Raw genomic sequence first — 138,671 nt, forward strand, 5'->3', positions numbered from 1 at the left:
AGAGGGGTCGGTGCGCACCGACCCCTCCCGCTCTCCAGGCTTCAGGAAGCTCTGCGCAACCCTCGGGAGCCGGGCTCCTGAGGGTTGTGCAGAGCTGCTTGCACTCCCGGACTCCGTGCAGCCCTCCAGAGCCCGGCACGAAACCGCGCCGGGCTCCCGAAGGTTGCGCAGACCTGCCTGCGCTCCCGGGCTCCGCGCAGCTCCGCACAACCCTCTGGAGCTGGGCGCAAAGCCGCGCCGGGCTCCTGAAGCTTGCACAGAGCTGCCTGAGCTCCCAGGCTCCGTGCAGCCCCACGCCTGGGGGGGGATAATCCCCCCCCCAAAAAAAATCTAGGTGCGTCCTATAGGGCGAAAAATACGGTATCTATTAACATTAATGGGGAAACTTACCAGACTCCTGAAAGCTCAGAGGAGTGAACAAGACGCAGACGGCTATATAGAAACATGGTACCCTTTACTTTCTCAACTGATAATCTTACAGTGTGGCATCCTCTGAACACCCTTGTTCAACTTTGGAACATTTTTAATTAAAAATTCTGCCCTATTCCATTATTGCAGGGGGGACAGGGGGATGTTATTGCAATTACACAAACACAGACACACACATACCAACAGGTGATAATCAGGACTTGAAGCACTAGGTAAGGCTTGCAAAAGACCTGAGCAGGAGTTAAAGCAGCACTGATCAGCTGAGGATTGAAGTCACTGCCTATCAGTTGACAGGCAGCATTTTAAAGCTTGCTTTCTGCAGGGATTGGCTGGGCAACAGAGTTCCCTGTGCAGAACCGTCACATAGCCTATCCAGCCCCGTGCCTGATGACGTATGTCTGGTGCAAGGCAGGCAAGTGTGGTTTAGGGGGAAACAGCCTCATGGGCCAAACGGAGACCCTTCCTGGGCCAGATCTGGCCCCTTAGGTCAGAGGTTCCCTACAGACAATACTAGGACTGACCCCCTAGCTAGCAAGGCCAGAGCTCAGGGATGATGGGAGTTGTAGTCCAACAACATCTGGGGACCCACAGGTTGAGAACCGCTGGACCACATAGAAGGAATCTTCCTCCTTTCTTTCAGGTGGACTGGGCCTGTCACTTATTCAGTCCCACTACGCACAGAAGAGCACCTCCTTCCTAATGAGTGAATACACTGACCAATCATAGCAGTTTCCCTATCTTGGGCCTCCAGCTGTTTTTGGACTACAATTCCCATCATCCCTGACCACTGGTCTTGCTAGCTAGGCATGATGGGAGTTGTAGTCCAAAAACAGCTGGAGACCCAAGGTTGGAAAACCCTGATTTATAGTGTGGACCAGCCTTTCTAAAGCCCAGCACCTTTCACATGTTTTAAGTCCCAGCAGCCCCAGATGATATGGCCAATGGGATTTGTGGTCCAGCAATATCTGGAGAGCTCCAGGTTGGGAAAGGCTGACATGGATGTTACTTGTATATACATACATACCATCAATCTGGTATATGATGCAGGTGTAGAGGAAGAAATACTATACCATATCCCCAGCTTATTTCAGGGCCTCATTCACACCATACATTTAAGGCACGGCAGAACCACCTTGAGAAGTCATGGCTTCCCCCAAAGAATTCTGGGAGATGTAGTTAGTTAAGGCTACAGAGACTTGCTTGCAGGCCCCTATTGCCCTCAGAGCTGCAATTCTGTGAGTGGTTTAGCAAACCCTTTCTCTTCGCAGGTAACTGAGAATTATAGCTCTTCCAAAGGTAACAATCTTTTTTTTCTGCACAGCTCGTTTTATTTTTGGCTGGAAGCATCTCATGGCTGGCTGATCCCTGCTTTTGTCTACACGGGACAACCATTTTAAATTATTTTTTATTGCACATAGTGTCGCTCCAATGTTATTTCTGGTTACTATTATTATTGCATCTTTTTGGTTTTGAATTATGTTTTACATGCTGCTGGAAACAGCCTTGAGGCTTACCTGAAAAGGCAGCTTATTAATATTTTCAATACGGCAATCACCCTATTCTGAAGCTGAGTTGAGTAAGCATCCCATTTTTTGCTGCGTTTGCAAGCTGCGCGCCCCTAAACTTCAAATCGGTCCTAGGGATGGTGTATAATAAGCAATAAAAATGCAGGCGACAAAAACAGAATCAACGGCCCTGCAGAAGATGCACACTCAAGAGTTATCAAAACTCAATTTATTTCAAATGTTAGAATTTTTACAGATTCACATCTCTCCTGCAAAAAAATAAAAGCCACTTTTTGCTTCCCTTGTTTCCTAAAAACAAAATAAAAACAAAATAAAAATACTCAGGGCGCCCAAATATTGCCGACAACTCGGCATTTTCCCAAACACAGCCCATCGTAGGGCTAGGCAGGATCTTCAAAACATGGTTGAAGGAGACAACAGCAAGAAAGTGGGCAGAAGAGATTGACACACAAAGTTTCTATCCCAGTCGGATTACCGCACACGATCCGTGCGTCGGTCCAATCTGGCTATTTTTCCTCCACTGGCTTTACCAAAGCCTACATCTGCCCCGCAGAGCCAACACTCAGCACAGGGTGTGGCCCACCAATGTTGTTGGACTCCAACTCCCATCATCCCTGGCTGTTGGCCATACAGGCTGGGGCTGATGGGAGTTGGAGTCTAGCACCTGGAGCGATACAGGCTTCCTGCGGCTGATGCAGGTAGAAACTAAATATGGGTACAAAGATGGAGAGTCAGGGCAACAGCTCCCTTGCAACCTCCCAGGATTACAGACACAGCTTTAAAAAGGCAGCCGTCTACAGGATATATCCAAAATAATAGAACCGATGCCTTTACCTCAAGTATTCTGAATCAGGAAAACATTTGAGCACAGGCAACTTCCCTGAACCGTCACACAGCCACCCAGATGGGAGAAGCTGCACTCAAAGACTCTGGAGCTCTTGAAAGGACAGGCAATGGTCCTTTGGGGCTGTGGCAGGCGTGGCTAACCTCTGACCCTGCAGATGTTGGACTACAACTCCCATCATCCCTGACTGTTGGCCATGTCAGCCGGGGCTGATAGGAGTTGGGAATCCAACCACATTGGGAGGGTTGCACATTCCCCGTCCCTGTGCTCCCGAGTCACTCCGCAGAGGAGTTCGCAGCTGCCAGAGAACTCTTTAAGACGTCCACGTGTATAAATAATGAACGAGGGTCACCCTCAAGAACCATCTCTGCTTCTAACTGCCCACCTTGCCTCGGCCAGGAAGGTGGCGGCAGAAGCTTGAAACTACACCTAGATTAAAGAAAAGGCAATCCCCCCCCTTAAAAACAGCCTTCACCAACCTGGTACCTGCCAGGTGTCCCTAGACTACAACTCCCATCATCCCTGACCACACCGGTTTGGGGCTGATGGGAGCTGGAGTCCATAGCTTGCAGAGGGCACCAGGTTCGGTAAGGCTGCCTTTGATGGGTGTACAAGTTAATCCATCTCCTAGGACCAACGAGGGAATGAATGCCAAAACTGAGAAAAGTGTAACTTTTGAGGTGAGCCATTAAAAACTGGGGGGCAGTGGCGAGCAAGGGAAGAGTCTAGGAGATGAAAGCCCCGGGTTTGATGGCGAAACCAGGACGTGTGCAGATTTCAGAAGCAGGTCAAATCAGATAGCGGAGAGGGAACAAAAGCACCATGTGTTTCCAAAGCCAAATGCTATCCCTTGTCTTGTTTATTTTTTTATTTTTTTTAAATAAGACCTTGTCCTGACTATCAATAGCTTTGAGAGCAGTGAGGGAAGCCATTTTTTAAACAAATACCAACATCTTAAGGGAATTATTTTATATTGGCTAATTTTTCTCCCTAGAGAAATATCAGAAAGTTTTCCGCAGGAGCCCCGTCCCAAAGACTCAGGAAAGTGCTGCCCCCTGGATGGTTCTCTCCGGGGCTGCAGGAACAGTTTGTCAACTCTGCCGTTCCTTCACGAGGAGGACGGTGTGCTGCCCTCCGCCGGTCACCGAGAGAACGCTGCGATTCTCCAGCTGCTGGCCAGACATCTGAACGGGGCTCCAGGCATCCTCTTCGTCCCCAGTGGCAAGCTGGAGGTTAGACCCCATGCCCCAGGCAAAAGCTCGGCCTACAGAAGACAGGGAAAGTAGGACAATGAAAAAGAGCCCTAAGCAGTTGTGCCCTAAGCTGGCTGGGCAATGCATGCCAGGGCTTCTCACATAACCATTGCATATTATTCACAGCATGCAATATTCAGTTTAAGTTTCTAGACCTCATGAGTTAAATTATCAGAAGACCAAAAATTCTTGCTTTTGGGGAAAAACCAAAGCTCAGAAACTGGAAACGTCAAGGCCAAAATTTAGAACAAGTCTCGAACTACAGTGGTACCTCGGGTTAAGTACTTAATTCATTCCGGAGGTCCGTACTTAACCTGAAACTGTTCTTAACCTGAAGCACCACTTTAGCTAATGGGGCCTCCTGTTGCTGCCGGAGCACAATTTCTGTTCTCATCCTGAAGCAAAGTTCTTAACCCGAGGTACTATTTCTGGGTTAGCGGAGTCTGTAACCTGAAGCGTATGTAACCCGAGGTACCACTGTATAAATATTTAGGAATGGCAGTCCAGGCATCAGGGTCCAACAAAATTCATATTAACTCAAATGGGTGTGCCGGAGAAAGATCTGCAAATGCTATCCTTAAATTTTTTAGAACTCAAGGGGTTTTTTATGTCCCTGTGGCACTAAAATTATATACAGTGGTACCTCGGGTTACATACGCTTCAGGTTACACACTCTGCTAACCCAGAAATAGTGCTTTAGGTTAAGAACTTTGCTTCAGGATAAGAACAGAAATCGGGCTCTGGTGGCGCGGAAGCAGCAGGAGGCCCCATTAGCTAAAGTGGTGCTTCAGGTTAAGAACAGTTTCAGGTTAAGAACGGACCTCCGGAACGAATCAAGTACTTAACCTGAGGTACCACTGTAAAGCCAAAACGGTGGCACAGCTCCTTTACGGATCCTTTCTGGACCCGCCTCCCTCTCGTTCATTCCCCTTCAAAGAGTGCAATCCAAACTCCTCAGAGCCCTTCTACAAGTTCCTAGATGCGTTCCAAATGCAAGGGTCAGACTAGAAACAGACCTCATGAGTGCAGACTGTTGTGACCTGAGCAACTTAGGGGCTCAAAGCCTCCATCACCAAGGATCCCAGTCAGGAAGGCCTGCAAGTCTTTAACTGAGATTCCTTTCGTTGGGTCTCAGCTTTAGCTGTGATTCCTGCATTGCAGGGGGTTGGACTAGATGACCCAGGGGGTCCCTTCAAACTCTGCAATTCTGTGATTCTTCAGCAGAGCACATGTGTTGCCTGCAGAATATCCAAGGGACAATCTGTGGCATCTCAGCATCTCTGACAAAAGCCTCGGATACAGAGCTAGACGGACTAATAAATAGCAACTTCCTACATTCCCATTTTCACGTGTATTCTGAATACATGAATCCATTGTGTGGGTTTACGGGGGGGGGGGAAGAGTTCCAAATCTTTCCACGCTGACTGCAGAAACCTTTTCAAATTCCTCTCAGAGAAGCGAGACCTACAACAAAATGTTGCAGCGTGGTATGCTCCCTGTTCAGGGTTCGCGACACTTCCATTCTCTCTTTTCCCTGTTTTCCTTCCCACACCCGACAGCTACACAACTTTTAGAAGACACCTGAAGGCACCCCTGTATCAGGAAGTTTTTAATGTTTGACGTTTTATTATATTTTTATATGTGTTGTGGAAGCCGTCCAGAGTGGCTGGGGCAAACCTATGAGCAAGAAGCTGGTGTAATTAACTTTAGGCCAGATCAAAACCCTGTTTAAACAGTGCGGCGGCAGCGGCTGTTCTGCCTCAGCCTGGCAGAGGGAACACAAGGCTTCCAAAGTGTTGTAGGCCAGGCTGCCAGGACCTGTGGGATCCAGCCTAAGCACCTCCCTCTCTGGTCCCACCTCTGCCAAACATCCAAAATGCCTTTTTGGGGACCCTGCACCAGCCTCAGCTCAGCCTGCTGAATCCCAGTTGAGCCAGAATGTGAAAGCGATGCCAGCGTTGGGGGCTTAAGATCAGCTGAACCACTGCTCACCTTGCCATTGGATCCCCTCCCCCACAAGACACAAAGTCATTTCAGTGGATTTACCCTAAGTAGAACACAGCTGAATGCCCTCCACCTGTATACTCAAGTTACTACCAACGAGTAGCCACTCACTCCAGAGCTTCAACAATTAATTAAATTAATTAATTAATTAATTCTTATTTATAACCCGCCCAGCCAAAGCCGGGCTCAGAGCAGCCAACAACAATAAAAGTAACACAGTTTACATAAAATCATAATCAATTAATTGTAATGCATTCTAAAATCAATTCATTCTAAAATCAATTCAAAATAAAATTAATGGCAACCATTGGGCTAGAGTTCTATGAGGATTACCGGAGGGGGTCAGACTGTGCCCTGGCCAAAGGCCTGATGGAACAGCTCTGTCTTGCAGGCCCTGTGGAAAGATGTCAAGTCCCGCAGGGCCCTAGTCTCTTGTGACAGAGAGTTCCACCAGATCGGGGCCACAGCTGAAAAAGCCCTGGCTCTGGTTGAGGCCAGCCTAACCTCCCTGTGGCCTGGGACCTTCAAGATGTTTTTATTTGAAGACTATTCCCCACAGCGCCACAGATTAAGCACCTGCCAACCCAGCGCAGGGCTCAAACTCACCGTCTTCCGTAACCGCAAAGCCAACCCGTTCCCCACAGGCGACCGATGACGCTTTCGGCAGCCCAGGGACAGCCGTGGGGGCGTTCTTGTCCGACGCTCCCTCTCCCAGGCCCAACATGCCGTAGTCTGCCCTGCCAAGGCTGCACACGGTTCCTGCGGAAGGTGGGAGAAGAGACGTCGCTCTGTTAGGAGAGATTCAGTGAAGAGCGCCGCAGGCAGGCTTAGGATCAACGAGGGACCGACCATCACCCAGACTGCGTGAGCATGAAGGCTGTTTGGGCCACTCTGAATGTCTGAAGAGCTGTTCAACGGTCTCCCTCGGGAGAAGGTGGTCTCTCCTTCCTTGGAGGTTTTTAAGCAGAAGCTGGATGACCATCTGTCACGGATACTCTTAGCTGAGATTCCTGCATTCAAGGGGTTGGCCTAGATGTCCCATGGGGTCCCTTCCAACTCTACAATTTTGTCACTGGAGAGAGGTTGCTTAACCTGACAGGAGTGATAAGGCCTGGTTCCCTTTCATACATTCCATGAATATAGTGGTACCTCGGGTTAAGAACTTAATTCGTTCTGGAGGTCCCTTCTTAACCTGAAACTGTTCTTAACCTGAGGTACCACTTTAGTTAATGGGGCCTCCCACTGCTGCCGTGCCACTGCCGCACGATTTCTATTCTATTCTATTCTATTCTCATCCTGAAGCAAAGTTCTTAACCCAAAGTGCCATTTCTGTGTTAGCAGAGTATGTAACCTGAAACGTCTGTAACCTGAAGCATCTGTAACCCAGGGTAACACTGTAGTTCCACACAGATCCTCAGCTATCTGCGCTGCACCATACAACAATGTGGAGGGGGCTGCCTGGATGTGAATTAACCTGTGGATTGTGTTGCTTAGCTATCACTGTATTGCAACAGGAAAATATCCTTCGCCTTTGCAAGCACACTACTTTCCACTCGACTGTGTTGAGTGTGGATGGTTTGAAAGCCTTAAATGAATATATTTCTGACTGGGGGGGGGGGGAATTATAGCATTAAGAGAGTCCTGTACAGTGGTACCCCGCAAGACGAACGCCTCGCAAGACGGAAAACCCGCTAGACGAAAAGGTTTTCCATTTTGGAGGTGCTTCGCAAAACGAATTTCCTATGGGAAATTTTCCCAAGCCGCTAAGCCGCTTAACAGCTGATCCGCTAAGCCACTAAGCCGCTTATCAGCTGATCCGCTAAGCCCGCTAAGCCACTAATGGGCTTGCTTCGCAAGACGAAAAAACCGCAAGACGAAGAGACTCGCGGAACGGATTCTTTTCGTCTTGCGAGGCACCACTGTATTGAGAAATCCAATCCCAATTTCACCAAATCATCTAAAGCAGCCCTGGGGCCATGGCTCAGTGGCAGAGCAACTGTTATACATGCAGAAGGTCCCCGGTTCATTCCCAGGAAGGGCTGGGAAAGACTTGTTTGCTTGTCTGAAACCTCCGGAGAGCCACTGCCAGTCAGTGTAAACACTGCTGAGCTAGACGGACCCACAGTCTCGCTTGGTATAAGGCATTTATGTTCCTTTGAAGTCATGGACGGGGAGCCTGCAGCCCTCCCAATGTTGTTGGACTACAACTCCCATCATCCCCTGCCAGTGTGGCGAGGGATGATGGGTGCTGTAGTCCAACAGCTTCTAGAGGGCCATAATTTCCCCATGCCCGTATTATGTTCCTCTCCGCCAGCCCATCAAAGAGCAGCCACTCACCTTCCGAGTCCAGACACACAGTGTGATGCTGCCCAGCTGAGAACCCAACCCAGGATCTGGTGGAGTTCTTGAACGCTGTCAGAACCTTTGGCGAATAGTAGGTGTCAATTCCTTGTGATCCTGGGAGATAAGCAAGAAAACCCAAGCCAGTTAATAAAGTGTAATGTAAACTTATGGGAAAGAGGACTTGAAAAATTCAACCTGGCATTTTGGAGGTTTAAATCTCAACGCATCTCGACATAGTCTTAGCCCCAAGCTTACAGAGGTTGCCACCAAGTTAGACTAGAATGATCTGAGACTGGTGTGGGCAACCTTTTGTCTCCAAGGGCTATAGCAGCAGCACACATGGACACTTTTGAAGTCTCTCTCTTAGCTGAGACTGAAGAAAGGAAGACCCTTCTTCCAGCGCAGCAGGAAGAGAAAAACCCTTTGAAAAGCAATATTGCGTCTTGGGCCCAAGTCCATCATTTTTAGACCTTTACACAGGATTAAAGGGGGGGGGGAGGATGGGTTTCCAAATATGGAAGAAGAATCTAATCAGGGTTCAAGATCTTGTAACTAAGGGATTGGTCACTTCATACACAGAAGTTAAAAGCAAGTTTCAAGGCAGAAACCCCAGAGCAAAAATCTATTCACTTTTGGTCAAATAGGAAACTGAACTGTAGCAAATCAACGATTATTTCGTGAAATGGGTCCAACAACCAGGGGAAAAGTCCCACTGGATATCTGGGAAAACCTACGGAAATCTGCACGAGAATTTTCTGTAAATGTAGAGAAGAGAAAACTGTTTTAAAACCATGAGAGCGGATTGTATATTGCTCATGTAAAGATAAATAAAATCAACAAAATCTATCCAGACACATTCTGTAAGGGCCAAAAAGGCGGGTGTTTGATCTTTTTTTAATTAAAAAGGGGGCAGGCATCCAGGGGAAATATGTTTGGCAATCCATATCCGCCATGGCACCCAATGTGTTTTGACTATACAAAATTTGGCTTTAAGCGCAATCCACGGGACGTAACCCCTGTGTAAGCTGGGAGCCGCCTGTACTCCCTTCTGTTTAGAAAAAAAAGGAGGGGACCACAAAAACCCTTTCCTTTTTTTCAAAGGCTAAGGTGTTTCATGGCGTTACTGTTTTCTCCAGGTTATGAAAGGGAGGGAGGGAGGGAGATATCCGTACTCACACAGCAAGGGGCATCTTCATTTTCAAAGTGTTTTTTCTGCTCAGGTGGAGGAAAAGGCAAACCCCAGCAAAGAGAGACGGCGTTTCCACCACCACCTGTTTGGCAGGCTGAAGGGCAGGGGGCGCAACTGCAATGGCCACGGGGGCAGTAGCAAATTTGGGTACAGCAAGATAAAAATTTGCTTCAGCAGGAATGGGCAAACTGTACAGGAAGAAGGGGAAAGCCCTACAGGGCCTGCAGGATACAGATCTACGCAGCGGAGGCTGATCCATTAAGGCACACAGAACAGGGCGCCATTGACCTCCACCAGCTGTGTGCTGGTCACCCAGTTTCCCACCCAAGGGGCACCAGCCATCACCGCATCTGCCATTGAGGACACTGATTGTGGGAAAGGTTGCTGCATGTTCTTCCTCTGTGGTGCAATCCAGGTGCTGGGAGCTGCTCCCTTTTCCCTTGACAAAAGAGGGGCAACCAAGCCGACCCCACCTTCCCTCCCGCGAATTTGGCACGTTTTGGAAGACCCTCAAAAAACAGCTCCCACCAAATCCACTTGGCTCCTTCTGAGCCTGGACGGCAGCACACAGGTGGCCAACTCACCCAGCTGGAAGTAATTGGAGAGGCCGAACCCAATGACATGGCCCTCCTGGGTGATGGCGATGGTGGAGTAAGAACCGCAGAAGACGTCCCGGATCTGCCCCTTGGTCTTGCAGCCTCTCTGCTTGATAGCGACAGCTTGTGGGAGCAGCAGCCGTTCTGGAAGAGAAGTGGCGGGAGGAGGAATGCTTAGGAGGATTGGGGGGGGGGGTTGGTAGAAGGAAGGAAGAAGCCACCCAGCACAAAGATGCCCTGGGTGGCCAAGCCCTCCTTCTGGAATATAATGTAGGCTCCCTTATGGGAAATCTCAAAGGTCTCCTGCCTGGGCCCCCTCCCTTTAAAGCCATCCCTGTATAGCAGGTGTGGGGAAACTGGGGCAGGGAAGTAGATTAAAGCTTGGCCCCAAAGACCCTTTCCAAGCCTGTGACAGGAGCATGCCAGCAGTAAAAGACACCAAGTAAGTTGGAGTTACCGTATTTTTTCGTTTATAAACCTATGCTTTTTGCTTTAAAAAAAAAGGTAAAAATTGGGTGTTGTCTGGACAGTGAATGAAGAGGGGGGATGTGCGGTTAATGGCAGCGGCAAGCAGGAGATTGGCAGCGGCGAATGGGTGGGTGACTGGCGGCTGCGGTAAGTGGCCGGGTGGGCTGTTGGTAGCAGCGAGCGGGCAGACAATTGGCGGCTGCAGCAAGGTGTGCGATCGGCAGTGGCTGTGGCAAGCGATTGGCAGTGTTGGGCAGGAAGGTGAGCGATTGGCGAGCTCCCCCACCCCCCAAAAAAGCTAAACAACTTAATTTCTTAATTTTGGTTAAAAAAATAGGGGTTGTCTTATACACGAGGGCGTCTCATACATGGAAAAATACGGAAACTCTTTATTGGCAAAAACAGGAGTGTCAGGCCAAATGAGCACAGCAACTCATCTCTGCCAGGTCTTGCCCACATGAAGAAGTTGTTGAGATTGAAGGTCCCCTGCCTTCCCACAGCTGCCTAAGTCCCCTCCTGAGACTGTGCCTGTGTGAAGCCAACTTCTCCACCCTCTTCAGGCCTCTTCTGATTCTAGGAGACTGGGGGAGGGGAGATTGTGAGAGAGGGGGAGATGACTCCTCACCAGTTGCACTCTGCTTTTGGCTGAGAGTTAATGACTGTTACTTCAACACTCTCTCTCACTGCCCCAATCCACTCTCAACATGCACCCCATCATCACCAGTGACGCGGAGCAAGAAATGTCCCAGCGCCTTGTTTTTCCACGTGTTCATTCACCACTATGAACAGATTCAAAATGCAACTGCAGTATTATTGGGCAAGCTTGCCACTGTCAAACTGTTTTGCTTGAGTTCCGAAATACAAGTGAAATGCATGTGGGAAACTAGATCACTCTCTAGAGCAGAGGCAGCCAGGCTAGTGCCCTACAGAGGCTATTGGACTCCAACTTCCATCAGTTTCAGCAAGTTTGTCCAATGGTCATGGATGACAGGAGTTGGAGTCCAGGAAAATCTGGAGGGCACCATGTTGATAACCCTACTCTAGGGCATCAGAAATTTTTCCAATGCAAATCCACAGAGGAAAATTGGGGGGGGGGGACAACGACAGGGCATTTTTCCAATTCTATTTTCACCCTAAATTGCATATTTTTTCCCCAATCGGGATGGAATCTATAAAGTTTTCCCAATTCAAGATTTTCCAGAAAACCCTTACCACTGGTCACCCCCACCCTCAGACCACTCCAAAGCAACAGAATGAATCTAATGTCAATAAACTCACCCAATCCTTTTCTTCCTCCTCTGGCAGTGAAGACTTGGGGGACTCGCCCCAGTTGGCCGTTGTCTCCACAACCGCAGGTGTAAAGTCCTCCCGCCATGGACACCAATGCCAAATGATGGCTCCCTGAGAAGCGAAAGCAGAGGCATAAAACTACCCCATCTGTGATGAGTTGGTTCTTTAATCCCACACTAAGCAATTAGGTTTCCAAAGCATGGTTTTGATGGTTGGGTGGGAGACTGAAAAACAGCCAGATTGGGACATTCTTCTGCGGTTGCATTAGCTACCTGACATCCCATCTATGGGTGACCGCACAGGAAATTACGTCAAGGAGGAACACAGGAGAACAAGGAAAATGTCCTCTTTACTACCACCCAAAGCTATCAACTTGAGATAACCGCTTCAGTCTCCTATTCAAATGGTTTGGGCTTTACAGGAAGTAAAAATTTGACACTGGAAAGTCAACACACCAGTTTGCATAGGGGGAAATGGTTGCTGTGCCTCACTCACTGGCCTGGTTCACACACAACACAAAACCAGGGCTTATATAACTAGGCCTTAGTGTTATGTGTGAGCCCTGCCCAGCAACTTAATGATGGTCTGTTTACTGCCAACCAACTTCAGTCTGAAGTCATGGTTTGCTGTTGGCTTACAAACCTTGACTTGTTTTACCTATGACTTTGTGTTATGTGCAAACCCAGCACTCATCCTTAAGCATGGTTTCTTTGACCACCTCACCCCATTCTACACACAATCAACACTACTTAGCTGGTTTGACAGTCAATGCAAAGCAGATAGGAAAATTCAGCCTAAGGCAATTTGGGATTTTTAAAAGGCAAAATAATATTAGAATTGGAGCTGTCAAGAGATGCAAAAGGGAAATTGTGTTTTATTGCTCAGGAACTTGGCAGTCATATATATACAGTATTCAACTAATTTTTATATTATAGATGTATGTTCTGTATTATTTTAATAAAACTATTGCCTCATACAAGTTTGTCATGGCCTTTGGCTCGAACAATAAACTTATGAACTTGAACCTCACCACACCGACCAAGGCACAGGGCAAGAACAGTTGGCAAACAAAAACTTTGGAGCAACAGGTCATGGTTTGTTTGACTGCCTGAAGAACAACTCCCTGTTAAAAAAACCATGGCTTAGTGTGATATGCAAACCAGGCCTCTGTGACTCACCTGAGGCAATTTTAACGACTGGCACATCCAACTGCAGCTCCACAGGAACAGCACTGCCACTGGTAGACTCCAACTGCTCTCCGCCCTTCAAAGGAGCCAGTAAACCGATGACTCCATTCTCATCCTGAATAGAGGCAGATGCACAAAGAGAAAGGTTTAGCTGGCAATCCAGAACAGAGGGGCTGAATAAGCCTTTATTCCTCCAAAGCAAGGCAGGCAACATACCCGGAAAGCTCCCCAGATGAAGACACGCCCGTCGTCTGTCAGTGCCGCCGTGTGGCTGTCCCCAGCAGAAACCTGCACCACCTTCTCCTTCAGATCAACAAGTCCCGGCAAAAAGTCGGACCCCTCCTCTGAAGTGTCCCTCCCCAAGGCACCCTCGTCGTTGCAACCAAAAGTGTAAATCTGCAAAACAGGAGGAAACGTAAGAAATCGTCTTGCTGGGCCAGACCAAAGGCAGATCAAGTCCAGGCACATCCTGATTTCCACAGTGGCAGATGTCTCTGGAAAACCCACATGGAGGAGATTAAAGGCCAGCAACTGGTAACTCAGAGCTACCATGACTAGCAGCCATTCTCCATGACTATAGGGAGGGCCATAGCTAAGTGGTAGAGCATCAGCCTTGCATGCAGAAGGTCCAAGGTTCAATCCCAGGCATCTCCAGGCAGTCCTGGAAAGCCATTGTCAGTCAGTGTCGACAATACTGAGCAAGAGGGACCAATGGCCTGGCTCAGAATAAGGCAGCTTCCCATGTCTATCCTCATTTTAAAGCCATCTGTGGTGCTTGCTGCCAACACAGCTGTGGTCAAAAAGGGCTACACTGTGGAAAAGGAAACCAAGAGGAAATCCAAGGGCCCGTTATTTCAGATGGAGGGCTGAGTGTGGCAATCGGAGAACAACTTTCAACCAGAAGCAGGGAACCCTGCTGCATCTGCAAAGCAGCTTGAGCCGCTGGTCTTCAGCTGGCGGGGCAGGACTCACAAGTAGGTCGCCACCATGTCTTCATCACCACCGCCTGTCTCGTTGGCACAGGGGTGGGGAACTTCCGGCCCAGGGACCACATGCATCGCTCCAGGCCTTGGGACTGTTCCCAGGCGGACACTTTCCCTAGGTCTTGCTTCACACCCTCCACGAGGCTGGTTTCTACACACACCTCCATCCTGGCATTTTTCTGAGTTCAAAATCAAGTTACAGCCAGGCAAAATGACTTGGGGTGCAAGGAAGGGACAAAAAAGGGGTGTGGGGAAGGGGCATGGCCTAAAGAGTTTCACAAGGGCCAGACAGAGGCATAGAGGGTCTTTTTTGGCCTCTGGGCCTGAGGTTTCCCCCACTACAATGCTTTGGGGGTTTGCAAGCACTACTAAAGGAATGCAAATTGTTAGGACGCAGGTGGCGAAGGCAGAACGAGACTCACCTGGCCTGTTTCACTGAGGCACACCGTGTGAACTCCTCCCGCTTCAGCCTGGATGATCTTCTCGGGGAGCTGCAGCAGGGCAGGCCTCTTCCGCGCCAAGACGTCCGGTCCGAGGCCCAATTGCCCAAGGTCGCCCTGCCCCAAGGTCAGAACCAGTCCGGGCTCCGTCTGGTGCGACTGATGGCTGACTGGAGAGGAACCGTGAGGAGGAGTCAGAAATGGAATACACGGGGCAGGGGCAAGAGAAGAAGTATCACATGACCACCCAAATCCATTCAGGAAGCTCTCGGCTCAGGACCCAACCGTTCTGAGACTAGCCAGCGTAGGGCCCTCCTGACGTTGGGCTCCAACTCCCATCCAACCCCAGCCAGTATGGTAAATAGCCAGAGCTGCTGGGAGCTGCAGCCAACATCTAGAGGACAACAGACAACTAAGAGCACCCTTAGCAAACCCCATTTCCCAGGATTCCTTCAGGGAAGGCATGAGTGCATCATACCACGTCATGGTGCTGATGGGGCCTTAAACAAACATGGCTATTCCACATACAGGCTTTTGTGAGCTTTGAAGGAACAAGAATTGCACATGACAGCAGTTGCAACCCACAGCAGCCTCCAAGGGTACAAAGTGGGTGGGTGGCAGAGAAGGCTCTCGGCAGATTGGCGTGGACAGGCCAAGACAGGGGACTCCCCCTTTACGCGGGGGTTACGTTCCAGGCACCCATGCACATAATTGCAGAAAAATGCCAAGCACCCTGGAGAGCCCCCCGGGTCGGGAACAGACCCATACTAGAGTCCGAAAAGACCCATACTAGAGACCCATACTAGAGTCAGACTCTGGTGAGGATCTCCTCCTGAACCAGAGGGGCAGAGGAGCTTTGTGGGACTCCTTAGCCTCCCAACTTAACAGCTGACATGCGAGGTAGCGCAGCAACATCAGCCACTTCCCTGTGCATCAGATGTGGAAGCCCTGCTGATCCCCCTGCTCACGCAAAGACCCTCCCCAGAGCCCAAAGAGGATGCCATCTTCAGGCTCCTGGGAGGGTCTCCTCGCAAACCGGATGCTTAGTGAGCTGGTCAACCAAGCCCCACCATCCCTCTGGCTCATGCTTGGTTGACCAGGTGCTCCCCCTTTCCAGGTACCATTTCTGGGTGCCCGGCACCACACACAAACAGAACATGAGTAAATGGGGAGTGGCCTGTAGTCATTTATTATTACTATTATTATTGGGACTTATTTCAAAAAGCTTAACGAACTATTGGGTGAGATCGCAATGAATTCAAGTTACAAGAAAGGAGATTCTGAATACACATCAGGAAGAACTTTCTGACGGTAAGAGCTGTTCGACAGTGGAACAGACACCCATGAGAGGTTGTGGACTCTCCTTCCTTTGAGATATTGAAGCAGGGGTTGTCACTGTTGAAATTCCTGCATTGCAGGGGGTTGGACTAATGAGCCTCGGGGTCTCTTCCAACTTTACATTTCTATGATTCGCTTTGCACCCAATTGTCATAGACTGTGTGATCCTCATATATTTTGTTGTTTCTATGGCTTGCAAACCACCTTGTGTAAAGAGATACAGAATTGCAGTATACAAATTAAATGACAAATGGAACGCAACCTCACCTTTAGTCCGCTTCACTTTGACAGCGTCATCTTTTTCCAGCACCCGTTTTCTTGGCATGTTTCTTTAGTGCTGTTAGGGAGGGAGAAGTGGAAGAAATCCCCAGTCAAAACATGAAAGGCTGGCATGGTCCAAAACACAGAGCAGGATTACTTCGCTGGAGCATTCTTGAGTTCTCTTTCACGGGTAATTATTTTAGTACAGTGCTTCTTATATTTTAACTGGGAAGCTGTGAGTTTAATGGAACACCTGAAGCCATTTTCTGAACTGAAAACAAATACTCCCTTTTTTTAGGTACAGTGGTTTTTGTGCTCAATTTGTATGATCCCTGCCCTTGTGTTTCATAATGCTCCTAGAGCTGTGAATCTCTGATGAAAACATCTGCCTTTCTGTTTCCATAGAAGACTGCTCTGTCCATCTACAAATATCCAGGAATTTGTTATGTGTCCCAAGAAAGTTTGTAGGAGGCATCTTGAAGTGTTTTGAATCCCCCCCCCCCAAATATATTTGGCTACCGGAGGGAAGGGCAGATCACAGAAAGGGAACCTGGGCCTTCCAAATGTTGTTGGACCCCCATTCAGTGTAGCCAATGATAAAGAAGGATGGGAGTTTGAGTCTGGCCACATCTGGGGCTCACAAGTTCTCCATCCCTGCCTTATGTTCTACAGCTGCAGCAAGAGGGTAAATAGGATCCTTAAGTAAGAAGAGAAGTGTTGGATGAGACCAGGAAGATGATGCCAATGCAGAAAGGGAGAACCTGTCCCTCAATAGCGATGAAAATGTTTTGGCCGCCAAACTTTCAGAGCCTAACCGAAGCAAATTCAAAAGTCAAAGCCCTCCATTGTTCCACATCTCCCCAAGGCCATTTGCCATGGTGCCTGGCCAAAGAAATTTGGAGGGGGGGTATCATTATCATTATACACACAGTGCCTCACTGGCCCCAGGGCCACCTGTTCCATCCTCTCATGGTTTGGCCTGGAAAAGCACAGCATCAGAAAAGATGTGAGGGGGAAATTGCCATTTTTTTAAAAAAAAAAAGGCACAAGAAGGATCAGAAAATGCTTCGAGGCATCATACATGGTTGACTTTGGGAGATGCTTAAATGAACACTTTTCCAGCTCCAATGAACAGGGGTAATGTGTGAATAACTGGATTAGGGGAACAAAGGCCAGCTCTGGCAAAGAAGAATTTTACTTGACGTACTTTGCACAATGCAGGAAATTAACTTCACTGGTATTAACGCCAAGCCCCCTGCCCCACCACCAACCCAGATTCTGCACTCAGCGTGTTATGCAACTCATGCCACTTTGCACAACTTTTGGAATACGCTTGTTTAATTTAACAGTAATGCAATGTTGAAGACTTGTTATTGGCTGCAATGGGAATGTGCCTCTTTGGCTTCAGCAGTCATGGCAAAACTTGTTTTTTCTAAAAAGTGTGTAATTCATTGCAATAAATCTAAGTGTCACAGGACATCAAGGACACAGATTCCCCAACGCAATTTCTGCAGGAAAGTAGATGTCACATAATCTGGTACGGTTATTTTAGCACCATGAAAACAAACTAGATTCATGTTTGGCTTTGGTCAAATCTATTTTAGGCAGTTTTATGCCACTTTAATTTCTCTGACTGCCTCCAAAGAACACAGAAAAATGCCGTATTGTGAACTGGTGAGAATCCACAACACAGGGCAGGAATTTCTCCAGTGCTTTATTTTTCTGTGGGAAATTTCCCATTTCATAAGCTCATTAGTACCAATGAATGGATGTCAAATGCAGGCACAGTGACTAGGCAAGCTTCCCCATTTCAATGTTTTTAGCTTTGCTTACTAAATACAAGTAAAATAAACATGCTATCACACTAGAGGCATCACAAATAAATACAATGCAAACTGAAAATGTTCCAATGCAAATTAGGTTAATTTGCACAGGAGACATTTCCAGAAAACTTTCCAATTCAAAATTTTCCAGGAAACTCATACCACTGCTGAGGATTCTTTATTTGGGGCTCCTAGTCTCACAAAACCACAATTCCCAAAAAACACCCTGGGAAATGGCCAACAACTAATAAATCAGTTTGCATCTGTACAGTATTGTGCATGTATTTCCCTGGTATGATGCGCCTTCTAAATCCCTTCCCAGTACAACATTGCATATAAAAAGAATAGCTGGAAGGTTCCATTGAGACAGGACTATACCCTGCTGCCTTTTTAGCCTTTTGGGGTGTAATTTTGTGTGTTTCTACACAAGTGAGGAAGTGTGTACAGTCTTCAAAGAATGGGGAAAAGATCTCAAAAAGCTGGCCCATTCTCCAGGGTGCCCTGATGCTGTTAATCAGCATGGAAAAAGTAATAAATAACAATAACAATAGGAATAGACACAGCTAGTGAGACTAGGTATAAAGACTTTGACTGGCAGCAGGGTCTCAAGTTGTATTTTCCATCATTTAGTACTACATGGTCCTTTTAACTACGGATACCAAAGACTGAATATGGGATCTTTAGCATACAAAGCATGTACATTACTACTGAACTATGATTCTTAACTGACCATAGTAAGACCCCCCTGAGATCAGATCAAAGGTCTATGTATTCCAACCTCCTGTTCACCTAAGGAAAACTGTGGGTCCCCAGATGTTGATGGACTACAACTCCCATCATCCCTGAGCTCTGGCCTTGCTAGCTAGGGGTGATGGGAGTTGTAGTTCAACAACATCTGGGGACCCACAAGTTGAGAAAGGCTGCCCTAAGGGGCCAACCAGATGCCAATGGAAAGCCTATAAGCAGAACATGAGAACAAAAGCTGGGCACTTACTCATCACAGAATTGTAGAGTTGGAAGGGACCCCGAGGGTCATCTAGTCCAACCCCCTGCAATGCAGAAACCTCAGCTAAAACGTCCATGACAATTGCTATGGACTGGAAGCTGTCCTGCACTAGATCTAATTGTCCATCTGCACTAAACATTTAAAGCAGTATCATACCACTTTAAACCGTCACGGTTCCCCCCCAAAGAATCCTGGGAACTACAGTCAGTTATGGGTGCTGAGTGTTGTTAGGACATACAAACACACATATAAAAAGGTAAAGGACCACTGACAGTTAAGTCCAGTCGCAAACAACTCTGGGGTTGTGGCGCTCATCTCGCTTTACTGGCCGAGGGAGCCGACGTTTGTCTGCAGACAGTTTTTCTGGGTCATGTGGCCAGCATGACTAAGCCACTTCTGGCAAAACCAGAGCAGTGCACGGAAACGCCATTTACCTTCCCGCCAGAACGGTACCTATTTATCTACTTGCACTTTGACGTGCTTTCAAACTGCTAGGTTGGCAGGAGCAGGGACCGAGCAACGGGAGCTCACCCCGTCACAGGGATTCGAACAGCCAACCTTCCGATCAGCAAGCTCAGTGGTTTACACCACCCACCACACACATACAGACCTACAATTCTTAGAGTGGTTTAACAATAAATGCCTCTTCCCGGTGAACTCTTGGGAACTGTAGTTCTGCAAAGGGAATATCAAGAGGCATGCAGAGGACAGCTGGGTGGCTTATCACTAACTATTTAAAAAAACACACACACAACAACAACAACCCTGCAGTAGATGCTCACACAGCAATTAGAATTACAGAAATGTAGAGTTTGAAGGGACCTTGCACAACTGCATTCCACTTCTCTGCCAATGAACACCACACCTGTTCAGTAGTTCCACCTGTTGCACAGCTGAGGGCATGAGAGGCTGTCTGGAAACAAAGATGAGCCCTGACTGCAAAATAAACCAGTTGTGCTGAAAGGCAAAAGGCAGCTAAGAAGCCAAGCTCCAGATCAGAAAAGCCACACACACACACACACACACACACACACACACAAAGAGAGAGAGTTCAATTTTTCTCTCTTTGCAGCAACCAAAGAGACCAAGATACCTCGCTAATCCCTCTCAGCCACAGATCCCTGGACTACAAAACAGGGAAATCAATACTGGCCTACCTAACAGGGTTGTTGAGAGGGTTACAGAGAAAGCAGAAGTGAAGTGCTTTGAACACCCAACACCCTTATACACTTTTTTAAAAAGAGAGACAGAAGAAAAAGTGGCTTATAAACTAGAAAATAAATGTAAAACATTATCATTATATTGCAACTACTAAAATGTATCAGTGAAGCGTCCTGTTGTTCAAACAATGTTAGGTTGTGTTTGTGAGAAGGCTCCCTGTACTTACTTGGTCAAAAAAGAAGGAACTGTAGGGTATATTTGAGAAGGAAAAGTAAAATGCACCTGGGAACTGGGTGAATGCAGTCTGAGTATTATCTCTTCTGACTGACACCTGACACGTGAAGAAAGAGCCTTCGGGCCAGATTCAACTACTCAGTTCCACCACCAGATGCCAGTGCAAGAAATCCAGCTGCCCCGAATCTCCCACCCACGCACCCACCTTCCTGTTTATGGAATGGCCTCTGGTTCCAGTACTACCAGGGAGAAAAACACCTCTGCCCGCTTTCTCCAACCGCGGGTCATTTTACGCTCCTCTATCATGTTCTACCGCCGTACCCCCACCCCTTCCCCACGCCAACTCCCCTTCTACAGCGGTACCTCGGTTTACATACGCTTCAGGTTACAGACCCCGCTAACCCAGAAATAGTGCTTCAGGTTAAGAACTTTGCTTCAGGATGAGTACAGAAATTGTGCTCCGGCGGCGCGGCAGCAGCAGGAGGCCCCATTAGCTAAAGTGGTGCTTCAGGTTAAGAACAGTTTCAGGTTAAGTACGGACTTCCGAAACGAATTAAGTACTTAACCTGAGGTACCACTCTATTTCCCTTTCCCGCAACTCTCAAGGAAGCTGCCTGGATTTGAATTTCCCGCGCTGACGCTCCCTTCCTTTCCCGCTGTTGCAAGCCGCCCGAGGAGAGAGGTAGGGAGAGAGAACCTCCGACTTTCTCCTTCTCCCAGGAAACGTTCTCCCAGGAGGGAGCGCGCGCGCGCTCGCCACCCGGCTTTGGAACGCGAGCCTGCAACTTCGCGTTCCATCCGTAGAACGTTCAGACACCAGCCACGCCGCTCTCAAGCCACGTGGGGACGAGGCCGGCCGGGCCCTTCCAGAACTTAAGACGAGATTCAAAGGGGGCGAAGCGCACCAAACCCGGGCTGGTTCTCTTTCTCACCCCACCGCAACCGACCGTCCTGGGCAACCCCCGTTCCGCCATGCTGCTGCTGCCGGCTGTGGCAGACTCACTCACCTCGTTACTTGCCTTATATTCGCTTCCCCACTCCCAAGTCCGACAAGTCTTCTGTTCCTCTTCCCCACAAGCACTCCCTCTGCCTTGCCCCCTCCCCTCCTCCCTCCCTCCCCTGGCGTCCTTATCCGTTCGAGCATGCGCACTGAGACGCCCCGGCGCAGATACCATTGGCTGGCAAGAAAGGAGGAACAGATAAAATTTACTCTGGAGCGCCAACTATCGGCCGCTGCAAAGAAGGGAAAGGAGATCCCATCCCCCAACCATTCGAACAAGACTGAGGTTAAATAGGAGAGGTAAAGCCCGGACGCTGCTTCAGAGGGTAGATCACTATCATTTGGCTGAAGCCTGAATACACGTACGCATGGAATGATCTTAATAAAGTGGGTTCTTTTTCAGGCCACGATCCTAGTTACACTTAGCTGGAGGAGTAAGTGAACACTACAGAGTACCTAGACAGGGGTCAGCAAACTTTTTTAGCAGGGGGCCAGTCCCCTGTCCCTCAGACCTTGTGGGGGACCGGACTATATTTTGAAAAAAAATATGAACGAATTCCTATGCCCCACAAATAATCCAGAGATGCATTTTAAATAAAAGGACACATTCTACTCATGTAAAAACACGCTGAGTCCCAAACCATCGGCAGGCCAGATTTAGAAGGCAATTGGGCCACATCTGGCCCCCAGGCCCTAGTTTGCCTACCCATGATCTAGAATTTGGCTGTATAGTTGCAGTCCTGCACACGTTTACTTGGGAATAAGCCCAAATAGACACGGGGGGACTTGCTTGAGCGTCAATGTGCCTCAGGTTAGGCTGCGTGTCTTTCAAGGTGGGCCGGAGCGCAACAAAACTCTGATAATTACTTTTATTGGTAGTATTTTTACCAAAAATAAAAATAGTATTGCTTTTACTACTATATCCTGCCTATCTTCAAAGAAGCTGAAGGCTCACCCAATTTCCATTTTATGCTTAAAACAACCCTGTGAGATAGGTTACCCCTCACAGAGCTACAATTCCCAAACAATCCTTAAACAGTGCCCAGAATTCTTAAGAGGGAAAGAAAGTGCTTCAAATGTGTTCTAAAGGTATATAGCATTGTACACAAGCCTGTAAGTCCAATTATCCCTGAAGAGAAATTTAGCTGGAGTGAACACAGGTGCCATGGAGGAAGGATTCCCCAACAGGGTAGGGAATCTGCCCCTTTTCTCTTGGCCATGCTACCTGGGGCTGATGGGAGAGTCCATCTGGACCCAACATAGTAATCACTGTCTTGTCAATCATCCACTCATTTTGCCAATGGCTTTCTTCCAGCAAGGGAGGGACGAGTCTCTTACAAAGGGGCTTAGAGAAGAAAGTTCCCACATAAACCTTAAAACCAGGAAATGAACACACCCCACCAAAAAACCCTCTGTATTGCGACTCTTCTTCAGTGGATGCCCTTGGGATTTGGGAAAGTGAACTGTAGGAGTGTACGTACTTGCTTTCCTGTCTCACATAAGATGCATTAGTGTCAAAACCAACAGTCAATCTACCTTGCATTCAGACTGGCAACAGCTCTCCAAGGTTACTTTCCCTGCCCTACCTGGAGATGTGGGTGATTGAAGCTCGGACCTTTTGCATGCAAAATAGATGCTGTTCCAGTTTCAGCTTATCCCATGCCTGCTGCAGTTGCTGTTCGAACAGGTAATTTGGGAGGGCAGCAGCATGAGTCACTTAATTACAGGAAGCAAAGTTTTGCAATGCACAGAATACATGTACTGGCCAGTAAAGATGGATTGTTTGATTAGTTAAAGGTCAGGCTGAGCAATCACATCGCACTAAAAATATACCTTCAATGGTCACATGGTGCTGTTTTTTAAGTTTTGCGCACCATTTTTAGTGCTACCTGGAACCTGTTGGAAAATTTTCAAGCTTTAGCTTCTTCACAACTGTAGAGTAAGCATCACCTGCAATTTACCAAAAACCAAATTCCAGAGTGCACTAGGACTGGCTGAAAATGGAAGTCTACTTGCAATTACTTAACATGTTGGACAAAGAGGCCTGGGTTTCTTTCAGAGGACAAACTCTGTGTGATCTTTGGCTAACCAAATGCCTAGTCACAGGACCGTTGTACAGATAACATGGGAGAGCTGTATCACCTTAAGCTCTTTAGAGGAAGAGATTAAAAAGTGGTTAAGCTGATCACTAGACTTCTAGAAATTTGCTGTCATTTGCCATGTTATTTGATAGGCACAGGTATTACATGGGAAGGATGCAAAGAGCAAGCTACAGTTGCAGTCTACTTTGAATAAGATCTGCGCAGGTGCAGAAAATTACAGTACAGTGGTGCCCCGCAAGACGAACGCCTCGCAAGACGAAAAACCCGCTAGACGAAAGGGTTTTCCGTTTCGGAGGCGCTTCGCAAAACGAATTTCCCTATGGGCTTCCTTCGCAAGACGAAAGCCCATAGGGAAATCTCCGGGACAGCGGGGAAGCGCAGCGCATCTTCCCCACTGTCCTCGGATCTCCTCCGAAGGCTGGCGGTGGGGCGGAGAGACCTTCTCCCCGCGCCAGCCTTCGGATGGCTGTCCTGAAGACTTGCGGTGGGAGGAGGGTTTTCCTTCCCACCGCCAACATCCAGAATGCTGTTCTGAATGTTGGCGGTGGGGAGGAAAAACCCTCCTCCCACCGCAAGGCCCGGGAACAGAGAAGCGCTGCGCCCCTTCCCCTCTGTTCCCCTACCTGTCCTGAAGGCTTGCGGTGGGGAGAAAAGCCCTTCTCCGCACCGCCAGCCTGGCAAGCGGTTTCCATAGGAACGCATTAATTGATTTTCAATGCATTCCTATGGGAAACCGTGCTTCGCAAGACGAAAAACTCGCAAGAAGAAAAAACTTGCGGAACGAATTGATTTCGTCTTGCGAGGCACCACTGTATAAAGCTGCATTGTAAGAACATACAAGAGCTTGTGATGGAGCTTGCTATCTCAACCCTTTTTCCTCAAAATGTCAAGCCTTTTTAACTTGTGAGCCTGAGGGTACTGAGTTTTGCTCTGAATTTTTGGCTAAAGGGTGGGATATAAATGCCATACGTGATCCAATACAGGATGTAAGGTATGTGATCACATAATCAGCAACTCACTGGTGTGTGCAAAGAACAAAATCTCAAGTTTACTTCCCACAATCGGTAAGCTAAAGAAACTGCACACTTCAATTAGGCAAACACAAAAAACTAGATAAACTGACGTTATCAACAATTCCAAGATATCAGATACTGTGCATATGCCAATCCCTTTTGGTTTTTTTCTGTTATAGCCAATGCTACTCCTACTCAGAGTAGACAACCAAAAATTATGGTCATAGCTAACCTAGGCCCATTAATTTCTATGTGTCTACTATGAGCAGAACCTAGTTGGATGAAACCCTGTTTCAAAGTCCATTTTAAATTGTCAGACATTGTTGGAGCATGGTAGAGCTGCATAATCTCATCTTCTGTCATCTGTATACCCATTTTCTCTAACAATGTCAATACCAACTGCAGATCATGTCCTAATGCATGAATAAAAAAACTTACAGAATAATATGCTTTATTGGTGTTCAACAAGCTATCTCTTACAGGTAAATAGCATAGGAGTTCTTGAAATCTGAAGCCGCTGTTACTTGCAAGGGGGAAAAGGCACGCATGCAATTGTCAAATTCTGCAAATGCAGAAAACCTCTTCATCCCAACTGGTTAATTTGGTTTTGGACCATTATCTTTGTCCCCATTTAAGTGTTTCCCTCGACCACCTTTGCTCAGAACACACAAGCAGTGTGTCACAGATCTTGCTGTTTTGTTACCACTACGGCAGCACTTGCTGATCAGGGAAAAATCAAGATGATAATTCTCCACATTAAAGCTTTGGAGGTCATTCCTGCTCATTAGTATCCACAGCAATGCAGCTTTTCTTCTATCATGTTGCTGACAGAGAAAGCCATTGTAGTGCCCTGTCAATGTTGGGGCCTTCCGAATCCCACCAGCATAGTTGGCAACCAGGGATGATGGGAATTGTAGACTTGAAGGCATACTGAAGGTGGAGACCAAAGGTAGCAGTTTCTCCAGGATTGCTCTGTTGCTCTTGTTCTCTTCTGACCTACGCTTAAATAGCTGATGTTTTCACAAGACCACATCCTCAGCATCTTCTCCAGCTCTTTTTCTCCTGGTTGTTATTCTTCCTTTTAAAATGGCCTGATAAATAAAAACAAAAACATCAACAGGCTGTTTCTGGTTCTCAGCTTCCTGAACATAAAATCAGCACATTTTAACTGATTTTAAAGCTTTTTTGTGTTGTACAGACTTAAAAGTCACTTTTGAGACTTTGTGGAGAAAGCAATGAAAAAATAATTGAGGGAGGGAGAGAAATCAATCAAGCATCCACTAATAAAAAGCAGGACCTCAATCACTCCAATTAAAAAAATAAATCAGACCCATATGTAAAGACTTCGAACTAGTCACTGCACAAGCACTGAAATTATGTGAATATGCAAGGACCAACTTGAACAAGCCCAAGTGTGCAGTTTATAAAACTTGCATAGGTAAGGATGAAAATGTAATATTAACAGTAAAACTCAATATATCTGTGGCCCCCATAGCTTCTTCCAACCATGAATCACAAGCTTAGGCTTATTAACACAATTATGACATAAAACTCTGGTGCATAGACCTCTTACAAGGCCATTAAGTACCTTAATTTTTCACATCCCTCATGCCATAGTACCAAAAACTCAAAAAAGAGCAAGGCAAAAATTGAACACAAGAGCCCTGCTGGATCAGGCCAAATGGCACCTAATCCATCATCCTGTGGCCAACCAGATCCCCCAATAGGATCCCTACAAGATTTAATAAGGGATTATGAACGAAGTAGCAAACAAGCACATGTCTCCTGCATGGTTTATCTCCTCAGTCACCGTCCGAAGACTCAGAGAAGCAGTAGGAATATGCAGGTTGCAGACCACGAGGGTCCAGCTTGCTCTCCAACGGTGTGGAAGGGGACTATACGTCACAGAGCCCAAAGGCCTACGCTCCCATACGCCACATGGACAGAGCTGAGAGAGAGCAACCTCTCCAGATATCCCCTTTGGTTGAAGGCAGGACAAACTGCAAAGTGCCTCTATAAGAAGTTACTAGCCTCTATACCAGCATGCCCCAAGGTGGTACTCGCCTTATATTTGTTGGGACTCCAACTCCCATTAGCCTCAGCCAATAAACCAGAGTTTATTGAGATAGTAGTCCAGCAACATCTGGCACATTGGAAAAACACTTGCTTAATGTCCCCTCCAATATAATGATCGCAAGCTACTACAAAAACTGTTGTATGCAGGCCAGCAGGACATTAGCAAACTCTCTTCTGGAAGGACAAAGCAACCCTTTTACCTGGTTGACTCTTGTGGAGCTCCAGTGTCCATGATGTGCAGAAGTCTGATCCTCACCACACCCAGAAGTCAGCCTCTCATCCTTGCTCTGGCCCCAGGTAATATATACAACTAGCAGCATGACATAGCAAATGCAGAATACCTGCTACCAAGAATAAAAAGCAGGGTTACCTTTCAGAATTGGGCCTCTGAAAGCCCAAGGCATTTGCCCAACAAGAAAAAACATCAGGCAACCCTTGAACAAATCTGCATTCCCACATACATGCCATACCCCCCACAATATCCTTTAAAAGTGATTGTATTTTTTATGATCAGGAGAAAACTGTTGTGGTCTCTTTGAAAAGTGTATTCAAAACAAAACCCCATTAGCAAAGCTCTTGCTTGAGGAGTGTCTCCTGCATGGTTTATCTCCTCAGTCACCGTCCGAAGACTCAGAGAAGCAGTAGGAATATGCAGGTTGCAGACCACGAGGGCCCAGCTTGCTCTCCAACGGTGTGGAAGGGGACTATACGTCACAGAGCCCAAAGGCCTACGCTCCCATACGCCACATGGACAGAGCTGAGAGAGAGCAACCTCTCCAGATATCCCCGTTGGGTTGACAGCAGGATGAACAGCAAGTGCATTTGTAGAAAGCTGTCCATTCTCTAGGCCAGCATAGCCAATGGCCTGGAATAATGGGCACTGTAGTCCAGCAAGAATTACTTATACCAAGACAGCATTTTATATTTCAATGCACTTTTAGTCTAAACCTAAAAGTACAGCATTATTTTCACAGTGGAGTTTATAAAGACAACACCCCACAGCGGTCTTAACAACACATACACCCCGACCCATAAAAGGCAAATAGGAAAAAATAATTAATTCTCATTAATACCTTGAGAGTGAGAACTGCTGTACACACCCATTTCAGGGTTATATGGCCATTCCAACAGCGTGCAATGAACTTTCAAGAGTACTGTAATGGGAAGAACAGAATTGTACAATAGTTAAGACAGCTGCTTCTCAAACTGGGAGTCCCAATGTATTCCTGGGCTGGTCACACAAATGAGTATGTGTCTGTGTCATTTCTCCCCCACCACCACCACCACCCCAATTTCTAGGGATTTTAACGGAAATTCATGATGGGCCCACAGCACTTCTGTCGTAACTTGGTTACTGACCCCTTGCATATTAAATTCTATTTATATAAGCAATATGTACTCTAACACCAGCATGCTAATTAAAACATGGAATATATAATATGCAATTGCCCAGTGTTAAATTTGAACTTGAAAGTCTTATTTTACTTTTCAGCAAGAGTAGGTAGGACTAGAAAGCTTAGCTGCTTGTGCCGCCATAGTTTTTTGCTGATGTTATTGGGGGAGGAAGATGTTTTGGTTGATTTCTATGAATTACACGTCATTTTATAATAACGCTTTTTTACTTAAGCTCTTTAAAATATTGCTAAGCGGCCTGGAAACCTTTGTGCAACAGGCTACTTGTAAGTTCAATAACTAATAATAGAAGGGGCACAGCTCAGTGGTTGATGATCTGTTTTGCATGCAGAAGGTTCCAGGTTCAATCCTTGGCATCTCCAGGTAGGGTTGGTAATGACCTCTGCCACAATCCATAGGGAGCCACTGCCAGTCATTGTAGACAGCATTGAGTTTGATGGACAAATGGTCTTAACTCAGTATAAGGCAGCTTTCTATGTTCCTAAGCAAATTATATTTATAAGTGGATCTCACTCCCAAAGGTTTAAGCAGCACTGGATTAAACACAACTTTTTAACAATACCACACTAGCACAAAGCAACAGCTACAGTAAGGATATACTATCAAAGTGAAGCAATGTCTCCTGCATGGTTTATCTCCTCAGTCACCGTCCGAAGACTCAGAGAAGCAGTAGGAATATGCAGGTTGCAGACCACGAGGGTCCAGCTTGATCTCCAACGGTGTGGAAGGGGACTATACGTCACAGAGCCCAAAGGCCTACGCTCCCATACGCCACATGGACAGAGCTGAGAGAGAGCAACCTCTCCAGATATCCCCGTTGGTTGAAGGCAGGACAAACTGCCAAGTGCCTCTATAAGAAGTTACTAGCCTCTATACCAGCATGCCCCAAGGTGGTACTCGCCTTATATTTGTTGGGACTCCAACTCCCATTAGCCTCAGCCAATAAACCAGAGTTTATTGAGATAGTAGTCCAGCAACATCTGGCACATTGGAAAAACACTTGCTTAATATCCGCTTCCAATATAATGATCCCAAGCTACTACAAAAACTGCTGTATGCAGGCCAGCAGGACATTAGCAAACTCTCTTCTGGAAGAACAAAGCAACCCTTTTACCTGGTTGACTCTTGTGGAGCTCCAGTGTCCATGACGTGCAGAAGTCTGATCCTCACCACACCCAGAAGTCAGCCTCTCATCCTTGCTCAGGCCCCAGGTATGATATACAACTAGCAGCATGACATAGCAAATGCAGAATACCTGCTACCAAGAATAAAAAGCAGGGTTACCTTTCAGAATTGGGCCTCTGAAAGCCCAAGGCATTTGCCCAACAAGAAAAAACATCAGGCAACCCTTGAACAAATCTGCATTCCCACATACATGCCACACCCCCCACAATATCCTTTAAAAGTGATTGTATTTTTTATGATCAGGAGAAAACTGTTGTGGTCTCTTTGAAAAGTGTATTGAAAACAAAACCCCATTAGCAAAGCTCTTGCTTGAGAGTGTCTCCTGCATGGTTTATCTCCTCAGTCACCGTCCGAAGACTCAGAGAAGCAGTAGGAATATGCAGGTTGCAGACCACAAGGGTCCAGCTTGCTCTCCAACGGTGTGGAAGGGGACTATACGTCACAGAGCACAAAGGCCTACGCTCCCATACGCCACATGGACAGAGCTGAGAGAGAGCAACCTCTCCAGATATCCCCGTTGGGTTGACAGCAGGATGAAGTGCCTCCATTTCTAGACGTTTTATAGTCTCTAGGTCAGCAAGGGCCAAGTAAGCTCAAAATACTGGTGCCCCCAACTCCCATGGGTAAAGTACAAGGAGCAGAACTTTATTTTTGCAGTGGAGACAAGTGATGTGTTCCATAAGGAGTTTGCACTTTCAATAGATCAAAGAAAAACCTTTTCCTTTAGATATCTCTGGGAAGGAGGCTGTGTACACACTTTACCTTCAAAATACATTCTAAACACATCCCCCCCCCCCCGAATTATGGGCACTGTAGTCTACCCCTCAGTTTCCAGTAACCGGTAAACTACAGTGCTACAGAAAAGCACATTCTTCAAAGTTATATACACAGCCAAAGTATAACATCTGCATATATTCCATTTGTATAAAATTATGCTGTTCCTATCTTTGGAAGTCTTCCCAACCAATTGCCTTTCAGGTATTGCTAGATTACAACCCCCAAGCATTCTTTGCTATTGGCCATGCTGACTGGGGCCCAGTAAGAGCTGTACATAGTTCAAAACATCTGGAATGCACCAAGTTGATGAAGGCTTGTTCAGGTAATTTGCTGATTAAGATCAAACAAAAAAAAAATTCTCCAATACCTTGCATTCCCAAACTGGACATGTTCACCTGTGGATCAAATGCCCTCTTCAGCAGCATCTAATGAGGTTCACAAGGCTTTCTGACCACAAAGAACAAAAGTGTGCATTAGTTTTTTGTAACTGCATGAAATACAGCTTCAGACAGTACCATTGGCACCAAGCAAGGTACAGCCTAGCATCCAATAATGCATTGCATAAACATTTATGCCCAAACTTGTATTTGTTTATAAATGCTTGGTTTCAGGCAAGCTTTAAAGCATCACAAAGATCAGAAAAACTGTTAGGCAAGTCTGTATTCTTGCAGATTAAATGCTTCAGTGTCTCAGTTTTTAAATACAATATTGCTTGAAATGATCAACGTTGAAATGTTTCTCCCACCCATCAGCACCTTGACATGCACATGTGTACACTGTTAAGAGGTCACTAGCAAGCAGAAAAAAAGGTTTTCGAATCAAGCGTAGGATCATGCTAGTGCAGGTTTTTAGTGGTTCAATAAATATAAACCTCCAACAAACATGAGGTTTCTTGTGAGGATGAGATGGGAAGAGGGGAGAACCTTGTAGCTCCTTTAAGGAAAGGTGAGAAACTAATTAAACAATAAACTTTTTAGAGAGGTAGGCAAGATCCAATTTGCCTTGCAAGTTTAACAGAACTTCACAGACACCCATGCAAACGGGTAGAAATGAGGCTGATCATAGCTTTCTTCCGAACCAAAAACGATTCCCAGATAGAAACCAGGAAAGTTCACTGCAAGCAGAGGAATGGTTGCTGTAGGGCACTATTCTTTCCAGACCTCAAAAACAAATTGCGAGCTATGGCGGCTGCTGTCCTCCAAAACACACCGACTTGCAGTGCCTGTTGGATTTTTGCCTGCCGCCACACACTTTCAAGGCCCAGGAACTCTCCACCTCCCAAGAATTTATTTTATACTCTTTTGGATAGTTTTCTGTGGCACTAACTGCAACAACGACGCTTCTTCAACGTTGAACTTCAAGAAACGAGCGGAATTTCAATAGGGAAAATATCATCACTGCATCTTCCGCTGTTTCTTTCTTTCATTTATTAAGATATAAAAACAGCGCAATTATAAAAGCAACTTAATTAATCCCTAATAGTTATTACATTCCCTAACTTATTGCTTCTTGTGAGATTAAAATGCCGCGCTTCCCGCTCTTTTAAGGCGAAGGCAGCAGCTCCACCACTTACCTCTTCTTCCCACGCGCCTAGAAAAGAATGTGGGACGCACGACGTGGGCATTTATAACGCGCAGGGGCTGACGGGAAAGATTAAGCCGCCCGACTGCACGGCGCATGCGGCAAAGGTTTCCCGTCGGAGGGGAAGGCGTAAAAAGCCCGCGAGTTTCATCTTTTTAGGCTGTCTTCACTTCCGGTTCTCAATCGGCTTTTTCAGCATGCCGAGCAATGTGGGGCGGAAAGGCGTATATGAATAGTATTTTATTGTTTTTTTAAAAAATCGAACAACAAAAATGGTCCTCGGCGCATCGTGATTATTTGAGAGCACTGCACTTACTCTAGATTTCTCTCTCCCTTCCCTCTCCCTCTTAAACCTTACTCCACTATAGCCAATTCTACCAGTTTTGCCCCGCACATGGTTGAGTCCATCGATGGCCAATGGGAACCGAACTTTTTTACAGATTCATGAAGACTGCACCTTTCAGGGTATTTTAATTTTTTCTATTTAAACAACGGCGACACAACGCATGCGTAACGGCGAAGTGGGGGGAGAGAGAGAGAGAGAGAGGGAGGGAGGGAGGGAGGGAGGGAGGGAGGGAGGGAGGAAGGAAGGGAGAGGATGGAGGGATGCAGAGGAGTTGTGATTGGTTGAACTCCAAGGTGGTGCCGAGTTGAAAGAGAAGGAGATTCTAAGAAAAGAGACTCCGACGCCGTTCTGACAACAAGGGCTCCCTCTACCGAGTGAAATGGCGAATAGCCACTCGTGGGGAACGGAGGCCGAAAAAGGAGCCACCGTTATTTATTTTAATAAATATAGTTTGTATGTGCCCAATGACGAATGAAAGTCTATCTTGTATTTTTGCTTCACCTTCATATTTTAAATGATCTTAGAGTGGCTGTCTTATTGCAAAAGAATTTTAGAAATACACTTGAAAGAGAAACAAAATAAAATAAATAAAATAAAATAATAAAAAAATTCCTTCCTGTAGCACCTTAGAGACCAACTAAGTTAGTTATTGGTATAAGCTTTCCTGTGCATGCACACTTCTTCAGATAAGCTCATACCAGTAACTAACTTAAGGTGCTACTGGAATTTTTAAATTTTATTTTATTTATTTTATTTTGTTTCGACTACGGCAGACCAACACCTATGTGTAACTAGAACTTGAAAGAGAAGTTGCTGAATTACAACTCATTACCAAACTAAAAACTATGGAGAGACCTGATCTGAATAGAGATATTGGATTCATGTCCCATTATACATACTAAAGCTAATTTTGGTCATCTATCCACTGACAAACGTTCCACTGACAAACTGGAACGTGTCCAGAGGAGGGCAACCAAAATGGTCAAAGGCCTGGAAACAATGCCTTATGAGGAATGGCTAAGGGAGCTGGGCATGTTTAGCCTGGAGAAGAGGAGGTTAAGGGGTGCTATGATAGCCATGTTCAAATATATAAAAGGATGTCACATAGAGGAGGGAGAAAGGTTGTTTTCTGCTGCTCCAGAGAAGCGGACACGGAGCAATGGATCCAAACTACAAGAAAGAAGATTCCACCTAAACATTAGGAAGAACTTCCTGACAGTAAGAGCTGTTCGACAGTGAAATTTGCTTCCAAGGAGTGTGGTGGAGTCTCCTTTTTTGGAGGTCTTTAAGCAGAGGCTTGACAACCATATGTCAGGAGTGCTCTGATGGTGTTTCCTGCTTGGCAGGGGGTTGGACTCAATGGCCCTTGTGGTCTCTTCCAACTCTATGATTCTATGATCCTTTAAATATCCCTTGCCCTTCCCTGTGGAACCAACCGCCATAACAGTCATCAACAGTTATAAGGTTGAAGCAATCTCTGCTTCAGAGTATCTGGTGAAGTGTGTATTACACACGAAAGCTCATACCTTGAAAGCTTATATTTAGTTGATCTTTAAGGTGCCACTGGAATTATTAAAAAAGATTTTTCATCTATCAGTTTGTTATTTATTATGACTATGACAGATCAACACGGCTATCCACCTGAATCTATATTTTAAATGAGTTCATCTATTCAATTATTTTTTTAAAAAAAACCTCACATCAGCATAAAAGGTATGAGCTTTCGTGTGCATGCACACTTCTTCAGATACACAGATGTGTATCTGAAGAAGTGTGCATGCACACGAAAGCTCATACCAAGAACTAACTTAGTTGATCTTTAAGGTGCTACTGGAAGGAATTTTTTTATTTTGACTATGGCAGACCAACACGGCTACCTATCTACTACTATCAGCATAAAAAAAATGCTTAAGATACAATAATAATAATAAGCATGACAGAAAACTGGAAAGTGTTTGGGACAGATGCTTGGAGCTGTGCATAGCTTTATAATCACTTGCAACATAAGAAAAGCTCTGCTTAGCTGCCCTGTAACCAGCCTAAAAAGTTCAGGGTGGGGACACCCAGCAAGCAGTTTGGGGCATCTTATCCCCCTGTACATATTAATGCTTTACTTTGTATTCATTAAGGCTGTGCTGGTGGTAATGATAATTAAAGGTTCATTTGTCATCTGCTCTTCAATTGTACTCTGATCAATTGCCTCACAAAGTGGTAATGGAACTTCCAGCTGGTATACATTACACAACTGATAGCTAAATTTGCACTGGCAGATCAGAAGATGTGTTCTAGACATACTGAAAATTATAATGTATTATAACATTTTTTTCATAATATTTTATTGAGTTTTCCAATTTAATAATCCAATAAAAAACACATTATATTCCAAATTACAATCCAATCCAGGAGAAGGGTCCAGTAGGTTCTGCTGCCTGTCAGGAGTACTCCCCTTTCAGTAACCCCCCTACACACTCTCTAGCAAGGGAAGGGGCCAGTGCAATGAGAGCAAGAGGGGAAGGTTGACCAGCCAAGGGAAGAGAAGTAGCTGGAGTCTCTGGTGCCACCCAAGCTTTCAGAGCCCCACCGCCATCACCAGTCTACCTTATCTAGGAGGAGTTACAGAAGGAAGGAGCACTTAGATCAGCTGGTGCATAGAAGTGAACATCTGGCCAAACATCATCTGCTGGACACCAGGACTTAAATACCTGTTTGTGGGTATTTGCGGTTGCTCCAACTTCCTGTGGCTACAGCAACTGTGCCTAAAGGAACTGATGCACCTGCTCCCTGTATCAATGAATGCTATAAACTAGAAACCTTTGGACTACTATCTCAGTGTTTCCCAACCTTTTTTGGGCAAAGGCACACTTGTTTGATGAAAAAAATCTCGAGGCACACCACCATTACAGCCCCGTGACGTCAGCGCGCAGCGTCACGTCGGGAGGGACGCACGAAAGTGTAAGTTTCAATTTTTTCCCTCCTCTCCTGTGTAAAGGGGAATGCACTCTGCTAAGTAAAGGCACTTGCCACAGCAGCGTCAACGTCACAGCACCCACCGGCACCCAAGAGAGAAGGGGTCTCAGCAGCCCTTTTGCCAGGAAGAGGAGCAAGAACGAGAGGAGGAGGAGGAAGAGGAAGAGAGTCCCCCCCCAAAAAAATTCTCCTTTTGATCTTCCTTATTTGCAATTCCTCATTGCAAAACAGCGGTTGATATACAGCTGATTTTTTTGTTATTACAGTCCCCACCCCCTCACCTAGAAAAACACCACCTGTCAATTTTATTATCATCATCATCATCATTATTATTATTATTATTATTATTATTATTATTATTATTATCATCATCATCATCATCATCATCATCATCATCATTATTATTATTCCCCGCCACTCTGGGAGGCTGAAGCCCTTTAAGGCTTCCTTCTGTCCACTCTCTGTGAATTACCTGCCCAGAGCGGGTTTCGGGGGGGGCGCTGCTGCCGGTGTCCTCCCCGTCGAGTCTCGCCTTGCCCGGCGCGTGGCGGCCGCCCTTTCCCACACTCTGCCGGCTGCGCTGCCAAGCCCCGCGGCTCGGCCTGTCAGCGTTACCGGGCTCGGCGGGCGGTAATTCCCGAATAAAGCCGGCGGCGCTTGAAGAGCTGGCAAGCCCCCATTTGCATGTCTGTTTTCCGCAGCCCTTGGAGAGGATTAAGTTCCCTCCTTCCTGCCGGGGAACCTCCAAGCTTTGGGGGTGGGGGGGGAGGAGGCAGCAAAGCGAGGCAGGAAGGAGAGCGCGGCTTGGCTGGGTGAGCTTTGGCAGGGGCAGGGAATGAGAGCCGCGAGGCGGGCGCTGCAGACGGAGGCGCTGCCCGCCGAGCTCGCAGGCAGCCAGGCAGGCAGACGGCGAGAGCCCCACGCTGGGCGGCCTCTCCTCGCCGCCGCCGCCCCGCCTCTCGCCGCCCGACTCGCCCGCCTCCCTCCAGGCAACATCTCGCGGCACACCAGGCAACATCTCGCGGCACACTAGTGTGCCGCGGAACAGTGGTTGGGAAACACTGTACTATCTGATTTTGTGGAGAGCCGGGACAGACGGCCAGGTAGCTGTGGAAGTCCCACACCACACCCACCCACACACCCCATCAGGAAGCTGTCTCCAGATCACTTCCTCCTTCAGGATCCCCAGTTGATTTTCTGCCTTGTGGAAGCAGACAGAGTTTTTTGGGGTTCCCGCATGGGTACAATAGCTAATAATAATAATAATAATAATAATAATAATTTATTGTTGACTGCCCTCGCTCCTCCACAAGGCAACAAGGTGAAATTGTTGCTCATTTTCCCACTTTGGTCAGGAATAGTATTTCCTCCAACAGCAAAGAGATAGTACTACAGGGTCCCTGATCCAGTTCACAGTGGGAGTCCTTCTGGAGTGCAGGGAAGATCAAGCCCAAGGAGAAGGCCAAGAGTATTCACCAGCCACATTCCTCTTTCTGTGACATGACAGCAAACAAAAACGTTCATTATGGAGCCTGACTGGTGAAAGGGTCAGGTTCTGAAGCACACCACCTTTCTGGCCCAAGCACCACTGCCCAGAAAAGAAAATGGCTCATTTAGTGCAATAATTGGCTATCCCTGAGCCAATGGATAGGACAGCTGCTCTTGTTTTTCAGTTCACAGTAACTGTGACAGGTCTTTGGATCAGCTGACTACCACAAACTGCTGCATTTTCTGCCCGAGCAAATGTATAACAGCCCCTTGGCAGAGTCTGCCGCAGCTGTTGTAAGGATGAATAACCTGCTTTTGCACTTCCTTCTCCCCATTGTGATATCTAACGGTTTCTGTATTCTGTAGTTCAGTGGGAGGAGAGAAAATAAAAACCCCAAATGATGCTGGCCGCATAATTCTCTCACACACAAACACATCATCTTGAAAAATGCTAGCTTTAATTTAGGATTCATTCTCCATTCTCCCTCTACCATTCCATTTTCTATTTTCAACTTGGAGCCAACAATTTTTGGTTGTTGGGCCAACTCTTCACTGGGCTGTCCCTTCTCATGGGAGAGTGAGTTTTAACTGTTACAGGCCGAAGAGAGGCTGGGACCAGGTACTCTGGGTCTACATGTTTCTCAGAAAAGCCCCTTAAGTAAACTTTTTGCATATTAAGAGGCTTAACAGGAGATATCTGACAGGCTGGCTGACAGGCTATCTGTCAGGCTATCTGTCCGGATATCTGACGGGCTATCTGTCCAGAGATGTTGCCTCCAATGCCGCTTGCATCCCCCATCACTCTGCATTGGCACCCCACGTTGGACGGCGCTGGGAGCATGTGCCGACAGCGGAAAAGCCAGCAAAGGAACCCACAGCTTGGTGCACACAACAGGATGCATCGCACAGTGCCCACAATGTTACACGGCGCTCCGGGTGCTGCGCGCGCAGCCGAAACAGTTAACCGCCATGCGGGGGGGGGAGGCAGCGGGCAGACAGCATGGCGACTGTGCGTGCTGCCCAACATTTTGTCCCCCCCACCACAGAACCTGCACCCCTCTTCGTACGCCCCTGTGCGTGGGATGCTGGCACCCCTTTTGATTGGTGCTGTGAGTCCCTGCGAGTCCCTAAAGATTCTAAAGGTACTGTATTTTTTGCTCTATAAGACTCACTTTTCCCCCTCCTTAAAAGTAAGGGGAAATGTGTGTGCGTCTTATGGAGCGAATGCAGGCTGCGCAGCTATCCCAGAAGCCAGAACAGCAAGAGGGATCGCTGCTTTCACTGCACAGCGATCCCTCTTGTTGTTCTGGCTTCTGAGATTCAGAATTTTTTTTCTCTTGTTTTCCTCCTCCTAAAACTAGGTGCGTCTTATGGTCTGGTGCATCCTATAGAGTGAAAAATACGGTAAACAACTATTTCCTTAAAAAAAGTCAACAACTTTGGGGATCCCCCCCTAAAAAAGGTCAACAACTCTGGGCAACCTAGGGGTGCTGGGTGGATCTTTGCACCCTGGTGCCGCATATGCTTAAGACAGTACTGTGAATGAGCTCAGTAGAAGGCAGTTCTCTCCTGTTCTGCTTAGAGTGTCTCCTTCTTTCCTTTTTACAGACTTTAGTTTCAAGGATGGGACTGGGGCAATGACAAGAAGATCATTGCCTCCACTTGGGTTGACGGTGTGCTATAAGACTGGTCTCCTGCAGGGTCTTCCATTTTACAGCGAGTACATTCTAGAAGGGGAGGGGAGGGAAAGTGCCCTGCTGCAGGAATTCCTTTCCTCTTCTTAGATGGCATTTTTGAGGGACAGGCAAGGACAGTGCCATCCTGTTTCGTCACCCGATATGAAATGGGAAGGTGCCGCCCCAACTCACCACCACCCAAGCCTCCCTTTTTACATATATAAGTACCGTATTTTTCGCCCTATAGGACGCACTTTCCCCCTCCAAAAATGAAGGGGAAATGTTTGTGCGTCCTATGGGGCGAATGCAGGCTTTCGCTGAAGCCTGGAGAGCACGAGGGGTCGGTGCGCACCGACCCCTCTCACTCTCCAGGCTTCAGGAGAGCCCCAGGGCCAGCCCCACAAGCGCGGGGGACAGCGGGGAGGCGGAACGCCACCACGCCGCTGTCTCCCGATGTGGTTTGGAGGCTGACGGCGGGGAGACGCGTTGTGCTGGTCCCGGGGGTAAGGTACCGTGAGTGTAGCAGAGTCCACACGAAGCGGGGCGAGGTCCGATGCAGAGAGACGGGCGGGAAACAGGAACGCTGGAACAGAAGGCTGAGCAGGTAACAGGAACACCGGATGGTCGGGAACAGGAGGCCGAGCAGGGAACAGGAGTACTGGATAGTCAGGAACAGGAAGCCGAGCAGGGAACAGGAGTACCGGTTAGTCAGGAACAGGAGGCCGAGCAAGGATCAGGATCACAGGAAGGTCCGAAGCCAACAACGACGTTGCTCCCGCAACCTGGGGCCGGGATGAGTGGGCTTTTATCCTCTTCTAAGGTCAGGGGCGGTCCCGACCCCCAGGAGCCCCGCCTACTCTGGCCTTAAGGCGAGCACTCCTCCTGGGGGCAACTAGTTCCCTTCGCCTCTCTGCCCTAAGCCTCTGCAGATCAGGAGAGGCCGAAGGGTTACTGGGCCCTGGAGGAGGCTCACCTGTGGCCACTGAGTCATCAGGCCCCTCTGGGGCCAGGAGGACTTCACCTGGGGCCAGCTCCTGCTGCACTGCCACAGGTGCAGGCTCTTCAGCCTCTAGGCCTTGCCCCAGTTCAGCTGGCCCTGGAGGCGGGGACTCCTGTGCAGGCTGGGATTCCTCTGTTTCATCCTCCGAATCGGAATCCCAGGCCATCACACGCGTGCTTCTCCCCGCTGCCGGCCCCACAAGCGCCTGGGGGGAAATATTTTTTTTTTCCTTTATTGCCCCCCCCCAAAAAAACCAGGTGCGTCCTATGGGCCGGTGCGTCCTATGGGGCGAAAAATACGGTAATAATTTTATTTGATTTTACAAATATAGGATTATAACAATCCAAATTACATATCCCTATTTAGAGATTTCTCCAAATCGCTGGACTTCCCATCTTCGCCTCCATGGATCCTATTGTCCACCTTCTTAACTGCATATTATTTCATAGTCCATATTTTATATCTTTCCATATTATCCATAATATTCGCTACATTACAAGTGTTATTAAAATCCTGCTAAGACCCACACTGGAAGAATGACAGATGAATGTGATGGACTACATGGAACTGGCAGAAATGACTGGCAGAAGGTTTTCATCTGCTTACAGTGGTCTCCTAGATGAATTATAATTGTTTCCCATTCTTTGTTGAAGTTTTGGTCTTCTTGGTTCCTGAGCCTTCCGGTCAGTTTTGTCATTTTGGCATAGTCCAACAACTTGGTTTGCCATTCCTCTCTGGTAGGGACTTGGTCTTCTTTCCATCTCTGGGCTAGTAGCATCTGCGTTGCTGTTGTCACATACATGAAAAGTATTTTCTGTTCCTTTGGAATGCTGGTACCTACAATTCCTAATAAAAGGCTTCTGCGTGCGTTTGTTTGTTTGTTTGTTTGTTTGTTTGTTTTTACAAAAGTTATTTTAAACATTTTTTTCCATTCATTATTTTAGTATTTCTTAGAACGGCCAGGTGGCAGGGAAACAGTTCAGGGCTAGGAGGCGCCTGGAGGAGCTGGTCCTGGAGCAGAGTGGATGGAATGAGCCCTGCTTCCTATCTCTCCCATTCAGGCAGCCTGATGGAATTACCAGGGAACAAGTTCCATTGCAAGAAAGCAAAGTGGCTGTCCAACAAGGCCTTACAAATAGCGGGGGAGAGAAGGCAAGCAAAATGCGAGGGAGATAGTGAAAGATACAGGAAATTGAATGCAGATTTCCAAAGAATAGCAAGGAGAGACAAGAAGGCCTTCTTAAACGAGCAATGCAAAGAAATAGAGGAAAACAACAGAATGGGAAGAACCAGAGAGCTGTTCAAGAAAATCGGAAATATGAAAGGAACATTTCGTACAAAGATTACCATAATAAAGGACAAAAGTGGTAAGGACCTAACAGAAGCAGAAGACATCAAGAAGAGGTGGCAAGAATACACAGAGGAATTATACCAGAAATATATGGATGTCTCGTACACCCCAGGTAGTGTGGTTGCTGACCTTGAGCCAGACATCCTGGAGAGTGAAGTCAAATGGGCCTTAGAAAGCACTGCAAATAACAAGGCCAGTGGAAGTGATGGTATTCCAGCTGAACTATTTAAACTTTTAAAAGATGATGCTGTTTAGGTGCTACACTCAATATGCCAGCAAGTTTGGAAAACTCAGCAGTGGCCAGAGGATTGGAGAAGATCAGTCTACATCCCAATCCCAAAGAAAGGCAGTGCCAAAGAATGCTCCAACTACCACACAATTGCACTCCTTTCACACGCTAGCAAGGTTATGCTTAAAATTCTACAAGGCAGGCTTAAGCAGTATGTGGACCGAGAACTCCCAGAAGTGCAAGCTGGATTTCGAAGAGGCAGAGGAACCAGAGACCAAATTGCAAACATGCGCTGGATTATGGAGAAAGCTAGAGAGTTCCAGAAAGACATCTACTTCTGCTTCATTGACTATGCAAAAGCCTTTGACTGTGTCGACCACAGCAAACTATGGCAAGTTCTTAAAGAAATGGGAGTGCCTGATCACCTCATCTGTCTCCTGAGAAATCTCTATGTGGGACAAGAAGCTACAGTTAGAACTGGATATGGAACAACTGATTGGTTCAAAATTGGGAAAGGAGTACTACAAGGCTGTATATTGTCTCCCTGCTTATTTAACTTATATGCAGAATTCATCATGCGAAAGGCTGGGCTAGATGAATCCGAAGCCGGAATTAAGATTGCTGGAAGAAATATCAACAACTTCAGATATGCAGATGACACAACCTTGATGGCAGAAAGTGAGGAGGAATTAAAGAAACTTTTATTGAGGGTGAAAGAAAAGAGCACAAAATATGGTCTGAAGCTCAACATCAAAAAAACGAAGATCATGGCCACTGGGCCCATCACCTCCTGGCAAATAGAAGGGGAAGAAATGGAGGCAGTAAGAGATTTTACTTTCTTGGGCTACATGATCACTGCAGATGGTGACAGCAGTCACGAAATTAAAAGACGCCTGCTTATTGGGAGAAAAGCAATGACAAACCTAGACAGCATCTTAAAAAGTAGAGACATCACCTTGCCAACAAACGTCTGTATAGTAAAAGCTATGGTTTTCCCAGTAGTGATGTATGGAAGTGAGAGCTGGACCATAAAGAAGGCTGATCGCTGAAGAATTGATGCCTTTGAATTATGGTGCTGGAGGAGACTCTTGAGAGTCCCATGGACTGCAAGAAGATCAAACGTATCCATTCTTAAGGAAATCAGCCCTGAGTGCTCATTGGAAGGACAGATCGTGAAGCTGAGGCTCCAATACTTTGGCCACCTCATGAGAAGAGAAGACTCCCTGGAAAAGACCTTGATGTTGGGAAAGATGGAGGGCAGAAGGAGAAGGGGACGACAGAGGATGAGATGGTTGGATGGTGTTCTTGAAGCTACCAGCATGAGTTTGATCAAACTGCGGGAGGCAGTGGAGGACAGAAGTGCCTGGCGTGCTCTGGTCCATGGGGTCACAAAGAGTCGGACACGACTAAACGACTAAACAACAACAACAAGTTCCATTGAACTCAGTGCAATAAGGGACCCCTGACCATTAGGTCCAGTCGTGTCCGACTCTGGGGTTGCGGCGCTCATCTCGCTTTATTGGCCGAGGGAGCCGGCATGGTCATGTGGCCAGCATGACTAAGCCGCTTCTGACGAACCAGAGCAGCGCACGGAAACGCCGTTTACCTTCCCACCGGAGCAGTACTGTTTATCTACTTGCACTTTGACGTGCTTTCGAACTGCTAAGTTGGCAGGAGCAGGGTCTGAGCAATCCCTGTCGCGGGGATTCAAACCACCGACCTTCTGATCAGCAAGTCCTAGGCTCTGTGGTTTAACCCACAGTGCCACCTGCATCCCCAACATGCAGAATACTGCGCAGTTAAGTAGCTATTGAGTGTTAAAAATGCAGCCTGTGGCCTTCCCTTTGCATACTACCCAGCTCCCCAAATTCTACACTTTGAAAATTTAGCACAATTCCACTTTGTTTGAAGCTCCAGGCACCCTCACGTGCCCCCTCTAGGTGATAGAGGATGCCCTACAAAGGTGACTAAACACTGTAACTTCTCATTACCCACAGAACAGTTCAAGGCTTCCCTCTAGTGGCTAGAAATTGTCAAAAGGCATGTTTTGATGTGATTCAATGCAGAGGTGAACAGCCTTCCAGCTGGCAAGATCAACTTTGTTTTCTACCACACACCCATAACTGGAGCCAGGTACAAAAGGCATGCACTTAAAGATTTTGGAGGCTGGGAATTTGTCTCGAGTAATGGAACTGAGGTGAGTTCACAGTCCTTCCATCCAAATATCTGTTCCTGATCAGCTCCTTCCTCCCAGCTTTACTCATTTTAGCAGTATAATTTCAGGGGGAAGTTGTTTTGTTGTTGCCGCAGCATATCACCCAGAGATCTACCAGTAGTTCCCGATCTATTTTGTTCCTGCCCCTGTGATGTAGCCCAAGTTCCTACATACTTTGGATATTTCTTGGCAGGGGGCCCTTGACAGTGTCTTCCTCAGGGGTCAGCAAACCTTTCCAGCAAGGGGCCAGTCCACTGTCCCTCAGACCTTGTGGGGGCCGGAGTATTTTTTTGGGGGGGGGTGAATGAATTCCTATGCCCCAAAAATAAGCCAGAGATGCATTTTAAATAAAAGCACACATTCTACTCATGTAAAAACATGCTGCTTCCCGGACTGCCCCTGGGCTGGATTGAGAAGGCAATTGGGCTGGATCCGGCCCCCGGGCCTTAGTTTGCCTACCCATGCTCTTGCTCCTAAGGAAAGCATTGGGCTGAAACAATGCAATGCTTTCTCATAGAGGAGGTGCGGATCTGTGACTTGGGTAGTCCAAACCATCGGGTAGTCTGACCATCAGTTCCTTATGTGAAATTGTCAGGCTTGAATGAGGCCAACAGAATAGGTTTCAATGCCAGCTTGGCTCTGGGGGTTTGTGTGTGGTGTTTTCAACAGTTACTCTGGTTTGCAAAGTGGTTCACAGGCCCCTGAAGTCTGGCAAACCCTGGTGTTAGTGGTTAGAGTGCTGGACTTGGAATCTCATATTCAAATCTTTGCTGAGCTACAAAGGTCACTGGGTCACCTTGGGCCACTCACATGTCCCCAATTCAACCTACTTTGCAGGGTAGGATAAAATAAGGTGACTATTGAGTCTGCCACTCTTGAGCTCCTCAGAGGAAATGTGAGAGGTGATTGTGTTGAGAGATAAAGGGTGTGGGGAATATTCTGGCCCCTCACTCTGAGAATTTACACCTTCCTCTGAGAGTTGGAGAAGAAGATTAAGATCTTGTAACCACAGGCTAGTTGCTGTGAGATCCAGCTGTCTTCTCTATGCCCAAATGGGGCTGAGGCAGGAACTCAGTTCCTCTCACATTTTAAAGTGAACCCTACCTAATTCACACATCCCAAAACAAGAATTGAATAAAAATGCATCTATCTTTAGAAATTCTCCAGTTCTCCAACTAAAACATGTATATTAGGGGAAAGAATATTGGCGAGAACTATGCACAAAAATGCATCTAGGGAAATCTGCTTGGGGGAAAAAGTGCATAGGGAAAATTTGCAATAAAATGCTAACAGATTTTCATGAGGACTTTAAAAAACACACCCACACATTGCAAAAATATGTATAGCAAAAATAGTGCTCCATCAGTGTTAGATTGATTTGATAAACATGAACTATCAGAGTGTCAAATTTAACATAATACAGTAGATAATAAACAATTGTCCAAGTTCTTATTTGTTCATCAACCATCAGGACAATATTCAACCACATAGTGTCTTTGCTTTATTGTAAATATGCAGACTGCATATAGATTACATATATGTTTGCGATAATCAACATTTGTAAATAAAATTTTGTTATAAATATGAAAAAAATCACAAACTGGTGTAGACATGCGGCAAACTGAGCTGAAGAATGGGAGCATAAGAAACTGAAGTTGAGAGATTGGATCATCTGTCGGTGTCCCTTGGCTTTTCGTTTTTCCAATTTGAATTTATGTTCCCCACATTTCCACATCAACTTGCAATTATTATTATTTTTAAAGGTCCTCATGAAAACCCAACAGCATTTTAGTGTGAATTTCTCCTGATATGCATATTTTTCTATGCAAATTTGCCAAATGTATGCACTTTTACAAAGCAATTTCCCCTAATAGAGCTTTATGTTATTTTCACTAATATACATCAATATGCACACTTTACCTTAGTATATGCATTTTTGTACGCATTACTCGGCTAGCGAATGGCAATGCAAAAAGCAGGTTTTGAAGATGGCTTCTGCTCATGTATTGTTTTGGAAAATGTGAATTAGGCCTGTTCACTTTTACATGTGGACTGAATCAAATTCCTTCCCCTCCTTATGAGTTCCAAGCCACTTTTTGCATGGACACCCGACCCACCAGCTGGGCTCCTTAGACATCTCCAAATGTCAGTCTTCAGAGGCTCGATCCTTGCAGTCCACTCCGGCCCAGGTAGCAGCTTTGGTTCCAGGCCCGGCTTTCCCGCAAGCTTTGTGGGTAGGTGTTTCCTCTCCTCTCTCTCTCTCTCTCTCTCTCTCTCTCTCTCTCTCTCTCTCTCTCTCTCTCTCCCCGCTTGACTCAGCTCTCCTGCTGGGGCTGTTTCTGAGCTGCATTGAGAAAGTACAAGGCAGGCAGAGGAGGAAGACGAAAGTGGGGATGACTCAAGAGAGCAAACTTCTGCTTTGCTTGAAAAAGAGCCGGGGAGGCTCCTCCAGGATCCTTCTGCTGCCACAGTGACACTCAGTCGCGCACACCCCACCTTCCTGTGGCCGGCTGGGTCTTGCAGGGTAGGGACCCCACCTGGGCAGGTAACTTCCTCCTTCTCCTTTCCTGTTGGCAAACGCTTCGGGCGTGAGGCTCAGGAGTCCCACCTTTGCAGGAGCATATGGGAGAGCTGAGACAGGATCCGGGAGGGAAGGAACTGTGTAATATGCTGCGGAGTTGGTTTGGCTCTCAAGTTTCTGCTTGTCTCTCCGTCTCCCAGATCCTGTTCAGCTGCGAATACCTGTTTGGGGAGTGCCTGGAGGGAAGTGTATGTATATTTGTGTGTGGTGGCCGCTTGCCCATGCTGGTTGCCCGAGAGCTACAGTATGCATATGCTATGCCCGCGGTGCAATTTCAGTCATTTTAGGCTTGGATTTAATGGGCTGTTTTGGGGGGGGGGGGTTGAAAGGTGGGCCCCCCTTGTTACTTGACTTTACTGGTTTCAAAATGTGGTGAGCCAGCGTTCTTGTGTTTCCGGGAGCCCCTCTGCTCACTCTGCATGCTGTAAGACCCCTTTGCCACAAAATCCTGCCTTGCCCTGTTCTCCTGTTTTGATGCCACTCAAAGCCGCCACACTTCCCCCTTCGCGTGGAGCACCCAAGAAGATTGGCAGGGCAGGGTGTGTTTGTGTGAAAGAACGGTTGGTTTGCAGACCCAGCTCCCTAGTGACGGAGTCCCACTGAGAGAGGGGTCTCCTAAGGGGGTCCCCAGGCACCTCAGAGCTAGTGGTGCTGCCAGGGTGGGACTGTGGGGCAAAAGTGCAGAGCCCCCACCTGAGGCAGGAGGGTCTCCAATCACAGCAGGGCCAATTTTACAATTGTAGTCTCTGAAGTCAAGGGGAAGGTATAGCTTGGTGGTGGAGCCTTGCATGCAGAAGGTCTTGGGACTCCCGGTCTGAAATCCTCAAGAGCAGCTGTCTGCCAGTCAGTGGTGTAGCGTGGGTTGTCAGCACCTGGGGCAAGGCAAGTAATTTGCGCCCCCTAACCCGTGGATTTGCGCCCCCTAACCCGTGGATATGCGCCCCCTAACCCTAACCCCCAGATGTTGCGCCCGGTGCGGCCGGCCCCCCCTGCACCCCCCACGTTACGCCACTGCTGCCAGTGCAGAGAGTACTGAGCTAAATGGACTGTTGGACTGGCTCAGTGTAAGGCAGCTTCCTGCGTTCCTATGTAACCATTTTGAAGTAAGTGAAGGAATGCACATTACTATTTAAAGCTCCCCGGCCCCAGCCAGGAGACCATTGGCTCTAGAGTCTAAAATTACCAAAGTGCACTGCTGTCCCAGAGGTGGCACATGCGCGACCCCAATAAAAACAGCAAAGGCAGTGAACTGGCAAGTCGGTAGGCCGTCCATCCCTTTGCATGCAAGATCCCTGTGCTTTTAGCAGCTGGCAAAAACTGGAGCATTTTGTTCAGCTTGCGTTTTCATGCTACCTGATTTGCAATTCCTGAGCGAAGGCATAGCTGTCCTTCAAAATGCATACTTCTCTGAATTTTTGTAGAGCAGTTTGCCAAACCAAAAAATGCAGAGATTGGTGAAAATGATGTACGAAACAGCTCTGCATTAGAGGGAAAGGTTAGCAAAAAGCTTATATTAGATAAAATTGGGCACCAAACTGCATATTTTAGGAGAAATTGTTGTGAAAATGCATATGGATTTTGTGCAGATTTTTGTGGGGGAAATGGCCAGTTGGTACAGAAACAGGGAGAACTGAACTTGAGGTTGGTAAAATGAGAGCATGAAAGAATCCAAATCTGACAGATTCACATATCCCTAGACGGGAATCAAACATGGAGTGGTGTTGCCTGTCATCACCCCCTTTGCTCTGAAACAAGTTGCTCCAGGACAGTAATGTTTTTTCCTCACAAAATGTGCAACTGCTTGACCAGGTTCCATGAGCTGTTAAAAACGGTGACTGTAGTGTCCCACCCCAGAGTTGGGTGCAGATAGATAAAGGAAAGTGCAATGGGGTCAAACAGCACTAGGCTCCTTCTCCTTAGGTTAGTCGGAATTTGGAGGGATGTGAGCTGTCTTAAAGCAACAACTAACTGCTCGTATTTGGGAAGAATGTTCTCCTTTTAATATTTTTTCTTGTCTCGTTTCCTGTTTGATAGCCTCAGAAACTAAACAAGGGCACCCTTATCTTGCAGTCCCTCCAATTAAGATTGGCCTTTATCTGTTAATCAACTAATTGTTTAATTCGTTAATCCAATTAAAGTTGGCAACATACCCTGAGCTCATTTGTATGGGGTGTGTGCTGTATATAAATGCATATATGGCTGAGGGTGTTCTCTGTTTGGCTAAGGTGTACCTGTGTGTCCAGCAGGTGGAGTTTTGTAAGTGCTTTTAGTGTGTCACGGGGCTATTTGCAAAAGTTTGATCAGCTTGTGCATCTGGTTGTTTTTGTTTCTGCTGTGCTCTTCTGTATTTTGTGCACTGTATACTGCTTATTTTCCTGTATCCCGCCCACAGTAGTGGCTGAGCACCTCTCTCTCGTTTCCATCGGAGACAGAAATAGAACCGCAACCTGAACTTATTTAGGAGTGTGGTAAGACCTCAGCCACATTGGCTCCTTGTGTGAGGAGGAGGCATGTTTGTTTGTGTCTGTAAAGGTCCTAGTTCTTCAGAAGAACTCTGGTCCTTGAGTTTGCTTCTGGCAATTTCCTCAAGACAGTAGTCATCTTTGCCTTCAAGGGATGCTCATGGGACCACGATCGTTTGAGACTGAGGGAGCCTGCCTAGCTCAGTTAGTTAGAGCGTGGTGCTGATAACGCCAAAGTTGCAGGTTCGATTCCCCGTATGAGACAACTGCATATTCCTGCATTGCAGAGGGTCAGACTAGGTGATCCGCAGGGCCCCTTCCAACTTTACGATTCTATAATCTCCCACACTTCCGCTTGTCGTGTGATGAGTAAGCATGGGTCTGAGAGCTTTCCTGTCAATATTTCTAGGCTTGGGTCCTAGCAGTTTTCCGTTTGCCCCGCCGCTTTCCTCAGAAAAACCTGATTGACATTTGCTCTGATTTCGCAGTAAGCAGTGGGATTCCCCGGAAGGGAAGTGACAGGGCAAACGGAAGTCTGGATGAGCCCTAATATTTGTTGATTGTCTGGGATTGCAGTGGTACCTCTGGTTATGAACTTAATTCATTCCGGAGGTCCGTTCTTAACCTGAAACCGTTCTAAACCTGAGGTACCACTTTGGCTAATGGGGCCTCCCACTGCCGCTGCGCTGCCAGCACACAATTTCTGTTATCATCCTGAGGTAAAGTTCTTAACCCGAGGTACTACTTCCAGGTTAGCGGAGTCTGTAACCTGAAGTGTTTGTAACCTGAGGTGCTTGTAACCCAAGGTACCACTGTACTGGTTACTGAATTGTAACACTTGGACTGCAGGTGTTTTATAAACCTAAAAGCATGTATGTACCCTGGAGTTGTTGGTTTCTTCCTGAACAGCAATGACTTCAGTCACTGTGAAATTTGGAGCACTGCTTTTAACTACCTCAGTGTTTCTCAAACTTGGGACCCTAGCTGTTGTTGGACTACAACTCCCACCATCCCTAGCTAGCAGAACTGGTTGTCAGGAGTGATGGGAGTTGTAGTCCAACAACAGCTGGGGGGCAGGACCCAAGTTTTTTTTTAAAATGAGGTAGTTAAAAGCAATGCTCCAAAACATGTTTGGCCAGGCCACATTCACACCATACATTTAAAGCACTAGGATACCACTTTAAACAGTCATGGCTTCCTGAAAAGAATCCTGGGAGTTGTAGTTTGTTAAGGGTGCTGAGAGTTGTTAGGAGGCCCATATTCCCTTCACAGAGCTACAATTCCCATAGTTCACTGTGAAGTTGATTGGGAATTGTAGCCATGACTGTTTAAAGTGGTATCACATTGATTTAAATGCCATATTATATAGAATGATGATGCCTTTCTAGCATAACAGCTTCTTGTTTCTAAATCACATGGCAAGATCCAGGCCTTGTCTAAGCTGGTTCTTTCTTGGTTGTCTGAACACAAAAATGCTGAGCTGCTGCCTTTCATCTCATACTTAAGTGACTATCAAGATATGAAATGTTACTTTAATGTGTTTGAATTCTTTAAAAAAATATTTGCAAAGGTAACAAAAACAAGAAAAGAAATGTGTTTGAGTTGCAGCAATCCCAGAATACATACAAACATATCCAGTTAAGGAGTTGGGACCGAGCAACCTCCCGTCGCAAGCTGTCTGCAGACAAACACCGGCCCCCTCGGCCAATAGAAAAAGATGAGCGTTGCCCAGAGTCGGCGGCGACTGGACCTAACGGTCAGGGGTACCTTTACCTTTTTATCCAGTTAAGATTTAAGGTAGCATCCACTTAACTGGCAATAGAAGAAGAAGAAGAAGAGTTTGGATTTGATATCCCGCCTTTCACTCCCCTTCAGGAGTCTCAAAGCGGCTAACATTCTCCTTTCCCTTCCTCCCCCACAACAAACACTCTGTGAGGTGAGTGGGGCGGAGAGACTTCACAGAAGTGTGACTGGCCCAAGGTCACCCAGCAGCTGCATGTGGAGGAGCGGAGACTCGAACCTGGTTCCCCAGATTACAAGACTACCGCTCTTAACCACTACACCACAATAGGCCCTATTTAGCTCGGGGCCCCGGGGGGGGGGGGATTTAGGCCTAATCTGCACTATGCTTTTAATATTATACCAATTTAAAACAGCCATAGCTTCTCCCCCAATAATCCTGTGATCTGTCATTTGTTAAGGGTGCTGCAAGTTGTTAGTAGACCTCTGTTCCCCTCACAAGGCTACAATCAGGGGTACCTAGTGGCAGTGTGCCCCCCCAATCACTTTACTACACACCTTTGTGCCACGGTGCAAGAAGGTTGGGAAACTTCTGCATTTGATCTCACTTCAACAGCAGCGGTTTGTCACCATGCAAATAAACTATATGTCATAAACCCCATCGTAGGATAGACTTCAGTGTATACAGCCTATTAATCACTCCTGAGTTTTTATGAAAGGAAACTTGATGAGCTATTGTGGCATAGTGGTTAGAGTGCAGGACTAGGACCAGGGAGACCAGGGTTCAAATCCCCCACTTGGCCATTGTTATAAGAAAAAACGGCTCCTTTTTCCTTATGGGGTACCCAAGAGCCCATATAGAGTCCTTTTGTAGGTTTAAGGCAGGATTTGTGAGTGAAGAGACAATGGGGAGGGTTTTCCCATTTCCTCCCTCCTTGCAGAGAAACATTTGAGGTCAATTTGGGAGAGAGAAAATGGTTTCAGGACTTTTTTCCTGTACTGTTTCAGACATGCGTTTTATATATTTATATATGTGTTTGCTTGGTACATTTTATATCTTAGACCTTATAATTCTCGTAACACCATGAAAACAACTTGCATACAAAAATGTCTTATGTTAGGGGCGGGGTGTGTGGACTGCTTGCAATGTGTGTATCAGTCACAATTGTATATACAAATGTGTATATCAGGCTAAAATGCTGACAAATTTTCATGGGGATTTAAAATAAATAAATGAATATATTGCTGAAAAAATGTGGTGAGTTGGATTTAGGATTGGAAAGAAAAGAAACTGCAAGAACTGTTCATGCTGCCATTTAAAAGATAACTTGAGTTTAATGAGCAAAACAGATGCCTGGTGTGATTTTATTTCTTTAAAACTAGAAAATAGCTTAAGGCTTAAGAGTGGTTCGGAGAGGCTTACAAATCATCAAGCAATCAATAAATGAGAGTCTCTACCCTCAGGTTTGCAATTTAAAAAAAGACGCAGCACTGAAGGAAAATGGTTTAGGAGAAAAGCAAAGCAGCAAAGCAAAGTTATCAGTTGCAAGTTGTTCTAATGAACAGTTAGAGTGAAGCAATTCAGGGAAGGAGGCACAAAAGGTGCTAGACTCTTAGCTGTGCCCATAAAGTGGCCCTGCTGCATCCCTTTTCCTCCTTCCTCTGCTGCAACCTGATGAAATGGCTGCTGCCAGCTTTTGGCTGAATATGATTCAGATGGATTGAAGAGGACAAGTTGAGACGGGCTGCAAGCTGCACACTCCTGAAGGGAGTGGGGAGAAGATCAAGGGAGAGAAGGGTTGGATCTCTTTTGCAGGTGGCTGGGGATGAAGCCTGCAAAACAGCCTGACAGCCGCCAATCTGCCTGTGGGGCACTTGTTAACACAGGGTGGCGGGGGAGGGAAATGGGGAATTCCTTCTTCCTGTCCCAGGGGAATGAGTCCCTCAGGGTGGAAAGCAGGCTGAGCTGGGCTGGTTCAGAGTTGAATGTTGATTTTCTGGGAAGAGCGCTAGGCAAATCCCGGGCTGGATCTCTGGGTTGGAGTCAAGACCCGTTTCCTTGTTCCTTGGCGGAGCAAGGCGCTCCTCCATCCTCAAAACAGTGGGCAGGCCTGCCTGCCCGCCTTGGGGACGAGGCACATCCCATTTCACAAGCCAAGCTGTTTACTCAAAATGCCATTATGCAAAGTAAGGCATTTATGACCACAAACTATTTGCAGAAACATTTGCATGCCTTTACAGTGGAACCTTGGGTTACATACGCTTCAGGTTACATATGCTTCAGGATACAGACTCTGCTAACCCAGAAGTAGTGCTTCAGGTTAAGAACTTTGCTTCAGGATGAAAACAGAAATCGTGCTCCAGCGGCGCGGTGGCAGCAGGAGGCCCCATTAGCTAAAGTGGTGCTTCAGGTTAAGAACAGTTTCAGGTTAAGAACAGACCTCCGGAACAAATTAAGTACTTAACCCGAGGTACCACTGTATTGTAGACGGAAGTGTTTGGAACGAGTTGGGGCATGTGTGGATATGGTGGCCTATGAGTTGCAGGGGCAGAGAGAAAAGCAGTTGAAGGAGCTGGGTGTGTTAAGCCCACAGTGTGTCTTTTAACAGAGGGGTTGGGAGCCTCTGGCCTGGGCTGAATTTGGCCCTCTAGGACTGTCTATCTGGCCCTCAGGACTCTCTCCAGGCCCTACTGGCCCCACTCTGTGCCTTCCTTGAGTTCTTTCGCCTGGCTGACCTGTGATAATGCCTGTGGCTTGGCTGAGTTGTGCTTGCAGAAACTCCCTGCTCTTGCCCAGCTTGGATGTCACCTACTGTGCATAGGGAAGAGTCCCACCCATTGCTCTGCCCACTTTTGTCTCTGCCCCTTCTGCTTTTCCTCTGGACCCACCAACCACTGGAATGTTGTCCCCAAAAAGTTACGTATTAGAGATGTAGCCCTCAGGCTGAAGAAAAGTTCAGATGGAACATACAGAAGCCAAAAAACAACAACAACAGAAGGTTTCTCCTGATCTGTCGTCATTTGATGCTCTCTCTGCCACTGGCACATGGTGATAACCTGAAGGAGCAGAAATAATTTTGAATGCTGCTTTATAAAAATGGAATAAACGTGTCTGCTCCACCCCTTACTCATCAAGCACTATACCTGAGCAGCCAGGTGCAACCAGGCTCTGTTTCCTGAACCACCAGGTATTGCCCTATGCCCTCTGGTATTAGGTGCCACAGCTCTCCAATCAACCCTCTCTCTGATTGAGAGAGCTTTGGCAGAAGTTTTGGGCAAGGGAAAAACAACCAAGACTGGCTTCTTTTTTTGTCAAGCAAGCTGGTTGCCTCATTCTGGAGATAATGATATTTCTGGCTCTTTCTTATGCAACCTTCCTCCATCCAGTTGCCCAAGGCTGCACCATATCTTTCCCAACACGAGTTTCAGGGGGAAGCTAGAAACTAGATTGCTGACAGTCCAGAGGAGGAGGATGGGGGCCGGGGGAGGTGACATAGTCTTAGATAAAATGTGGTTGATATAACCCAGGGCCAGGGGTGTGGAACCTCAGGGCTGCGTGGCCCTTGGAACACTTCCCCAATCACATTCTCTCCTCCACTGGCCACACCCCTCAGTGGCCCTGGGGTGGGAGTGTATGTAGACCATAGCCTACAGGGCAAAGGAAACATTCACATTTATTGCTCCACCCACTTTTGCATGTGGCCCTCAGAAGATTGTACAGAAGGGAATGTGGCCCTCATGCTGAAAAAGGTTTCCCATCTCTGTAAATAACCTATAGTAATGAAACAACGTTGCCTGTTTATACTCAGTTCTTGTGATTCAGTAAGCAATATTGCACACCCCTGAAATTTCTTGCCACCCATTGCAAACAATGAGTGCTGGCCTGACCCAAGGCATTTTTTCTGCACCCAATTCCCCGCTGCTGGCAAGGGGTGTGGGGCTGTCCATTACCCTGGTGCTTCATCAGATGATATCCTTGCTCTGAAAAAAAATCCTGGATCTGTACTTCCTTGCATCTCACCATAACCTACCCACTGCTACACTACAGATTATAGGACTGGGCCTATGCTACAAATGATCAGAATCTCTGTATCTTGGCATTCTTGACCAAAGTGATTTTGAAATGGGCAGGTTTAGTAATTAACAGAGGTCCCCTCCCATCCCCCCGCTACATGGCCCTTAATAGGAAACACCTGCCGCAATGTCTTTGTGATCACCTGCATAATTGCTAAGCAGTGAGGAAAAAGTTGGAACATGGACAAACCTTTTTGTTTAGTGCCTGAACGCTCTTTAAATAACAAGCAATGTTTAACCGTGTCTTGGGCTTGAACCTGAACCGGAGAGATGTTGTGGGAAGGGAGCAGCAGAGTGGAAGCTGTGAGCTGAGCCCGTGTGTGTGTGTGTGTGTCTGTGTCTGTGTGTGTGTGTGTGTGTGTGTGTGTGTGGAGGGAGAGGCTGTGTTTGTGCAGGGTGTGATTCCTTGCACAGAGTAAACTTCAGGTGGCTGTAAAAGAGGAAAAGGAAAAGCCTATTGAAATCTCTCCAGGGTGCAGGTGTGTGTGTTTGCAAGTAGGAATTCCCCAGATTTCCATCCTGGACTTGGGCAAGGGCTGGGCTGAAAATGAAGGGAGTGCATGTGTCTGCGAGGGACTGAAGTGGTAGCAGTCTGGCAAAGCTTGCCCAGCTTTCCTGGGGAACCACAGACCCAGGAGCTGAATGTGGCCCTCCAGACCTCTCCATCTGGCCCCTGGAACTTTCTCCAAGCCGCACCTCTCCCTGGCCCTCTTGCTTGTCTGGAAAGAGGAGGGGGGGCTAGCCCATTGTACAATGGTAAAAGTTGCATTAGTTGCTCCACCCACTTTTGCCTCTGGCCCCACCCACATGTGCCTCCCAAAAGGTTGCTCAGGAAAGAATGCAGATCTTGGGGTATAAAGTTGGGCCTCCACACCTACTCTAGGCTTAGGAGTCGCTTATAACACCCAAAATGTGAAAGGAAATTGAATGTGACCATAAAAGTAACCCTGCTTTCATAACACCTGAGCTGAGGGTCACCCAATAAAGCTGAATGGTGGGAGTTTCAGGACCGGCAGAGAGAAGCCTTTTTTCACACAGCCCTCGGGATGGTCTCAATTTTGTTTCTCCTCTTTCCAGACTTAAATTAAATTCTCCACATGCTGCATAAATTTGCATAATAATATACCTATATATTTAATCCCTCCTGAAAATTAACCAGCATTTTAGTGCGGATTTAGATGCGAGGGCTCTGGGATGCAGCCAGAGCCATCACAGCTTTTACACAGATGTTGTGGGAATAAATAAACCGAGAATGGGTTTCCTCTGCTCTCCATTTATTTATTTATTTCCCGCCCTGCCACCCAAAGTTGTGGCTGTGTAAGTAAGTACCTACAACACCCAGGATCAAAAGCGACATGGCTCTGAATGGCAGTTACTGGGGAGCCACTGCCTCGTATAATCTACTTGTGGGCTTCCCATGTCCATCTGAATGGCTAATGTAGGGATGTTGGACTAAATGGGTGTTTGGCCTGATCCAGCAGCGCTCTTCTTTTAGCGTTTTAAACTAATCTGGGTGTTCACATTATCTGCTTTAGATAAAGGCACAAACCACATCACATCCTGTGATCTATGAAACTGGGTTTCCTGCTTTGCTCCCTGTTTTGCGGGTTGGGGGTAGCAGAAGGTGTTTGTTGCACAAATGTTTGCATCCCACTGAAAAGGTACAACCTCCCTGTAATTGTTCTGGATGGCAGGATTATCGTCTCGTCTACATGTTTGGGTGCTGAATCGTCACCAGTGTATTTCTTCCTTTCTCTCTCTTTTTTGAATATTCGAATATTTTTGAAGTAATCTCTGAATGCTTGATATCTGTATTTAACATGGGATTTCAGTACTGGATAACACTCAGTTCAGAAGTGGTGGTCAGGGCAAGTGAAGAGGCTATGTTAATATGACTTGAGTAAAAATGCCTCTTCCAGATTATTGAGACATGAACTTTTGTCGCTTAGGGGCTGTTTCATCAGATACAGGAAGTGGACCAAGAAAGTGTCAGGTTGAGGCATCCTGCACAATAGCACGCTGAGAAAGCAAGAACCCAAGGCAACAGGAATGTGAAACCCACATCCGCATTATTGTAGCATTTTCTTTTGGTTTTTGCATTTTTCTTGATCTTTAGCTTCTCAGCCTCTAAAATGCACCTTTTACCTTTAGATTGGTATAGGCTAACAGGGGTACACTTCTGGAATACACATCTATAGATTCTGTCCAAGGTATTTTGGTGCCCAAGGCAGAATTATTTCCCCTAGTATAGTGCATTCTTATTGTTCGTTTTCACTAATAGGTATTTGTATGCGCAGTTTACTTTAGTACATGTATTTTGCACACATTACTGGAGTGCAAAATTTGGAGAAGTGTGAATTACAAAGTGTTTCCCTTGCAAATTGTACTGGAAAGTGCAAATTAGCTAGGTTTGCCTTTGATTGAGAACTGAATTGAATAGACTACTTAACATTTAGGGGAGGAATTCAAAATAGTGTTAAAATTCCTAAAACATCATAAAATTACAACAAAATGCAAATCCATAGAGCGACTGTTTAGAGTGGTATGTTACAGCTTTAAATGTAAAGCACAGGCAAGGCCTTAGTTCAGTCTGCTTGAATTGCACCCCTTAAGTTGCACAGAAGCTGTTGCAAAGTGTCCTGCTTTAGGGCACTCCCTCTGCATTTTTCTTCCACTGCGTTTCTCTTCCATCTTCAGGATGCAGCACAGATGTACTGCAGGTGTGCCTTGTTTCTACTGTAGCTGTGTCTCTCTCTCCATAAACACAGTTGGGGTTGGATGACTTGTCGTAGTACCCCTGCTGTCTCTAATTGTTCCATGTCCACAGTTTGGCTTTCCTTTGAAAAACCATAATCCAGAAGCATTGTTATTCATTACCCACCAGTGTACAGCTGAACTCCTGAAGCAGTTTCCTGAAGAGATGCTTTGGGCTGTAGTTGCTACCATCCTTGACCCATGACCATAATGATGGGAGGGCGTTGCCCAAGGGGGTGTTTAAAAATAAGGACAAGGAATCCGTGTCAACAGATTTCTTCTCAGAAATCACCTGGGGAGACGTTCTCCACAAAAGCAGTACTTGGTAATAGGAAACAAACCCTTTAGTTTAGGTACATCTGTACAGCACAGATGTAGAACGGTCTTGTTCGTCATTCCCTCTTCCCTCAGGGAACTCTGGGAACTGTAGTTTTGTGGGAGGAGGGCTAGGGATCTCAGATAGCTGTCTCAGAGGCCCAGCCGACTACAGTGCCCAAGGTTCTTTGGAACAATTCATGGCAGTTCAACTGATTTTTAAATTAACATCAATGTGTTCCGCTTGAGAATGAGCTTCTGGCATTAAAATTGTGTCTTTCCTGCCTTTCTCTTTCAGCTGGTTGTGGCCTTGTCTCTCAAAATGGTCGATCCGGACGGAGTGTAGTCTCCCATGGAGCATCACCTAGAGCCTATGGCAAAGAGTGGGATAATAATACTGGCCTGCTGGCTGGACCTCCCGTTTCCATGTCGCAGGATGATGTACTGACAAGCCAAACCAGAAGGGCCTTTCAGAAGAGCAGCGTTTAGACCCTGGTGAAGTTGGCTTGCGACTCTCACACGGAGTACTTCCCCTCCCCCCCCTGCCCCCCATGGATCAAGACATTAGCATGGACTCCTTGCTGGACCTCAGCTTTCTGACTGAGGAGGAGCAGAACGCCATTGCGGAAGTGCTGCGGAGAGACTCGCAGCTGCGGATGTCGGAGGAAGGACGCATCAGGTGAGAAGCAGCTTGGTGGTGGTAGCTCCAACATGTATGGACACAGAGGCTTCCTTATACCAGGACCAGCTGATGTAGTCTGGTCCATTAGGGCACTGCCCCACCTGTTGGGGTCCGCTAATCGGGCCCAAGCTGCCTTGGTCACTGAAAAGCCAATAAATGTCGTAGGCAGAGGAGATTCCCATAATCACTAATTTATTCAGCTGAGTAAAACAGAGCGGGCGAGCCACACTCACCAGTGTGATGGTGAAGCCGCCGCAAATAGCCTTTGTTCATACTTTTTATAGGCACCCCCCCTCCCTTTCCCCCTTTCGAGATTCCTTGCGCTAATCGAAACAGGACACCCTGCCTGGAGACCTTGAAGGGGAGAGTTGGCTGGCAGAGGGAGGTTTTCCTGAAAATCACCCAGCAACGTTATCTGGTCTTCACATATTTGTGGCTCACCCTCCTAAATTCTAAAGCAGGCAGTTTTTTGCAGAAGCAAAATGGCATCAGTTAGGCTAACCAAAAAACAGGACAAGGACAGGCCTCTGTGGCTCTTCCTGAGACCCCACACACCAACCCCAGTCTGCCCTCAGCAAGCCTCCACCTGCCTTGCTTGCCTTTCTTACAGTCGTTCCAGGTTTGTGGCACTGACAGTCTCAATGATACCCTTGAAGAACTCAGCAGGGAGGAGGCTGGGGACAAAACTAGACTTAGTAGGCTCTGCTAAAAAGTGAAAGATATACAACTGAGGAGAAAATAACAGGCTGAGAACCTCTCCCTCTCTTTCTCATTATGGCAACTGGCTGAAAAAGCAATACAAAACAAACTGGCTAGGCTGGTTTATTTTGTATTCTGCCGCTCCCCCCCCCCCCAGTCCTAACCTGAGTTCTGTTAACAAAGGAGCACACTTTCTTTAGCTGGAATGGAGCAAATCGTAGTTATAATTCACCCGAGTCAGTAAAAATTCTGGGAGGGGCCCTGGCTCAGTGGCAGAGCATTTGTTCTACATGTACAAGGTCCCAGGTTCAATCCCCAGCTTCTCCAAGTAGGGCTGGGAGGGAACCCTTGCCTGAAACCCCAGAGATCTGCTGCCAGCCAGTGTAAACAATACTGAGCTAGCGAGCCCAATGGTCTGGTTTGGTATAAGGCAGCCTCCTTTGATTCTGTCTATATAGGAAGGAATTGTTGGGGGCAGGGCGAGGATGAAATTTTTCAGTCTGTGGATTCTCTCTTTGTGGGCATTTGGCATGGAATTTATGAGGCACCTTTGGCAGGATTTCCTAGCTCAGCTGCCAGAGTGGAAATGGTTTTCAGAAATGGTTCTGAGCTGAAATGGTTCTGAAATGGTGGTGCCCAGTGATGGTGAGCTGCAGCTGTTGGCAATTGCTGAAGATGTGCCTTTTCACCTGGGCCTCAGACACCTGTGATGTATGTTTTCAGGCCTCACCCTGTTCCTGTGACTGCAATTGGCTTTAGTTGTTTTTAATGCTGAATTTAAAATTGTTGTAAACTGCCCTGGGAACTGCTGGTAAAGGGCATGTTGTAAATTTTATTTTTATTATTTCATGTGAGCCGAAGCCTGCAACAAAATGTTGCAGCATGAAGTGCTTCAGTTCAGAATTCTAGCCAGCCAGCCATGCCTTCTTCCAGGGTGCTACCATTCTGTCACCCCACTCCACAATTTTTCACTTCCTGCCCCCAAAAGTCAGTCAGCCAGCATTCCATGGCCCAGATGGCAGGGCAGGGGGAGATTTGACTCTCTATATATTTGAACTACAGCTCTCATCATTCCTGGCTATTAGCAGTGCTGGCTGAGGTTGATGGAGTCTATCAACATCTGGGGGTGGGACACAGGTTCTGCATCTCTGGGATATAGGATAGGGTTACTTATTCTGAGACGGTCGACACAATATTACATACGTCAATTCAGAAGTAACCCCCATTGAGTTCAGTGAGGGTTACTCCCTGGTAAATGTGCCTAGGAGGTTGCAGCCTGAGGTTCTGCTCTAGAGAAGCAATCCTCACCTGCCTGCTTGTCTTTCTTCCCTCAAGCAAACTGCGTGAGTCCGTCTCGGATCCCAGCTGGTTGAAGATCCTGTCAGGGGACTGGTTCTGCGATGTCCGTTCAAAGCGGCACCGGCACAATCATTTTGGCTCAGACATTGTCCGGGCTTCCATCCGTCGCAAGAAGAAGCCCAAAGGTAAGGGAGAGAGAAGACCCTCTTTCTGGCTGCCATCCCTGCAGTGCTAAAGCGCTGATCTCTCTCCTCACACTTCTATACCAGGGGCAAAAGGGATGTGGGTGTATTTAAGTCCACAAGTGGGATGGGAGAGTCTGTGGTCCTTCAGGTGTTGTAGAACAGGGGTGCAGACCTGTGGGCTGAATGTGGCCCTCTGGACCCCTCTATCTGGCTCTCAGAAGTTTCTCCAGTCACATACCATCTCCCCGAGTCACTCCTCTCACTAGCTCTGCATTGCATTCTCCTTGAGTGTTTTTGCCTGGCTAGAATGTGCCCTTGAACACTTAATAATAATCATAATAATATATGTATTACCCACCCTTAACCCTAAGGTTCATGGGCATGTTACAGCATTAAAACACAATATTAAAGACAGTTTAGAATACACACACAAAGATATGTACAAGGTGTGACTGGAAAGTTCAGTGAATGGTCGCAGAAATCGTACAGGGAGAAATATTTGAACATACAATCGGCATCGGAAACCCAGGAAATCCTCACAATTGTGTACTGAGATGAAGCTGTAACTAGAAAGACAGTGTATGAGTGGTTTAAGCATTTCCGTGAAGGGCAGCAAACCATCGAAGATGACCATCAGTCTGGCAGGCCCTCAACAAGCAGAACGGGGGCAAATGTCGACAGAGTTCGTGAGTTATTGATGCGGGATCGGCGTTTGTCCGTCCGAATGATGGTGGAAGAATTGCATATTCCATGTGAAATCGTTACTGAGGTTACTGAGTTGTCCCACCCCCATATTCTCCCGATCTGGCCCCACCGGATTTCTTTCTTTCCTCAAAACTGAAATCTGCACTGAAATGGCACAGATTTTCCAACATTTCACATGTCCAAGCTGCTATGACGAGGGAACTGAAAGCAATAACAAAAGAGAACTTCTCCAGAAGTTTCCAATAGTTCTATGAATGTTGTAAATGGTGCATTGCATCAGAGGGGGGCTACTTTGAAGGCCTGTAAGGTTTGTATGTTCAAATATTTCTCACTGTCCGATTTCTGTGACCATTCACCAAACTTTCCGGTCACACCTTGCATTTGTGTGTGTCTATATTTATATGGGTGGTGCTGTGGGTTAGACCACAGAGCCTAGGACTTGCTGATCAGAAGGTCGGCGGTGCGAATCCCCACGATGGAGTGAGCTCCCGTTGCTCGGTCCCTGCTGCTGCCAACCTAGCAGTTCAAAAGCACATCAAAGTGCAAGTAGATAAATAGGTACCATTCTGGCGGGAAGGTAAACGCCATTTCTGTGCGCTGCTCTGGTTTGCCAGAAGCGGCTTAGTCATGCTGGCCACATGACCCGGAAGCTGTACGCCGGCTCCCTCAGCCAATAAAGCGAGATGAGCGCCGCAACCCCAGAGTCGGCCACGACTGGACCTAATGGTCAGGGGTCCCTTTACCTTTACCTTTTTACACACACACAAGCATACACACACAAACATCTGTCTCCTCTTGCTTGCCTGGATGGAGGATAGAGATGGGTGTGTACTGAAACTAGCCTGCCATACAAGGGTAAAATTTACATTCATCAGTTGCATGTGCCCCCCCCCCCCGAAGGAAATGCGGCCCTCAGGCGAAAGACTCTTCCTCATCACAAATAACATGAGAAGAGTGTGCTGGATCAGGCCAATGGCCCATCTGGTCCAGAATCCTCTAACTCACAGTGGCCACCAGATGCCTGTGGAAAGCCTGCAAGCAGGACCTCAGCACAGGAGCACTCCCCCCCCCCCCGCATGGCTTCCAACAAGTGACATTTGGAGAGACACAGCTTTTACTTATCACAAAGCAGGTGAACAGGACCCAAAGCAACGAGCCAGCTTAGGAGACCTGGAGGTGATCAGTGAACCCCCAGCGGAGGAGGAGAACGCGGCGGATGCAGTGGACGGGTGAGAAGCATGGGCAGTTTGGGTGTGTGGACGGGGGGACCTTGCCTTTTCATTAGGGAATGTTGGCTCCTCCAGGAGAGAGGGTCAAATGTCTAAGAAGAGCGTCTCACCCCCATCGTTCTACCCGGACACTGAGGTCCAGTGCCAAGGGCCTTCTGGCGGTTCCCTCACTGTGAGAAGCCAAGTTACAGGGAACCAGGCAGACGGCCTTCTTGGTAGTGGCACCCACCCTGTGGAACGCCCTCCCACCAGATGTCAAAGAGAACAACAACTACCAGACTTTTAGACGATATCTGAAGGCAGCCCTGTGTAGGGAAGCTTTTAATGTTTGAGGCATTACTGTATTTTAATATTGTGTTGGAAGCCGCCCAGAATGGCTGGGGAAACCCTTTGGGGAGAAAAAAATTATTATTATTATTATTATTATTATTATTATTATTATTATTATTATTACTACTACTACTACTACTAAAAGCTGGTGACTGTTCTTAGGATGAATAGCATCAGCTGAGGGCCAAATGACATCTCATGTGAACTGCTGGGCTACCAGTCATGTCTGGGTCATAGAGGGGGGGAAAATCAAATCCTTGGTATTAAATAATGAGAGCAGCTTTGTTTAAGACAAATTGCAGCATAGCGGTGATTTTTAGTCAAGATCACAGCTGGGGAAGAAGGGTTATACTTTATGGAACTCACTGGAACTCAGTTCTGGCACCTCTCAGGTGGGCGACATGGCCATTCTAGGAGAACAAGGGAGGCGTTCATGGTAATTTTTGGCACCTCTTTTTCTAGAAAGAAATAGCACTGGTTATACCACCCCTCCCTACTGGTTGTGGTCCTGGTGAAAATTGGAGGGGCTTTTGCACCTAGGGTTACCTTTTTAAAATATCCTGATGTGTCTGATAGCCGAGCAGTTAGCATAGCATACCGTTTAACCCTAAATAACCAAGATGGATAAAGAAGATAAATATTTTTAAAGGAAGCAGTGTTTTAGCACAGGACTGGGGAACCTCTGGCCCTCCAGGTGTTGGTGGATTACAGTTCCCATCACTCCTGATTTTTGGCCCTGCTGGCTGGGGATGATGTCAGAGGCATTATCTGGACGGGCCAACATCTCCATGATTTAACACAGGCATTCCAAAACTGGTGTGTGGACCACCAGTGCTTCATTCAGGTGGTCCATGGCATGTCTGTGGATTTGAGATTGAAGACAGGAGTTAACACCTGCATCTCATCAAAGGTTCATATTGATTTTTAATTCTATTTGTGTTGTTTCTTTTATTTCTTACATCGTATTTTATGTTTTACAATATGCATTCTGTGGAATTTGAACTGTAATGCAATAACATGCAGTATATAAGGCATAAAGGAAGCAATAAAAATACAGGCGGAAATCATGCGGCATCTAGCACAGCACATCTACAACAGGCAGAAGAATCATTAAGTGGTCTGCTAAATAATTTTCAAGTTGTCCATGGGGTCAGATGGGGGAATTTGGGAACCACTGGCTTAATAGAATCTTGTAGCTACAAAGATGAGGCTGCAATCCTAAACCAATTTACCTGTGAATAAGCCTCAATAGCTTCTGAGTAGGCATGTTTAGAATTGCATTGTTTAGCCAAGTTGCTGGGCAAGAGGAGAGGGCAGCAGTGACTGCTGTTTGCCTGTATGTAAGCAGGGGGCAGATTCCTGCAAAGAAATATGGAGTTTAGAAAACCAAAGACTGAGTACATGTCTTTATCTCCTTTCTGCACTAGCGGAATGTGTTTGTGATAAGGCTGTGGTCTAAGTTCATCAGAAAGTCAGTGAGCATTAGCTGAGATTGGCATTGGGTCTTAGAGGCTCACCAAAGATCTGCATGACTTCCAAGTGAATTATCAGCATCCTTTTTTATGTGTAAATGTGTTTATATTTGAATGTATTTTTATTCGTGGTTAAGAATATTGGGAACTGTACTTTACCCCTCAAAGAGCTACAATTTCCAGCAATGTTAACAAACTACAGATCCTAGGATTTTTCGGGTGTGTGCTCAAATGTATGAGGTGGATGCAGATCTTGCTCCTTGGAGAAAGAAGAAAATAATTTTATGGACCAGAGAGCTTTCACCTAAAGAGGGAAAATTTCTCCTTTTCTTCATAGGCTCCCAAGTGAGACAGATCCTCAGCCATCCATGTCGAAAGAGACTCAGGTGAGTTCACTTGGCTGGTGGGGTGAGCTACACTGTGATAACAAAACCTATTCGAGGCAGGCGGGGAATAGGACTATAGAAGCTGCCTTACACCACTGGCCCATCTAGTTCAGTATTGCCTGCACTGATTGGCAGCAGCTGCCCAGGTTTTCAGACCAAAAGGTTAGTCCCGCTCGGAGTAGATCAATTGAAATTAATGGACAAGATTAATTTAGGTCCGCTAATCCCAATGGGTCTACTCTGATTTCAGTTTAGTTGGTTACGACCCCACGAGTCTTTTCTAGCCCTACCTGTGGATGCCGGAGATTGAACCTGGGACCTTCTGCCCACAAGGCAGATGCTGTCATGCTGCGCAGCAAGCCTTCTCCTCATCTCCCATTTATGGAAGGGCATCTAACATTCCAAGTGGGTTTTGATATTGGGGCTTGTGTTTCAAAACAAAAGTCCTGGAGCAGCACCTAGCACATTTTGAACCAAGGGAGAGTCATACTGCGTCGCACCAAAGGCCTGTCTACTTTTCCACAGTGGCCAATAGTCCTCTCCCACCTGTGTTCCCCAGCGACTGGCATGCTGTCTGGAGGCAGGAGATAACTAGCTTGTCTAGCAGCTCTTGATAGCCAGACCTTTAAAGCCTATTTGAAACACATTCTCTGCCCGCTGCCTCAGCAGGAATGCAGTAGTACCTCGGGTTACAAACACCTCGGGTTACAAACACTTCGGGTTACAGACTACGCGAACCCGGAAGTAGTACCTCGGGTTAAGAACTTTACCTCAGGATGAGAACAGAAATCATGCTCCGGTGGCAGCATGAGGCCCCATTAGCTAAAGTGGTACCTCAGGTTAAGAACAGTTTTAGGTTAAGAACAGACCACCGGAATGAATTAAGTATGTATCCAGAGGTACCACTTTACTGGAAATTGTAGTTTACTCTTCACAGTCCTGCAGTTCCCGGCACTCTTAACAGATTGTAGTTCTCAGGATTCTTTGCGAGGAAAAATAAAACAAGCTTTTGAACGTGTGCGCGCCACCTGAGTCAGACCGATGGTCTGTTTGGCACAGCATGGTCTACTCTGACTGGCAGCGGGTCTCCCAAGTTCTGTTGTGCTCCCTGGCCTTTTGTCTTAGCATTTTAGCAAGAGATGACGGGTGCTAAACCCGGGGCTTCCTGCATGCAAGTGTGTCGCCGCCACTGAACTGCGGTCTCTGCTGTTGGTTAGACACAAGCTCAGCGGTTTCTGCTTGAGATAAAGGCCAACTTGAGCTTTCCAAACAGTAAATCTATCTTATCGGTTGTGTGTGTGTATAAATAATTATCTGTGGTCAGAGCCAGAGCCAAAAAAGGGGTGGGCTCTGTTTTCCCTCCTTCTGCCACTACTTCACTCTCTCTTTCTGCCCCTCCTTGCCTTTCAGGCTGCAGGGAGCAGGATGGGAGGGAAATGCATGACCTGATAGCTTGCAGAAGGCTTTTGAAGATTGGGGGGGGGGGCATGCCCGCCTCCTGGCCTGGCCCTGCACATTTTTCAGGCTGAGGAATAGGTCACGGTGGTGCCCCCTGCCCAAATTTCCCCTTCTATGTTCAGAAGGCGGCTGAATCTTAGCCCATACCTTGGCCACATATTTAAAGCGCTCTTATTACCCATTAAAGGGACGCGGATGGCACTGTGGGTTAAACCACAAAGTCTAGGACTTGCTGATCAGAAGGTCGGCGGTTCAAATCCCCGCGACGGGGTAAGCTCCCGTTGCTCAGTCCCTGCTCCTGCCAACCTAGCAGTTCGAAAGCACGTCAAAGTGCAAGTAGATAAATAGGTACCGCTCTGGCGGGAAAGTAAACGGCGTTTCTGTGCGCTGCTCTGGTTCACCAGAAGCGGCTTAGTCATGCTGGCCACATGACCCAGAAGCTCCCTCGGCCAGTAAAGCGAGATGAGTGCCGCAACCCCAGAGTCGGTCACGGCTGGACCTAATGGTCAGGGGTCCCTTTACCCTTTACTTTTATTACCCATTAACAGTCATAGCTTCCCCCAAAGTATCCAGGGAGTTGCCGTTTGTTAAGGGTGCTGAGAGTTTTAGGAGACAACCCTATTCCCCTCGCTGGGCTACAATTCTCAGAGTCTCATGGGAAGAGGGATTGCCTCTAGGAATTGTAGCTCTTCGAGGGGGGTAGGGGTCTCCTAACAGCTTTCAGCCTCCTTAACAAAAAACCAAAGGTTTTTTAATAATAATAATAATAATAAACTTTTATTGTCACTACACCATCTGTGTGCAGTGAAATTAAACGAGCCCCCCAAGGAGCTGTGTGCTTTAATTATATGGTGTGGTTGTGACCAGGCTCTTAAATCTGATGTGCAATGAGGTCTCCAGGGTTTGTTCGGTTTGTAGGTGGGCAGCAGCATGGGGAGGGACGCTTGGGCAAAAATGCCTGTGCGCCTTCCCTAAGTCGGCTCGCCTCCTCTTGGCTGCCGCCATCGCTGCCTCTTTTCTTGCCCTCTCTTTGTGTGTCCCACCCACGCAGCCGCCCAAAGGAAGAGCACAAGCACAAGCGGGGTGGGTGGGGGGTGGCATTCTTCCATCTCCGTGCTCTGTTCATTCTATGAAAGGATTTCCAGGGATTGGCAAAGGGCTCCCCTGCAGGGGCTGGGCCTTGGTAGATGTCTGGTGATGCCAGCTCATCCTGACCCTGCCAATAGGTCAGTGGGGAGCAGGCAACAGAATGACACCAGCTGTCGGTGCTCCTGGAAATGTCAAGGCACAGATTTGGCTCCCTGAATGAAACTTCAAAATGAACATGCTTTAAAAACAACAACAACCCAGTTCCTCATTTTGAGAACCAGGCTTCCTAAAACCTACAGGGAGAAGGAGGCTGGTCTTTGTTTGCATTACTCTGAATGCAGAAGGCAGCAGTTGTTGGCCTACAGATTGGTTGCCTGGGAGGTCTGAGGTGCTTTCATTATCTGTGCTCCTTTGGCATGAGGGTCACAGATCTGCTTTCTGGAGGGATGGGTGACAGTAATTGATGCTGTTTGCATATGCAGATAAGAATCCAAATACATTTCCTATTATCAGACCATTTGTAGTCATTAAGCCCAGCTTGCGCTCTCTCTCTCTCTTTCTTTTTAGATGGCTGACTTGACTTTGCAAGATGTGATCCAGTCCCCAGAGCAGATGCCTGAAAACAAGCCAGGTAAAATAACAGCATCAACAACAGCACCACACACAGGGTGGTATTCGATTACATTTTACTCAAGAGTAGACCCATTGAAATTCATGGGCCTAACTTTGCCATGTTCATTCATTATGGTGGGTCTACCCTAAGTAACACATAGTTGAATGCCACCCACATATTAGTGTGTGTGCATGCATGAGAAAAAGCAGAGGTTAAGCAAACGGGACTACTATTGAGATGGTAATTTCCGAAGTCCCAGGGCAGGTTGCAGCACACTTTAATTCTGTTCTGCCTTCCTTGGTGGCGGCTGAAAGGTGTGTGTGACATGCAGCACAGTGAAGCTGAGGTTCCCAAGCAATTTACTGCCTTGTACAGCATCAGGAAGACCCTGGTTCGAATTTCACCACAGACCATTCATGGTGAAGTGGCTTGATAACGCCACAGCCTCTTAGCCTCAGCCCTTCATCAGTATTATGGGAGTTGCCTATTGGGTTGTTGCAAGGATAGCAAGAAGACAATGTTTCTGAAGCTCTTTGGAGGCTTGGAAGCACGATGCCCTGCTATGTATTTGCTCTATTTCAATCTTGCACAGAACTGAGTTTCCGTCCCTCCCCTAATGTCCCTATCCTTTAATGCAGAGAGAAGCGACTCGTTTAGTAGCCTCAGCTCAGAGACTGGAGAAGAGGAGCAGCAGAACAGCAGTGTGCCAGCCATCATGGTCACCATGCAGGTATGAGGTGTTGCTAGGCAAGTGAATAACATCTTCCCTCTGGACCAGGGGTGGGCAACCCACAGCCCTCCAGGTGCTGTTAGACCACAGCTCCCTTCAGCCTCATCCTGCAAAGCTGGTGTCCAGGAATGATGCAAGTTGTAGTCCAGCACTATCTAGAGAGCCACTGGCTACCCACCCTTGATGTGAGCACTGTGTACTCTAAATAGAGGCCTGAGTAAACACAAGCCAAGTAAAAACTATTGTGTGTCCTAGTGCATGGGACTTGAGACTGGGTTAAGATTTATGTTCTGTCATGGAGAAATTGAGTGGCTGTTTTGTTTATGTTTATGTCATCATATAATTATAGAGTTTTCTCTACCTTAATTCCCAATCTGGAAAATCGGGTACAACCTGTCCATCATTTACCCTCCATTGGAAGAGTTGAGGGTTGTTATTGTTTTAAAAAATCACTCCTGCAGCACGGAAAGCTCAGCTCTGCCTGCAGCATGGGTATTTGAGTAGCTCTCTTACTCAGTGGGGTCCTGCAACTCAAAAGTCCAGAAATTGCCCTGTTATTCATAGGTGCTACATTGTAGGAAGGCTGTGAGGATAAGCTCCCGTTTTCCTAGAATCATAGAGTTGGAATGGACTCCAAGGGTCATCTAGTCCAACCCCCTGCAATGCAGGAATCTTTTTCTCCAATGTGGGGCTCAAACGCATGTCCCTGAGGTGAAGAGTCTCATGCTCTCCCAACTGAGCTGTTACCTACCTTGTCTTTTACATCCTTAGAGCAACGAGAGTCTTGAAAATGGCCAGGAAAGCACTTTGGATACATCACCTCCAAAGAACAATGCAGTGGGTTCCCGGAATAAACTGATGAGCACCAGTTCCTCGTTTTCCAGTCTAAGCTCATCCACAGTATGTGACTGGGGAGGGGTGGGAGGAGCAGTGGCTCAGTGGCGGGGGCAGCTTTTTAGCATGGGGAATGGAAGAGAAAATATATCAACTTTCACTTTGCAATCTGTCAGGGGGCTATCAGGGGAGCAGGTTCATCAACAGGTCAGAAGGGAGACTCAAAGTAAAGTCAGCTGTTTTATTCAGGAAATTAGTATACCACAGATATCACTCAGGTGAAGCTGCCCTCAGTGAAGACATTGCCAAGACTGGCTCTTGACACCTCCTCCTCCTCCTAAACCAGAGGTCGGCAACCTAAGGCCCATGGGCTGGAAGCAGCCCATGAGGATCGCTTAACCAGTCCATGAGCTGCCCCCAAACCGAGCTGCCTGCTCGGCGAGTCCCTGTGCGCTGCGCTAAACCGGCGCAATGCAGTACGGGGACTTTCTTCCGCGGCTCTGGAAACAGCTTCTGCGCATGCCCAGACATCAGAAATTGCTTCTGCGCAGGCATGATTTTCAGCATCTGGGCATGCGCAGAAGTAGTTTCTGGCGCCGCAGACATGCGCAGACACGATTTCCGCTTTTTGGGCCCACAGAGGATCTCTGCGGAAGTGATCTGGCCCCATGCCCAGTAAGCCTTGCCGACCCGTTCTAAACCTTTTCCGGATGTCTTCCAAGCAGACACAAATTCTGGCGGGTAGGAGCTCCGCCCACCCCACCCCAGGCTTTTCTTGCTTTCTGTTCAGCTATGTGTAAAGTTCTGTGTGACCTTGGAGTCAAGGGACAAGAGGAACTCAATGCAGAGGGACTGGGCAACTGTGAAACTGTTGCCCCTCCTTGTCCTCTCCTTCAGATCCTGAACTCAAATTGTGTCCCTCTGCACCCAGTCCTGTCCTTGGAGGGCTACCGGCCTCTGGGTCTTCTTCTTCACTCAAGCCTCCTGTGTCTTCCACCTCCCAGCTTCCTCCCTCCTCTGATCTGTCTTCTGCATCCCACCACCAGTCCCCTGGGTCTGAGCCTTCTTCCTCCATGGCTTCCCTAGGGGGTTTCTCAGTTGGAGCCTCCCACCACTCATCATCTTTCCCAGCCAGTTCCAGACAAACGTCCCCCCATTCATTTTCCTCCCCACCAACCTCACAGTTCATACAATTGGGAAGCGTGTGCAAAAGTGCATAAATGAAAATGACACACACAAATACATTACATTAGGGGAAATTTCTTGGACGAATGTGTATGCTAGGCATTTTTCACATGGACTTTAAAAAAAATGCAGATTGATGTGGAAATGGGGCGCACTGAATTTAAGATTGGAAAAATACATAAATTGAGGAAAAACCAAGAGGTAATTCTGTCCATTGCTAGTCTCCAGGAGGACCCTCTCTTTTGGAAGTAAAAGCACAGATTTTTTTAAAAAAGGTGGGGCAGTGAGGGTAGAAGGAGACAAAACTGTACAAAGAAAACCATAGAATCATAGAACTGTAGAGTTGGAAGGGACCATAAGGGTCATCTAGTCGAACCCCCTGCGATGCAGGAATCTTTTGCCCAGCGTGGGGCTCAAACCCACGACCCAGAGATTAAGAGTCTCATGCTCTGCTGACTTAGCTATGCACCCTTTTAAAGGAAGGTTGTCGGTAGGCATCCGATTGGTGAATAGAAAAAGTTTTATTTCAGAAATCCCTGTGGAAACCCTTAAAATTGCCATTAAGGCTACAGAAAATGAATTGGCTCCCAAGGCCCATCAGGCTTAGATGAATTGATTTCTAGTTTCAGAAGTCAGATTTGCATTTCCCCTCTGCTCACACCAAGGATTTTCCCCCTTTTGTTTCTTAGCGAGTGGCAAAGTAATTTATTGCAACCAAGAGCAGGATTCCTTTGCACAGGGTACACTTGGGAATAATGAGCACTTTTACATGTTCTCTTTCATTTTTGCTTGTGAAGGCTCATTATGGAGAGCTCTGGGCTCATTCCGGATCTCCTGTCCCTCATCCATGCTCTCTGTTTGGATCCTGCCTCTTCTTGTTTTGACCCTGATCCCGCCTGCTTTGTTGCAGATGAGTGGCAGCATGATGAGCGTGTTCAGCGACAACGACATTGGAAACGTGGACGTCCGCGGCTGCATCCAGTTCTCCCTGCAGTATGACTCCAGGAAGAAGGCGCTGCATATCCAAGTCATCCAGTGCCGAGACTTGGCTGAAGCCAAGAAGCAGCGATCAGATCCGTAGGTTTGGGGTTGGGGGGCTTAGAATTGCAGAGTTGGAAGGGACCCCAAGGGTCATCTATTCCAGCCCCCTACAATGCAGGAATCTCAGCTAAAACACCATGACAGATCACCATCCAACCTCTGCTTGCTCTTAGCTGTCACTTGTTAGCTTCTGTGCAACTCCCTTGGTCTATCCAAGCAGCACAACTATTGCAGGTGGGTTTTTAGAGCAGGTGCAGGGAACACCAAACCCAGGGGACAAATGGGGCCCTCAAGTCCTTTCTGTTTGGCCCTCTCCCCAAACCACACCTCTCCCTGGCCCTGCTTTGCACCCCAAGAGTTTTTGCCTGGCTGGAATGTCTGATGACGCCTCTTGCTTGTCTGGATGAAGCATATGTGATTGCATGTACAAATTAGCCTAGCTGGCACACCAAAGTAGCATTTACATCACTGATCCACCCTCTTCCTCCCAGGTACGTCAAGTCCTACCTCCTTCCTGACAAATCCAATCACAGTAAGAGAAAAACTGCTGTCAAGAAGAGGAGCCTAGATCCCATCTTCAACGAGACCCTTAAGGTGAGGGTTGTAGCTCCTAGTGGTGTGAGAGCACTTTAAGGAGGATATGGATGAATTCAGGCCCATGCAGAGAGAGGGGAAGCCAGGTACACTTGCCCTTGGCCTTGGAGGGCTAAGCTGGCAGGGGGGCCTTGCCTGCTGGACTTACATTGTCATGCCAAGAATGCCCTGTTTTTCCCAGCCAACGGGGGACTCCTGCCCTGGCCCTCAGACAAGCTCTGCATGGGCCTGGGTGAACTGGAAAGGGTTCAGAGGACTTCAAGGAAGACAGTCAGTGGGGTATGAGGATGGGTTGAAGGAACTGGGCATGTGTAGCCTGGAGAAGGGAATGCTAGACAGGGAATAGGATACCACTCTTTAAGTATCCAGACTACCCCGGGGCATAAGAGGGCTTGATTGCCCCAGGTGACAGGATTACATCTTACGAACTTAACTTGCAGAAGGGTTGATTAGGCTCGTTCCCATTGTTTTGTTTTGTTCTCCCTTTTCTTGTTTCTCTCCTCTTCCTGCACTCCTGCAACATTCCTGGCTTTGCAGTACAAGATTGAGAAAGCTGACCTGCAGGGCCGGATCCTGAACCTCTCTGTCTGGCATCACGATGCCTTGAGCCGAAACCTCTTCATGGGAGAAGTGGAGATTGCATTGAATTCCTGGGACTGGAGCAACACGAGTCCTCAGTGGTACAACCTCCAGCCTAGGGTGAGTTTCCTCCATACAGAAATTGCAAAATGATATAAACGATTCTGTCGTAAGACAAACAAGCAAAACTACAGCAACCAATGGTCCTGGCAACACCCTATTTCCCTCACCATATTTCACTGATGGCTGCTCACACATTTTCCCTATTGCCCTGCTCCCTCATTTTTAGGCTACTAGGGTCCTGCTTTATACTGAGTCCAACCATGGCTCTCTCCAGCTCAGCAGTGACTGGCAACAGCTCTCCAGTGTTTCAAGCCAGGGTCCTCTTCCAGCCCTCTCTGGCAACCACAGGGGTTGGACCTGGAACCTTCTGTGTTTGGAGCAGTTGCTCTGCCACTGAGCCATGACTGCGCCCATTTGGACACCTCTTTTGCTAGCAGAGTGACTGGAAGAAAGCAGACAGAGTTCAGGGAGAAAAGAAACTGGTCACATTTTACTGCTAACAACCTGAACACAATACAGTGGTACCTCAGGTTAAGTACTTAATTCATTCCGAAGGTCCGTTCTTAACCTGAAACTGTTCTTAACCTGAGGTACCACTTTAGCTAATGGGGCCTCTCGCTGCCGCCGCACCGCCGTCGTGCGATTTCTGTTCTCATCCTGAAGCAAAGTTCTTAACCTGAGGTACTGTTTCTGGGTTAGCGGAATCTGTAACCTGAAGGGTATGAAACCTGAGGTACCACTGTATGGGGCTTGTCTTTCCTAGGTCAGGGGGGAAACAACCTTTTCTTTCCATCTCCTCCAACTTTCAGATCTCAATCAACTTCTGGCTTCAAAATCTTCTTCTTCTTCATTGACAGCTAACTCCCAGACTGGCTAGAACTATAAGCCAATCAGAGTCTGCGGTCATCCAGACCAGTTACAGAATTATCCCTGTGTCACACACGGAGTCATCTCTGCTTTGTGCTTCCAACACATTTAACCCAGGGCTGGGCAACACTGAGGGACACATGACCTCGGGGGGGGGGGGATTTGTGTGTCTGCGTTGTGGGGTGCAAGGTGGCAGTAGGCACAACAAAAGCCTAAAATGGGTGGGGCTGCCTTTTTTCTCCCAGCCACAGGCTTTATGCCATATTGAGAATGAACTGGGCCCTGGTTTCCTATTTGTTTTGCAAGCAGCGTTGGAAATGTCACCTCTCCCCAAAGCCAGTTCACCAGGCTCATGCAGTGCTGTAGGTAGACTGTGGAGGTGGACAGAGGGGGGTTTAGGGAAGCTTAACGGGTTCCGCTGCACTGAGTGCTGAGCCTAGGGGGTGCCACAGGGTGTCGCAACTGTGAAGTAGTGCATTGAGCAGAATGGAAGATGAGAGACCGAGCTGCTGGTGGGCAAATTTTGGCCTCACACAGGGTGCCACTGAAATTTGAAAGAGCAAGGTCTGCCCCTGAGGCAGAGCAGAGCCATGGCGGCTTGTAGCCACTGAAAGCCTTATCCTCCGTGAGTTTACCTCATTCCCTTTTAAAGCCGTCCAAGCTGGTGACGATCGCTGTGTTTAGCAACTCCCTGGCGGCGTTTCCTCAAAGGGTATGCCTGTGAAGGGCTCAGTTCAATGCAAGTCATCCCTGCAACCCAAGCAGCAACTGTGCTCATTCCACAATAGTCGAAAGGGCTTGCTGCATCAGTAAGCTGGTGCAATCAGTGTCTGAGAGCCGTTGCATAACCCCCCCCCCCCACAAACTGTTACATTGTTTTTCTCCCCACCCCAAATGCGCCTCTTCCTCTTGAGCATTTCAAAACCTGCTTCTGGAGAATCGCCCAAAACAATACTCAGACACCACTCAGGGCTGGGCCTGTCCCATCACTGCGTCTTAAACTAGAGGGTGATTAAAGCTTTGTTCTCCTTTCTTAAACATCCAGGGCTTTTTGCTGCTGTATGGGTCAGCAACTGAAGGCCCAGGCCCAATCTTGGCTCCTCAAGGGGCATCTCTTGGCTTCAGAGCTGCTGAACCTAGAGGAGGCAAAAGAATGCTCTTTGTGTTTATTGTTCTATCTATCTCCCATCTTTCCTCCAAGAAGCTTCAGTTCTCCCCCCTCCCCATTTTATCTTCACAACAGGCCTGTGAGATAGGTTAGGCTGAGAGCCGGTGAATAGCCCAGGGCTGCCCAGTGGGCCTCATGGCTGAGTGGCTGCTCTGAGCCCTGGTCTACCAGCACTCGAACCATCACACCAGATTCTCTGGACTGAATAGCAACAGGAGTTGCAGAAAGAATATTAGAAAGTGGGTGGCTTTGAAAGAACACGGGTCAAACTTACCGAGCATAAGTATGCTTCAGAGCAGGATGGGAGAGGCCTCCTGCACTCAGGTCCAACTTGCAGGCTTCCCATGGGCATCCTGGTTGACCACAGGATGCTGGACTAGATGAGTGACTGGTGGGTTCCCACAAGACTCTTCTTACATTCATCTTGAAGAGTAGGAAGGAGGAGCCTTAGTCCATCATTCCACATGCCTTTCTCAATATGGGCCTCCAGCAAGCACTGTACTCCAACAAGGTTATTGTGTGTTTATGCGATAAACCAGGTCAGATCATTGGTTCTCCTAGCCTGCTGGCAGGGTCTCGCACAAAGGTCTGTCCCATCCTACCTGCTGCCTGAGCATTCTAACTGGAGATGCAGGGGACTGAGCCAGGGCGGACGCACAGCAGGTGTTCTGCCAGTGAGCTCCTCCCCTTAAAGGGCGGCATTAGATGGGAGTCTGAGCCTTGACTTTGCACCCTTTGAGATGCCCCCTCTGAGAAGTCTAGTGGCTTACGCAGGGTGCCATTTGCTTTTCCTGAGTTTCTTCTTTCCCTTTTCATTTTAAGAATAAGCTAATAGCTTTCTGTGCATATAGGAAACTACTTTATACCGAGTCAGCCCAGTCTAGGTCAATACTTTCTACTCTGACTGGCAGCAGCTCTCCAGTATTCCAAGCCAGGGACATTGCTTGCCCTACCTGGAGGCACCAGAGATTGAAGCTGGGACCTTCTGCATACAGGGCGGATGCTGCTTCTGCTAACCTATAGACTGTCCTCTACTTTCTTGGTTGCAAAATGTTTAATGCAAGACGTTCTATTGACTGTGCAGGAACCTCCCATGTGGGTGTTGCTGTTCCGTCACAGAGGGAGGAAGTGACACAGAAGGTTTTCTCTCCCCACTCCCACCTTTTGTGACGGATTTCCTTTGCTTCTTTCCCAGACCCCGGTCACTCCTGACGCTCTCTGCAGCCGTGGCATCCTCAACCTGGCATTGAAGTTCATCCCAGCTGGATCAGGAGGTGAGATAAAAGGCCCTGTTTCTTCCAGACTTCCCAGCAGCAGCAGCACCTTCTGGGTTTTTCGATTGGGGTGGGAGGATTTCTGCAAGCCGGTAGACATTTATTAGCCCAATTTGACTTGGCGGGGGGGGGGGGGAGAGGAAAATCCTTAAAGAAATATGGGAATCAGCCAGCCACGAACCAAACTGATGTTCCAGAATCTAAGACTTAAGTGAGAGGTGCTGGGAGGTGAGAGGCGGGAGAAGCTGGAGGAATCCTAACTTCCTTCAACCCTATAGAGCAGGCATCCCCAAACCTGGCCCTCCAGATGTTTTGGGACTACAATTCTCATCACCCCTGACCACTGGTCCTGTTAGCTAGTGATGATGGGAGTTGTAGTCCCAAAACATCTGGAGGGCCGAGTTTGGGGGTGCCTGCTATAGAGGCTTGTAGATAGAAAAGTCTTGAGGACGGAAGATCTGCCATGTACATTGGGTGCACGGGTGAGTTGTTGTTGCTGTCCTGACAGCAAAGGAATTCGGTTGGTCTGATGTCTTTGCAAAGAAGACATGCCAAATGTTCACCTGCCATCTCTTTTCCTTCGCCTACATTAGCAGGACTATTGGAAGCCCAAAGCGATTTTGTTTATTACATTTACATATCACTCATCCATCCATTTTCCTTATTGGACAGTTCAGCAGAGTAACTTGTAAAAAGGCTAGAAAAGGGGAGAGAAGGAAATAATAGGCAGATGAATTATAGCCTGATAGAATCAGGGAATGGAATGTCCCAGAGAAGTCCTAATGTGGCTACAGCCCAATTGGCCTAAATTGTGTTTTGAGGAATTATCTGAACTGGGCAATTATTTATTTGTTTCAAATGTGTGTGTGGAACATAGGAATCTGCCTTATACTGAGTCAGGCCTTTGTCTGCCTAACTCAGTGTTGTTCACACAGAGTGGCAGCAGCTCTCTGGGGTTTCAGGCAGGGTTCTCTCCCAGCCCTACCTGGGACCTTCTGCATGCAGGGCGGATGCTCTCCGACCAAGATATGGCCCTTCCCTAGGGGTATTGCTGTTCTTCTGTACTTGGTATTCATGGCGCCTTGACAAAAAAACCCTCCAAAAAAAATGGTATAATAAAAACCAAATGCTAGAGTTAAAATCGAGAGAACAAGGTGTCATTCTACATAAATAGCAACCATAAATGCAGCAGTTTGGCTAGGAGCAGACAGATCAACCCAGCAGAAGACTAAGTAAATAGGACAGGCTTTGCCCGATACTCAAAGGTAATGATGAAGGCATCAAGCAGATCTCTCTAGGGAGGGATCTAGTCCATCTTCATGAAACTACAGGACTGGTCACCTACCTAACCTCTGCAGGTATGGTCTACCTCCTCTCAGTGATGTCAGCTTCTTGAAAAGGTTCATATGGGGTCAAGTGACTTTCCAAGTACCATGGTCCCAAGCCACTTAGGGTAGGGGTGGAGAACCAGATGTTTTTGGGACTCCCTTAACCCCGGACTAGCATGGCTAATGGTCAGGGTTGACAGATATTAAATTCCAGCAGCATTTGGAGACCACAAGTTCCCCACCCCTGATTTAGGGCTTTAATCAGCTTAAGAACCAGTAGCAGTTTAATCTGTCTTGGATCCAGCTGTCAGCAGGAGATTCCAGCTACCAGCAGGATTGGATCTAAAATTCGGTAGGTGTTGGGTCGGAAGAGATGGTGCTTGGCCTCTGAATCCACCTGCATTGTCACGGCTTTCTTTCAGGGGAAGGGCTTCCTCCCACTGGTGAGCTTCACATCTGGGTGAAGGATGCACAGAACATCATTCCCCACCGGGGCAGCACAGCAGACTCTTTCGTTCAGTGGTAAGTGCCTGTTGCTGTTGGGTCCCTTCCACATGACCTGTCTATTGAGCATGCATCATGATCTGTTTACAAAGGGGAGCTCAGTCTGTTATTTATTTAGCATTCATTCTGACTGGTGTGCGTTATGCAATGTTGCATCAAGCCGTTGCCTTCCCACATTTCCCAGTGAATTTCGCCATCACTTTCCTTGTTGCAAAAATCCCGATTTTGGGGTGGGGGTGGGGAAGCGGGTTCGTTACAGCCAACAGAACCAAACCAGCTTTTAATTAGGCAACCTGGATTTGCCAGGATGTGATTGGATCCCATCAATCTGGAATTGTCCTTAAGCCCTCTTGCAGTGGGGAAGGGGCTAGGGTTAATGAAGGGGAAGGGGTGGTTCAAATGCTATGCAGGGGATTGTATGCAGCCTGATGTATGTGTACAAGAGCATGTTTCCCACTTTGGACTCAGAGTGGGCAATCACAGTTTGGTTTTTAGAATGAGCTCTTTGCCTATAGAAAACCAGCACAGCAGGGAAACAGCTCTGGTGGGCCTGCTCTCCTTGCCTGGCTAGTTTTCTATCTGCAGGGAGTCGTTTTGTTTCCAAGGAGGAACCTTCTGGACTACAATCCATCACCTGCGCTAGGTTCTCTCCCAGTCCTACCTGACGATGCAGGGCTTGAACCTGTGACCACCTGTAGTCAAAGCAGATCCTCAAGCCACTAAGCTTCAGACCCTTCCTTGTCTCCCCTTGCAGCTACATCCTCCCTGACGACAGCAAGGTGAGCCGGCAGAGGACCCGCATCGTGAAGAAGAGCCTCAGCCCCACTTTCAACCACACCATGGTTTACGATGGGTTCCAGGCCAAGGACTTGGCTGAGGCATGTGCAGAGTTCACCATCTGGGACCAGGAGACATTCTCTAAGCAGCAGCTCGGAGGCATCCGGCTCAGCCTTGGCACTGGTGAGGCAGCAAAGTGTTGTGGGAATGTTGGGTTTTGAGTTTTAGGTTGTTGTGTGTGTGCTGAATCTGCACCTTATTGAGCCAGGCGCTGGATTCCAGATTAGAGGGGGCCCTTAGTACAATGTCCCCCAATCCCTTAGTTGGGTTATGTAGGTCTGGTGTCAAACAGTAACAGAGTTCCAGTTGGCAGTGGAGAGGGGGGCCAGGGACTCTTAACTTTCCACAATGGCTGAGAGAGTTGTGGGAACTGTGGGAAATTTAAAGGATGCTCACCCAGAGCTGATGAGAGTATTGGAGGGGAAACAGTTTAATGGAGAGGTGGGCAGGACAGAGGTTGCCCAGAAATACCACACTTGCAATGCACCTTTCTGTCTGATGGTCACTACAAGCAAATGGGCCCCGGGTGACTGATTCAGAGCCCTTCTGCTTCCACACAGGGAACAGCTACGGCCTGCCTGTCTCCTGGATGGATTCGACGGAAGAGGAGCGCCATGCCTGGGAGATGGTGTTCAAGCAGCCTGGGCAGTGGGTGGAAGCGAGTCTTCCCTTGAGGACCAACTTGAACCCTAGGACTTAATCCCAAACTACAGCAGGACACCCGTTCTTGGGACGATGGAGGAAAAGCTGATTGGTTTCCCTAGCAGCAGCCTCCTGGATGCAAATGAACAGGCCCAGAGTCTCTGCAGGACCACAGTGGTTTCTGAAGGGCAGCCCCTGGCAGGGGGACAGTAGATTTGGTGCCAGGAGCCCATGGGCAGGTTCAGCCTAGGCTGGCTGCTCTCTCAGACTTGAGGAGGGAGGTGAGCAGTCCGACTCTTAAAAGGGACTTCTTTGAAGGCCTTGCGATGGTTTTCACACTGTACTTTAGGGGAGACCAAAAGATGCCCCATGACAAGAACCATGCTGTGGCTACATCCATCTTCAATCTCTGTCCATCTCCTCCACATGCTATCGACATTGACAAAAGGCAGTGTCATGCTTTGTTTAAAAAAAAATTATTTACTTCCTCCACCCTGTGCATTGCATTTCCACCCTTGTTGGTATTACAGCAAAACCTGAACAATCCCACCGTTTCCTTTCTGCCGTCCAATGGGACACCCAGAGTATCATTTCCCAGCCTCAATGGCTGCTACACTAATGACTCCTGGAGCTGTGTTTTCTGCAGCAGGCCAGAGATGAATCGCCATCCAGCACTGCCGTGAATGATGCAATCGGGGCTTTTTCCACTGCTGACTCTGAAGCGACCTTCCACCCCCTCACAGGGTAGCTCAGAATCTCCCTGCCTCTCTTCCTCTGAAATCCAGGTCACAGGACAAAGCACCCTTTGTCTTCCTTTGTCTCAAGCCTAGAGAGAACTGCATATTTTTGCAGTGCCACAGAAATAGTCTCCTCCAGACATGATTTGCTTGAGGTGCCAGAATAGACTAATACCATCTTCCCCATCACCTCTGTGTGAGGGCAAGTCTGGAATCTGCTTACTGCTGGGGAAGAAGGTCTATGCCAACCAGATCCTGCTGTCCTCCAAACAGATTAAGGGCTTCCCTTGACCTGGCTCTTGCTCTGCTTCGGGCTGTAACTTCTGGCTGAGTGTTTGCCGATGCTCCGAGATGGCTTTCCAGAGGCGACACACCATACCCCCTCTGCCAAGACAAGACCATGGAAAGATTCAGATGGCGAACATGCTATATTGCACCTCTTGGGTCGTTGAGCCAACGTGACTTGCAGTGCTCCAAGTGACAGGGCACAGCAGATCACTGGAAGATGCCATCCAAACACCTGGACCACTCAGAACCCAACTAGACACAAGGGGTGATGCTTTGTACACAACTTGAACCAAGTGCCTTAACCTGTCAGCTGCTGCTTCCTAAGTAGCCTCCATGCTAATGGTGTTTCAGCTTTATAAGAGGTAGCAGCACTTGGGTTGCAGTGCCTCCGAGCAAGGATACTGAGGCTCCAGGCCTTCCTCCTGGGCTAACTGCAACTAAATTCTGTAACTATAATAAATAGCAAAAAATAAACAAATTCTGCTTAAAATAATCATAAGTGCCTTACTAGATCTGATGACGACTCTTCTGTGTTGTGTTGAAAATGGAGCCAAAACCACCCAGGGGAACAGCGGAATGTAATTATGCACTGTCCCCTCTCAGGGAGTTGTGCACAGGGAAAACACACGGCTGCCCCGTGGACTCCGCATTTGCAGCAGCCCCATTTGACTGCTCTATTAAAAAGCACGGAGGAATGCGTTGCGCAAAGGCAGCCATTGACCCACCGCAAAGACTTCAGTGAGGAAGGTACAGATCTGGGAAGTCCATTTTGCAATCCAGACCCAATGAATTTCTTAATTGCCCCTACCTGCCCACCTAAGCTGCCTCTCACCTACCTGATACGGGTATACCGGAGGTCATCAGGCGTAGCACAGTTGAGCAAGTCAGGCAGGGTGAAGCCATGGTGTGAGAGCTAGGAAAGAGAGACATACAATTGCTTTAGCTGTGGCTGGCCAGAGAACAGGGAAGTTGACAGACACCTACCCACTCCAGAGAAACCACCTCTCTGGCTGAGAAAGGTAATGGAAGTGGAGAAGAGTGTTGTGCAATTATTATTGTTATTTATTTATTCTTATTAACTGTCTATACTGCCCTTCATCCAAGGATCACAAGGCTGTTTACAATATAAAACCACAAAAATACACAATGCAGTCACAAACCAAAACCATACCTCTCCTCAGTTTAAAAGGCCAGAGGTAGTTTAATTAGCCACAGAGGAATATTTTCGTGTGGCACCTAAAGAGATGTAATAAAGGCACCAGGCGAACCTCCTCGAGGACAGCATTCCACAAATGGGGAGCCACTGCAGAAAAGGCCCCAACTCTCACAGTGGCCAACCAGCTGCTTGTAGAAAATGCCCACTTGTGATTCCCAGCAACTGCTTCTGACTATGGAGTCAGGGCATAGACACCATGGTGAGTAGCTGTTAATAGCCTAGCTTCCCTGAGTTTGTGTAATCCACTTTTCTGGCCATCCCCACTAGTGACCAACACCACATCTCGTGGGAACAAATTCTCCAGCTTGTGTGAAGAGTAACTTCTTTTTGTCTGCCCTGAGTTTCCCAATGTTCAACTTCATTGAACAGCCCCAGGTTCTAGTATTATGAAAGAGGAAGAAAAACCTTTAATCTATTTTTTTTTTCTACACCATGCATGGCTTTACACACACCTACTATGTCCCCTCTTACTCATCTTGCCCCTGCCTGCCCAAATTAAAAAGCCCCAGAACTTTTCTTCACGGGGGAGTTGCTCCAACCCCTTGATAATTTAGGCTGCTTTTTTTCTGAAACTCTCCCAGCAATAAAATGTCCCTTCTGAGTTAAGCCAACCCAATGACATACTCTTCCCCCACCCCCTACCAACTGCAGTTAAAAACAGGCACTTCTGCCTGGAGGCTGGGCCAAACCCCGGAGCCAGGAGCTGATGCTTAAAATGCCCCTTTCCAAAAAGGAATCTACCGTTGCAATTGTGGCTTTGTCAGCCCCGTGTTTTTCCAACCACTCGGCGAGGACGGGGTCTGCAGTCTCTTCTTCTTCTCTCTCCCAGGAATGCATTGGGGAAGTAGTGTCTCCTAGGAAAGCAGGAGAAAAAAGGAAGAGGTTTTTAAAAAGGTTTCTTCAGTGCCTTGTGTGATTACCTTCTGCTTCCTAAAACCATAAAGCGTGATCTTCCCACAGAACCTTGCTTTAGATGAGTTTTGGTTCTGAAAGGCACCCAAACTGGCACCTTGGGGGGAGCGGGGGGAGAGAATGAGATAATGGGACAGTGGGCTAAAGATGCCACACACAATGCCTTGCCTGGAGAAGAGGAAGAATGAAGTGTGTATCTGTGTGTGAGCGCAGACACGTGTGCACAGGAGTGTGGAATAGGACACAACTATCACTGCATATCTGTACATGATGTTGCACAAGCACAGAACAGGATACTGCTGGCAAGAGCTGCTGCCAGTCAGTGTAGACGGCACCAAGCTAGATGAACTAACAGTCTGACTTGGCATAAGGCAGTTTCCAATGTTCCTATGGTTTCAAAATTAGGCTTTTTTCAATTTTGGCTGGGTATATAATTTCAACTTGTTTAGCACAGAGGTTGCATAGCTCTGCTTACAGCTGAGCCTCCTGGTGCCAGTGACCTCACCTCTCAGCTTGGCTCCTCTCAGAGCCCAGGAATCGGCTTCCACACTCCACAGTGCCTCCTGCAGAAGCTTCTGGCATTCCCGCTCCTTCTTCATCAGCTCCCACTGCAGCCTGGCAGGGCCAGAAAGGGTTAGAGAGTGAACTTGCTTGCAAGTGCATGCATAAAAAGATTAGAGTGGGAGTCGGATTGCTCTGCTAGCATGTCCAACTGCGAAAAAGTAGGTTGCGTTTGAGATTTTGGTGTTCCTGGCTGCCAGGGCAGTCACATCCTCTGCCCTAGAAATTCTCGTCCTACTGAGGAGGAGTGGCTGGGATTAAGCCCAAGTGATGCATGGATTCCGCACATGCTCAGACACACTCTCCTTTAACGCTACGACACATATTTCAAAGGCCAAACATTGGCACTGAAAACAGGTTGCTGTGCTTTACAGCTTCTGTGGCTGAGCCCTGAATGTAGCTGCATAAGACTACCCTGTGCTAGCAAGTAGTCAACCTGGTGCCTGCTGGATGTTGCTGGACTACAATTCCCATCATCCCTAACCACTGAGGTCACTGGCAAGAGTGCTGCTGCGCTCAGGTTCCTCTGGTAGGCTTCCCATCAAGGCATGTGGGGACTCAATGGGCCTTTGACCTGAACCATCTGGGTTCTCCTTGTGCCATTAATGGACTTGCTGGCCGGGGCTGGTGGGAACTGGACTCCAGCGACTATCGGTGACCACCATTCTAACACACAGCAGGAAGAGCCATTGTGATGCTTCCTCGAGGTGCTGCTGGACTCCAGCTCCCATCAGCCCCAGCAAGCATGCCCAACGGCCAAGGATGATGGGAGTTGTAGTCCAACAGAATCTGGAGGGCCCCAGCTCTGCTCTAAAACCCTAAAAAAATGGGGCAGAGGCCTGTTGACCCTTTGCTGCTCACCCCACCCCAGCCTAAAGGAGGGAAGCCAGAAAGAGCTTACCTTCTCGTCTCCGCCTGCAGCTCATTCAGCTGAGCCATGAGAGGTAAACGGCCATTCAGGGAATGCTGGGAGTCTATCCAGCTGCTGCTGCTGGTGCCGATCCCAGAACTTGGTGTGTCCATGCTGTCCTTGAGGGCAAGGTCCTGGCTTTTCAAAGACTGCAGCTCCTGGGGCAACAGGCTCTCTTCCTCCTCATGGCTTGCGTGTTCGTGGCCTTCCTCCCGGGAGGACCACGGCTTCACCTTGAGTTCTGGAAAGGCAAAATGTGTGCGATAGAAGAGGGGCGAAGGGTGGGCAAGGTGGTTGCCCAACATAGTGGCAGGCAGCGGTGCTTCCTTAGCTCAGTGGTAAGAGCGCATGCGTTGGCACGCAGGAGGGCCCCAAAGCTGTTCCCTGGCACCTTCGCTCAAAAAAGCACATTCCCAACCGTTTGTGCCAGCAACACACACAACACACACACATCCTGTGTGGTGCAGTGAGAGTGTTGGCCTAGGACCTGGGAGACCGTGGTTCAAATCCCCACTCAGCCATGCAGCTCCTTGGGTGACCTTGGGCCACTTACTGCCTCCCAGGATAAAACGAGAAGGGTGAGAACCACAAACACCACCTGGAGTTCCTCGTATGAAATGACAGAATATGAATGCAATAAACCTTCTTCTTCAGCTCCTCAGACCCAGAGTATTCCAGACTGTGTTCAGAGTGAGCCAACCTTCTATTCCACCCATTTCTCCTACCTGTCAAGAGGATGGTGAAAGCTGCCTGGACCGCCTGCCCCATGAGGTTATCCAAGGCAAACACCCAGTGAGGCTTGATCTGGAGCTTCCGCAGCGCCTGCTTTACCTGTGGAGGTGGGAGAGAGAGGAGACAGGCTCAGGATGCACTGGGCCTCCTTCCTCTGCTTAGCTCTCTAGGCAACCCTTGCCATTCTGGCTTCACCAAAACACTAAATAGAGTTGCCCCAGAAATGGCATTTCATAGGGTTGAGGGGGAGGACTTGTGGACTATCTAGTCCAGGGGTTATTAATCTTTTTTAGACCAATCAGCACATTTTGAGAAAGTGCTGCAGCCTGCATTTTGAATTTTATTCCTGCCCTTTGAGATGGTAGCTATCCCTCCTTCCTTTGTCTTATCTGCAAATTTGGTAAGGATTCTGTCCATCTAAGACCATCCTGGTGGGATCCATTTTTCTTAACTAGATCCCTAAGACCAATCAACTGCAGCCAAGAGCTGGGTCAGTTGAGCAGACATACACTTCGGCATTATGGGGAGGATAAAAGGTACCCCTGAGCACGTGCTGAGGAATTTGAAGAGCGAGCTCTCAGCCTTTCTGCAGGCAAAAATGACTCCAGCCTCCCTTCCAAGTTTTCTTCATTTTAAGCACACACAGATGAAACAGCAGCAACAGCTATTAAAAAAATCTAACAGGCGGCAGTCAGATCCTGCGGCCCTTCAGATGTTGCTGGACTACAACTCCCATGACCACTGGGCCATGCTGGCTGGGGCTGATGGGAGATGGAGTCCAACAAAATCTGGAGGAGCACAGGTTCCCCATTCCTGGAGTGGTAAGGTGGAAAGAAAGAAAGCTGGACATTTATGATGCAGGCATGTGCATGTACAGGAGAACTGTAACAGTCCTGAAGCAGTCGGCTCCCCAGACAATCTTACTTGGCTACGAGTGATTGCCAAAGAAGCTATATAGACACCCTCCAGTGCAAATATATATGATGCTTGTGCTGTGTCATGCTAGAACTTTCTCAAAGCCTGGTAAGTGCTTGCCGGGCTTCAGGAAGGAGACGTGAGGGCTCTGGCAGGGTCCTAGGGGCCTTCTTCCTAAAGCTGGGCAAGGGCTTACCAGACTTTGAGAAGGAGGTAGGAGGGCTCTAGGACCCTGCCAGAGCCTCACGCCTCCTTCCCAAAGCCCGGCTTAGGCTGGCCGCTGTGAGGGAATTAATATGCTGCATAGGGCAGCATATTACCAAGGTCTGCCCCTGAGCCCAGGGTGGCTTCCTGGGCGCTGCGAGGGAACACAGAAGATACTTTTCATGAGGGATCCCAGCCGCACTGACCCAAGCCCACTTACGGTGTCCTGGAAGGTGAAGAGGGGCGCTTGCAGCTGACAAAGGCTCAGGCCATCTGCCTGCAAGCTGGCCTGGATTTGGAGCAAGTCGTGAGCAAGCTGCTTGCGGTTGGGGGAGCGGATGTATCTCTTGAGGCAGGAGACCAGCTGGGAGATGTGGTCCAAGGAGACTGGGCTCTGAGGGGAAGGTGAAGAAGGAGGCCAGGCCTGGAGGAGACACACAACCGGAAACAAAACAGAACAGAGCTGAGGGCCAGGGGAAAAGCCATGGCACTGTGCCTATTACCAAGTGTGGGAATTCTGCTTTGCCTCTGTTTATCATCTCTCCTGCAGGGATGGGATGAGGGAGGTGCTGCAGCCTAGAAACATCCGGAGGCCTGCAGATTCCTCACGCCCAAACTAAAAGCCATTGTGGTGTCACAGCTGGCATGTTGGGCCTGGGAGACCAGAGATCAAGTCCCTGCTTAGCCGTGAGAAACTCACTGGGTGACCTGGGGCCAGTCACGGTCTCTGAGCCTCACCTACCTCACAGGGTTGTTGTGAGGATAAAATGGGGAGGAAGAGAACCACGGACGCCACCCTGCGCTTCTGGGAGAAAAGGTGGGATATAAATGCAAGAAAGAAAATAAATTGCACACTCCTCTCAGTTCCCCCTTTGCTCTGGGACTTGACGTCCAGTGGCTACCCTACAATATTCATAATCAAAGGTGGGGCGGCAGAAATGCTGCAGTTTCTCCCATGCCTTCCCTGGAGGTTGCTGAAGACCTGCACGCCCTGAGGGAAGGCAGAAGCAAGGGAGCCAGGCCAGGGAACACACACACCAACAGCTCCCAGCTGGCAGGAGAAGACTCTGCCAGTTTTCTTTTTTATATAATGTATTTGTTTTCATGTTTAAACTGTAAGCTGCCTTGGCAGAAAGGAGCTATATAAATCCAGAATAAATAAACATGCTCCCAACACAACTTTTGTAAGAATCCACAGGGAGGATGGGTTTTATTCATTTTCCATTTGTACATTTGGGGCTGAGGAAGGAAAGAGGAGACCCCTCCCCCCCGCAAGGTCGGGATTTGGCAACGCTTTAATTCAGCCTTCCTCAGCCAGGTGTGTTTTTGAACTACAACTCCCATCAGCCTCAGCAAACATGACAAACTGCCGGGTATATTGGGAATTGTAGTTCAACAACTGTCTGGAAGGCCCCAGTTCCTGAGCCCACAAAGGCCCGAGCGGTGCTTACCTCATCCTGGGCCTCAAAGAGCGCGGCAGAAATGCTGGGCAGCTCCTCTGTCAGGACCTTGTGGAGGGTGGCTCTCCGCTCGCTATCCTTCCTCAGCAAGAACAAGCAGCCACTCTCCTCATGGGAGGAAGAGGAGAGGCTGAGGTCAACATTGAGCAGTTCCTCAGGGGCCCTGTATACACACATAGCAATTGAGGAGACTGGATCCCAAAGGAACAGTGGCTGGGGATGGAGGGGTGGGGTCCGCTGCCACTCTGGGGCAGCTGGCAATGTGAGCCGTCCGTGAAACCGCAGGTTGTGCTGAATTCTTACCAGAAGCACAGATAGGAAACCTCATTCAGAATGAGGACTGCATTCCCTTTGGGGGAATCTTGTGGGGGCCACATGCCAGAGCAACAAATGAGACTCCCCAGGCAAACAAGAGGCATTGGGACCAAGGCCAGTGAGAGGTACCAAAGACCAGACTAAGGATTCTCAGGCCTTATCTCTCACTGACCTGAAGTGCTTTTGCCCAGCTGGAATGTGTCTGAACTGAGACAATGTCATTCATATATATATATATAGGCCTAATTATTCAAGGTGTGCAGGGAGCACAAAAAGCCTTGAGATGGCAGTGGATCTGACCTTAGCCACACCTGCTTTAAATTATTTCTGTTGTCATTTGGAAGTGTGTGGACATTGCAGTATCGTGAGGAGCTGTGGAAAATATTAGGAACATGTGACCCTCCAGATGTTGTCTCAGAAAGCTTGGCCAGTGGTCCGGGATAATGGATGTTGCAATCCAACAATGTCTGAAGGGACACACATTGCCCATCCCTGTTGTAAGGGAATCAGCGTTCCCCAGGAACAAATCTAAAAAGTTGTCACTGCTTTGGCTTGATTTACCTAGCTAAAAGTACAGAGTACATCTGCTCACTTGTTTAGAACAGAAATCATATTGTGACTTTTTGAAGAGTTCAAAAGACATCAGATTGCACACTGCTACGTTATCACAGCAATGCTGGTACTGGAAACTCGCAGTGACAGGAGCAAAGGGTTGCCACCAGGTGGCGGTCAGATCCTTCTTTATTTTCTCAGCACCGATTTTGTGCACAACCTGACCTGACTAGTTTAGAACCAGTATCAAGGCTGAAGAAGACGGGCCAGTAATTTTGGCTGGACTTCACAATATTTACCATCTGGCCAAAACCGCCATTTGAGAGAAAAATGGCTTTTGTTTCTTTGCCTCCTCTGCTTCCTGTTTTTAAAAATAGCCTGTGCCTGATGGCAGAATAAGTTTTCCAAGCATGTGGGGCCACAAATATTAAAGTGGCTGCCACTTGACACCTCCTGGACTAGGAGCAGCAATGCAGCTGTAGCTCAGGCACAGGCTCAAGGCAGAGCTAATGTGCATGATCACTGTGGCAATGTGGATAGGCAGTAGAGCACACCAAGTTTCCAAGTAGATCAAATCTCCCAAGTTAAGCTCCCCACTCCCTGCTTCCCTTCTGCTCCAGGCCTTACCTGAGATAGGTGGGCCTCTGAGCCACTTCACTGGTGCTCCGAGACAGAGAGACATTCAAGGACTGCAACGACGAAGAACGTTTCTGGGACTCGCTGACACCCTCTGCTGAAATCGACCTTTCTGGCACATTTGGAGGAGACAGCTCGTCTGTAGGGAGAAGAGAGAGGAGTGCAAGGCTGGCAGCAAAGTAATGCTGAGGCACCTCCCAAACAATCAGGAGCCCCAGCCTGACTTGGCTCACAGATTAAATAATAATAATAATAATAATAAATTTATTTATTTATACCTCGCCCATCTGGCTGGATTTCCCCAGCCACTCTGGGTGGCTTCCAACAAAATATTAAAATGCAATAGTCCTTCAGATATTAAAAGCTTCCCTAAACAGGGCTGCCTTCAGATGTCTTCTAAAAGTCTGGTAATTGTTTTTTCCTTTGACATCTGGTGGGAGGACGTTCCGCAGGGCGGGTGCCACTACCGAGAAGGCCCTCTGCCTGGTTCCCTGGTTCCCTGCCTTACCTATCACCACTGGGCTCCTGGATTTCCTCCTACTGGGCGTCTTCAGAAAGGGTTCCTGAAGCAAGGCAGCAGCAGTCGCCCGCTTGTCCGGATCAGCTTCAAAACAACTCAGGATAAAAGCCTTGGCTTCATCCGACATGGAATCGGGCACCTCGGGGTGGATCTTGAACATGCCCACCTGAGAAAAGGCAAAGGACTGGCAATAGTATACACAGTGCACCACCCGAAAACATGGGTCTTGTTGTCCATTTATGGTGGGAATCAACAGGCAGGGTACTCAGCTTCTGTCGGTTTTTAAGACATGAGGAAGATGTTTTATTACACCGAGTCAGGCTGTTGATCCATCCAGCTCAGTATTGGCTGCACAGACTGGCAGTGGCTCTCCAGGCTTCCCGGCCTATTTGAAAATCCCAGGGATTCAACCAGGGCCCTTCTGCATGTGAAGCACAATATGCTCTACCTCTGAGCTACAGGCCTTCCTCTTTATGAAAAGACACTAAGTCTAGGGCAGAGGCCTTGGTTTGTCAGCAGTGCTGGGTCACAGGCTGTTTATGGAACTATCCTGGTCCTCAAAGCTCAGACTGAATGATGGAGGCTGCTGTATTCTGATTGCTAGCCCATCTACAAAGCTAAGCAGGGTCTGGTATGGTTTCCAATTGGCTGGGGGGCCACGTGCTGAGATTCCTGCATTGCAGGGGGTTGAACTAAATGACTCTCAGGGTCCCCTCCAATGCTACAACTATGATTATATGCAGGGTCTAAATGGTGCAAAAAGATCTAATGGAACATATACCCTAAAGGACTGCACTACTTGCATTCACAAATACCCCAGACTTGCTGTAACAGTCCCAGACAGAGGCTGGTGCAACTAGCCAATGAGTTGGCCTGCTCTGCTGGTCTTCCACAAAGCGCTGAGCAACCCAGGAATACCCAGCCCTAGAATCATCTAAAAGGAGTCTGCTGAGAGGGCTGGGGAGCTGATGATGACCATGTCTTCCATAAACCCTCTCTCCCTTTTTGGTATCCTGGCTGCAGTTAGAAGGAAAGGTGAGAAGGAGTGCCATGCTGCTGAGAATAGGGAAATTCCCCAAGAATCAGAGCTGCTTCGGGGCTGGGCAGCAAGTGAACCAGGGAAGAGATTGTCAGTCCACTTGGACTACCCATTCTCATTTACTTCTTCATGCCTAGTGGAGCAAGTGGGCAGAGACTGTTAGAATTCCTGCTCCACGATTGCAGTCATGGGATTTTTGTCTATCACATGATGGTATATGTTTTGATTCCACAGAGTGGGAAGTGACAGAGACAGGATGTTTGTGTTACTGTGTTCCGTGAAGTGGGACTATTGTCCTTTGTTCTTTTTCTCTTTGCTGTCTGATGCTAGAGAGAGAGGGAGCCATGTTGCAGTGCTCCGTGTGTGTTTATATGTAAATAAAGTAGATTAGCCAAAATGCTGAGTTGCTGAGGTCTGTTACGCATGATGCACAAACTCTGCGGATCCTTAAGTGTGCCGGCGTCAGTTGGCATCGGTCGCTGTGATGTTCAGGCTGAAGAAAGCTTCTGAAGCTCCTGAACGAAAGACCAGGAGGGAGAGAACATGCCAGTCGGGCATGTGCCTCTGCCAGGGTCCTACTCGAGTGTAGGCTGAGCTCCTGACAGAGACAACTCCTGCAAGGATCCCCTCCTCCCTGAAGGAAAACTGCCAAGTGTTCTTCCCAGCTGTGCAGAAGGGTGCAAATCCCAGCCTCACCTTGAACATGGCGGCCTGCGGGCTGCCCAGCTCGAAGAAAGGGGGCTTGCCTGTCGCCATCTCAATGATGGTGCAGCCCATGGACCAGATGTCAGCCGGCTTGCCATAGCCACGGGGTCCCTGATCAATGACCTCTGGGGCCATGTACTGCAAGGTGCCTGAGGACGGAAGAGAGAAACCAAGAAGGAAGAAGTCATGGGAGCCACATCCCAGTGCCTGAGAGCCCAGATGAGTAGGCTCTTTTCCCCAAATGACGCAGAGCTGCACACACACACTTACCTGTGAATGTCTCTGTACTGGGGCTGATCCCTGCCAGCCTCTTGGATGTGCCAAAGTCTGAAATTTTCAACACTCCACTGTACGTGTTGATCAGGACGTTATCACCCTGTTTATCCAAGAAAAGCCAAGTCACTGCTTTGGAGATCAACAAGGCACTCAAGCCTGGCACCAGTGTATTGGCATCTTTGGGTGACTGCAAGGGTCTCGGGACTACGAAGGCCTTGCTGATGATGTCTGCCCTAGACATGCACCTCAGGCAATTCCCTGCACAGCCTGCGAGTGCCAGATGGCTAGATCCAGCCAGCTTTTTAATTTCCCACACTGCCTCTGAGTGAGCATCGCTCTGTGGCATGGAGGGAACTGTCAGTATGCCTTTCATCTGATGTCAGCGACTGGGCTCAATAACTGGTTCTGCCCCGACTGGGCTACGTGACTGGAGCACTTTCAGAGACCTTCCAATCCTGGAAAGCAGGTCCCAGTGCACTGGACCCACAAGTGTGCATTGTGAGCACCAGACTCATGCAGAGTATAAATAACACGGAAGCTAGCTGTGAAGCATAACTCCTTTTATTTCTAATAGCTACTACAAACTAACAAACTACTGGGTTGCATGAGTGTTACATCTCCCATTCTACCATCTAGTCACTACATAGATAAGACACTCTCTCTACACACAGTGTCAGGCAGTCAGTCAGGAGCGGAAGAGTAGAAGAGCAGTTTCCGCCCCCTCCTTTCTTAAAACATCAGATCAGGAGATTCTGTCAATGGGAGGGGTGAAAATATCAACAATCTCTCCCTTTTCATACCAGCCATTGCAGAATCTAACATATGGCAACCAGACCCAGCTGCCCAATGCTGTCCAAGGCACTGCCTTAGCAGCCAGGGAAGCCTGTCAGGGATGACCAAAAGAAGAGGGGGCTCAGCAGAAGACACTTTACCCAGAGCCTCTTCAATCCTGGACTGGGAACAGTGAAAAAAGGAGTGGCAGTGCCAACCCCCCCCCCTCCACAAAAACAAAACCCCAAGGACTGTTGCTTAGAAATTCAACTGTAGTATTAACTTCATCATCAATTTATTATGATCCACAGAACAGGAATGCGGCAAAAATAAAGCCATACAATGCTCCATAATCTTAAGCATCGAGCAAAACAGAAAACAATGTATTATCTAAATGCCACCAGCTCAAGTATACATATTGACAGGATAACAAATGTCTTAAATAGCTCCCAAATATAATATTTCCAACTTCAGGTGGTTAATTGCCTTCTTGTTCTCACTGTCCCTGATAAAGAAAATCCGGTCATTACTAATGACACACGTAGGGTTTTATCTCCCGATAAATATTTAACATAAAATTTAGCTGACCTTCCTGGTTTGGCCAATAAAGGGGCAATCATCTGCTGATGAGCGCCAGCATAAAAATTATAAAAACAAAACAATATTTTCCACAGATGTTCCAGCTCCTGGTTATTACAAGGACAAACCCTCGAGGAACACCAGCCTTCTCCTCCCCAGAGCAACCGAGAAAGGCATCACATTAAATCTGGCCAGAGCAAAAGCTGTGCGATAATTAACTGCATGCAAATTCCTAAAATAAGCAGCTAGCTGAAAATCATTAAGGATCGTCTTTAAGAAATGCCTACGGAGCAAGGCAAGCAGGCTGTGCATGAGCTAGCCAAAATGTCCTGAAAAGAAATATCCCATGTAGTCTTTGTTTTACCAAAGCTAATGCAGAGTCAAAACCCGAATGAAGGAGGAAAAGAAAAGCTGCGTGAAAAGACCTGCTTGATCCCTGCCAGGTCTGGCAATGCCACACAGAGATCTAGCACCAACAACATGCCTACACCTGGCAGCCCAAGCTGAGGTGGCTCTCACCTTGATGTCCCTGTGGACGATCTGGTTGTCGTGCAGGTAGCGCAGCCCCTCTAGGATTTGCTTGGTGTAGAAAACGATGGTGGGCTCATTGTCTTTCAGGGGGCCCCACATGGAACGCAGAAGAGAGGAAAGGCTTCCTGGATTTTTGCGGTGGGGAGACAAGGACATGGAACATTATAGAGGCTGTTTTCTTATACAGGGATTAGACAAATGCACGGAGCACAAGGCTATCAATGGCTACTAGTCATGCCCACTGCAGTCCTTGCATCAGTAACCTCAAGGGTGAATTACTGCAGTGCTCTCTGCAGCAAACCTAAACCCTAATATCGTAGCTCAGTCACTGAGGTAAGGGGCATCGTCAGTCATTCCCTGATCTAGTGAGGCTCAGCTGACAGCAACAAGAAACTGAGCTTTTAGTGTCATCGGCCCAGTCGCGTGTGGCCAACTGAGATTCAGCTTCTCTTTTAAGCTTTGAACACCTCTTGTGACAACCTTCCTGTGATGCTCTGATGATGCCAACAATTAAGAAAGCATTTTATTGGTGGTCTCTGGTGTTGTTGTTTTTTAATTTTACATGTTTTTTATTGCACATTGCATATTTACTGCATATACAGTGGTACCTCGGGTTACAGACACTTCAGGTTACAGAATCCGCTAACCCAGAAATAGTACCTCGGGTTAAGAACTTTGCTTCAGGATGAGAACAGAAATCGTGCGGCAGTGGTGTGGTGGCAGCAGGAGGCCCCATTAGCTAAAGTGGTACCTCAGGTTACGAATAGTTTCAGGTTAAGAGCGGACCTCCAGAACGAATTAAGTTTTTAACCTGAGGAACCACTGTAGCGAGATGAGCGCCGCAACCCCAGAGTCGGTCACGACTGGACCTAATGGTCAGGGGTCCCTTTACCTTTACCTTTTTACCACTGTACTTACCCCCAGGTACCTCCTCCATGAAGATCTTGAGGAAGCCATCTTGACTGACAGAGCCCAAATAGCGAACAATGTTCTTGTGTTTCAGGCGCTTGTGGAGAGCAATCTCCTCATGAAGGGGCTGTGAGTATCTGAAGCGCAAGTGTGGCATGTATGAATGACAGATGAACACACAACTCTCTCAGAGGCAGCAGCCAGGGGATGCCATGCCCCTCCACCCATGCTGAGCATATTCCTGCCAAGTAGGATAGCCATGTGTCCTACTTTAGAGAGGATGGTCCTCTCTTTGAAGGGCTCTCCAGTCAAAGTCCGATTTAAAGACAAAGAACCCTCAGAAGGGAGAGCAGCAGCAGGGTCTTTGAAACTGCCCATAACCTATTAATTGGGAGCTAAGTGAATCACAGGCTATTATTAATAATAATATTAATGATGATAATGATGATAGTAGCCCCTGAGCAGAAGATTGAGTAGGCACAAAGGTCATCTGGTCACAGTCTTCCCTAATATGCGCTGGGTTTTTGTTTAAATTACAATCATTATTCCCAAATTTGCGTCTACACATAACAATTAGCGTATTTGGGTTTTGTGCAATAATTTTTAGGTGATGCGTAAGTGGGAATCTGCTTGCAAAGACATCCCAGAGTTCTTGCAACGTGAAAGAAGCCCCAGATTCCCACAGAGCGGTCTGGCCATTCGAAGGATAGGGGAAGGAAATAGTTGGGTTCACATTTTAGCATAAACACACTTCCTGGACAAATGCACAATCTTTGAAATTTGAACTCCTCCCTAATTTTGTGATACAGCACTCCAACAAAAAATGTGCACAAAAATGTGTATATCCATGAAAACAAAGTACAAAAAATTCCTTGTGCTAGGGAAAATTGCTTGCAAGATAGCATACAAGAATGGCTATATTTGGAGAAATGCACGCAAAAATTAGTATGAATTTTAATGGCCTAATTAAAAGAGGGGAAAATATACACAAGTGCAGAAGTGTGATGAACTCAGCTTAAGACTAAAGAAACAAGAAGCCAAAATTGACAATATTAGTAATTCCTTTCCTGCTTTTCGCAACTCTCACCTGCTGTCACGCTCCGGGATCTCCTTAATGGCGATGCGCACCTGATTGCTGAGGTCCCGGCCAGCGTAGACCACCCCATAGGTGCCTTTACCTAGAATCACCCTGTCGCCTGCTTCCGTGCGTTCGTAGTCATACTGTGCAAGTCAAAGAACACACACAGAGTTATGGGACTTAAAAGGCCCGTTTGGCGAAATCTCTATGCGCAGCACCCTGTCTTGGCCTGTTCACCACTGGGCTTGGCCATTTTCCACATCCACCTTCACAGCCATCGTTCGACAGGCCCTGACAAAAGTTCCCAGTTCCTGAAACCAAGGAGCGTCCTCTTCCGCCAGCTCACCTCGAGTTCCTCCAGGGAGCTGCAGCTATTCAATTCCTCACCCATCTCTGCCATGAAGGAGCGGACCAGTTCGCAAAACCTAATGTAAAAGAGCAGAAGGGGGAGAAAAAACCCCTAAGAGAATGGACACCAGCGCAAAGAACCATCCTGCTATCATTGGGTTTAGAATCAAAGGCTAAAAGCCCAGACTAGATGGGTTGAAAATCTAGAAGAATTATGCAAACGGAGAAGGGAGAGGGGACTAAGAACTAAACCCGAAGTTATTGCAGCTTAATTTGGAAGGAAAGGGGGAAAGGGGCCCCAAATCACTCAGGATGGGGCAGGCGAGTGGAAGCCAAGCAGGGAACACACTCTATCTCCCGAGATCCTTCTAGCAGCTACTGTTACTATTTTAATTTATTTGTTTATGCAAAGTTCTGGGAGAAACGCTATGTACAGTGGTACCTCGGGATATAAACTTAATTTGTTCTGAGGGTCTGTTCTTAACCCGAAACCATTCTTAACCTGAGGTGCACTTTCGCTAATGAGGCCTCCCGCTGGCAGCGCACAATTTCCATTCTCATCCTGAGGCAAAGTTCTCAACCCAAGGTACTACTTCCGGGTTAGCAGAGTTTGTAACCTGAAGTGTTTGTAACCCGATGTACGACTGTGATAGTAAAACATCATTCCAGGGGGGTTTGGGGGGGGGGAATGACAGCCACCAGTTGCCAGACAGAGCTGTAAGAACACAGTTGCCCACCACCATTTCAGTTGAAATGCATTCTCCACCCACCCATTTTGTCACCTGCAAATTGAGTAGTAAAGTGGGGGGGGGGCAGTTTGGCTCAACTCTAAGAAAAAGGAAAATAAAAAGAAAAAAACCTTGAAATTTAGAACAGGAACAGGAATTCTAGTGCTTCAGATTTTCATTTCCTTATTCTATGCAAACTCTGTGGATGTGAAACTATATTTGCAGCCATTTATTCATGCTGAAACTCTTAACTCCACACCTTGAGCCAGCAGTTTTCATGTTTGGGCATGCGAGGGAAGGTGGTGATTACAAGTTTAAAATTACTTCCCTCTGAGCACCAACAGGGTTTACCTCCAATTCAATTTCTTTAGAGCTGAGGGGGTAGAAATCAGATTTAAGAACCCGAACTCCTTTTTATTTACTTTGCCTTCCCTGACCCTCGTTGACTTTAATTTTTACAAACACGTTTTCAGAACCCACACTGCAGCTGCAGGCCTGGCAAGCAGGCAGTGGAGATCCAAGCATCATGTGTCTCCATGGTTGCACATGATGAAGAAGAAAGGCCATCAATGGTACCCTGTTTCTTGAGTCTGCAATATAACCCCTGGGAAACACTCTGTCTAGAACAGCATCCTGCAGGAGACACTCCCTTTCCCCAAATGGGGAATGTGGTTGGATTGTGGTTGTTTTTAATTGTCCCTCTTCCAAAGGTTGCTGGTTGTCCCTCTGCTGCCCATTCATGTCCCCCCACTCACCAGCGGCAATGGTACTGGGTAGGGAAGTACAGCTGGAAGTCTTCCGCTGTGTGCAGCACGTAGAGGAAGCAGCACCGCTCATCGCACTTGGAGATACTGGCAAGAAAAAAAGATGGGAGTGGAAGGAGGACTCCAGCAAGTCTCCTTTCCTTATTAGCACAAGCCTGTGTCTTGCTTTAAAACCTGCCTCTCTCCGTGTCCCACCATCCCAAGTTGCTCACATCAGCCTCAGGGGCTTACCAGCCACAGGCCAGGTCCCATTCTCCTTGAGATGCTAGCTTTCTAGGTGTGATGATGTTTTATTTATTTATATTTGCATGGAGGAGCGTTGACACGTAAGCTACAGTGGAAGAAAAATGTAGTTCCGACTGCATTTTAAGGGCAAACTGACCTAACTCACCAATCCCAGACTTCAGTGTAGATTGGAATGCACTTAATCTTGGGGGTGGGCTGTGATTCACGTCATAAAACAGATGCTTGGAATGCAGAATGTCCCAAGTTCAATCCCTGGCATCTCCAGATAGGGCTGGGAAAGATTTGTACCTGAAACTCTGGAGTGCTTCTGCCAGTCAGTGTAGACAACACAGAACTGGATGGAGCCAGGGTCTGACTCCACATAAGGCAGCTTCCTGCATTTCTCTCAGTCAAATTACACACTTCTCCAAATTTTGCAGTGCATTTTCTTTTTATAGAAAATGCACAAAAATGTGTACTGTGATTTCATAAAAAGGCAGTTTCTCATGTGCCTTCTCTGCCCAGTGCTCTCTACTGCGAGTGCCACCTGGCTAGCTCTGTTTTCTCAGGGGAGGGGCTGTACATCAACAGTCTATTGGCTTTGCATGCCAACTGTTGTGGGTTAATCTCCGGTGTCTCTCAAGAGGGCTGGGGAAGACTTCTGCCTGAAATTGTAGTGACCATCAGCCACCCAGTGCACTAGGAGTAGCCAATGTGGTGCCCTCCAGATGTTGCTGAACTACAGCTCCCATCATTCCTGACCATGGACCATGCTGGCTGGAGGTGATGGGAATTGGAGTCCACCATGGAAGGCACCATGATGGATACCCCAGGTATAGGCAATAGTGTGCTAAATGCACCAATGGTCTTTCTTGACAGTGTCCTATGTTCCTATTTAAATCAGCCCTTTATTTCAGGGTCTTGAGAACTAGAGCTTTCTTTTTTTTAGGGGAAGAACCGTAAGTCAGTGATGTATCTCAAGGAAGGACTGGGAAAGGCCCTGAAACCACAGCGAGTTACTGTTCGTTAGTGTAGCCAATACTAAGCAATGTGGCTTCTTTCTCTGACCTGGTATAAAGGCTGCTTCTTATCTTAAGCACTAGCCTAGCCTTAAAAACAAGGAATTCAAACTATTTGTTTTATATATAAAAAAAATCATCACCTGATTCCACGGATGGAAGATGTTGGGAATGTCCACTTGGAAATCCCTTCCTGTAAAGAGACCCAAAAGGTGAAAGAAACATACAAATGCCCTGAGTGAGGAAACACAGGAAATTGAGACACACAGCCGGAGGGATAAACAGCCATGAAGATTTATAACACATAAAGACTGGAAATCTAAATAGAATGAAAGTAATTACAAGAACTTTTGTTACTTTTTATTAGATATTTTGTGTTTGTATTTTTTGTCATTATAAGGGTTTTTAAAAAGTTCTATTTTAAATTGTTGTAACTTATTTTGCAACCTTAGGGTGAAGGGCGGGTAATAAATTAAAAAATTTAAAATCAGAAAAAGAAACTGACCCAGGCCACAATTCTGGACCTACCTCTTCTGGAGAGCCAATGTGGGTCAGCGTCACTGATTTTTGCCCTTCTTGACTGCAGACACTGAGCTGAGATGGCTGCAACACTCTGCCCAACTCTAGAATCAAGACCTGTTGGGACAGATGGTGAGTTAGATTGCTAGGTAACTTACATGCCGCTTCGTATTTCAGCAAAAATCTCAAAGTGGCTGACATATGTCGTAGTTAGAGAAGACGGTACACATAACCTCTCTGCTAGTTGCCCTTTGGATCTGCACTGCTTGCCCATTTGCTACGGGACCAGGCTCCAGGTGTTACTATTAGTGTATGAAGCCCTCAACAGCTTGAGACCAGTCTACCTGGAGGATCGCCTTAACCCCACGTGCCCATTTGACTGCTTTGATCTGCAGAACCGTCACCGAAATGAGCACAGTGAAGGTACCTGCCTGATGGGAGGAAGTTCCAAAGTCTGGGTGCTTCCTTACAAATGTGGAATGAGTATTATGTGGTACCTGTAACAGTGCTGGTTCATCAGGGCAGCCAAGGCTGACTCAGTCCTGTGGTCAGGTGTGAGCACAGCTAATTGGCTGTTTCATCTTATGGGATATAGTGATGATATTCTCAGATGTGATGCCTGGGGCTACAACTGGAGGCCAGAAGGAAAAGGTGTGTGTGTGTGTGTGTGTGTGTGTGTGTGTGTTTTCATTATAGCTTAGTGAGGGGTGAACTACAGTTCCCAGAACACTTTGGAAGAAAAATGTGCTGCAGCTTCCGGGTTAGCGCGATCGGCTAATGGCGGATTCCCTCCGAGCTCCGGAGGGAATCGGCTCCATGGAGGACGGGTCCTGCCGCGGCGGCGACGCGGGGACCCTCAGAAACCACAGGCGCTGAAGCCTGTGGACCTGGTGACTCGGCGGGCACCATTTGCGCCCCCCCGACCCGCAAGGAAGCCTTTTTAAAGGCTTCGGAGCGGGGGACGGAGAGTGGCGTGGTGCTGTGAGTAGACCGCTTCTTCTATGGAGTGAAGCCGCGAGCCATGGCCGGAGAGCGCTGACTTCTTTCCTTGAACATTTGGACTCTAAAAGGAACAACCCGTGAGTAGTACGGAATTTGGACTTAAAAAATTCTTTTTTTTTTAATTTGGTACAATCGGGGAAAGCGTTAAAATGAAGTCCGCCCCCCCCCCGTCCTGCAGACAATTTAAAGCAAGAATCGGATAACTAAGGTCGAGAGACCATTTCTATCTTTGTGAGATAAAAGCTATTAATTTCACGATTTGGCATTAGAAGTTTTGTGCTGGAGGATAAGAACTGAATTTGGAGCTGACGTGCAACCCCCCGGGATCCGGGAGCGATCCGCGAGCGAGCCTGTTGAGGAGACATAAGGAGTTTGACAGCTGTCAAACGAGCTGTCAAACAAGCTGTCAAACCTAGAAAAACTTGTTTTTTATTATCTCTGCTGGCTAGATTTGATACATTGGATCTTAAATCGTTGGAAACAAAGAAGATTTATTAATAAAGTAACTGGATTGTTGCAGAAAGATTACTAAGTAACCAGAATCCCTCTACAGGGGGTTCTGAGACATTACAATGGCGGCAGATGGAAAAATACAGGCCGAGCTGGAAAGAATGTTCCTTCTGGTGGGAAAGTTACAAGATCAGAGTACAGCTTTGGCTACAGAGGTAACGACCTTGAATTTTAAAGTAAGCAAACTTGTTGATTGCGTTAAGGACTTGACTCAAGAGAATTCTGCAGCCGAATCAGAAGAGATATGTGCAGACTTAGAGGAGCGGGAAGGAGGAGCTGAAATGTTGCAGGTGGAAAGGGACAACCAGAGGCCTACAAAAATGAACTACAAGGAAAACAAGACTTGGACGATGAGAATTTGGACTGAAATTAAGAATGAAGAATGGAGTGATCTCTTCATGGGGAGATCGGAAGAACTATGGATTACAAATTTGATTAAGATGAAAGTTGGAACTTTTGGGACATTTGGACTTAAAAGAAGTAAGAAACATGATTTGGGCCCGGCTTTTGAATATGGAGGACTGGTTGGAAGTAACACAGACCTGGCTGGGACAGAGCTCCTCCGAGACTTGATGACCAACATAAAGGACTACCAACAAAACCGGCGGAGAGGGACTGAGAGAGATTTGAAGGCCTCGGACGTGAGGAATCCAGGCTAAGAACTGATATTGTGGACACACTTTGGGGATCGAAACCGGGAAAGGGGGGGTGAGAGTTTTTTAATCCAAAGGGTGCATAATTTTATGTTGTCTTTTGTTAGTATGTTCAGTAAATAATATAAAAATTGGGAAATTTGTGGATTAGTATTGTGAATTAATTGAGGTAGAAGTTAAATTTGTTAATTAAGAAGAATTTAGTAAAAAAATAATAATAATAAGGTAAAAGTGGGAGATAAAAACTTGCTGAGTTAACTATTGGAATTAGGATGTAAGAAGGGGAGGTGTGGGGAAGTCTGGGAAAGTGGTTAAGAAAGTAAGGATTTGAAATTATGCATGTTTGATTTTGTGTTTGTGTGTCTGTGTTGTGTACTGTGTGTTTATATAAATTGTGAAAACCCAATAAAAATTTATTTAAAAAAAAGAAAAATGTGCTGCAAATGTATGGTGTTTATGCAGCCTGTTGTGTGCCGAGATTATAACTGACTACAGAGGAAAAATGGCTTGAGAAAGGTTGCTTGGCGTGTTCCAGAGTTTCTTGGTGCAAGCTGAGAGGGCTGCATTGATGTTGCTCCAAGATTAATTTTTGCACGGCAAAAATCAACCTGCGATGTTTTGCAAGCTGCCAATCTGCAAGGTAAACAGGCCCCTGTCTCAAGGAAACTACAATCCAAATTTCCACAATGGAGGGAGACGAGAGAAGGAAGGGTTGGCAGAGACTAAAGTTCACAAATGTGAGCAGAAGTAGATAATTTGGCTTTGTTTCACCTAGAGGTAAGAACTAGGAGTTATCCCAAAGGCTTCTCCCAAGGAGAAGATTTGTAGAGAGGAATTAAAGGGAGAGAGAAGCATCTGCACAATTTTCTCTTGCCCCGCAAATCTGTCAGCACATGAATTTCACACAAACAGAGAGAGGGTGGGGGGAGAGAGAGACTGTCCAGTCCTCTCTCCAACCCAGCTATGCAAAGCTTGCCCTGAATTTTATATAGCTTAAGGGAGGAAGTATGAAAGAGCACCTTAGGCAAGAAAGGCTTTGCTACAACAGAAGAGGAAATTTCCTAAGAATCTCATTCTGCAACTCTGCTGAAACTGACAGATGAGCAAGGCAAAGTTTTGCATGCTTAAGGTCACAGCATTGATATGGCCATCAAAATGCCATTTAATCCCGATTCAAACTTTCTGGGCAAAATTGAATAAATTAAAAAAGCCTCTTGCTGATGGCCAGCTTGCAATTTCTGAATGAATTGTTTACAATGTTAAGTCACTATCTTAGAAGCACCCAATATCTCAGGCAAAAGGGCTGGAAAACCCTCTAAGACCTTGGAGAGTTGCAGAACATAAAGTCTTGGGGAAAATGGTTTGATGCCATGTATATGACCTTTTATGCAGACTGGACTATGCCACTTCAGACAGCAGGTTGGGCATAGCCTTTTTGATGGCTACCCCATATAAAAATGAAACAGAACACACCCTCCATAAACAAAGAACTAGCATATTAGTTATGCCAGCTCACGCCTCATCTTGATGTGCTCATTTTCTAAGCCACAGTTTGAAATGGCAAAGTCCATTTTACCACTGGAGTGCTCTGCCACCCCCAGAACCACTTGATTCTGCTGCTACTGCCTCTAGTAGGATGGAAAGCAACAGATGCCACAGTAGTGTAGCAAAGGAGCAGGCAGGAGGAAAAGCTGGTAGTTCAGTAGCGGTTTTGCCAATGCACCAACGTTCATTGCCTCCTTACCAGACACTCCTCTGTGGAGACAAAGGGCTGGCAGGAATCCATCAAGAAGCCCAGCCAGAAATCAACCAGCTCCTGTTTAGGTGACCAGGTGTCGGGGGCAGTGTTGAAATGACTATAGATTACATAAGTCTCCTTGATAGATGTCAAGAACCTGAACCAATAATTGGGCAGGGGGCAGAAGAGAACAGAGTTAAAAAAGAGAAAGAAGCACACACTTCAAACAGACCCACACAGTCTGCAAAGGATGAAGTAAGTTAAAGTTTCCATCCGATGCAAGTGGTCTGTGTCACATATTATTATTTCCTACATTTATAGACTACCTTTTCAGACAAGGCAGTGTACATGGTTCTTCCCCTCCTCATTTAATCGCCACAACAACCCTGACTGGTCCAAGGTAAGCCAGTGAGTTCCATGGCTGAGCAGAGGTTCAAAATCTGTTATCCCACCACACTGAACAAGGAGGAAATCAGTTCCTCTTCAGAAACCTGCCCTCTCCCAGCACCCCCTTCAAGACTCACATCTCCCGATGGGTTGTCAGCTAGTTAGTCTTCCATGCGCCCCCACCCCGTTCCCAAGAGGACACAAAGTTCCCACCACACACCAAACTGGAGCGTTGAGCTTGTAAAGTTTCTCCGAGGCCTGGATGATTTTGTCAAAGTCGCCGGTCAGGATACTGGCGCCCAGGTAAAAACCCACATCCCAGTAATGTTGCATCTTTTCCAAGCATCCCTTCCTGCCCAGGACACAGCTCACCTTCATACCTAAGGAAGGAAGGACCAGAAGCAAGAGAGATTTTTCTAAACTGCAACAGGTATGTTTCAGGGGTGGGGGGAGGGGGAGGGCAGTGGCAGGGATTTCTGAGGGGAATTTGCAAAATGGTCACAACGTTCTGGCTAAACCAGGGGTTACCATTCTATTGGCTAAAACATAACACATATTTCAAGCCTCATTTCAGCAGGGAGAAGAGGCAGAGGGAAAGGGGCCCTGAAAGCATCTTACCACTTTGAACAGTCACAGCTTCCCACAAAGCATTCTGGGAAACCCCTACTCCCCACATGGAGCGACAATTCCCAGAGTTCCCTGGGAGTAGGGATTGGTTGTTTAACCACTCTGGGAATGGTAGCTCTGTGAGGGAAACAGGGCACTCCTAACACTTCTCAGCACCCTTAACAAACGACAGCTCCCAGGATTTTTTTGGGAGAAGCCACCACTGTTTAAAGTAGTATGATAACTGCATTAAATATATGGTGCAGATGGGGCGATAATTGCTCTTTTCATATGATCCCGCCCACCACCCAGCCAATATTCCCTATCACAAAACATTCATTGAATTAGACACTTAACACTATCGCTTGGAAATGAATCAACCAGATTTTGTGTTTTTATATATAGAGAGAGAGAGAGAGAGAGAGAATGAATAATAAAGAACACTGCCAATATCTTGGTTTTAGATCAGAACAATGATTCACACATCCAGCTACCCTTACGAGACGCAGATGGGAACAAGCAGCCCCGCACCTAACTGCCGAAGTTGCATGGAGGTGTCGAACTTGTGTCCAGCAGCGATGAGGAAGACAACGGAGTTAATCCCAGCATGGAGGCTCGGGTCTGTTAAAAAGGCCTTGTGATACCTGAGGAATCAGAAGCACAAGGAAATGACCTGAAAACTAACTAGGAAGGCTGCAATTCACTCAGCAAATAAGCCAAATGGGTGAAAAGAAAGAGAGGACAGGTTGCTTGCACCTTCAATCATGTCTAGAAGTAGCAGTTTCACCTGGCCACCCTACCACCACCAAGCCATCCCACAAGCAATGAGCATTTCAAAGAGATTTCCACGCCTGCAGCCATAATTTAAAGCAGAAGTGAAAGTTCAGCAAAGATCCCTTTCCGTTCCTCACCAGTAAAAGGCCTGGTCTCTCTTTTCAGCATCAGTGAAGCCAGAATCAATGAACATGTCCTTATAGATGCGGCCGCACATGCAGTACAGGTCAGGCGCTGCCCGTTCAGGCTTCTCCACCAGGGGCAGGATAACAGAGAGAGCCTTCTCCCGATCGCCAGGCTGGTTCCGCCTGCAAATGCATATCACACACACACTCACACACACAGCGTCAGAAGCCCCAATGCTGGGGCAAGAGCAGCCATGGTGCAGGAAGAACACCAGGTTTGTCCATCTGCTACTGTGCTAGGACCATAGTGTTGGGATCCACAGGGATGCCCATCACTGAGGAGGGCTGATGGCCCAAGCAAGGGGAGATCAGAATTTCCTGGTTACGAAGGCACAAAGACTTTGGAGAGAGTCCAGGGTATGGGTTTAGCACCATGCTGCAGAGGCCAAACATCCAGGTTGTCTCAGCATAGTCATTGACTAGAGACCCTGCCCACTGGGTGCTGCCTTCTGGGTACTTAAAGGCCACTGCCTTCTGCTATATCCATTGGTCCCATCAAGATAACATTCCAGCTGTGGGGATCCCTCCTCCATGCCCTCTGGATTCGCTGAGGAGTCTGCAAACCAGCCATGAGAGTCCATTGGCAGAGGTGTGTCCTCAGGGCTCAGGGAAAGCTCTGGTGTCTGCAGACACCCATGGGATAGACCAGGAAGTGGATCCATCTCCTCTTCAGAGCTCCCGTTGCCAGAAGACACCTCTTAAGTGTACCAATGTCCATGGGCATCAGGGAAGCAGAGGGAAGGGAGGCCTAACAGGGCTGAGAATAGAGGCCCATCCTTACCTGACAATGTTCCTCACCTGTCAAGGGCAAAGGCATAGTGAAAGCAGATGTTGTGCTGCTCGGCGACATTGCAAGTCGGCAGGGCCTGTAAGGTCTCCACTAGGGTGATGATGCCATTACAATCCTGCAGAAGACAAAGTGAAGCTGCAATAGGCAGACGCACACACACAGCCTTCAACTAAACCCAAACTCAGTTCAGCCCCAAATACACATGGCTTCTACTCTAGGAACCTGCCATGAAACACCACAGACCAGGATGTGTAAGGGGGGGGGTGTTCAGGTGCTCAGTGGTGGGGCATCTATCCATGGGTGTTGAATGCCAGCATGGCACTGATGCGCATTGCTGGTGTTGACCACTGCAATGGAGGTACTGGGTTGGCGGTGGTCAAGTCTGCCCTGGGGAACAGACGACAAAACATTCTGCTTGCTGCCACTGACGGCATTTGGGCTGCATTCGTGCACATTAACTGGCCACGGCATGAGAGTCGAGGGGCCCTGTGGATCAGCTCACCTGTGCGTCACGGTAGGACAAAATAAAGTTCATGACAATATCAAGGCTGAGGCATTCAACACTGTCCAGTCGCTGCTGGATACTGGTCAGCTCACGGCTCAGCTGCTCCCCGCTGTACCTTTCGCGAGCCCTGCGGATGTCCCTTCGGATCATCTCCCGAAAGTAGCCGCTGGAGAAAACAAGAATCTTTCCTTTACTCTGAGGAAAGGATAGTGCCCCTTGGCTTACCCCCAGGGGGAAGGCACGTTTACCCCAGGCCAGTGCTATATATATATCAGAAGTGGGGGATCTGGGGGCCAAATGCAGCCCTCAAGGCCTCTCCCTCTGGCCCTCAAAACTCTCCCCAGGTCATGCCCCTCACTGGCCCTTCTCCACAGAGCACATGATTTTGCCTAGCTGAAAAGCCGTCCTTGCTCTCTCTAATCGCACCTCCTGCTTATCTGGGTGGAGAACAGAGGCTGGTGTTTGTGTGCATGTAGAAACTGCCTTCTGTATAAAGGTAATATTTACATACATTGCTCCACCCACTTTTGCCTCTGGCCCCACCCACCACTGGTATGTGGCATCCAGAATGTTGCCTTGAAGGGAATGCAGTTCTGGGGCTGGAAAGGGCTCCCCATCCCCACTATATACTAACAGGAAACTCATTCTCACAGTGTCCTTTCCATGCAGCCAAAACAGGACCATCTATGCACAAGAGGGAGGCATCAGTAGGCTTGAGGTATCCCCAAAACCTTTAGCGGGGGGAATGGCCTAAGCGGTGGAGGTGGGAGGAGGACCCAAAACTGCCCAGTGTGGACTGACTATGCTCAACAGCCACTGAATGTTGCACTTCTACTGGGGGAGGTGGAAATGAAATGGAGTATCCTGGGAAAGAGCATGACTGGCTAGAACCCTGAGCGGTCCCACTTGACTTCCATGTCTATCCCCATTGCTCAGACAGAATAGCTTTGACACCTAAGACTTTCTTCCATACATAGGGCTAATGTGTGGAGGGTATTTTTAAATTTTATTTGAGCTAATTTATATGCTGCTTAATTGTTGGAATTTCTAAGCGGTATCCCTTTTTTTGAGAGAGAAAATGGGTAAAATCTATGAAAACAGTATCATTAAAAGCAGGGAGCAGACAGTGGGATCGTGCCTCCTTGCCCTGCTCCTGACACTGCACTGTGAGCCAGCCTGCCAACTTTTGCCCATGGGCCTTGGATGTCTGCAAAGGGATGCCTATCTATAGGACGCAGGGCTGCCTGGTGTTAGTAATATTTTTTTTTTTTAATTACCCACCCTTCAGCCTAAGGTCCCAGGGCAGCTTACAGATTTAGAACACAATATTAAAAACCACTTAAAACAGACTGCCACTGGTAACAGTGTGCTCAGTTGTGATGCAATCGCAGAGGCCCACCACAGCTTCCTGCAGAGGAAAGTTCTGGAAACAGTAGGAAGGACCCATTTATTCTGGTTTTCAGCAGAACGGGAAAACACACTGCTATTCTAGGTTACTTTCCTAAGATGAAAGGCTCGCCAAATGAGATGGCACTTCCTGCTTCTTGAAGTCCAGCAACCTGCAGGCCAGCTATGGCCCCAGGAGCCTCTTCATCCAACTCAGAGAATCCCTTTCTTTCCCGCCTGCAGCAATTAGCAATTTGGGCCAATTAGTGCCTTTTTTTCCCAAGTCTGAGAGCAGTGTGGAGCCGCAGCTGAGGAACAGAAAAGTTAACACTTCCCTTTCCATACACTATGAGACACACACTCAAAATCACTCAGATTTTTCATGATTTAATTGCTCCCACAGAGGAAGTTTCTTGATCTGGCAGGTTGCAGCTGGGGGTGGGAGGGTTAATCCTCTGCTCCCCATTCCCCCATGATCTTTCCCCCCACCCCAAACCTGCTGCATGACATTCAGGAGCTTGAAAACAGCCTCCTCTGAATGCCAATGGAAGGTTGTTTTCAAGTCTAATTGCTGTGTGGCTCTTTGTGGGAATTGTAGCTGCTGGGCATGGAAGGATTAACTGCAATCTCTATGACGATCATTTCCCCCTCTTGAAATTAGGCTTGGGGAAAACGCTTTCCCTTCACCCCCAAAGTCTAACAGCTTACTGGGAGGGAGTGTACGCAGTGTATTTAAGTTCTGGGGATGAGAAATGCTGTTCTCCTGTGCCATTCATTCTGGAACACAGCAAACTGCCATGTGTTTTTGCTTTGTTTCAGGCTGCTAGACTAGATGATCCAGCAAGCACTTTTTCTTGCGTTAAGAAAATCATCCAGGGCTCGGAGGTTTGTAAGTGCATGGAATACCACAGAGGAACAGCATCTCCCTGCATCAGCTATTGGCCTAGCCACCCCCCACCCCCTCTCACTTAAGTCTTGCATGACACTGTGTGGCTGCCCTGTCCTCAGCTGCTCCTCTGGTGCAACTTCCTGTTTTCCTTCGGAAGCTCAGCAGACCAACTCACAGCTACCCTTGAACAAGAACCATTTTTGTCCAGTATTTCTCCATTCGCCAGCTCAGCATGCTACACCTCGGCCATCAAGATGTGCGGCATTTCTGTAATTATATACCCTGCAGGGTAATGGTTACCACCTCACCTAGATCATTCATAAAACCAGGTCTGTCTCTAGAAGAGCTAGTTCTCACCCAGCCATGCAATTTCACTGGATAGATTGTTAAACCACCCTGGGAAACTGTAGGACTGCGAGAGGAATAGAGGGTCTCCTATCAACTCTTGACACCTTTCACAAACTAGGGTTCCCAGGATTATTTGAGGGAATCTATGACTGTTTGAAGTGGCATTACTTTTTTATGAAAAGGGAGAAAAATATATACAGTCATACCTCGGGATAAATACGCTTCAGGTTGAGTGCCTTCAGGTTGCGCTCCGCAGCGACCCGGAAGTAACGGAGCATGTTACTTCCGGGTTCCGCTGCTCGTGCATGCACAGACAGTCAAAATGATGTCATGCGCATGCATGGAAGTGGTGAAACGCGACCCGCAGACACACTGTCGGGTCTTACTTTATGTTCAGGATGCGAACGGGGCTCCAGAACGGATCCCGTTCGCATCCCGAGGTACCACTGTAAAGTGGAATGAGACAGCCTTAAATATAAGGAGAGGGTGTGGCCAGAGTTCAACAGGTTCAAGTACCCGCTCTTATTAAGCAATAAGCTTTCCCTCTTTCTTGGGGCTGCCCTTGCTTCCCCAAAGGTAGTGTGTAAGAATCCTTCCCCTTAACTTGCTGGAAGGCCATCTTGCCTGATACTCTAACTTGAACTCAGTGAAATGCTGCACTAGATTCTGCTGCACCTCCCGGGATTCTTGAGAACTGCTGTGAGTTACAAGCCGTCCTCAGCAATTCTAAGAATCTGCCCCAGCTATGATTAGGGCACCGATAACAGAATGCAGAGGATCAAGACGGCCCTGGTATCTTTTTACGGAATCTCGAACATCTCAGTTTTGCAGTAAAAAAGAAAGAACAGCTTACATGTTACTAGGAAAACTATGAAGACACACAGAGCCCAGCAAGAAATCATAGCCCAGTATTTTGCTTGCGGAAACTCCCAAGTTCAACCCCCGGCATCCCTAAGTATGGCTGAGAAATGCCCCCTGGAGAGCCACTGCCAGTCACTGCTAACAATACTCGGCTAGAGGAACCAATTGTTTGACTTCGTATGAGGCAGCTTCCCATGTAAGGCAATGGGAGAGTCCGGCAAGCACCTCACCAAGATAATGCATAAGCTAGGCCCAAGTGCTGCGACCTTTTTGCTACGGCAAAAACCTGTGACAATGTGTGGAGCGGGCTGTAGAATTTTACTGTTAATCTGGAAGTTATCATGCCAGATGACCCAACTGCTAAAACAACCTCCCCAAAATACCTTTGGACAGAAATACGAATAAGCTGGGATACTCTCTCGAGATCTTGCGGGGCCGCTTGAGTTCCCACGCGACCATCTGCAGGCTTCCAGAGCCGCCACACCAAGAGGACCTTGGCTGGCAAGCAAGGCAGGGTGCTTAAAAGCTCTTTTCGCACGAGGAAAACCACGTTGCAGAAACTTGCACTCACACACACACACCTCCATCCTCTACTACCTAGGCAAGATCACAGTGCAAGGACTTCTTCAGCCGGGCAAAAGCAACTGTGGAGAGTATGGAGGATGTCCAGTGAGGAGTGTGGTCCTGGGAGGGCACACCTAACTCCCGTTGCCGCGCTAGTTGAGTTCATGTATTGAAAGATGACTGGGGGGGGTGTTACCAGGTGTTGGTGGAGGTGCCCTCCAGCAGCCTTGCAAGCTGCGCCGTCAGGGGGGTGAAGAAGGCCTCCATGGTGAAGTTGTTAGGCTGGCAAAGCTCGCTCAGGCACATCATCGCATTTGGGTCACAGCAGAAGACCTTGTTCTGGGCTGCCACCACGTAGGGGATTAAGGTATAGCTGCCGTTGCCATCCTAAAAGAGAATTAATGCTATGATCCCTCCACACACCCAGTTCTAAAACACACATGGCACTATGAAAATGTAAAAAACAAAACAAAAAAAACCCAAAACCCACACTGGCATCCTCCTGGAAGTTGAAGATTACGTTATTCTTTTGTTTCCTTATTTGTTTTAAATCTTTCACATGCCTTTTGGGGAAAGGAAGACTTATAGGCCTTCCACTTTACTTTCACTGGTTCTGGAGCTGAGTTCTGGGTCAAAATTAAACTATTAGCTGAGGTGGCAGTAAAATAAGTGTTGCCACCTCTACTTTAGGAACTGTTTCTATTTTGGGAAATCTGCTCAGATTAGCAAGATAAGGATCAAAGCTATGTGGTCTGAAGGAACATGATGCAGAAACCTCACAAAGCTAAGCAGGTCTGGTCAGTGCCTGGGTGGAAGATCACCTGGGAACCTTATGGATGCCACCCTGAGGCCCATTATGGAAGAAAAACAGGATACAAGGCAGGTGTGGGGAACGTCTGGCCTTCCAGATGTTGCTAACTACAACTCCCATCATCCCTGGCCATTGGCCATGCTTGCTGAAGCTGATGGGAGTTACAGTTCAGTAATGCAATGCAATGCAATAAATATGGAATGGGAAACCTGTGCCTCTCCAGATATTGACTCCAACTCCAGCCAGTATGGGCAATGAATGATGGGAGACGGAGTCCAACCACAACTGGAAAGCCACAGGTTCCCCATCTATGTAATAAATAAACAAATAAGCAGACCTACTAGAGGTAGTATGTACCCATTTTGTGGGGCGCAAAACTGTCCACCACATGAGTTTTGAGCAGTATTAGGGTGGGGGCAATTTCTCTAAGAGGCAAAGAAAAAGAGAATTTTGGTTTCCAAAAACTGTGCCCAAAACTTGAATCAATGTGGACAAGTTTTTTGGGTGAACCTTTATGGCAGGGCTGGGGAATCTTTGGCTCTCCAGATGTCGCTGGACTCCAACTCCCATCAGCTCCAACTGACATAGCCAGTGGTCCGTCATGATGGGAGTTGTAGTCCAACACCTGGAGGGCCAAAGGTTTCCCAGCTCTGCTTTATGGACTGAAAGGAGGCAGCATTCAAATGTAATGGTATTCTTTCAAAGAGCAAATCCCTTTCTCTTCTTAGTTCAGTTCCCCCTCACTGGTGGGGTGATGGTGGTTGTTTTTAGAAAACATACTTGCTATTTCACTTTGCAAACTACCCAGTCTCCAACACATATTTTTAAAATTCAACCATAAGGATTTTGCCATGCGTGTTCCAAAAGCTGAAACAGCCGAGTTGGATAGGTAATAAATCATATGCAGTGCAACCTTATACACGTTTATGGAGAAGCCCCCACTGTGTTCTGTGAGGCTCACTGTGCTCAATTCCCAGAAACAGATAATGAGTTTCAAATGGTGCATGGTCAGAAAACCAAGTGGGACTTACTGAATTCTTCTGGAAGATCTCCTCCTAGAAAGGAGAAAGGCAAGGGGAGGTTATCATTAGCCACCGTACCAAAGAGCCAAACTGGATTTACTCGAAGGCTGATTAAGACTGTGTACACACCATACTTTAAAACACATCTGAAGCACACACAAATATCCCCAGTGTATTCTGCAAAAGTTTGCTGGGAATTACAGTTGTACCTTGGTTTTCAAACAGCTTAGTTTTTGAATGTTTTGGCTCCCAAACGCCGCAAACCCAGAAGTGACTGTTCCAGTTAGTGAACTATTTTTGGAAGCTGAACACCTGACAGGGCTTCCAGGAGCTTCCTGCAGCCAATCAGAAGCCGCGCTTTGGTTTCCGAATGTTTTGGAAGTCGAACGGACTTCCAGGACAGATTCCATTTGACTTCCAAGGTACGAGCGTATAACTCTCAGAGGGGTAAACTATAGTGGCATATAAAAGGCACCATATAAATGTAGTAATAAATACATTAAAAAAATTAAAAGCAGCTGTTAGGGACAATGCACAGAATACATGTAAGCTATTAAAACTTTCAGGAACTGCAGAGGTTCAGCAAGGCAGCAACACCAAGGGTTTCAAATCCATAGACTTTCTGAAGAAGCACAAGAACTTCCTGCAGGCTTGTTTCTGGTGTGTTTCTGGTTTCCGGTGTGTTTCTGTATGATGCCATAGCAGGCCAGAAGCCTCCCTTGAACTTGGTTGCCTATCTTGAAAACCCATGTCTGCAGGAAGTGAGGCAAGAAGGTCTCCTTCCAGTGACTTAATGCATCACTTTCTCTGGAAGGCTCCTGGGCCTCAACGCATGCCACAGAGTCACGCTCCTAGAGTAGCTATTTACACATCACCACGGAGGAGCAGAAATGCATCACCACAGACGAGGATACAGACCTCCGTAAAAATGGCTTGCGCTAACTGATCTGTATGAATGAAAATTTTGAAACCGTCACTATAATTGAAGCACAAATGCAATCCGTTTCATGATAGTGGGGAAGATTGTGAGCAGGTGATCTGCTAAGTCCGCTGCCCGGGTGCTCAAAGCCCATTGGGGTGTTGTTTTTTTTAAAAAACTGATGGAACAATGAATATCCCTTTGCACAACAGGCTACATTCAAGCCATGCAAAAGTCGAAGGCTTCTATACACACACACACACACACACACACACACACACACACACACACACACAATATCTAGGCAAGCAAGAGGCATTATCATGATTCAAGGACCCATTCCAGCCAAACAAATGCAGTTGAGGAGGGCATGGTCTAAGGAGGGGTGTGGTGAGGGAGGGCATGGTCTAAGGAGCATAGCAAGGGCCAGATAGAGATGACTGGAGGGCCACATTTAGTTTCCAGGTACGAGGTTTCCTACCCTTGTTCTGAAACCTAAAAAGACTCTGCTTATTATGGAGGTAACATGTCCTTCAATCACTAGGCAATACTGTCCAATTTGGCATCTATTGACCCTTTATCTAATATCCCACCAAAAATTAATCTCCAGCTTTGTTAATGTTAGGAACTTAGATGGTAGGTTATCTTTCTCCGTATCTAGGATCCCACTCTTGCATGGCTGAAATTACACTTACTTGGATACAATACCCGTTAAATTTACCAGGGCTTACTTCTGAGTAGGCGTGCATAAAGGTAAAGGGACCCCTGACCGTTAAGTCCAGTCGTGGACGACTCTGGGATTGCAGCGCTCATCTCGCTTTATTGGCCGAGGGAGCTAGCGTACAGCTTCCGGGTCATGTGGCCAGCATGACTAAGCCACTTCTGGTGAACCAGAGCAGCGCACAGAAATGCCGTTTACCTTCCCACCGGAGTGGTACCTATTTATCTACTTGCACTTTGACGTGCTTTCGAACTGCTAGGTTGGCAGGAGCAGGGACCGAGCAACGGGAGCTCACCCCGTCACGGGGATTCGAACCGCCAACCTTCTGATCGGCAAGTCCTAGGCATGCATAGGATCACACTATTAAGCCATTTATCATACTTGCATCAGGGGTGCATCACTTCTTCCCCTGATAGCTTCCATATGTGCTTAGAAGACAAGACATCAATCCTGATCTGGATGGGTTGTACGACTACACAGAATGAAGCTGGAATGGACTTTACTTCTGATACGCTAATGGAGAGCACAAGGGTTTGGTCACATGTAGGTAACAGTGAGATAATGAGCTCTCTACTGAAGCTGCTCCCTTGCTATGCTGCAGCCGTGCGATGTTTCCTTATCACATTAGATAGCTGTTAGTACAAGATCATGCAGAGTAACCACAAACTCATTAGAGCTCGCTGCTCCTACGCACAGGCAACCCCTGCAAAGGGGATCCAAAGCAATTCTTGCAAGCGTCATCATGCATTAATATGTTGCACTGAGAGCCAGTGTGGTGTAGTGGTTAAGAGCGGTAGTCTCGTAATCTGGTGAACTGGGTTCGCGTCTCCGCTCCTCCACATGCAGCTGCTGGGTGACCTTGGGCCAGTCACACTTCTTTGAAGTCTCTCAGCCTCACTCACCTCACAGAGTGTTTGTTGTGGGGGAGGAAGGGAAAGGAGAATGTTAGCCGCTTTGAGACTCCTTTGCGTAGTGATAAAGCAGGATATCAAATCCAAACACTACTTCTTCTTTACATCATCTGTGTGAGATGATGCAGCTTTTCTACAATGTACTACTACCTTATGCAGTGCAGCATGGCGCCAAACCTGAAGAGGGACTTTTGCTCTAAATGGGTTGAACGTGGGGCAGGAAATGTCAGGCCTGAATGCTGAACGCAACACTCCAAGCTTCTCTGTCTGGCTACTGGGACTCTCCCAAGACCACACCCCTTATAGGTTCTGCTCTGCAACCTCCTTGAGCGCATTTGCCTGGCTGTAATGTGTCTTTAAACTCTCATTCTTGCTTACCTGAATGGAGGAAAAAGGTTGGTGTGTTTGTGTGTAGAAACTAGCCTACTAAAATTTACATTAGTTGCATATGGGCCTGCAAATGTTGTCCATAAAGGAAAGTGGCCCTCAGGTTGAAAAGTGTTCCTCATCCCTGCTCTTGCCCTCTTCAGTCATCAATGCTGTGTTACTCAATATGGGACCAGGAACGTACCAGGTAGCACTGCCCCGTAGAGTTTGTGTGAACATCTTGACCATCTGGGCCTTTTATACATGCACAGCTGTACAAAAGAAGGATTCCATGTGAGCTGGAAATCTGGGTGATTGGGGTCCTGGGTTGCATGGGAACCTTTGTGCATATACCTGCATACAGAAAGGCTCTGTGGGGACAGGTGGTCATGCTGTTCAGGTGGACCATAGGGGACTGGGCTACACAGGGTTTCCCCACTTCCATGTTAGGTAATACAGAAGCTTTAAGGTCAGAAGAGGACTTCTGGCATGCACAGAACTGCATCCCAATGCAGCAAGTAGCTGTTAAGAGAAAAACTTTCACAATTTTGAAGGTGAAAGCACCAGCTTCTTTGGAGAGCACACACTTTGCATGCAGAGGGTCCTAAGTTCAACCCCTGAAATTTCCAGGCTGGGCTTAGAAATACCCCTTTGGAGATAATACTGAGCTGGATGTAACAATAGTCTGACTCAGCATAAAGCAGCTTCCTAGAGAATCTCCCCACTCTCCACTGGCCAATAGCTAGATTGCTGCAGGACTGATTTAAGCCTTACATGTTGAAGGTCTTGCCTGTTTGCTTGACACAATCTGTATCCGGGCAGCAGTGGGAGATGGAGGAAGGCTTCTTTTTGCAAGATGGCTGCAGATATTTTATACCCATCAAGCATTCGTAGAAGGGAATAAACTATTTTTAGGTGCGGCTTTACTGATATTATTTGCTGCTGAATGGTTGCCGTTATGACTTTATCTTCTATGATAAAGTTCTTCTGTAAGTTCTTAGCCACCCTGTCCTGCAGACTGGAGGATGGGCAGGACAGAAGGCACTTGAATCAATCAATCAATCAATCAATCAATCAATCAATCAATCAAATGTTGCCCTGGAGGTAAATCTCCCTCTAAGGGCTGTATCATACGGGACACTCACCAACTTTGCTTTCTTTCTATTGACAAAATCTGCCACACATACATGCACTCACACCCATGTTCTCCATTACGCACAAAAACATACTTGGGGGAACTTTTCAGCAGAACAATTGCTGCACACGAAACATTTAAGAAACTCCTCCTATCCTCACTTCAATCTTTCAGAGCAGATTCTAAGTGTCTTGATCATCAAGTTGGTGATGCTATGAGAGCAGGACTTTGGGGCAAAGGTCCAGGATTCCCCAACACCACCCACAGAATGAGCAGGAGGGCACTACAAATGAGGCACGGCTGGCTGACCATTATTTTGAAGAAAACGGGGAGGACGGACACTGCACATATTTCTACCAAAAGACAGATTCCCCAGAAAGTCCAGATTCTAAAACTGCCTAACTATTCCCCTGCATGAAGGGTTTCCTCAAATCCCAACTGTTTAGCAAGTCTAAAGGCAGCCCACTCCTGCCCTACAGATGTTCCTCTGATCTGATCAAGTGGCCCTTTTCCCAGGCAGTCCAGCGTCTCAAAGCAATCTCCATGAACAGACTCCACCTGTAGAGTTGAATTGCATCCCCGACTCACCCGGAGAGCCTGCAGCTCTGGAAAATCGGTGTAGCAGCACAGGAGGATGTTGTTGGTCATGCTGAAGCTCTCCCTCACCCCCAGGTGATAGAAGAGCGAGGGCTGGCACAGGCTGTTGCTCATCTCCACCACAACCACATCTGCAGGGAGGGAGAAAGAAGACACAGATACTACCACAGGGAGCACCAGCTTGCCCCCATCCTTCAGTTTGTTTTCACACCTCCCGTCTTGTTTATTGGGTTCAATCTTTTCTGAGACAGCTAGTTGGCAAGGGCTGCTGATATGGGGCTGTATACATATCAGCTTAAAACACAGCAAGGTTTTCCCTTCTCTCTATTTGGATTGAAGCCGAGTTGGGCGAAAATGCATCAAAGCAGTTTTTCTCAAGAAACAAGATAGTTATGAATTCCAGTGTTAGAAACACAGACATATAACCTAGGAGCCAAATGGTTTCTTAAACCAGGGTTACAGTCACCAAAACAGAGTGTTCAGTTGCCATTTTGGGGCAAGGTGGCTCTCAAGTCTTATTTTTCAAATGACAGATAAATATCTGGCTAGTTCAGATGACAACCTTGATCTAGGTTTGAGAACTTAAAGAGGAAAAGTCACTTAATCCATATATATATATATATATATATATATATGTAGGTTTTGGTGTCTTCGGGTGTCTTCCCGTGTAAGAGTTGGGGTGTCTAGGCGACGTTTCGACGAGGTCTCACGTCGCCTAGACACCCCAACTCTTACACGGGAAGACACCCGAAGACACCAAAACCTACATTCCTGTACCCGTGAAAATCTACGAAAGCAAATATATATATATATATATATATATATATATGCCTATTCCTACCTCTTTTTCTTAATGGTGACACAGACCATTCATAAGTTAAGAATATTCTTCACAACTGTGAGCAGGGGAGTGGGGTGGGGTAAGTGAAGACAAGCTACAACAATTAACTATAACGTTCACCGATCCTGCTCAGTTGCGCAGGAAAATCATTTTGGTTCCTGAAATTCATTCTGATTGTGCAAATAGAATTCTACAGGATGTGTTGCTAGTACAGTAGTACCTCGGGTTACAGATGCTTCAGGTTACAGACTCCGCTAACCCAGAAATAGTACCTCGGGTTAAGAACTTTGCTTCAGGATGAGAACAGAAATCGCACGACGGTGGCGCAGCAGCAGCAGCAGGAGGCCCCATTAGCTAAAGTGGTACCTCAGGTTAAGAACAGTTTCAGGTTAAGAACAGACCTCCAGAACGAATTAAGTTCTTAACCCGAGGTACCACTGTATGTGAAAGCAGTTCAGATCCAATGATCCTGGGGTGGAGATGTCAGGCACCATCCTGGTGCCCAGGCATCTTCACTTGGTCACAATGCACCTGGTGCCTGCCTAATTTCAAACACTGCTTAATAATAATAATAATAATAATAATAATAATAATAATAATAAATTATTTATACCCCACCCATCTGGGCGGCTTCCAACAAAATATTTAAAATACATTAAAATATCAACCATTAAAAACGTCCCTCAACAGGGCTGCCTTCAGATGTTTTCTAAAAGTCAGATCCTTGACATCTGACAGGAGGGCGTTCCACAGGATGGGCACCGCAACCCTCTGCCTGGTACCCTGTAACTTCACTTCTTGCAATGAGGGAACCGTCAGAAGGCCCTCGGCACTGAACCCCATAGGCATTGGCCCATGTCCCTCGTCCCCCCAGAGATTTAACTTCTATAGATCATGAGGATGGGGCTGAAACCTAAAGACAGGCAACAGTCATCCATTTGTGCTCTTGAACAAATATTTAAAAGGCATCCCTGAAAAGCAAGGGACAGCAGTTGATCAGAAGCAGGTACCAGAAAATTTAGCTTGTCCCTGGTAAACGGGGGCCTTTTCAAGCATAGGATGTGTCATCCGGCTTCTTGAGTAGCTACTTGCCCAAGCTGCTCAACTCGTTAGGCAAGCTGTTCACTAGAAAGGTGTTCTACTCACACCCTTTGTGACTACCATGAAAATTACTTGGCTTCTGTTCTGTCCACAGTGCAATTTCCACTCATATGCATAGGCTCCCTCCTCTGTCTGCCTGTCTGCCAAAGTCTCTCTCTCTCTCTCTCTCTCTCTCTCTCTCTCTCTCTGTGTGTGTGTGTGTGTGTGTGCCTCTCCCTCCATCCTTCCCTCCCTCACCATGCTTAGTATGGGGAACAGCTGTATCATGCTTTCCTGCAAGGATCCTGCATTAGGTGATCCAGGCAACTATTCTGTTCTGAACCACAGTCAGAGTTACTCTGAATCCTGGAATCCTTCACAAGATCAACATGAGCCAAAAGTGTGATGCAGCAGCAGAAAAGCTAATGCTATTCTAGGCTGAATCAATGGAAGTAAAGTGTCCAGATCAAGGCAAGTAATAGCACTACTCTATTCTGCCTTAGTCAGACCACACTTGGAATACTGTGTCCAATTCTGGGCACCACAATTTAAGTAGAATATTGATAAGGAGGGCAACCAAGATGATCAAGGGTCTGGAAACTAAGCCTTATGAGGAGCGCTTGAAGGAGCTGGATATGTTTAGCCTGGAAAAGAGAAGACTGAGAGGAGATCTGATAGCCATCTTCAGATATCTTAAGGGCTGTCACATGGAGGAGGGAGCATGCTTGTTTTCACCTGCTCTGGAGAATAGGACTTGAACCAATGGCTTCAAGTTGCAAGAAAGGAGATTCCGACTAAATATTCGGAAAACATTTCTGACAGTAAGAGCTGTTCAGCAGTGGAAAAGACTCCCACAAGAAGTCCTTCCTTGGTGGTTTTTAAGCAGAGGTTGGATGGCCATCTGTGAAGGATGCTTTAGCTGAGGTTCCTGCATTGCAGGGAGTTGGAATAGATGACCCTTGGGGTCCCTTCCAACTCTAAGATTCTATGATAGGTATGCTTGGGGTGGAGTGGAATTAACCATATGACCCAAACATCACAAAACACAATTGGTACAGCCTGTGCAAAGTTTCTGTGAGAATCATAAAATGTGTAGATGATGACCATTTAAAACAGCAGTAACTGATAATAACAACACAGCCTTCACAGCCTTTAGGGACAAGCCATAGGTCAGTGGTAGAGCATCTGCTTTGCATTCACAAAGTCCCAGGTTCAATCCCCAGCAGCTCCAGGTAGGGCTGAGAGAGACTCCTGCCCCAAACCCCAGAGAGCAGCTGCCAGTCAGTGTGCAATACACTGAACACCTACGGGGGGGGGGGGGAGAGACCTTTGTCAACAATGAGTCCTGAATCAATAGACTTAAACTTGCAGAAGAATTCTACTTCCATTTCACCAGGCTTGCCGGCTGTCTTTCGGGACACCAACAGCTGCTTATAAGTGCTAGTAGAAATTCACTAAAAAGAATTCCAACCCTCGTGGGGACATGCAGAGGAGCCCTGCTGCGGTGGAAGCTGGCAACATCTGATCACATCTGCAGCGTCTCGTTCCACCCGAGACAACCTGGACGAAAACCGCGGCGTTAAGCTCTAAGTTGTCAATGCCCTCTGCTCTCCCACGGAGTTGCCCTGGGCAGGTTTACTTCCCAGGTGAACTGAAGGAACCGCTCGCCGGCCGAGGCAGAGGCTGCTTTTGCAGGGACTCACCTGCGTTGTAGAAAGTATCCAGGGGCGCGGTGTCCCCCAGCGCCACGGTGCCAAAAGGCAGCGTCGTCAGCTCCGTCGCCGGGACCTCCTTGCAGGCTTCCCGCAGGCATTGGAGAGGCAGAGGCTCTTCCAGATCCTCGGGGAAGATGTAAACCACGCTCAGGGGTCGGCCCCTACCGCTGCCGCCGCCGCTGCTGCTGCCGCCCCCGTTGCTACCGCTGCTGCCGCCGCCGCCCCCTCGGGCGCCCTGGCTCCCTGCAGAGACTGGCTTGCTGGGGGTGAGCGCGATCGCCAAAGGGTCCTGCCAGAGGCTGCCGGCGCTTCCCAGCTTGCTGCTGTCCTCTTCCATGCTGCGATTCCCTCGGAGTCAGAAAGCGCCTCTTTCAAAGAAAGAAACGAGTCATTACGCGGATTCGCCCCAAACGAACCAACAGGCAGAAAAGTTGCGTTTGTTTTTCCGCCCGCCTCCGATTTTAGGGTTATTTACAGCTCCCATACTTGGTCCATCTCAGCCCCACGTGGGATCGCCAAGCCCCGCCCCGCCCCGCCAAACTTCCTTGACGAGTTCCCGAGGTGGGTGGGTCGCGCTGGGCATTTTTCTCCTTCCTGTGCTGCGCTGCTAGGGATCGACCCGCCGCCTTTCCTGTTGGCGCAAACACCCCGAGACCAGCGCCAGCGCCCCCGGGGCGATTGTGCAAGAGGGGGCGGAGGAGGAGAGCGGCGAGCGCACACGCAGAGCCGTCTCCATGGCGTCTGCTCCGCGGTGCCTCCTCCTGGCACCCGCGTCGGGCTCCTTTTCTCCCCCTGCCGCTCCCACCTCGAGTGAGGGCGATATCCGGCACGTGCGCCACCTAAAGTAAACAGCAAAGTAGAATGGCAACACGTGTGCTCCTAGGGCGCACACCGGGCGCACATTCTGCCCCCGAGAATCCTGGAAGCTGTAGTTTACCTTTCACAGAGCTTTACAAACTACAGTTCCCAGGATTCTCTGGGGGGAGTGCTTCAAATGTATGGTCTGTATGCAGCTGGTGTTTAATGGCCATTCAGAGCGTGATACGATTTCAGACAGCAGCTGTAAAATTCTGGAGAGCTGGGCAGGTCAGTGTTTCTGAAACAGTGGACCTTGGACAGCTCTCAGGTGGTCCTCAGGGCCACACAGGGTAGGATTATGTCATGTTATGGCCCTAAACCAGGTGGGGGAACCTCTGGCTCTCCAGATGCTGCTGAACTACAACCCCCATAAGCCCCAGCAAGCATGGCCATTGGCCAGGGATGATGGGAGTTGTAGTTTAGCAACACTAGGAGGGCCAGAGGCTCCTCACACCTGCCAATTCTAAATCACATTTAAGCTGCTGCATATCCTGCACCTGATGTCAGCTGCCGCCAATGCTGTTTGACAGCTTATGGACACCTGGCCCAAAGAAATGCTGATATAGTTATTTCTGCACAGAGTTGAACCAAACATGACATATAACACTGTAGCCATTAATCACTGTAAATTTTTGTCATAGCAGAAAAATAATGTCTGTTTTAGAGCCTGTTTCCCCGGTTTTCTTACTCTTTTAACCAGTTGTGTAACACTTGAAATGTAGTGTATTTATTTATGAATTGGTATTCAGCTTGTGTGCAAATCCTGCACTGCCTCCACTGCGCTGACGTGGCAGCCTGGAACATGCCATTCCTGGTCATTGAACCTCCCTGGGCGATGGAATACTGCAGGTTGATGTGTGAAGACACCAGTAGTATTTCTGAAGCTTTTTGTAATGAGGATGTGTTGGTACTAGAATCGGGGTGGGGCTGTGTGGGTTGGAGGCTGCAACCTGGAGAAAACACCTGGTACAGATGCATCTTTAAAACCACGTGGAAAACTCTTAAGAGCACAAGTAGGGTAAGTCTTACTGGTTCTTAGTTGAGGCAGAGAGAGAGAGGAAGTGGAGAAGTGAAAGAGGGCATATGGACAGAAAAACAACAGCCAGGGATGGAGAGGTGTAAAAGTCTACAGCTAATTTTCCCGTCTTCTCCAGACAGTCCTGCCAGCAGGAGGTCAGCGGGTACACTGCCCAGACTGGATCACTCTGTTAGTAAATTTGTCCCACGTCACTTTCCAAAGAATGAGAGTTTGTTTCTAAGAACTGGAACACTTCTGGTTTTTTGTTTTTGTTTTTTAGAATGCCACCCAGGAGTGGAGATATTCTACCCACCTAAGACTGGCCTGCACAGGCCTTGCCTCACTGTGGATTTTTTTTCCTGATAACCATCATCCTTATACTGTAATGTGCTTAAGTAATTGTGGTGGGGAATCCCCTTTTTCTCTCTTAAAGGGTGCGAGGAGCAACATAAGGAAGTTCTTTTAAACAAAAGTTGTTTTTAGCTCAGGCTCAATTCCTGGCATCTCCACATAGGGCTGGAAGAAATCTCCCAGTCTGTGTGTAGACAATACTGAGCCAGATGGAGCAGTGGGATGACTCTCTATAAGCTTCCTGTGTGAGCCTAAGGGAAGGTAATAAAAATCTTTCCAGGCTGAAAAATTACTGTTCTTTTCCCATTGGTGTCACCAGTGCAGGACTTTTGGACAGAGTGAGCAGGAGAGCCCTCAAACCACAGCAGGGCTGGTGTACCACATGCTGAAGTAATTCACATTTCCATCCAAAGTGTGGAGTGCTTGTAAGATCACTACCACCACCACCCCCGCCAGTCAAAAATCACCTAACTGCACTACTGCTTTCTCAGCTTGTCTCTTGCTAACAATTCTTAGTCACTTTAAAAACTCATGTGGTTCTCTTGGCTGGTTTCAAGATGCCAAAAACAGGCAGGGCAGATAGAAACCTTGACCATGTGGGCTGGGGTAAAGGAGGGTTCCCAACCCCTGCTTTTTACACACAGTTTGAGAGAAAGGTGTAGCAAAAATGGTTTTCAACCTTCCATAAAAACCTCCAACTCTTTCCTAGTAATTGCAGGCCACTGACCTGTAATTTCCCTAACATATAGAATACTTGCCAAGGCCATTAAGGTAATCTCCAGCAGCTGCAATTTTTCCATTGGCCCTTTCCTGTACAACAATGTTGTCCTGTTCCTCCTCATTAACCATTTAGAAACCACAGAGTGTATTCTGCCAGAGCTTTCATATTCCTGTACTAAAGTGTTCTGAAATGCAGAACACCCAATGAGAAAAAATTAATGACGTTAAGTTAAGATGGCAAAAGATGTGATAGGCAAATTTATATCAGAGAACCATGTTAAAATAGATTACACATTTGGCTGAGTCACTACCAACACATATGATGGGGAATTATTATTAGAGGCTTTTAATGTCAGTTGGTAGAACATAAGACTCTTAATCTCAGGGTTGTGGGTTTGAGCCCCTACAATGAGCAAAAGATTCCTCCATTGCAGGGGATTGGACTAGATGACGATTGTGGTCCTTTCTAACTATGATTCTATGATTGTTGGTATTTAACCTCTGATTAGGAAAGGTTGAGTATTGACGCTGGATATGAAAGGAACAGGGGGCTGATTTCTTGCATATGTAATGGAACTGTGATAAAGTTAAATGAGGGGGATTCTTTAAAAAAAACACACACCACCATTGAGGAGATAATGGGATATATTGAATTTTTAATCCTTTCCAAATTTGGGATATTGGAAGAATAATGGTCAAATCATACAATGATTGGGAATTCAATGAGAGCTGGACAAAAATTTGCCAGCCACTGAATTCAAAGTGTTGGTGCTGACCTTTAAAGCCTTAAATGGCCTCGGCCTAGTATTCCTGAAGGAGTGTCTCCACACCCATCGTTCTGCCCGGATACTGAGGTCCAGCGCCGAGGGCCTTCTGGCAGTTCCCTCATTGCGAGAAGCAAAGCTACAGGGAACCAGGCAGAGGGCCTTCTCAGTAGTGGCACCCGTCCTGTGGAACTTCCTCCCATCAGACGTCAAGGAAATAAACAACTGACTTATAGAAGACATCTGAAGGCAGCCCTGTTTAGGGAAGTTTTTAGTGTTTGATGTTTTATTCTGTTTTTAGTGTTCTGTTGGGAGCCGCCCAGAGTGGCTGGGGAGACCTGGCCAGATGGGTAGGGTATTATTATTATTATTATTATTATTATTATTATTATTATTATTAATTATAAATGGAGAATTCCGGAACTGCTTTCAGTGGAAGAATGAGAGAAGGAAGACAGACGTGAAAGCAGTTTGCAAGTTTATGGCCCCCATTCATGATATTAAAAGTAATAACCAGCTAGAATTATTTGATGCATTTCGGTTGTTAAAGTGATAAATAAGCTTCAAAATACCATGGATAAATGATTAAGCATACTTTCCTTGGGAGTGACAAGTATAGGAAATACAATGTTATACTGTATTAAAACAGAATTATTTTGTGTAAAAAAATAAAATAAAAAAGGAAATGCAGAATACTTGTCTGACCTTTACCAGTTTAGAAACATATTAACTTTCTTGTAGGTTCCAGTTAAGACACAAGTAAACAAAGGCGGAAGCACTAATTCCAGCAGGACACTGTCTTATCTCCAGTGCGAGTTAATATCTATATGAATCCACTGAGAGTGGTCATTAGTTTTAGGGCAAGGTGCCATCAGTGGGCCAATGACACTCAGCTCCATTTCTCCATAAATGGAGGGGCTGTGTTGTCACAGTGGGAGAGATGGATGAGGAGAAACAAGCTGAGCTTGAAACCTGGCAAGATGGAGACGCTGTAGGTGAGTGGTTTCAGTGCCCCTGAGAAATTGATGACCAACTGCCTGCCCTGGATGGGGTTGCATTGCCCCTGAAGGAGCAGGTTCACAGTCTGCAGATGCTATGTCCATCTTTGTCACTGGAAGCCCAGGTAGCCTCACTGGCTATCTGTGGACAGTACGACAGAAAAGACAGTTCCTGGACTAGGAAAGCTTGCCCCCAGAGGTTCAAGCTTTTGCTACTTCAGGATTGGATTACTGCTGTGTGCTCTACGTGGAGCTTTGCTTTTGCTCCTTGATATGGAAAACCACAGCTTGTGCAGGATGCTGCAGCAGGCTTGCTGACAGCGGTGAGACCCTGTCAGCATCTAACACCTTTGCTTAGAGACCTGCACGGATTGCCAATTTGCTATTGGGCCAAGTTCAATGTGTTACTATTAGTATATAAAGCCCTTAACAGTTTGGGACCTGTTTACTTTCAGGACCGCTATCCCCCATATATATATCCAATCGGCCACTTTGATCTGTGGAACTGGCACTGTTAACTGACACTGTTAATATTTTAGTGTGGCAGCACCTTCACTTTAGAACTCCCTGCCTGTTGCCATTATTCAGGAGTTTTGTTGTATCCTTTGGTGCCCGCTTAAAACATTTTTGCCCATGGCAACTTAAACTGATGGAATATGCGCAGCTTGCGAACCTAACATATAGAATAAGAGAACAAGAAGAACATACGTTTAACGAAGATTGGAAGATGTTTATTGAATATGTGGGGGCAAATTGTGTACACTTGAAAACATTGGCAGATAAATTCAACAGTGTAAATAAGTTTTGATGGATGTAATAATGGAATACTGAATGGTTTAGCTTATGTAAAATAAGCAGGGATTTATGTTATGCAAAATGAACCATGGAGCCTATCCGCAGAATCCAGACATATGTTTTAATTTCTTTTTGGCATTGCTGATTTTAATGATATTTTGAATGTTCTTAATACTTGTTTTTACCTGTTGTTGTTATTTTAACTGATACTTGTAATGTTTTAATGTTGCCAGGAGTCTTTTTTGTTAAACCACTCAAGAGTTTTTGTTACAATCAAGCGCTAAAGAAATGCTGTGAAATTAAGTAACTAAATAAATTTGTAAATAAATGTAAATATTACAAACCACCCAAGAGTCTCCAGTGATCTCCTCCCTAAAAGGAAACAAAATTGGTTAAGTGCTGTCCCACAACCCCTGGGATTTCTCACCACTCAGAGAAACGAGGTGCTCATAACAATATGTTTGTTAGTATACTTTTAACAGGTATTACTACTTCCCTCAGGTATTACTACTTCCCTCAGAACTATGATAATTGCTGTTGTGTGATGGGAGGCCAGTGCTAGAGGCTGCTAACAGGGAACTGTCAGCATCCTTAGCAAAATACAATTCCCAGAATGCTTGGGTGGGAACTATCAGCTAAGATGGTATAAAACCGATATAAGTCAAGTAGACAACCACAGTCTGACAACAGAAAACAAAAGGAAATACCTGGTGGAAGAAGTAAAGAGGTTAATGGCAGTATGAAAACAGAGAATGAATAGGCCTGAAGCCTATTTTGACTCACTTTTCCAATACCAATGCACTCACGGTCTTCCCGATTACAGCCCTAGCTTTATTAATGCCTCTTTCTCATCCAGATATGACCCATGGTTGAAAATTGCCTTGTCAGACATTTTAATATCCCTACATAACCTCCCTTGGCAACCAAAGTGAACTGGATAGAGACTTAACTTGAGGTCGAGGACATCCTGTCCTCTGCTCTCTCCTATTAAAAGCTCCCGCAAAAATCAGGACTGGAAAACGAAAGGACTTCTCTTGAAACCTTGGAAAGCTGTCGCCAGTCACAGCAGACAGGTTCACACCGCCCATTTAAAGAACTACACGACTAAACAGCCATGTCTTTCTTCAAAGGATTCTGGGAGCTGTAGTTTGCTAAGGGTACTGATGGCTGTGAGGAGGCCCCGATTCCCCTCACAGAGCTACAGTTATCAGAGCGGTTCAACAAACAATCCCACTTTACAGGGAACTCTGGGAACTGTAGGTTTGGGAGGTGAATACTGCTCTCCTAACAGCTCTCGGCACCATTAATGAACTATAGCTCCCAGAATTCTTTGCGGGGAGTCATGACCGTTTAAAGAGGTATTGTAGTGCATTGAATGTATGGTGTGAATGTGGCCAGAATTAGGCTAGAGGGGACTGCTTCATTTAGCTCAAAACAAAGTCAGACATATCCATTTACAAAGGTTGCCAAATATTAAGTATTCTAACTGGCAGTGGTGGACTTTAGGTGTGTTTTATTTGCACACTGCTTAGAGAGCTCTTTGATCAAGTAGCTAACAAGCAAATAAATAAATAGCTAGCTGCAGTTTCAATATTTGAGTATTTTGTTGAATAAACCAGGTACTTTGGGCTGAATTGTATTATTATTATTATTGATTTTGGCCCTTGTGATTTGAAATTTTTTGCTGTCATCCTCAGTATGGACAGTAAACGTTTTGCCCTAATGGAGCCTCTCCCTCACCTATTAAAAGCATGAACGGATTTTGGAAGCAGAATAATCCCTCATGCAAAATAAAGAGACACACAAACACCCATATAGCTGCTTAATTTTTGCTTTACTCATTCCCTTTGGTTGCTTTCTAGGCCTCAAATGGGACCTCTTTAGCGAATCTTCATCTCTGTGCGCTTGTAGGAGGTGCCAACGCCCTTGCCAGTTGCCCAGTCAATGCCATAGACCTGCCCTTTCCGATCACCAATTGGATAGCCTCCATTCAGGTTGGACCTATAGCAGTTGGCATACCACCAACCTCCATGCACAGTGACAGCGCAGTTCTGTGTCCCGGTGTCATTGTCATTGTCATGGGTGGAAAAACGCTGCCCGCTGTGAAAGGTCATGGAGTCACCTGCAGAGCAGAAAGAGGTGGTGTAAAAGTGCTCTCTTTTTTCCTTTGACTGCTGCCCATTACATTTCTCTCCCTGCCCTCCACAGCATCAGTGCCTCTGGGTCTGAGGAAGCTTTGGTCAAAGTGCCTTTTCCATGTCAGTAGACCCTAGTGGGCTCAGAAGCAGCCCTTTGATCAGCATTGAGCGGCTGCTGGGTGTGAGAATAACCACTTTAATTTCCCACAGTGCCCCCAATGCAGTACGGCTCCAGGGCACTGTAGGAAATTTAAATGGTAGCTCTAGGAATGGGTGGGGGCAGGTAAGGTTCCAGTGATGCGTCCTGTCAGGAGCTGGAGATCTAGCTAAGTCACTTAAATAATGCAAATGGAGTGGAGTGAAAAGAGAAATCCTGATAACTGTTTACTGAGGAAATTGAACAAAAACAGTGTATAATGTGAGGAGAAACAGAGAGGTTTTGTCTTTCTTTTGGCAGAAGCCTTGTACGTCAACCAAACATACAGAGGAAAACTCCCTCAGGCCAACATAACCAATCTGAGCGTGTGCTACCTCAGCAAACATCAAGCTGCTCTGCCTAGTTGCTAAGCCGCACCTCCCCTCTTGGCTAGCTGACTTTAACAGTAACAGAATTAACCCTTTAGTTGCACCCAAGATGATCTCTGCTGTTACACTTCCAACAGCAGCCATTGCTGGAGTAACAAAACAGCAATCCCAGGTCTGGAATGAGTGAATACTAAATATGTTGGTCTTCAAAGTAACAGAGCCAGCTCAGTATATTTTGCTGCCTGAGGAAAAGGACAAGATTTGCCTCCCCTCCAATTCCCTGTACAACAGCTGTTGGATCATCCTTGATTCACCATGTTCACCACATACCTGACAGCAGCAGGCTAGAATAGAGCAGGGTAGGTAACTGTTGGCCTGCTATATCCCTTCATTCCTCCCTGCTCCTGCTGCCACTGTGCTGAGCCATAATTTGGCTCTGTGTTTCATCCAAACCCAGAGTTGTGGTTTATTTCCCCCCTACAAACCAACCAAGAACAAACCTTGCTTAAAGTTCTTAGTTTGTTTGGAGAGAGACAAACCATGACCCCAAGTTCAAACGATGACTTAGCTCACAGCAGTGCAGCAGAGCAAGCAGGGAGGAGAAATCTCACCAGGGGCACCAGCGCACTGCACATTCACCTTCAAACCATAGGTAAGCTTAACTATGATTTAAAATGGCAGCAGGGAGCCTTTGGCCTGTGGGCCTAATTAGGCCCACCCACCAGGCATTTGGCCCAGGCGACCATTTTAGGCAAACCATGCCGACCTGTCAGTCACCTGATACCATCTGATATCAGAGATCCATTATCTCCAGTATATGCACTAAATGCCTCTGACCAGGTCCAGTTCCCCACTCCTGGTTTAAAGTGGCATGCGAACCAGGCCACAGTGCGTGTGGAAAGCAGGTTCGAAGTCCCTCACCTGCAGTGCCACCCAGGAATTGCCCCAGGACAAGCTGATACTTCTCCTCTTCTCCCCTGAGCTGGAAGGACTGGTAATGAGCAAAGGTTTTGCGGTCGTCAAAGTCTACCAAGTCCACACGCAGCTGGTGTTCCCCTAAGGAAAAGAGGACAGAAATTCAGCACAACGTTGCCTTTTGCACACTTAAAAAACTTGTGTGCGATGTGGCACAAGAAATATTTCCAAAGCAGCCTCTAGAAGGTTGTCCACAATGGGACCAAGCCCTCAGGCTGAAAAATGGTTCCTGCACCTGTCATATCAAAACACATCACTGGGTGTCTTAAAGTTTTGAACTGGGGGCTGCTATCAGAAGAGTGGGGTGGAAGAGGGTAGTGGAGACATTGTATTTTAAAACCCTGCACAGATAGGATGCTGCAAATAAATCCAATATGATTGTTGTGATGGAATAAAAACACAGCTCTCTTTTGCCTCCCAGAGGCTCACAATAGCATAGCAGGTCCCTGCTACTGGCTTGGAAAGAATGTTTTTCCAGATAGGGATTGACAAATATGTCCTTTCTGGTTTCTTTCAGATTTCCAGTGTTAAATTCAGTTCCCCACATGTTTACATCAGTTTTGAATGAATGCATGCATTTGTGTGCGAATATACACATTTATGCACACTATTTTCCCCAATATAATGCCCTTTTGTACGTGGTTTCTAATACAGTGGTGCCTCGCAAGACGGAATTAATTCGTTCCGCAATTCTCTTCGTCTTGCGGTTTTTTCGTCTTGCGATGCACGGTTTCCCATAGGAATGCATTGAAAATCAATTAATGCGTTCCTAGGGAAACCACCTTCAGGCCAGGTCCGGGGACAGTCTGTCCCCGGACCTCTTCTGAAGGCTGGAGGGGGGGGGACAAGGGCTTTTCTTCCCACCCCCAGCATTTTAAAAAACCCTGGGACAGCGGAGGACTTCTCCGCTGTGCGGGGCTATCTTAAAATGCTGGCGGGCGGCATTTTAAAATCGCTCCGGACAGCGGAGGACTTCTCCGCTGTCCGGGGCGATTTAAAAGCCCCTGGGAAGGCAGGCAGGGGGGACAAAGACTTTCGCCCCCTGCCCGCCTTCAGAAGGTGTTCCCGCCCCCCGCCCCACTTCGGAACAGCTTTCCGAAGTGGGGCGGATGGGGCAGGTGTCCCCGCCCCCCCGCCCCACTTCGGAAGAGCTTTCCGAAGTGGGGCGGCGGGGCCAGGTGTTCCCGCCCCCCCTCCCCACTTCGGAAGAGCTTTCCGAAGTGGGGCGGCGGGGCCAGGTGTCCCCGCCCCCCCGCCCCACTTCGGAACAGCTTTCCGAAGTGGGGCGGCGGGGCCAGGTGTTCCCGCCCCCCGCCCCACTTCGGAACAGCGTTTTAAAATGCTGGGGGTGGGGAGCGAAGCGCTGCCGACCCCCAGCATTTTAAAATCTTCCCAGGACACGGGGAGATTTTAAAATGCTGGGTGTCGGCAGCGAACGCTTCGCTCCCGCCCGCCAGCATTTTAAGATCGCCCGGGGCAGGCGGGGGGGAGGCAGGTGGGGGGGAGCAAAGACTTTTGCCCCCCGCCGGCCTTCAGAAGAGGTCCTCTTCTGAAGGCCGGCTGTGGGCGAAAGTCTTTGCTCCTGACCGCCAGCATTTCCCTATGGGCTTTCGTCTTGCGATGCAAGCCCATAGGGAAATTCGTCTTGCGAAGCGCCTCCAAAACAGAAAACCCTTTCGTCTTGCGGGTTTTCCGTCTTGCGAGGCATTCGTCTTGCGGGGTACCACTGTACATTCATTTGTATGCACACTTTACCCTTGTACATGCACTTTTTGTACACGTTACTTAGCTGGAGAACTGCACTGCAAAATTCAGAGAAGTGTGCATTTCGAGGTATGGCTGTGCAACTTCAGCTTTCATTGTAAACCAAATCTAATTTCCCCTCCACCCTTATCCCCAGATCAAAGGCGGGGTTACCCTCCCGTGTCAGGAGATGAATGTTTTCGTTGCCCAGCCAGAATTCCGATAGCTGGTTCCCAAAGCCTTTCTTGTAGTCATTCCAGGTACGGTAGAAATCAACAGACCCATCCAACCGCTTCTGAAACACCTGAGAAAGAGATATAGAAACAAGCATAGCAGAAAAAATGAGTACATCACCTGTAAATGTATTGTTTTCTCATTCAGTCTCTCACATCCAGTGTTTGAGTGGCAGGGGCTATGGCCTTCTAGTTGTTGCTTGACTTCACATCCCAGCACCCCTAGCTATTGACCGTGCCTGATAGGGCTGCTAAGAGTTTGAGTCCAGCAACATTTGGAGTGCAAGAGGCTTCCCACCCTAGGTTTCACAGGCATGGAAGTGCAGACCTGGAAAATGACATCCTGGATTTGGGCTGCGTTGTGTTGGAAGGTATGGGTAGGGGATTTTTAAGGGGGCCAACTTCTGGGCTATGGAGTGCAGGAGTATCAGTGTTTGTGTTTTTATTTTAATCTGCTAGTTAGTGGGTTGGAAAAACTGCCGTGTTCTCATGTTAGCGTAATGACAAAGTTTTCCATTGCGCTCTCTCTCTCTCTCTCTCTCTCTCTCTCTCTCTCTCTGTGTGTGTGTGTCAGAGAGAGAGCTTGATTTCCCCATGTTGTATGGAATGTTAATGTTTTACATGAATTTTCTTCTCTATGTTATTTGTGTATATGTTTTTTTAAGTGCAAATTACTTGGAGATCATTTAGGTGGCAAGCGGTGAATAAGTTTAATAAATAAATTATCAAACCCAACGGGAGCAAAAAATCCCAATAACAATACAGGGCGTAGTACACTGCAGTAGCACTGCCTTCACCTCAAAGCAGCCACTCACCAGCCAGCCCCCTCCATCAGTATCCATGTCACAGAAGACCCTCAGGGGCCAGCAGCCCGGCAGATAGATGGTATACCAGCCGCTCAGGAACTCCCCCTTGCTCAGCAGCTCCTTGCAGCTTCTTGGTGCTGGGAGAATATGCCAAATGAGAAAAGGCAAGATGAAAAGCAATGGAGGCAGGAAATGTAGCAAGCTAGGGATACCACCATAGCTTCCAATTAAATGTCGTTTTATGATTATTATTTATATGCCACTTAATGCCAAATTAGGTTTCTAAGCTGTTTACAAGTATAAAAAGCAATGAGAGAAACATTCAGATATAAACATCTGGAATTAAAACACATAATAAAAGGATCCAATTAAAACTCTAAAATCCAGAATTAAATCCTGCTAAACCAGAACACAAATTAAATAGGTCAAGCAGTCAAAGGAATGCCTGTGCAAAGTTCAAAAGCCAGCAGAATGTCTATACAGATGGGGGCCTCTCTTAACCAGCAGGGAGTGAATTCCATAACATCAGTGCTACCAATGGAAAAACCTGCATATATTGATGACAGTGCATTAAGACCACTCCATAGGTTCATTTTCACTTGCTTAATGCAGCAGTTTCCAAAGAGGGTGGTACCACCCCCAGGGGGGTGGGGGGATTACCTAGGGTGGGGAGTGCTGGAAGTGTGAATGAGATTTTGAAAAGCTGGTATCACTGGATCAAGTTTATCGGTTTTGTTGAATTATCTGACTAATTGGTTTTAATTGGATTTTGAATGAACGTGCAATTAATTGTGACTGTTGTGAATTTTATTATGTTATTATCTTCCCTATTGGGCTGTCGAAACCACTATTCTGAATAAATATTTTTATAGGGTGGGGTAGGGAGCATCTGGGGATGAGTTTGTGGAACCAAGGGGGCAGGTTTGGGAGCTGCTGGTTTAATGTAATATTACTGTTGCTTACGACACAGTTTAAAGCTCACCTTTTTCACATTGTAGACTATAAAATGTCCACACAAAAGCTGGGCTTCTCATTTTGCTATTTGTGTTTGTGAGAGCGATCTTGTTTAGTCTGTCTGCTTTTAGCCTAGAAGTGTTCCTACAGGTCGCTAATGCAGATTACAAATTTTACTCCACATTTTTAAACTGGCCCTTGGGTAAAAGAGACATCCTTTTATCTCTACGTTTTATAACACTTCTACATTTATAAGGCGTGCGAACTTCATTCACTGGGGCTTTTGAAGCATTTAGAAGCAGCCCCTGCTTTGCCTAATGATGTTGGGATTTTATCAGCAGCTCAGTCGCGTTTCGTACCACGAAAAGGGAATGTTAAACCATATATAATGAATGAATGAAAGGAAGGAAGAAAAGCTGTGGGATTTCAAAGTCTGCATATGCCTTTGAAGAAAGGAGAATTGTGGGAGGCTTTGAAGAGCTCACAATGGGCTCGCTTCCTTATCGTGGCAGTCCTGAGGAACTACTGTCACATAAGCAATTAGGGTAGGCAACGTGGTGCCCTTCAGAAGCTGCTGGACTACAATTCCCATCATCCCACCATGTTGACTACCCATGGCGTAGGTATTTGGGGGCAGTTTGTGGATCATTATATAGTACACTGTTGTCTTTGTGTACTATGTGATGTATGGAAGTGAGAGCTGGACCATAAAGAAGGCTGATCGCTGAAGAATTGATGTTTTTGAATTATGGTGCTGGAGGAGACTTTTGAGAGTCCCATGGACAGCAAGAAGATCAGACCTTTCCATTCTGAGGGAAATTAGCCCTGAGTGCTCACTGGAAGGACAGATCGTGAAGCTGAGGCTCCAATACTTTGGCTACCTCATGAGAAGAAAAGACTCTCTGGAAAAGACCCTGATATTGGGAAAGATTGAGGGCACAAGGAGAAGGGGACGACAGAGGACGAGATGGTTGGATAGTGTTCTCGAAGCTACCAGCATGAGTTTGACCAAACTGCGGGAGGCAGTGGAAGACAGGAGTGCCTGGCGTGCTCTGGTCCATGGGGTCACGAAGAGTCGGACACGACTAAACAACTAAATAACTAAACAACATGTAGTACACTAGGGTTGAAGCCCTACTTGCTTCTCCCGCCAACCCCCTACACCCTCCCTTTCCAACTCACCAACGGCTGCCCCCCTTCCTTTGAACTTTGTCAGCCCCCACCTTCCTTCCCGAACACCTGGCCAACCCCTTCTCCCTCCCTTTGCACCTCACAATAGAAAACCTTGGACCTCACCAGGTCTCTGCAACTCACCTGGGCCCCCTGCTGGCTTGCCTGCATCTCTGTCCTCCAGTTCCTTCATCCTTTCCTCACCTGGGCCACTTGCCTGGGCTGCCCATCCTCATCTCCGTTCTCCAGATACCTCCCCTTTGCTTCACCTGGGTTAATCGCCTGAGCTGCCCACCTGCCTCTCCTCCTCACATCACCTTGACCTGCATCACTGTCCACTGGTCCACCTGCCAGACGGCCCAGTAGCTCGTCACACTGTAGTTCTCAGTGCCACCTGTCTGGGGCAAACTGAACTGCAACGTGACAACATCCTTGCAATTTTATATATTACAGTTTGAGGATTATTATAAAGTTGAGCCACTAGATGGCAGAGGGTGCATTTCCCAAGAGAAGCAAGAAAGAAACTCACCGGTTTGGCAGAGGGCCAAAAGATCTCCTCGATCACCTGATATTTAGAGAAAACAAACTTGTTACTAAGCAAATCGTAACAATACACTGAAGGCAAAGCTGCTCATCACCCAAAAGACCCACAATCTTCAGTTCTGTGGGAAAAGATAGGAAATGAAGTATTTCACCCCCCTTTGCTAACGTCATGGGGAGGCTCACATGTGGCCCTCGAGGCCTCTCTTTTCTGGCCCTCATCAGTCTTCAACAAGCTACACACCTTCTTTTATGCCTGGCTGGAATGTGTCCTTGAACTGCCCATTTTCAGGTCACCATGATATTCTGTCATTGGGAACCACAAGTCAAGGAACTTTGCCATCCCTATATGCTCAACACTTCCCTTTCTGTAGGGATCAGCTGCACAATCCAGTTCCTCCCTGATGCAGCAGGCTTGAAGTCACCGCCCATCAGCTGACAAGCAGTGAGCAACCTTTCTCTCTGCAAGGATCAGCTGTGCTATCCATGGGGAACTTGCATGTGCAGCTGTGCCAGCTGCATCCCTACCTGCTCCACACCTGATGTTACATATTGGCCCAGGTGTGGGGCAGGTGGGCATGGTTTGGTGAAAACAGCTCCACGGACCAAATTGGGACCTGTGCTTACCCCTGCTATGCTCAGTAAAAACTTATATCCCTGGGCATTATGCAGAAGACCACGATCCAGGACTGGCTGCTTACTATATAGGGGTATAGGGCAGGCCATGTGACACTGACAACTCTATCAGAGGAGAAAATTTCAACCAGGGGGACATGGGGAAAACAGCCAGGCAGGTGCTTCTATTGCCCTAACATCTGCTGTTTGAGGCAGTCACCTCCCTTGGCCTAATAGTAGTCGGCACTGCACCAGTGTCACAGTTCAAAGGACAGCAAAACTCCACAGAGGGGGATGAAAATCAAGTGGGAAAGAAAAGCTCAACTTTTTTTTTAAAAAAGGTAGATATAAATATCAGGTGGTACCTGAAACAAAATGTTGCAGTGTATCCCCACCTGTTAAGAGGAATGCTTTTGCTCAGGGCTTCAGAAAACCTTATAGCCATCGTGTGTGTGTGTGTGTGTGTGTGTGTGTGTGTGAGAGAGAGAGAGAGAGAGAGAGAGAGAGAGAGTTCAGGAAAGGGAAACTGTCATCTTTCCCCTTTCCCAGGCCCCGATGCCTTCCTTTCTAGGACTCAGGATTGAAACCTATTGCTATATCTTGGTGTGGGGGTTCTGAACAGCTGGAAAATATGCCCCCCCTTTCATCCTCCTGAAATAATTCTGGGAGCTGAGTTATTTAGCCTCTCAGCTCACATTCCTCCAATCCTAGTTTATCTTTTTTTTAATAATAATTTTTTATTGCATTTTTCCAATTACAGATAAGACAGAAAAAAGAAAGAACAGAAAGATAAAAAAGAAAAAGAAGAAAACCAAACCATTTCAACAACTTATTTCAATCTTCTATCGAACTTCCCCACATCTCCCGCACAGTGCATTCTTAACAATAAATTTGTCAGCAAGTTGTACCCTTGTTTCATATGTTTCTTTGTGCTTTCAATTACAGTTTAAGTTTAAATCCCTTATTTTCCAATTACTCTAAAAACATAGCATATTGTCATTTTGACCATTTAAACTTTGATTCTTTCAAAGATATTATCCAATTTCATATATAATCCACTCTCATTGCTGGGGCTAACCTTCCAAATCATGCGGCATCTTATAGTTCATATAACATAATACTTTTGTAAATAGTCTTTAAATTTTTTCCAGTCCTCCTCCATTGCTTCTTCTCCCATATCTCGGATCCTGGCAGTCATCTCAGCTAGTTCCATGTAGTTCATCAGTTGCGTCTGCCCCAACCCTAGTTTATCTACCAGAAACTATTAAGGGCTTGAGCACGCCAGTTCCCTCTTCTGTCTCCACCTCCCAAAAATCTCATCTGACACCTGAATGCTTTCAGAAGTTCAAAGGTCCTCATCAGACCATTTGGTGTTTTGCTTTTAAAAACAATAATTTACAAGCATATATATTTCTGTGTACCCAGGGATATGCCAACCTTTAAGTATGTAGAAATGACTCACAAAAATGTAGAAACCACTCCTCCCATCATGAGCTTTGTATGATGTTCAGCATTCTCCAAGGGTGGAAGAGGCCATGGTTCATTTGTGGAACACATGCTTTTCATGCAGAAGGTCCCATGCTCAACCATGGCATCTCAATGTACGACTGGGGAAGACTCTCCTCCCACCCTCCATATGAATCATGGAGAGCTGCCAATATGGAGCTGGCAGGACCATTGGCCTGACATGGTATAAAATGGCTTTACTTACTAGCAAGAAATTAAAATCTCTTACCTGCGCATTTGTTGGGATCACCAGTTGCCTCCATCCAGGTGGGAAAACAGAGAAAGACTGCAAAAACCCTGTAACACTGCTCCAGATGCATGGCTTCCTTGTTCTTCTGTGCAATTTACTGTCTCCCTGTCCTGCTCTTCTTATATACTCGCTGGGACCAATGACACTCCAGGAGGCTTATATTGGGAAGATTTCCCAACATGGTTCCAAGTCAAGAAAGCAGCAATAAAGAACTATTATTGGCTATTAATTTCTCATTCCCCAGAGGGTATGTGTAGAGGTGGTGAAGAGGTCATGTTTTGCCTCACCCAAATAGCATAACGTGTGCCAGACTTCAAATCAATAGTCTCTTTCTTCCTTTAAAGGAAACTGTAACATGCACAACTTCACTTTGTGCAGAAGACTTTCCCCTTCTATTTGCCTAACGAGTAGGGGTGAAAACAACATTCAGAAAAGGCAAATTTGATACTGAGCTCTTCCTTGTTTGCATGTTCATGAATGTTTGAGAGCCGATCAGGTTTCAAGTGACTGTTGGCATTTTCACAGATTTTTTTTGCAGCACACACACACACAAAATCCAAAAAACCCAAAACTGAAGGGCAGCTGTTTAGAAGATGGCATTATAATGTTGCAACTGTTTCTTGAACTGTGTATTCCCTTGAACTCTGTTTTATGGAGGTGCTTAAGGAGCCATTAACATTTGTTCTCGTGTTTCTTATCTGTTTTGTCTCTCCAGCGCATGAGGAGAGGATTGTTCACTTAGGGGTGGAGGGAGGTCGTAAAGCTTACTTGTTCTAGCCTAGCTTTATAAAGAAAACAGAGGTCATTTCTTAATTGCGCAAGGGTTCTCATTTCTCGCCCTCAGTTCATCACGTGATGTTTTTCATTTATTTCTCACACGAAACAACCCAGAGACTTTTTTAACATTGGGGAGGACAGGCAGTAAATATTTTCACCTAAAATGTAAATGTTACTGGATTTTTTTTGGGGGGGGTGTTCGTGTTTCTTTTCTATATTGAGCAAGTAGAATATTTTTAAAGACACAGAATTCATGAATACAACCCATACCCTGGCCTGGAAAGTCAAGACTTCTGTGTTAGTCTGAGTGTCTCATGCCATACCCATTGACTTCTATGTCACTTGTGGGCAAACACCACCCTGTGAATGTATTCTAAATCATGGAGTGGGGACTATTAAAAGCAGGTTTGGAGAGGAAGAGAGAGGATGAGGTTTGCTACGGCAGCTATATGTAGAAGTAAGTCCAAGAGAACACCATGGGGGCTTGGCCTCCAAGTGCAGGGAAGGGAAGAAAAGAAAGAGAAAAGGCGGGAGGGAAGGGGGGGAAAGGAAAGAGAGAGCGTGGGGTGAGGGGAAGAGAGAATAAATTAGGAATGGAGAACATTTATCCTGATCCAATGCATGTTTATTCTGCAGTTAAGTCTATCCAGTTCAATCCTGGCTACTTCCTAGCAAAACGTGCATATGATTTGTTTCACCTTGATTCTTTCCCAGTCTTCTTGTGGCAAATAATATATAAATAATATATAAATAGATGATAGATACATAGACTCACAGAAACAACATCCAAGTAACTTCCTCTACCCAAGTACACACTTTTAAAAAGCTGGATATGATTCTGTAAAAACTAACTGAAATGGACGTTGCGTTTTGATGACTTCACATTGTGCACAACTCAAGATAAAATTCAATACCTCTGGGGGCATACAAATGGATGGTGATAATGGGTAATGAGAAGCTTTACATTTACAGGGCTCATAATTTTTCGAAGAATCAAAGCCAATTAGGTGATAAGAATAGTCCAAAGGTTCCCTGTTTGAGTTTTTATGAACCATTTTGCAAAATGAATAGTGTTTGTCCTAGGGAATTGCACGGGGGGTGGGGGGGACTTGTCACGTCAGTCTGTGATTGCGAATCCCATCCCTACTAATGAGTATGTGCATATGTGGGCTTCTGTTAGGAAGGAGCAGAGCTTTTTTTCCAGGGGAAACTCACAGGAACTTAGTTCCAGCACCTCTCAGGTGGGCACCATTGCCATTCTAAGAGAACGAGGGAGGTGCTCATGGTGAGTTCTGGCACCTCTTTTTCTAGAAAAATAGCACTGGGGATGAGAGAGAAATCTGATCCAGTTTGCATTTAAAAGACACAGAGAAGCTGAAACTGTTCTGCGTTGAGAAACAGAGTTGTGACTTTGGTGACCCCCCTGGAAACCTAATGGGGACGCAAGATCTGTTGGAGTGTTAGTGCTCAGGATGCATATATGTATAGAGAAAAACATATATATCCTAAAGTATCAATCCAGGGCACTATGGAAAATTTAAACAGTGGCTCTCAACCGCCGAGCATTCAGGATGCTGCTGCTGCTCCCTCCCTGTGAAAGGTCGGCAGAGCCTACTAATGGGCACCCCAACCCCCCCCCCCCCGCAAACTCCATCCC

General features: G+C 47.1%; 4 protein-coding genes and 1 long non-coding RNA gene across 9 annotated transcripts; 1 reads left to right on the top strand and 4 right to left on the bottom strand.

The window, feature by feature from the left end:
- Positions 1–2,148: 2,148 nt before the first annotated feature.
- On the bottom strand, positions 2,149–21,479 carry RCC1 (regulator of chromosome condensation 1). Of its 2 annotated transcripts, none has more exons than XM_081202357.1 (10): positions 21,395–21,479; positions 16,158–16,227; positions 14,535–14,722; positions 13,346–13,525; positions 13,121–13,244; positions 11,931–12,053; positions 10,173–10,328; positions 8,394–8,513; positions 6,663–6,815; positions 2,149–4,063 (listed from the first exon to the last, which is right to left on the bottom strand). In XM_081202357.1, exons 2-10 carry the CDS (start codon positions 16,213–16,215, stop codon positions 3,891–3,893), a joined length of 1,275 nt encoding a protein of 424 aa, XP_081058483.1. In that variant the 5' UTR covers positions 16,216–16,227; positions 21,395–21,479; the 3' UTR covers positions 2,149–3,890. The 2 variants fall into 2 exon arrangements, with proteins under 2 accessions (XP_081058483.1, XP_081058484.1); XM_081202358.1 differs by having other exon boundaries at positions 21,383–21,465.
- A 3,445-nt stretch (positions 21,480–24,924) lies between these two features.
- LOC308591344 lies at positions 24,925–30,447 on the bottom strand. 2 transcript variants are annotated; one of them, XR_014010106.1, is made up of 5 exons: positions 30,309–30,447; positions 29,094–29,237; positions 27,667–27,720; positions 26,767–26,910; positions 24,925–25,581 (listed from the first exon to the last, which is right to left on the bottom strand). It is a non-coding gene; the product is annotated as an uncharacterized lncRNA (long non-coding RNA). The 2 variants fall into 2 exon arrangements; XR_014010107.1 differs by having other exon boundaries at positions 27,640–27,720.
- Positions 30,448–45,083: 14,636 nt separating this feature from the next.
- On the top strand, positions 45,084–79,436 carry SYTL1 (synaptotagmin like 1). Of its 3 annotated transcripts, XM_081201979.1 has the most exons (16): positions 45,084–45,339; positions 45,516–45,563; positions 57,019–57,399; positions 59,437–59,585; positions 61,420–61,519; positions 63,659–63,707; positions 66,822–66,885; positions 67,506–67,597; positions 68,369–68,497; positions 70,527–70,693; positions 71,149–71,251; positions 71,789–71,950; positions 75,124–75,202; positions 76,953–77,052; positions 77,789–77,994; positions 78,432–79,436. In XM_081201979.1, exons 3-16 carry the CDS (start codon positions 57,272–57,274, stop codon positions 78,569–78,571), a joined length of 1,668 nt encoding a protein of 555 aa, XP_081058105.1. In that variant the 5' UTR covers positions 45,084–45,339; positions 45,516–45,563; positions 57,019–57,271; the 3' UTR covers positions 78,572–79,436. The 3 variants fall into 3 exon arrangements, with proteins under 3 accessions (XP_081058105.1, XP_081058104.1, XP_081058106.1); XM_081201978.1 differs by lacking the exon at positions 45,516–45,563; XM_081201980.1 differs by lacking the exon at positions 45,516–45,563 and having other exon boundaries at positions 61,423–61,519.
- On the bottom strand, positions 79,437–120,047 carry MAP3K6 (mitogen-activated protein kinase kinase kinase 6). The gene is made up of 29 exons (XM_081201869.1): positions 119,267–120,047; positions 115,634–115,773; positions 111,003–111,026; positions 109,357–109,547; positions 105,110–105,278; positions 104,616–104,722; positions 103,770–103,940; positions 103,390–103,502; positions 102,473–102,632; positions 101,872–102,022; positions 97,972–98,079; positions 97,587–97,636; positions 96,191–96,286; positions 94,706–94,784; positions 94,369–94,502; positions 93,291–93,418; positions 92,361–92,497; positions 90,486–90,591; positions 90,207–90,364; positions 88,460–88,637; positions 87,943–88,090; positions 86,440–86,611; positions 85,209–85,412; positions 83,863–83,968; positions 83,129–83,378; positions 82,172–82,281; positions 81,496–81,608; positions 80,375–80,451; positions 79,437–79,634 (listed from the first exon to the last, which is right to left on the bottom strand). Exons 1-29 carry the CDS (start codon positions 119,613–119,615, stop codon positions 79,490–79,492), a joined length of 4,074 nt encoding a protein of 1,357 aa, XP_081057995.1. The 5' UTR covers positions 119,616–120,047; the 3' UTR covers positions 79,437–79,489.
- A 6,550-nt stretch (positions 120,048–126,597) lies between these two features.
- Positions 126,598–136,485, bottom strand: LOC308591322 (ficolin-2-like). Its single transcript, XM_081202056.1, has 6 exons — positions 136,217–136,485; positions 133,856–133,891; positions 131,212–131,339; positions 130,338–130,467; positions 128,367–128,501; positions 126,598–126,904 (listed from the first exon to the last, which is right to left on the bottom strand). The coding sequence occupies exons 1-6, from the start codon at positions 136,305–136,307 to the stop codon at positions 126,663–126,665; spliced, it is 762 nt and encodes a 253-aa protein (XP_081058182.1). The 5' UTR covers positions 136,308–136,485; the 3' UTR covers positions 126,598–126,662.
- Positions 136,486–138,671: the final 2,186 nt, after the last annotated feature.

The sequence above is a fragment of the Podarcis bocagei genome (assembly GCF_964188305.1).
Source record: "Podarcis bocagei genome assembly, chromosome: 7".
In the NCBI taxonomy this organism is placed as follows: domain Eukaryota; kingdom Metazoa; phylum Chordata; class Lepidosauria; order Squamata; family Lacertidae; genus Podarcis; species Podarcis bocagei.

Excerpts from the sequence above, each read along its gene's own strand:
- RCC1 (XM_081202357.1), bottom strand. The coding sequence starts at position 16,215 with ATGCCAAGAAAACGGGTGCTGGAAAAAGATGACGCTGTCAAAGTGAAG. Across the intron at positions 13,245-13,345 it reads TCATCTGGGGAGCTTTCCGG|GATGAGAATGGAGTCATCGG; the intron begins GTATGTTGCCTG and ends GCCTCTATTCAG. Across the intron at positions 8,514-10,172 it reads CTCCAATTACTTCCAGCTGG|GATCACAAGGAATTGACACC; the intron begins GTGAGTTGGCCA and ends CTTATCTCCCAG.
- MAP3K6 (XM_081201869.1), bottom strand. The coding sequence starts at position 119,615 with ATGGAAGAGGACAGCAGCAAGCTGGGAAGCGCCGGCAGCCTCTGGCAG. Across the intron at positions 111,027-115,633 it reads CAGAGCTGCAGGCTCTCCGG|GAGGAGATCTTCCAGAAGAA; the intron begins GTGAGTCGGGGA and ends TCTCCTTTCTAG. Across the intron at positions 83,379-83,862 it reads TTTCACCATCCTCTTGACAG|AACTCAAGGTGAAGCCGTGG; the intron begins GTAGGAGAAATG and ends TTGCCTTTCCAG.
- LOC308591322 (XM_081202056.1), bottom strand. The coding sequence starts at position 136,307 with ATGCATCTGGAGCAGTGTTACAGGGTTTTTGCAGTCTTTCTCTGTTTT. Across the intron at positions 128,502-130,337 it reads TCATCTCCTGACACGGGAGG|GGGAACACCAGCTGCGTGTG; the intron begins GTAACCCCGCCT and ends TCTTTTCCTTAG. Across the intron at positions 126,905-128,366 it reads ATTCCTGGGTGGCACTGCAG|GTGACTCCATGACCTTTCAC; the intron begins GTGAGGGACTTC and ends TCTGCTCTGCAG.
- SYTL1 (XM_081201979.1), top strand. The coding sequence starts at position 57,272 with ATGGATCAAGACATTAGCATGGACTCCTTGCTGGACCTCAGCTTTCTG. Across the intron at positions 57,400-59,436 it reads TCGGAGGAAGGACGCATCAG|CAAACTGCGTGAGTCCGTCT; the intron begins GTGAGAAGCAGC and ends TCTTCCCTCAAG. Across the intron at positions 66,886-67,505 it reads GATGCCTGAAAACAAGCCAG|AGAGAAGCGACTCGTTTAGT; the intron begins GTAAAATAACAG and ends CCTTTAATGCAG.